The sequence below is a fragment of the Cherax quadricarinatus genome, chromosome 47 (assembly GCF_038502225.1).
Source record: "Cherax quadricarinatus isolate ZL_2023a chromosome 47, ASM3850222v1, whole genome shotgun sequence".
NCBI classification, from domain to species: domain Eukaryota; kingdom Metazoa; phylum Arthropoda; class Malacostraca; order Decapoda; family Parastacidae; genus Cherax; species Cherax quadricarinatus.
The window spans coordinates 24,315,073-24,438,399 of NC_091338.1; the positions used below are offsets into that span (position 1 = coordinate 24,315,073).

Consider the following 123,327-nt stretch of genomic DNA (forward strand, 5'->3'; position numbering starts at 1 on the left):
TTGCATAAAACAGCTCATCATCTCGTGCAAATGGTGACAACTTATGTACAACCAGATAGTAACTATGATGACTGAACACGAACTAGTAGTAAAATACACAAATAACCCGTACATAGGTGGAGCTTACGACGACGTTTCGGTTTGACTTGGACCATTTACAAAGTCACACAAACAGAAAGAGAAGGAGGCAGTATGTGCGGGTTATTTGTGTGTTGTTCCAGTCACGGTATTGTGTCTCTGTTATTTAGAAGCAAAATTAGTAGTAGAGAGAGCCGAGGCATTTTGTCATAAGATTGCCCAGGTCTACACTGATGCCAAGCTAGGATATATTTAAGGAAAATTATTTTAACAGAAAATGAGCAAACTATGATATTGCCTCTTAAGAATTTGCATATTTTTTGGAGCATCATAACATTATCGTAAATGAGAGAGTGGAATAAATATCTATAAATAAGTTAATTTTCCTTAAACAATGCTTCCACCAGCAGCAGTTGCTGACTATATCAGCGCAAGCGAGAATAGTAATGCATATTTTTTATACAAGCCATACGACGGGCGGGGTTCGAACCCGCGATCAGAGAGTCATAAAACTCCAGACCGACGCGTTAGACAGACTGAGAACCCACTATCAAGTTGTACCATATAATACTGCATCAACTGATGTACGAAAGTTTACTGACAGTGTATTTTTTGTGTAAGAAAGAACGAAAAGAAACATTTGGTTGTGATTCATAGTTAAGAGACATCCGAGACTCTGAAGAAAATCTTGAGATCAGTTCTACATTGCCCCAGTAAACATTGCCACGCCACTTCGGGTATATAGCATCTCATGCATAGTTTAGGGTATATATGAGAGACAGGACGTTTATTAAAGAAGAAATAAATTTAAAAAATGCAAAAGAAAATTGCTTTCCTCAAATCTGAGAACTTTTAATTACTTTATCAGCATTATTCGACTCTCCAGAAAATTTCAGTTTGTGAAAGGGACACTGGAGGAATGATCCTGGTGATCAGTTTGTTTTAAAGAAATATATTCCGTCTACAAACTTGCTAGATTCAGGATACAAAAAATAGATATATATTTGAAGACTTGCAACGTGTTTTCACTCTTTAATATATCAGTTCAGTAATGTAAGAACACGTTTCGCTCTTTGTCCAAAAAACTCCTTTCCGCTTAGCACAGTAGCCAGAGCATGATGGACGGATGCAATGGTATTCCACGATAAGTGGCAGCTTATGGGACAGGTTAGTGGTAGACCTCAGCACGTTTCGCTCACTGTTCAAAGGCCACATCTGTTAGGTTAAGAAAGTAGACATAATGGAAAGTACTCTGAGATTATGTAACGGTGAGACGTTCGTTCCCCAGATTACTCTTACTTAGGCAGTGTTAGCTTCACGAGTCTACCCGCATTTTCTCTCACACTTTTTGCTTATAACTATAAGAGTGAACTGCGATATTTACAGAAACTCGGCTATCACTAACATAATCTCAACTAAAGGAACTAGATAAATTATATATATATATATATATATATATATATATATATATATATATATATATATATATATATATATATATATATATATTTATATATATATATATATATATATATATATATATATATATATATATATATATATATATATGTCGTGCCGAATAGGCAGAACTTGCGTTCTTGGCTTAAATAGCAACGCTCATCTTGCCATATAGGACAAGTGAAAATTTGTGTATGCAATAATTTCGCCAAAATCATTCAGAACCTAACGAAAAAAATATATTTCACTGTGTTTGTTTAGTATTAAATTACTGTAAACAAATCTAAAATATATCTAGTTGGGTTAGGGTAAAATAAATTGCGCTTGTTATAATAAGGTTAGGTAAGTTTTCTAAGTTCCTTTTGGTGCAAAATTATAAATTTTTACATCAACATTAATGAAAAAAATATGTCTTTAAACGTATAAGAGAAAATTTTAGAAAGGACTTAATTTTAAATGAGTTCTTGCTAATTGACCAGTTTTACATATTCGGCACGACATATATATATATATATATATATATATATATATATATATATATATATATATATATATATATATATATATATATATATATATATATATATATATTTTTTTTTAACAAGCCGTATTCTAACGAGGCAGGGCGACTCAAAAAAAAAAAAAAAAAAAAGAAACATTTTCATCAACATTCATACAATCACTGTCTTTGCAGAGTCGCTCAGATAAGACAGTTTAGATGTCCCTCCAAACAGCCAATATTCCAAACCCTTCCTTCAAGTGAAGGCATTCTACTTCTCACCTCCAGGACTCAAGTCCTGCTAACCGGTTTCCCTGAATCCCTTCATAAAATATTACTCTGCTCACGCTCCAACAGTTCGTCAGGTCACAAAAACCATTCGTCTCCATTGACTCCTATCTAACACGCTCTCACATGCCTGCTGCATGTCTAAGCCCCTTGCACACAAAAACTCTTTGACCCACCTCACTCTATCCTTTCCTAGGGCGACCCCTACCCCTCCTCCACTCCACTACGGATTTATACACCTCCAAGTCATTCTATTTTTCTCCACCCTTTTTAAATGACCAAACCACCTCAACAACCTCTCATTATCCCTCAAGTACATGAAGAACTGATGTACAAATTTCAAAAAGAGCAGAAAAGTTAAATTTTCAGCACACAGAGGCCAAGTGAAAAGGAAAAGATATTTTAAATCAAGCTAAGTAGTCATTCTTTGGAAACATAAAACAACTAATCTGATTTTTTAACTGGTTGTACCGCTGTACACTGATTGATCCCTTCAAGGCAGGCGAAACTGCTGACCTGGAGAGTGTACAAAGAACTTTTATGGCACACACAAGTACGATAAAGCACCTCAATTACTGGGAACGGTTGAAGGCCCTTGATTTGAATTCCCTGGAACGCAGGCGAGAGAGATACATGATAATATATACTTGGAAAATCCTACAGGGATTAGTACCACACTTGCACACTGCCTATGAAAGCAAAAAACTCGGCAGGAGTTGCAACATTCCCCCAATGCGAAGCAAGGGCGCCACAAGTACATTGAGAGACAACACAATAAGTGTCAGGGGCCCAATACTGTTCAACTGCCTCCCAGCACACATAAGGGGGATTACCAATAAACCCCAGGCTGTCTTGAAGAAGGCACGGGACAGGCACCTATAGTCAGTACTTGAGAAGCGGTGATGTGGTCCGTACGTCAGTTTACGTGCGTGGATCAGACTCTGATCCGTCACGAAACCTAGTCTCAGACCGAGCCGTGGGGGCGTTGACCCCCGAAACCCTCTCCAGGATAAATTTAAAATTTATTTCCTAATTTTATATACTAGGTGTATCGCTTTGTGCATTTAGTGTATATAAACCTAGAATTTTTTATTACTAAGTGAATGTTGACAAAGTTATGACCACTGATCACTTTCAGGAATTATAGACAACTTGAAGTTAGTGAAGTGTTGAAGCAGAACTTTAATGAACCAAGAACACAAGAAAAACCTGCCATCTTCTGAAGAATATACATGTACCTGATACATGTACCTAATACACGGACCTGATACATGTACCTGATACATGTACCTGATACATGTACCTGATACACGGACCTGATATATGTACCTGATACACGGACCTGATAAATGTACCTGATACATGTACCTGATACATGTACCTGATAAATGTACCTGATACATGTACCTGATACACGGACCTGATACACGGACCTGATACACGTGCCTGGCACAGGAACCTGACACACGTGCCTGGCACAGGGACCTGACACACGTGCCTGGCACAGGGACCTGACACACGTGCATGTCATAGAGACCTGACACGTGCCTGGCACAGGGACCTGACACACGTGACTGGCACACGGACCTGACACACGTGACTGGAACACGGACCTGACACGTGCCTGGCACACGGATCTGACACACGTGCCTGGCACACGGACCAGACACACGTACCTGACACGTGCCTGGCACACGGACCTGACACGTGGCTGGCACACGAACCTGACACACGTGCCTGGCACACGAACCTGACACACGTGCCCGGCACACGGACCTGATACACGTGCCTGGCACACGGAGCTGATACACGTGCCTGGCACAGGGACCTGACACACGTGCCTGGCACAGGGACCTGACACACGTGCCTGACACAGGGACCTGACACACGTGACTGGCACACGGACCTGACACACGTGACTGGCACAGGAACCTGACACGTGCCAGGCACACGGACCTGACACACGTACCTGGCACACGGACCTGACACACGTGTCTGGCACACGGACCTGACACACGTGTCTGGCACACGGACCTAACACACGTGCTTGGCACACGGACCTGACACATGTACCTGATACATGGACCTGACACATGGACCTGATACACGGACCTGACACATGGACCTGATACACGGACCTGATACACGTACCTGATACACGGACCTGATACACGGACCTGACATGTTCCTGGCACACGGACCTGACACACGTGCCTGGCACACGGACCTGGCACACGTGCCTGGCACACGGACCTGACACATGTGCCTGGCACACGGACCTGACACATGTGCCTGGCACACGGACCTGACACACGTGCCTGGCACACTGACCTGACACACCTGCCTGGCACACGGACCTGACACGTCCCTGGCACACGGACCTGACACGTGCCTGGCACACGGACCTGACACATGGACCTGACACATGGACCTGATACACGGACCTGACACATGGACCTGATACACGGACCTGATACACGAACCTGATACATGTGCCTGATACACGGACCTGATACAGCGACCTGACATGTTCCTGGCACACGGACCTGACACACGTGCCTGGCACACGGACCTGACACCTGCCTGGCACACGGACCTCACACACCTGCCTGGCACACGGACCTCACACACCTGCCTGGCACACGGACCTCACACACCTGCCTGGCACACGGACCTCACACACCTGCCTGGCACACGGACCTGACTCACCTGCCTGGCACACGGACCTGACACACGTGCCTGGCACACGGACCTGGCACACGTGCCTGGCACACGGACCTGACACACGTGCCTGGCACACGGACCTGACACACGTGCCTGGCACACGGACCTGACAAACCTGCCTGGCACACGGACCTGACACGTGCCTGGCACACGGACCTGACACACGTGCCTGGCACACGGACCTGACACATGGACCTGATACATGGACCTGACACACGGACCTGACACATGGACCTGATACACGGACCTGATACATGTGCCTGATCATGTACCTGGTACATGTACCTGGTACATGTACCTGATACATGTACCTGGTACATGTACCTGATACATGTACCTGGCACATGTATCTGATACATGTATCTGATACATGTACCTGATACATGTACCTGATACATGTACCTGATACATGTATCTGATACATGTACCTGATACATGTACCTGGTACATGTACCTGGCACATGTATCTGATACATGTATCTGATACATGTATCTGATACATGTACCTGGTACATGTACCTGGCACATGTATCTGATACATGTATCTGATACATGTACCTGATACTTTCTGAACATCCTGGCCAGTATTAGAACAGCCTGGCCAGCATCTGAACACCTTGGCCTGTATTTGAATTCCTTGGCCTGTATTTGAATACCTTGGCCTGTACTTGAATACCATGGCCAGCATTTAAACAACCTGGGCAGTACTTGAACACTCTGGCCAGTATTTGAACACCTTGGGCAGGATTTGAACAGCTTGGAAAGCATTTGAACACCTTAGCCAGCATTTGAACTTGGCCAGCATTTGAACACTTTAGCCAGTATCTGAACACCCTGAATAGTATAATAGCATCCTTTCCTATAAGTGAACATCGTACTCAGTATCTGAACACAAGTCAGTATCCGAGCACTCTGCTATGTTGAATACAAAGGTCAATATTCAAACATCAAAGTCAATATCTAAACTTCCTTGCAGGTATCAGAACACCCTGGTAGGTAAATGAACACCCTTACAGATGTCTAAGCTAGGTGAGCACCCTGGTAGGCACTTGATCTCCCCAGCAGCTCTCCGAATACGCATCTTGGCAGGTACTTGAAAGCTGTGGCAGGTGTCTGAACATCCTGGAAGGAATCTAATCACTAACAATATATGAAAACCCTAGTTTCTAAGGTGTTCATTAAGACCTAGCAGGTATCTAAATACCCTAACATGCATCGGAACACTGACAGAAATCTGCACACTGGCATGTGTCTGAAGACCTTGACAGGTAACTGAACACACTGGCAGGTACCCGAGCATTATGATAGGCATGTGAACACCTTGGAAGGAATCTGATGACTGACAATATAGGAATAACCTAGTAGGTATTTGAACACTCGTGCAGGTATCTGAACATCCTGACATATATCTGAATACTCTGTTAGTATCTGAACACACTGGCAGGTATCGGAACACACTGGCAGGTATCGGAACACACTGGCAGGTATCGGAACACACTGGCAGGTATCGGAACACACTGGTAGGTATCGGAACACACTGGCAGGTATCGGAACACACTGGCAGGTATCGGAACAATTTGACAATCTATACACTGCTCCAGAAAATAAAAGCGGTGACAGATACAGTGTAAATCGCATGTTTGCAACTAATTAGTTTGCTAGGTTTAAATTCTATCGACTGCACTTCAGTTATTAAACCCAATGTCCATCAGAACACAAACATCAGTAATAGTGAATTCCCAAAAATGAAGATTAATGAATTTTCTAAGTGTACTCAGTGTTTACTGCAAACCAAATCTTAGGGATCATTGGAACCTTGATGTTGGTGTAGTGGTGAAATGCACCTTTAATAACCTAGAAATAGCCAATAGACTTTATGACTAATAATCTAATCTCAGCAGTTAACACTTACTAGGAAGTGGAAGGCTCAGTGGTGGATGGTGTTGTGGTTGGGTCACTGGAAATTGCTTAGTGTTACCGCTGTGAGGGTCTTGGGTCCATTGATCTAACTTGCCCACCTGCAGTTCCTTTATCATTCACACATACACAAGCAACACACAAGCTTTACCCTCATTGGTCCTCTGTGTAGCCAGAAACGGTGTTTAGTTGGCTGTAAGAGCTACCCTGGTTGGCCGGTTGTCAGAAGTGTCACCTTTGGCTTCAGCCATTGGTTAGTAGCTTTGTTGATGCGCAATCTCAGAACATGTCTTCCCAGCCATGATCATAGGTGCCATGAGAGGATACTGACTTATTTATCTTTCATTATTGTCAGTTGCATACGGTGAGTTCTGCGCGTGTTGACCAGACCTTCGCTGAGCTCAACCTTTATATATGTAATGACAAAAACCACACAGTAGTGAAGGAATATCATATCCGCTGATAGATAGTTGTAATTCATTCATAAACTTGTATATAAAGCATTTAATATCGATATTTAAATAAGAAAATATTTTATAATGCAATAATATAAATATTATTCACTATTTTTCTAAATGTATATTAAATATCAAAACTAATAACTATAATAAAAATAATAATAAGAAAATAATACTTTAATTCGCGCACATTCCTGGTCTCAGTAGATTCCAAGTCACAGCACATTCTGGGTCTCAAAACCGTTGTCACTAAACACCTGGTGTTCCCAAGTATACATGGGGGAGGGAGGTAGTAGGGAGGGGTTAAATATAGCTTGTCTTGGTGTATGTATAGTTACATGAAAAATAAGCCGCTAATCTTTCATGCTTCGTAAACGACACAATGTTAAACAGGTAACTAGTAATTTGAACATTAAAATGGTATAAAATACCGACAGGTTGTTAGGTAAGACACATATGCAACAGTTAGGTATCTTTATTATGAAACGTTTCGCCTACACAGTAGGCTTCTTCAGTCAAGTACAGAAAAGTTGATAGAAGCAGAAGATACTTGAAGACGATGTAATCAGTCCATCACCCTTAAAGTTTTGAGGTGGTCAGTCCCTCAGTCTGACCACCTCAAAACTTTAAGGGTGATGGACTGATTACATCGTCTTCAAGTATCTTATGCATCTATCAACTTTTCTGTACTTGACTGAAGAAGCCTACTGTGTAGGCGAAACGTTTCATAATAAAGATACCTAACTGTTGCATATGTGTCTTACCTAACAACTAGTAATTTGTTGGATTACCAGGAAGGGCAGATACACTCATCTTTATTAAAATAAGCATATATAAAACACTGCAAAAACACTATGCACCAGAAGACTCCCACAAGCTGCCTAAAGTCAAGCCACATCATTATTGTTACCATCAAAACCGAGGGATAAACCCACAAATCATAGCTACGCCACAGGAAGATTTAACATTATTAATAGTGTCTAATGGATCGCCATATATACCTGCCGGCTTTCTGCCTGCTGGTAAAAATGCAAATATTACTGTCCTCTCCACTACTCACGTTAAGCCGACACACACACAAAAAAAAAACACACACCAGGCACCTCCCAGTGCTCTTTTGAACGTAAAACAAACCAAAACACAACTTACAGGCTGAGGATCACAACAAAACACACAGCACACAACATTTCTGCAACCTCCCTCCAGCACACTGCCCAGCGGCTCTGCCCTGAGACGCTACCACAATAATCACACTGCTAAGATAGTCACACTGCTAAGATAGTCACACTGCTACATTAGTTACACTGCTGCAATAGTCACACTGCTACATTAGCTACACTGTTGCAATAGTCACACTGCTACATTAGTTACACTGCTGCAATAGTCACACTGCTACATTAGTTACACTGCTGCAGTAGTCACACTGCTACATTAGCTACACTGCTGGAATAGTCACACTGCTACATTAGTTACACTGCTGCAATAGTCACACTGCTACATTAGTTACACTGCTGCAATAGTCACACTGCTACATTAGTTACACTGCTGCAATAGTCACACTGCTACATTAGTTACACTGCTGCAATAGTCACACTGTGAAAGCGCCCACAAATTGACAACCTTATTTATTTCACAATAAACACCTTATTTAATAAACTTCACATTAATGCAGAAACCTGCATAACACCTGGTCATAAAGTGACGCAACATAATGAGTAACACTACGAAATCAGTCATAATAAACAATGTCACATTACATAAGTCACATTACATAATAAGTCACGCTACATAACACGTTCCACATAATAAGTCACACTACACAATAAGTTACACTATATAAAGAATACTAATACCGATGATAGGTGACTGGTAATTATACCGGTACTGACACTCTGCCAAAATTAAATTGAAGCGATATACTCAGAATTACTGTATTTTTAAGTATGACAAATTAATGATATAATAGATAAAACAAGTATTACATTATTTAAAGCATATAACGTATATTAAATACCATAAAATTTATATATTTACTAACCTGTGTGGGACAGTGCAGTAATAGTTACCATCATTGATTCTAAACACCGTCATGAACGAGCTTGGCATTTTTTGTAGGCCTACTTGTGAGTCATGATAGGCTTTATACACGTAAGCTCTCTTTCCTCATTAATAAACGTAGACCCTGTTTACCTCAGTAATAGGCCCTTGGCTTTCTTAGAAATATAAATAGACCCTACCATCATCTCTACGTTTTATTTTCCTCAGTAATTTACGTGGGTCCTATCTTCCTCAGTAACATATGATGGCTTTATCTTCCCCATAAATATACTGGTACGCCATCACAACTTTACTCAGTAATATACTGGTAAGTAAGCACAACTTTCCTCAGTAATATACTGTACGTTATCACTAGTAATAACTCCTGTGAATTGTTAACCCTTGGTGAAATAATGATTATGATGTTCATTGAGAAGAGAAAAGCCTAGGTTATGTGAGGTATCAGTTGCTTGATCCAAAGGAGGGTAGATCCAGTTTCTTGGATTAAGAGCTCTTCATCAGCTTCAAGGTAAAATCCACTTGAAGGAACCCTAGTTAAGACTTATTTTTGTTCGTTAATTAGATCCTCTTTCCAGGGTGCGACTCACAAGAGCTGAATAACACATGTACCTATTTTCCCGAAAGTAAGCAACAACTGTCGATGTAAGAAAACTTACCCATACGTCTCGAATTGTCCGGGAAAAGAACCAGGTTGCTCTTGGCTGTCAGCCAAACTTTGCACTGTGGGTGCTTCGTAGCGCAGTGACGACGTATGGGAATGTATACTAACGCCTGCTGCCTCTTTTGCCAAGCAGGGAAGAAATGCCTTCTATGGGTATCATCCTGGGGTAGGACCTAAAAATAGTTTAATTTACCTTTCATTGGTGATCCTGGGTTATCTCCCCAAGGTTAGTAGCCGTAAGAAAGTCTTCATCAAATATAAGACGGGTGTTCCAGGGTGACCATGTCATCTGCCTGAGTCACGAGACGTGAGGTGATGGGTTAAGGAAGGAATATTAAGTTGTGTGTGTCATATCCCGGTTATTAGTATTCGCAGAATTATTATTATATTCACATAAATTATTATAAGCACCTGAATCTTGCTTAAGATGTTTATCTTGAACTTTGTATATTGATGTGAATATTCTGGAATAGTGTCATTAAAAATGAACCATAAATGTGTCTTGCGTTTCTCTGAAACATTTTTTACTTAACTGTAACATATTTATATTTCTGTTGCAAAGAGGATCTAATACGTGTTTTTACACGTTACATTATACACTGTTTACAATACTTCCAATTATTTGGCGCATAGAGAAGTGTCACTAATATATAAACCTACATAAAGGAGAGAGCCGATGAAGGGAAGTATTGGGTACGCTTTTATAGAATGTAGTAGCATTTAATATGGATAAAGACTGCAGAAAATACAATGGAAAACAAAGTCTTTAAGGGATGCGACCAATACGGTGACCCAGTTACCTCCGCACCGAGCAATATTGACCCATGGAACCAGGTTGGCCGAAAAAACTTGCCCTCACACTGTCTCGCCTTCACGCTGTAATTGTATAAGATGTAGTCTGGGCTCAGTACTTTTTTTACTAAACCGAGAAGCTGATGAGAATAGCGACGGTTGCAGAGAATAAAAAGTAGCAACGAGAAAAGCAAGTAACTCCTCAATGGTGAAGGATTTAGAGATGAGGGGAGAAATAGCGTTGTTACACGCAAGCTGCGAAGGTGGAACTTCACGGCGCCAAACTTTCCCAAGTGAAGCACTTGTTTTATCATCGTTTTTATATTCTATTTAAAATTTTGTATACATAATACCTTCATAGGTAGGTCAAACATACATAAACATAACAATATTACTGACAGCCAACACTAATACTCTGCGACTTAGCCAAACAAACTATAAACACTTGCCAGTTACTCAACTATACAAAACTTAGCCACGAGAGAGGAACTTGTTTTGATTAGTTTGCACACGGTTTATACGTTAATGTTCATCATTTCATCGAAATATTTCATAATATAAGACATGAAAAGGAGAAAAGGCAAATGTATGACAAGATGTGATCACAGATAGACGATAAAATAATGAAGCCAGAGAAAGTAGACGCTATTTATGGTTTATTATTAATTTATTATATTATTGAGGAAGCGATCATTTTATTGTGTCTTACAACGTCTGAGTAGCAGTAATTAGGCTTGATCTTAGGAAAAAGAGGCCAGCTCTAGTTCATTGGATTAAGAGCATTTCACCGGCATCACACAAAATTATGCTTTCAATGTGATAATATTGTGAAAGCGAAATTAAGCTTGAAGCCACTCAGAAATTTTATTATAGTTATCAGAAAAAAAGAACTGAAGCTATCAGATGAGACACTCAGAAATTATAGCATGAAAAGCAGTATTTAAATTTTTCTAATTTCTTCCAAAAATCATTGCAAACTGTTTTAAGTAAGTACAGTAAGTAAGAAGGTTTTTAGGAAGCATAATATACATAACATATAAATTTTTGAGAATGGTCTTGAGAGCACATAAAAGTACATTATGTTGATTTAACCTACGATAACCAAAGTTAAACACTGACGTAGTATTTCTCATTACAAATAATATTTTTCCATTATTTCACAACCAGTTTTACTAACAATATTTAACTTTATAACTCACACAATTAAGCATCAAGAGATTGCTTACCTTGAGGAAAATATCAGCACTAAAAGTTTGACTCCAATCGGAAGATGCCTTTTCTATCCATTGCACAAAATTCAACAAAATTTGTGCCTACAGAGCCTAAACCCATGAAAAATTTCATCTATATTATTCGATGCAACAGACATTGATGACTGATGACGTTCACAATTATTATGTTAGCCTGAGAAAAGATCTAAAACCGCAGGGGTCATATGGCACCTGTGAAATGAAAGTTAGATTCTATCCAAGCAATTAGAAGATAAGTTCAGATCAAGAACCGCTCACCAACGTAAAGAAAAAATACTGCAAATAATGTGAAACAAAACTATATTATTATTATTATAATCAAAAAGAAGCGCTAAGCCACAAGGGCTATACAGCGCTGCAGGGTAGGGAAGGAAGCGAGGGTATTGGATGGCAGAAGGGAGGAGGGATGATCAGTAGGTTACAGAAAACAGCAGGGCAGGGGATAGTACGGGGGTAGGGGTAGCAAGAGATTGAAGCAGAAAGGGCTGAAGGTATCAGAATTTGTGAAGTAAGGCAGTTGTTGTCAAAAAGTCAATGAGAGAGTCTGGATGAAAGGTGGGTCCATCAGCGAGAAGGGAAGGTAAGGAGAGAGCAGCGGAGCGAAGACGACGACGGAGGTAAATTCTGCGTGCTCGTTGATAAAGTGGGCAGTCCAACAGAATGTGGCTGACTGATAATGGAACTTGGCAATTCTCACAGACAGGAGCAGGGCGCCTCTCCATGAGATATCCATGAGTAAGACGGGTATGTTCAATGCGAAGACGGGAGAGAGTAGTCTCCCAACCTCGACACTGGTGATAAGAAGACGGCCAGTAACCTATACTCGGTTTAATAGATTGAAGTTTGTTGCCAACGTTGTTGCCAACGGGTGTGAAGTTGGGAAGATATTGCAGCAAAATAGTCCTTAAATGGAATACCTCTACATGAAACTGGTAGGTCATGTACTGCTGACCGCGCAGCAGTGTCTGCCTGTTCATTGCTCTGTACATCAACACGACCAGGGACCCAACAAAAAACAATATCTTTATGCTTGGTAAAGATGCGGCGTAGCCAAAGTTGGATACGGAGGACTAAGGGGTGAGGTGTATCAAATTTCTGTATAGCCTGCAAAGCACTAAGGGAGTCTGAGACAACCACAAATGATGACACAGGCATAGATGCAATACGGATAAGTGCTGTAAGGATGGCATACAATTCAGCAGTAAAAATACTAGCCGAAGATAGTAAATGCCCTTGTACGACGCTGTCCGGAAACACTGCTGCGAATCCTACGCCGTCAGAAGACTTAGAGCCATCTGTGTACACAGCAATGGCATGAGAATGAGAGTGAAAGTGGTCAAGAAAAAGAGAGCGGGAAGCGACCGTAGACAGTTGGGCTTTCGAGCAAGGGAGAGAGAAAGAACAGACTCGAACAGCTGGAACTTCCCAGGGGGGTAGGGAAAAGTGAGATGCTACATGTACATAGAAAGGTGGTAATTGAAGAGAAGACAAGAGCGAATGAAGGCAAAGAGAGAAGGGACGGAGTAAACAGGGGCGGCGAACAAATAAAGAATGTCTACTAATATCAGTGACCATTCTATAAATGGAAGGATTGCGGAGATCATGAGAGCGTACATAGTAGCGAAGGCAATGGGCATCACGGCGACCGGATAAGGATGGAACGTTCGCTTCTGCATAGAGGCTCTCGACAGGGGAAGAGCAAAAAGCACCAAGGCATAAACGTAATCCTTGGTGATGAATGGGGTTAAGGCTAGAGAGAGTAGCAGGAGATGCCGCTGAATAGATATGGTCACCATAATCAAGTTTCGATAAGATAAGGGTGGAATGTAGGCGAAGGAGGGTTCGACGATCAGCTCCCTATGAAAGATGAGCAAGGGTTTTAAGAAGGTTCAGCCGGCTATGACAAGTTGCCTTCAGAGAGGTAATGTGAGGTTTCCAGGATAACCTACGGTCAAAGAGGAGGCCTAGAAACCTGACTGTATCACGTTCAGGGATACGGGAGCCTTAGAGGTACAAAGGATGATCGGAAATGACAGAGCGTCTAGTGAAAGTAATTTGGTGGGTTTTAGTGTTGGAAAATTTAAACCCACGTGTGGTGGCCCAATTGGAAACACGGTCGACTGCATGCTGGAGAGAAACTGTAATAAGGTGACAGTCAGCGCCTGCACAGGCAATAGCGAAGTCATCAACATAGAGTGATGACCAAATATTTGATGGAAGACTAGAGGCCAAATCATTAATAGCAAGGAGAAAAAGTGTTGTGCTCAGAACACATCCCTGGGGGACACCTTCAGCTTGGATAAAGTCCGGGGAGAGCACATTATTAACCCGAACACGGAAATGCCTGTCAGTTAGAAAGTTCTTAAGGAAGGATGGTAGATTGCCTCGAAGGCCTAAGGAGTGGGCTTGGGCTAAAATATTATACCTCCAAGTTGTGTCATATGCCTTCTCAAGGTCAAAAAATATGGCAATAACTGAGTGGTTATTCGCAAAGGTCTATGGTAGAACGTCCCTTACGAAAGCCATATTGACGAGTGGAGAGACTGTTGTGTGTCTCTAAATACCACACTAAACGTCTATTTACTAGGCGTTCCATCACTTTGTAAACTGCACTGGTAAGAGCAATGGGACGATAGTGGGAGGTTTCATGTTCCGTAGTGCCTGGTTTGCGGAAAGGGAGAACAATGGTGGATTTCCTCAGCAGTGGAAGAACTCCTTGTGACCAAATAAGATTGTAAAGGCGTAATAGGACTGCAAGGGCTGACTGATGTAAATGTTGTAGCATACGAATATGAATGTCGTTGGGCCCAGCTGCCGATGATCGGCAAGCTGAGAGTGTTGCCTCCAGTTCTTGAAGTGTAAAAGGCACATTATACTGTTCTTCTCTGAGAGAAGAAAAGTCCAAGGGTGCTAACTCTCTGGCAGACTTTGAGGAAAGAAATGAGGGGCATAGATGGAGTCCCTGAGAAATACGGACCAGATGATTGCCAATTTCATTGGCAACATCTAGTGGGTTTGCTATATCAACACCGGCAACCCGCAGAACAGGAGCCGGGTCAGGAGAATATTTACCACTCAGTTTTCGTACTTTTTTCCAGACTGCACTCATAGAGGAAGCAGAGGTGATGGTGGAGACATAATCTCGCCAGCAAGTGCGTTTAGCGTCACGGATGACACGGCGAGCGATCGCACGCTTCTGCTTAAAATCAAGAAGTCTCTCTATGGTTCTATTGTACCGGTACCTGCCCCATGCAGCACGTTTCAAACGTACTGCACGAGCACAAGCAGGAGACCACCAAGGCACGCATTTCTGAGAATGCCTGCCCGAAGTTTGGGGTATAGAATGAGAAGCTGCAGTTAAAACGGAGGACGAGAAAAGGTGTAAAAGCTCATCGATGGAGGACGAAGAAGGAACCTCTCTAAAAACAGTTAGGTGTGAGTAAAGGTTCCAATTTGCCTGATCAAATTGCCAGCATGGGATGCGAAGAGGTGGTGAATATGAAGGGGAAGTAAGAATGATTGGGAAATGATCACTGTCATGTAAGTCTGGAAGAACAGACCAAGTGAAGTCTAATGCGGGGGAGGAAGAGCAGACTGAGAGATCGATGCAAGAGAGAGTGAGAGTCCGAGGATCAAAATGGGTTTGAGTACCTGTATTTAAAACATGGAGGGGGTGGGTGGCAAGAAAAGCCTCTAACTGAATCCCACGGGAATCACAGTGAGACCCCCCCCCCCAGAGGAAATGGTGGGCATTAAAATCACCAAGTAACAGAATCGGTGGTGGTAATGACGAAACAAGAAAGGCAATATCCGGAATAGATAATGCCCGAGAAGGAGAGAGATATAAAGAACAGAGCGTATACCACCTATGCAAGTGGATACGGGCTGCTGTGTAATGCAGCGAAGTACGAACAAATAGCTGATGGTATGGAATATCAGTGCGTAGAAGAAGGGCACTTTCATTAAAGGTCCCATCAGGAAAAGGATCTGAAGAATACAATAAATTATAGCCTGAGATGGGAGAGATAACAGCAGAGTGTAATTTTGGTTCCTGTAAGCAAACACCAACAGGGGAAAACTGGGAGAGTAACATCTGAAGCTCACCCCGATTACCCCTGAGGCCGCGTATATTCCACTGTAAATAGGCCATGATTGGCAATGATAAAGATACCTGAAATCCGCAGGTAAGGGTTCCTACGGACTAGAGGGGTTAGAAAAGTCCACATGCAGAGGCAGTGGAAAACGTTCAAGCAGCGAAGAAACAGTGCGCTGTGAAGAAAGGAGTTGCGCAGATGGAGTAGAGGAGAGAGAAGGAGCGGAGGGTGGATCAGTGTCCATTGATGGTTTGGTCTCTGCAATATATTCAGAGATTGCTTCAAGTGTTTCAGAATTCAGAAACGTCGTATGGGAGACAATACTGGAAATGGTAGGGGGAGGATGAGTAAAGATTGGAACTGTAATGGACTGTACCAAGGTAGGGGGGGGGCGAAAGGGTGGAGGGAACTGGAGAAGCATGGAAGGGGACAGAAGAGGCAGAAACCTGGGAGGTGGCAGAAGAGGAAGAAACTTGGGAGGGAACAGGGGAGGAAGGTACAGTACGAGGAGGAGGGTGAACCTCTACACTTGTAACAGAGCCAGTGAGAGGGGGAGAACCAGGTACAGAGACAGGGAAGGGAAAATGAGGAGGTGGAAGATGGGTAGGAGGTGTTAACGGACCTTTTTTTGACTTTTGAGAAGTAGAGGGACGATTGGGAGGTGTCATACGAGATCTCGTCGCTACTGAGGCTTGTGAGAGAGAACACGAAGAAGCAAGATCAGACTGAGACGTTGAAGTAGGGACGTCTGAGCCGAGGACAGCAAAAGAATTAGCTACAGGAGTGACTATGGGAGAGGTAACCACAGAGGTGGGTGCAGAAGATGGGATACCAGAAGTGGGGGGACGTTTTGAAACACGGGAATAAGAAACACGAGGTAGTCTCCCTTTTAAAAATAAAAAAAAGAATAAAAAAAGGGGGGACCGGGGAGGGATAGTTCCTAGGAGGAATGAAAGGGCCAGAAATCTCCCTCCGCACCCAAGAGGACCTCAGCACCGCAAGTAGCACAGATGCAACATGGAACCCGTGCCATACCCTACCCATCATGCCAGTAAACCGGCAATCCGGGATAGCAACCTCACATCTGCCGAGCTACCTCGGTGGACAAAAGAGAGGGTGGCCGGAAATCCGCCACAAAGCATACCTCCTTCGGCCACCACCCCTGGAATCCGAAAGGTGGCTTCCAGAGATACACCCGTCGCCCGAGAGACACCCAAAGCCACCCTCCGGGATACTGGAGAGGGATCAGGACATCCCCAGGCAATCCAGATTCCACGGCAAACTACGCCACCGCCAAGAACCTCAACGGAATGGGATGGACCCCGGTACCCTTTCCCCTACCTAGGAACTAGCGTGCCTGTGGGAAAAAAAATAAAAATAAAAAAAAAAAAAAGGCCAAAAAGGAAGGGCAAAAGGGAGGGGTGGGGAGGAGGAGGAGGAAAGGAAAAAGGGGAGGATGGGATAGGGAACGGGGGATTGGGGGGTAATTAGGTTCAGTCTGAGGAAGCAGACCGACAGGTCTAATTCCTCAGACCAAGAGCCTCTTCACCACGCCAAGGAGCCCCCCTTGAAGAGGAACAAAACTATAATATTAGTGGATTTAAAGCTTCAATATACCACCTACACATTCAATATAGTAGGATACACCAAAGTTTTGAGGTCAATTAGACGAGTCTCTGCTATCAAACGATGCTTTGTTTAGGAATAACCTGGGCAACATTGTGCACAGTACATCCACACATGCAAATACTCCCATGAATTCTGCCCAAAATTCATAACATCAGCGTTAAAAACCTGAAGCCAATCAGATAAGACGTTCTCGACTAATATTGCTGATGTTCTGAAAATAGTTAAGACTTCACTTAAAAATATCATTAAACTTAAAAATATCATTAAAACAAGAATTTTTTTTTTTTCTAATTTTCTTTTCACATTCAGATTTGATTTTTGTCCCAATTTTATTTTTATATTATAATTTTATTTCAAACTCGCTACATTCCTGTTAAAGACAATATTTGATTTTAATTAAAAAATAAGATTTGTAAAAGATATCTAAATGTTGCACAAGTTTCTTATTTATCAACTTGACGGTTTTCTGAGCCATTTATTCAAAGATTGGTATTGTTAAGAGAGTACTAGGTGCCATTTGTCCACTCGTAATCTCGAGATGGTAAATAATTATTTCTCATTAAATTACTGACGAATGCATCCTCATAATAGGTGCCTTGATACGGGTGAGGGTCTCTTGATTCGAGGAATTAGACTTATGCTCTTTTTCCTTGGATCAAATCTAAATGCTTTCCATTCCCAGTCGCTGTATGATCGCTACAGGTTTAGAGATTCATCCATGGCGTCACTTTTTAATAGTTGATGCATCGTATGAAGCAGAAGAAACAATTTTTGGGTTTAGTCTGTGTTGATGCAGATGTTGTTAGATACTCTGCTTGAACTGGAGAATGAATTTCATGGTCGGCTTCAAACTTTTAGTGTAGATATGTGTTTCCCAATGAAGCTTCCCTTGATTTTATGTAGTATCAATTTTAGCGTGCCTGTTTTAATAAACAAATTATTATTATAATCATAAGTAAGCACTAAACCCACAAGGGTCATACAGCACTGCCTCAATGAAGAAAATTGAGATGTGATCTTTTTATTATAGAAATTGGTTTCAGTGAAATCATTAGAGGATATCTTATCTGATCAGAAATAAGTAACCGTTTCGCTCTTTTGTGTTATCTTAAGTTATCTCTACGTAATAACTTTTATATACATATTGGTTCTGTGGCCATTCATTTTTGCAAACAATGAGTATCTTATATACTCGAAACCTAACTAATACTTAATTAATTTTGAAATGTTGGTCAATTTTTTACTTAGAGAAAAATTGGATGGATTTAGGCACGTGTAGACCCTGATTTGCAGTTTTATTGGTAGAAATTGGGACAATTGAAATATAGCATTTTTTTTTGCGATTATGAAGTCACCATGCAATTAGCTTCAACTCTTCGATGTTAATAACTTAATAATGCAACTTCTGGGTGGTGTTCTTTTAGAACACTGTACTTCCTGAAGTAACGAGAGGATGGCTCTTTAGTCAGGCTTCAAAGTTGGTGTCTCCTACTGGAGGGTTTGGGTAAGGTATAGGTTGTATGTCTTAATTTGGTAGTATACTTTCTAAGTAATATCTTGTGAACGCCTCTTCTGATTAGCTTGTAATCCTGAAGGTGAATACTTATCTGTATTATAAGCCTATGCATTACTCTATTCCTACTGTGTACACTGACATACAGGAGCCCGAGGATGTCCAATATCATTTAGCTGTTTGAGTGAAACTGGTGGTAGATACATTCTTGCGGTGGAAAATGAATGCATGAAGTATTCTACAGTGAATATTGCTTCATTCTTAGGTTACGCAGTTCTGTAATTTTTGGGCTAATTCCTTGACAGGATCATCAGAAAAAACAAACAAATAATTTCTTGCATTTTATTGAGGCAAATGGAAAGAAAGCTACTTGAATAAACATGCTTGAGCTTGACTAAAAATATTAAAGAAAATCATTTAGTGCAAAGAAGAGAAAAATTTGAATGCTCTCCTGTGTTTACAAATACATCCTACCTGAAGAGGAGAGTAAACTTAAGAAAGCACTCAGGCATTCTTGCTATGACATTTTTTCATTGTGTGACATACTTAAAGTTCATAATTTCATGAAGACGAGACGAGGTCTTGCAAGAGTGATGCAGTCGAGCAGTGAACACTTCCAGAAGAAGTACCACAAGGCCCAGCACAAGACCGCCAGCCAGTACAGTAAACATACCCTACAACACAAAAGGTAAATAAGAAGTCATGCATATTTCCTAGGAAATATGATGAGTTGCGCTCTGACTGACCATGAAAATCAGATTAATTTCTAATATTGTCAGATGCTCTTTAATATGTATGCATATTTATATACATACAGAGATAAGAGTAAGGTGATGGGGGTATCAAACGAGTTACGAAAGGAAAAACTGGATATAAGACTGGAGAGAAGGAGTACTGAAGAGGTGAATGTTATCAGATATTTGGAAGTGGATGTGTCGGAGGATGGGCTTAAGTAGGACAAGGTATACCATAAAATTGATGAAGGAAAAAACGGCGGGTAGTGCATACGGCAATCTGTGTGACAAAGAACGTTTCCATGAAGACAAAGAGGGAAATATGTGGGTATATTCCGAGGAGGAGATTGGAAGCAGTAGAGATGCAGTGTCTGAGGGCAGTGAGGGGGGTAAATAATTATGCTGAGAATTCGTTGTTTGGAGATTACGAGGAGGTGCTGGATTACTAACAGTAATATTCACAAAGCTGAGGAGAGGATGGTGAGGTGGTTCTGTTAATTAGAGAGGATGGAACAAAATAGGCTAACTTGGAGGATGCGTAAATCTGTGGTGGAGGGACGGCGGGGTAGAGATCATCCTAAGAAATGATGGAAGGGGGGGGTGTAAAGGAGGTTTTGTGTGCACAGGGCTTGGACATAAAGCAGGCATATGTGAGCGTTTTAGATAGGAGTGAGTGGAAACAAACGATTTTTGGAACTTAAAGGCCTGTTGAAATGTGAGCAGGGTAATATATTTTGAGGGGATTCAAGAAAACCTTTTACATGGATTTCAGTGCTAGAAATGGAAAGTACAATGCCTGCGCTCTAAAGAAGAGTTTTGGGATATCTGATAATTAGAGTGACATCTAAACTGTAGTATCTGAGGATATCTGGGAAGACAGTGATAGTGCGAATGATGATGAAAGTGTTTCTCCTTATTCGGGTTATCCTACCTCGGCCTTCTCCCACCGAAGCAGGGTGAAAAGAAAAAGAAAGATTTTCATCATTTATACTATCACTGTCTTGCCAGATTCGAGCAGATATGACAGTTTAGATGTCATTCTAAAAATCAGATATCCCCATCCCACTTCCTACCTCCAGGACTCAAGTCTAGTTAACCGATTGTCCTGAATTCCTTCAAAAAATATTACCCTGTTCACACTAACTGCTCATCAAATCATAAAGTTCATTTGCCTCCACTTGCTCCTAATACGCACATGCACGCTTGCTGGAAGTCCAAGCCCCATGCTCACAAAACTTCCTTTACCCGCCTCCCTCCAACCTTTCCTAGGGTAACCCCTACCCCTCCTTCCTTAGACCATAGATTTATACGTCCTCCGAGTCTCATTCTAATTTGTTCCTTCCTCTCTAAATGTCCAAACCACCTCAAGAAACTTAATAAATCATCAACAGGAACTTTCATAAACAGGGAAGTAACATCAAAACTAAACATGTTAAAATCATTTCAGTTAAGGAGCTTAATTTATCAACTAAATCTATATTGTTTTTAACATTAAAGTTAGAAATTTTACCAACAATAGGGCTCAAAATGTCAATAAGCCATTTGGATAATTTATATGCGACTGATCCTATGGAGCTAATAATTGGTCTGACTGGATTCCCTGGTTTGTGTGTTTTTATTAGTCCATACATGTAGGGTAAAGATGGATTAGTGGAAGTAAATTGTTTGATTAATTCATCTTTGCCTTTCAGTAAAGTTTTATTATTTTATTGAAATTGCTGATAACGGTTTCTAAGGGATTCTTTCTAAGTATAGAATAGGTTCCAGTATCATCTAAGAGATTATTCATTTTTTCTTGGTAATCATTTTCTTTCATAATTTCTATTGCTTTTATTTTATCTGCTTTAGTAAGGCGCAAATTTTTACTATTATTAAATGTATCATAAGACTTAAAGAATCTCTGAGGGCAATTGGGAATATTTCGTTTTAACATAGCTATATACCATTCCTTTACTAATATTATTCTCATTGGTGGATAAATCAGAAGATTTTTCAAAGTTACAAAAGGCTTTTGCAATTTCAACATTATTAATCACATCACTCCTAAAACATCCTTCCTTATTCATCCTTATAACACCTAGAGATATTTTATCCCGACGACCCATCATGACACTAGGAGCCAGAGTGTAGGTGGTGTTGGAGTGGTGATGGTTACTCTGTGTCCTACGTCGGGGATAAAATATCTCTAGGTGATATACGGATGAATAAGGAAGAATGTTTTAGGGATGATGTGGGTGAGAAATGTGATACGTAACTTAGATGAGAAATGAAAAATGTGGTATGAATATTTAGTTTGAGAAAATGTGTAAATCAGTTTTATGTTTTGGTGATTATAACTTAAATTTGGTGGGTAAGTTGTATTAATATTTTTAGTTGATGTATGATTTAAGTGTTCGTGAACAGATTTACTGTTCATGATGATTAGGTAGTGTTATAGATAATTGGTTATTATGGTATAAATGTGCATGATTTAGTGAACTTGGTGTAATGCTCATGCAATTTATGCAAATTTTGTCCTCATATGCCTTATGTATATGATTTCATATGGTTTTAAGTGATTGTAAGCCAATTTTTTTGTGATCAAGTGATAGTTTTGTGATTTGGGAAAAAAAATTATTGTGTAAAAATTATGGATTCATAAGTGTTTGTCTATTTTTGTATGATATGGTGAATAGTTAGCATGATCTTAGTATAGTGATTGTCATATCCAAGTGATTGTGTTTTAGTTGGAAGAGTGTGTCTTAGTTCTGGTAATGTCTCTTGTCTTAAATTTGTTGTGATTATGTCATGGTAATTTTTTTTGTGCTTATGTCTTATATTTATTGTCATTATGTCAAGTGTAGGTTTTGGTGTATGTCTTAGATTTGGTGTGTACGTCTTAGTTGGAGGTGTATGTCTTAGATTTGGTGTGATTATGTTATGTAAGTTTGATGTGCATGTTACAGTGTTCTTGATATGGTATTTTTGTGCTTATACCTTATTTTGTGTATATGTCTTAGATTTTGGATATGAGTCATCTCTTAGTTGGAGGTGTATGTCTTAGATTCTTTTTGGTGATCGTTATGTTATAGATGGTGGTGGATGTGACATGGTATTTTTGTGCATAAATCTTATTTTGTGTGAATGTTTAAAATGAGTGTTTTCTGCGATCTTAGTGGTGGGGTCGTAGAATCTGGTAATCGTCTTGGTTATAGTGTTCTTAGATATTGTGGGTACAACAGGTTGAAACAAGGTGGGTTGGGTGTGATGTTACTGACCGTCAAGTAAGCACAAGTGGGAGTGTGACGTTACTGGAGGTGCCCCTATCTGTGACCTCGCCGGTATTGTGGGGTGTGACATCATGTGTTGGTGGTAGTGATGTGAGTGCACTTAGATATTGGATATGGAGTTGGTGGTCGTGATTTTTTTGTTTGAATGTTTATAAAAATGAGTGTTTTCTGTGATATTAGTGGTTTTTAGGTAAGTGATCATGAGTGTTTGTTGGCAGTTATGTTATAGAGTTCGTGATTTGACTTATTTTGTGCTCATGTACTAAGTGATTGTGTGTGTTAGGTTTGTGTTCATGTTGATAGTGCTCATGTTATATCTGAATTGGAGGTGAGTATGATCATAGAATTAGTGATCTTGGTTAAAGTGTTTTGAGTGAATGTGTGTGTATAAAATGAGTGTAATAGTGGAGATGAGATGAGCGCTCTTAAATATTGATAAACGTGATATGGATTTGGTGTTCGTGAATGTTTTGTGTGAATGTTTATAAAAAAGTAATGTTTTCTGTGATCTTACTGGATTTGAGATGGATGTGAACATAGAATTTGGTAACCAAATAGTGATTTGAAGGGATGTGTATAAAATGGGTGTTATTGGATATAGTGATTTGAGGGAATGAGAAAAAAAAATTGTGCGTGATCTTAATGTTTTTTTTTTAGATATTGGTAATCGTCTTTTGGAGATTGTGGTGATCGTGAGCTCGTTGTCAAGTCTGGAGAATGAGAAAGTAGTTTGGTGGATGAGTTGTAATTTCAGTTAAATGAAATGTATGCTTGAGAATGTTATTTGGGAGTATTCAAAATGATATTTTGGAAGTGTTCCAATGATGTCTTGGAAAAATATTGTTTGGAAATGTTTCAAGGAGTTTTTGTGAATATTCTAATGATTTATGAGGGTGTTTTGATGGTGTGCAAAGTAATCTGGGGCGTTGGTCTGTAGTGAGATTATAAAGGATGTTCATGAGAGAATATTTCTTAAGAGATATTGAGATAAGGTGGTCTTCAAATGATGATGTATGAGAGTGTTTTCAAGGTGTTCAAAGTAAAGTGTGGTGTCTGTATGTTAGGTGGACAAAGAATTTGGAGAATATCTTGGTCATAGTGATTTTAATGAATTTGAGATGTGTGATGAGATGGATTTGTGGATGTGAAATGTGATTTTTTTGTGTGTTCTGAAGAGGTGTGTTGGGAGATGGGTGAGTGGATGTGAAGAAATGTGGGTGAGATGGAGAGGGGTATGGGGAGGGTTGTATTAGAAATTTAATGAAATATAGGGGATTTTACTGAAAAAGGTAATGTGTGAATCTTTTAAAAGAAATTATAGAAGTGAAAAATTATGATACACTGGAAAGTTTTGGAAGGTGAATCCCCAATACCTGGGACTTGGAGGTTCTAGAAACATGCCGCAGTAGTTGGGTAGTGAGATGATTAGTTGTTGTGAGTATAATATTAATCTATGTGGATACAAGGAGATGGGTATGGAGAGGATTTTATTAAAATTTTTGTGAGTGTAGGGAGGAATGTGCATTACATTAGTAAAAAAAAATAGGGAAAAACATTAAATAAATTTTGAGAAAAATATGTATCAAAAGAGGAAAAATTGTGAATAAAATGGTAAGTGATGAGGGTTGTAGGTATTTTTGTCGAACTAGAGATACCAAAAGAGATGTTATAAGTTTTGGGTTGTTGTTGTGAGTTGTGGGTGATGTCGAACTAGAGATGCCGAAAAAGAGGTGATCCTGTTGTAAGTGTTTGTGTGTTAGGTTTGTGTTCATATTTTTTGCGCTCATGTTATATCTTAGTTGGAGGTGAGTTAATCATAGAAATTGGTAATCATCTTGTTTATAGTGATTTGAAGGGATTTGTGTGAAAATCGGTGTTAGTTGATGATATTGATCTTAGTTTCTGGTGATTTTGGTGGTGTTTTGGTAGTATTCAGTGGTGTATTTGGGAGCATTCAAAGGAGTTTGATGATGTTTTTGAAGGTGTTCAAATGATGTACAAGAGTATTTTTGAAGGTGTTCAGAGGTGTTCTGGGAGCATTTAGTAGTGATTTGATGGTGTTCAAATGATATATGAGAGTGTTTTGGTAGTGTTCAAAGTGTGGTGTTTGTATGCTAGTTTTGGTAATGACTCATGTCATAAGTGTATGAGTTAGTTTTTTTTGTGCTAATGTTGTAAAAATCTGGAGAATGAGGGAGTAGTTTGGGGGATGAGATGTAATTTCAATTAATGAAATATGTAAGTGTGGATGAGTTAGAAATGTCAAATGTTATATGGGATTATTCAAAACGATATTTTGGAAGTGATCCAGCGTTGTTTGGAAGTATTCCATTGTTGTTTGAAAGTGTTCAAACGATGTTCCAGAGTATTCAAATGTTGTATGAGAATGTTATAATGGTGTTCAAAGTAATCTGGGTTGTTCTGTAGTGAATTGTTTCAGGATGTTAGAGAATATTTCTTAACAGTTATTGAGAAAAAAGTATGTGCGTGCGTGTGTGTGTGTGTGTGTGTGTGTGTGTGTGTGTGTGTGTGTGTGTGTATGTGTGTGTGTGTACGTGTGTGTGTGTGTGTGTGTGTGTGTATGTGTGTGTGTGTGTGTGTGTACGTGTGTGTATGTGTGTGTGTGTGTGTATGCGTGTATGTGTGTGTGTGTCTGTGTGTATGTGTGTGTGTGTGTGTGTGTGTGTGTGTTCGTGTGTGTGTGTGTTCGTGTGTGTGTGTTCGTGTGTGTGTGTTCGTGTGTGTGTGTGTATGTGTGTGTGTGTGTGTGTGTGTGTGTGTGTGTGTGTGTGTGTGTGTGTTCCTGTGTGGGTATTAACTTCGTAATATGTAAAAATATTTTTTGGGGCTGTTTGATGAATTAGTAAAAATGGGGGAAAATTCTGGGTAAAAAAAATCGTATCGAAAGAAGAAAAATTGTGAGTGAAATTTGCATCTTTTTGTTGAATTGAGACAGGTGAATTGAGTGTGAATAGTGTGTGTGACCTGAATCTTTTTTCTTGTATTGGTGAAATTTGTGGCAAGAGAATCTTTTGTCGTAATATGTAAAATTGTGACTAGTGAATTTATCGAAAAGTGGTTATAAGATGTAAGTGTTGTGGTGGCTTTTTCTGATGAAATAGTTAAAACGAGAAAAATTGTGGGTTATGAGTGAAAATTGGGCCTTGTTGTAAGATGTTGGGGAAGAGTGAAGTGTTTGGAGATGTTGGGGGAAGAGTGAAGTGTTGGGAGATGTTGGGGGAAGAGTGAGGTGTTGGGAGATGGGTGGATGGGTGTGAAGGTGATGAGAGGTAAGGTTTGGGGGGTGGGGAGAAGGGGTAAGAAGAGGATTGTATTAGAATTTTAATGAAATATGGGGATTTTGCTGAAATTAAAGGTATTATCTGAATATACATTAGCGTCATTTGAGAAAAGTGGTTACAAGTTGTAAGTGTTGTGGTGACTTTTATCTTTTTCTTATACTGGCGAAAAATTGTCAGTATTGTGAGCGACTTTCTGATGAAATAGTTAAAACGGGAAACACTGTGGGTTATGAGTGAAAACTGTGTCTTGTTGGAGATGTTGGTGGCAGAGTGAGGTGTTTGGGAGATGGATGGGTGGGTGTATATGAAGAGGGTGATGAGAGGTAAGGTTTGGGGGGTGGGAAGAAGGGGTAAGAAGAGGATTGTATTAGAATTTTAATGAAATATGAGGATTTTACTGAAATTAAAGGTATTGTGTGAATATATTTTAAAAGAATGGACTGAGTAAGCATATCTAGGCTTAAATTCTCTCTATGGTAGAATTGAGTGGTAGTGTTGAGATAGAGAGAGAGAGAAGGCTAGCCTGACCTGAGTTTTATTATCTGAGGTCAGTCAGATAGGACTCGCTGGGCAGTCCTTGCCAGTCGGCATATTTGTGCAGATGTCTAGACTTTAGGAGAGTGACAAGTGAATCGTTTGTTGTATTATTTAAAAAATTGTGGATTGTTGTGGGTATTAACGACAATGAGGAATTATTTAGGTTATCCTGGGTTAAGAGTGAAAATGTGTATTAGTGTAATTAAACATTTATGAAAAAATTGTAAAAGAAGGGGAGAAATTGGGTGTTGTTGTTGAACTTGAGATGCCGAGAAAGAGGTTATAAGTTGTGGGTTGTTGAGGATGTTATGGTGACAGACCTGATTCGGCCTGTTGGCTTGTGTGTGTGAGGTCATCACGTGACGTCACTGACCGCTGAGTAAACACAGGTGGGGTGACATCATGCATGTGAAGAATTTACTTGTTTAAACCTGCATAGGGAGGACCCAAAAATTTGATCCAAGGAAGTGGAGAGTAGCTCAAATTTTTGTATTATTGATATCGAGAAAAAGTTGATCCGAGGAGGTGGAGGGTAAATCTTGATCCAAGGAGATGGAGGGCAAAGGTCATCAATTTCTTTGTATTATTGAAAAAAATCGAAATTTTGAGGAGAGGTTAAATCTTGATCCGAGGAGGTGGAGAGTAGGTCAAATCTTTGTATTACTGATATCGACAAAAAAGTTGATCCAAGGAGATGGGACAGGAATATTGGGTTTAGAGGGTGATGCTGCGAGGATGATCTTGATCCGAGGAGGTGAAGCAGGGATTTTGGGATGAGGATGGAAGTGGGAGGTGTGGGTGAGAGAGAGGTGTTGATCCGAAGAGGTGGAGACTACAAGAAAATGGAAATTTTTGGGGGGAGATGGAGAGAGTGATCTTGATCCAAGGAGATGGAGCAGGAATAGTTGGACATGAAGGATGATGGTGTGGGGGAGGGTGATCTTAATCCAAGGAGATGGAGAATACAAGAAAATGGAAATTTTGGGGGGAGATGGAGAGGGAGGTCTTGATCCAAAAAAGTGGACAGGGTAGTGACGTCATGGTTGGTTATCACCTGACGTCAGTTACTTGTTTCAACCTGTATCATTTAGAGAAAGTACCATATGGGGGGGAGGTAATAGGGAGGACCTCAAAACTTGATCAAAGCAGTTGGAAACTACAAGAAAATGGAAAAAAAAAAACGAAAATAGGTGAGGGGATGGAGAGGGAGGTCTTGATCCAACTAAGTAGAGCAGGAATATTTGGGCATAGAGGGTATGGGAGATGGAAGTAGGTGGTGGGAGGTGTGGGAAAGGGAGATGGAGGGTAAATCTTGATCCGAGGAGATGGGGAACATAAGAAAATGAAATTAAAAAAAAATCGAAAAAATCGGAAAAAATTCGGGGAGCGGGGGAGATCCGGACGACGCTGCAGAAGGCGCTGCAGGGGCGGCGCGGGTAGGAGCGGGCGTAAGCGCGGGTGGGCATGAGCGCGGGTGGGCGCGTGAGCGGGCGCGCAGCACGGGACCGAAAGGGTCATTATCATTATGCGATTTTTGACACCTAGGTGCGAAAAGGCGGCATCCTTTGATACACTGCAGAGCCGCCTTCTCTACTACTTTATATATACAGGGCGAGTTTAATCCGTTCCATGACCTTGCTCACAACTGGATTTGCTCTGCAGAGTCAATTTTCCTCATTTAAATTAATTGATATGCAATTGATCCATTCCAGTGGAATCCTGTACATAAATCCTGTACATAAGGGCACACGGAATAGGAGGAGAAATTTTTTCTTGGGTAGAGGCATGGCTGACAAATAGACAGCAGAGAGTTTGCATAAATGGGGAGAAATCAGAATGGGGGCACGTCACAAGCGGTGTTCCTCAGAGAGTTTGCATAAATGGGGAGAAATCAGGATGGGGGCACGTCACAAGCGGTGTTCCTCAGGGGTCAGTGTTGGGCCCGTTGTTGTTCACAATTTACATAAACGACATAGATGAGGGAATAAATAGCGACATATGCAAATTTGCTGATGACACCAAAATAGGCCGTCCAATTCATTCTAATGAGGACATTAGAGCACTCCTGGATGATTTGAATAGACTGACGCAATGGTCGGAGAAGTGGCAGATGCAGTTTAATATTGACAAATGCAAAGTTCTAAATGTTGGACAGTTAAATAACCATGCCACATATAAACTAAATAATGTAGAACTTAATACTACCGATTGCGAAAAGGATTTAGGAGTTCTGGTGAGCAGTAACCTAAAACCAAGACAACAGTGCATTAGTGTTCGCAATAAATCTAACAGAATTCTTGGCTTCATATCTAGAAGTATAAATAATAGAAGTCCTCAGGTTGTTCTTCAACTCCATATATCCTTGGTTAGGCATCATTTAGACTATGCTGCTCAGTTCTGGTCACCGTATTACAGAATGGATATAAATGCTCTGGAAAACGTACAAAGAAGGATGACAAAGATGATCCCATGTATCAGAAATCTTCTCTGAGGATAGACTGAGGGCCCTGAATCTGCACTCTCTCGAAAGGCGTAGAATTAGGGGGGGATATGATCGAGGTGTATAAATGGAAAACAGGAATAAAAAAAGGGGATGTAAATAGTGTGCTGAAAATTTCCAGCCAAGAGAGGACTCGCAGCAATGGTTTCAAGTTGGAAAAATTCAGATTCAGGAAGGATATAGGAAAGCACTGGTTTGGTAATAGAGTTGTGGATGAGTGGAACGAACTCCCGAGTACAGTTATTGAGGCTAAAACGTTGTGTAGTTTTAAAAACAGGTTAGATAAATACATGAGTGGGTGTTGGTGGGTGTGAGTTGGACCTGACTAGCTTGTGCTGCAGGGTCTGGTACAGTGCTCCATCCTTGAGTGGAGATGACCAGACTGGGTGGGTCATTGGTCTAATCCGGGGGGGGGACATCGACCTGCTCCGCATGGGTCAGTAGGCCTGTTGCTGTGTTCCTTTTTCTTATGTTCTTATGTTCTTATAAATAATTTCGCTAATATCAACTCTACAGCTTATTTATCTATCTCACTTCATCTAATATGACAATAAACAATATAAATAACATAGAAACCTGATTTTTTATTATTTTATTAACACACTGGCCGATTCCCACCAAGGCAGGGTGGCCCGAAAAAGAAAAACTTTCACCATCATTCACTCCATCACTGTCTTGCCAGAAGGGTGCTTTACACTACAGTTTTTAAACTGCAACATTAACACCCCTCCTTCAGAGTGCAGGCACTGTACTTCCCATCTCCAGGACTCAAGTCCGGCCTGCCGGTTTCCCTGAATCCCTTCATAAATGCTACGTTGCTCACACTCCAACAGCACATCAAGTATTAAAAACCATTTGTCTCCATTCACTCCTATCAAACATGCTCACGCATGCCTGCTGGAAGTCCAAGCCCCTCGCACACAAAACCTCCTTTACCCCCTCCCTCTAACCTTTCCTAGGCCGACCCCTACCTCGCCTTCCTTCCACTACAGACTGATACACTCTTGAAGTCATTCTGTTTCGCTCCATTCTCTCTACATGTCAACAACCCTTCCTCAGCCCTCTGGACAACAGTTTTGGTAATCCTGCACCTCCTCCTAACTTCCAAACAACGAATTCTCTGCATTATATTCACACCACACATTGCCCACAGACATGATATCTCCACTGCCTCCAGCCTTCTCATCGCTGCAACATTCATCACCCATGCTTCACACCCATATAAGAGCGTTGGTAAAATTATACTCTCATACATTCCCCTCTTTGCCTCCAAGGACAAAGTTCTTTGTCTCCACAGACTCCTAAGTGCACTGCTCTCCCTTTTCCCCTCATCAATTCTATGATTTACCTCATCTTTCATAGACCCATCCGCTGACACGTCCATTCCCAAATATCTGAATACATTCACCTCCTCCATACTCTCTCCCTCCAATCTGATATCCAATCTTTCATCACCTAATCTTTTTGTTGTCCTCATAACCTTACTCTTTCCTGTATTCACCTTTAATTTTCTTCTTTTGCATACCCTACCAAATTCATCCACCAACCTCTGCAACTTCTCTTCGGAATCTCCCAAGAGCACAGTGTCATCAGCAAAGAGCAACTGTGACAACTCCCACTTTATGTGTGATTCTTTATCTTTTAACTCCACGCCTCTTGCCAAGACCCTCGTATTTACTTCTCTTACAACCCCATCTATAAATATTTTAAACAACCACGGTGACATCACACATCTTTGTCTAAGGCCTACTTTTACTGGGAAATAATCTCCCTCTCTCCTACATATTCTAACTTGAGCCTCACTCTGCTCGTAAAAACTCTTCACTGCTTTCAGTAACCTACCTCCTACACCATAGGTTACTGAAAGCAGTGATATATATTATAAAATGAATAAAATTTGTCATTCATGTAGTGGTATGGGCAGTGTCAACGGTGGACGAGAGTTTGTATGGAGATCGGGCAAAATACTTCATGAATAATTTCGCTAATATCATCTATACGGCTTATTTATATATCACAGTTCATCTAATATGACATAACAAACAATATTAATAAAATAGAAACATGATATATACTCTAGAATGAATAAAGTATGTCATTATGTAACAGGTGGAGGCGGCCACAACCGCTCCCTCTTTGTTGTAGTAAACACTGCCATCTAGTGACGGCCTTTCGAAGCCGTCTATTATAATTATTATATGTAGTACATTATTATTATATATGTATTATTATTATACATATTACATTATTATTATCATTGTATTATATACTATTATTATACGTTTTATTACTATACATATTATTATTATTTCTTTTCTTTCAACACACCGGCCGTATCCCACCGAGGCGGGGTGGCCCAAAAGGAAAAACGAAAGTTTCTCCTTTTACATTTAGTAATATATACAGGAGAAGGGGTTACTAGCCCCTTGCTCCCGGCATTTTAGTCGCCTCTTACAACACGCATGGCTTACGGAGAAAGAATTCTGTTCCACTTCCCCATGGAGGTAAGAGGAAATAAACAAGAACAAGAACTAGAAAGAAAATAGAAGAAAACTCAAAGGGGTGTGTATATATATGCTTGTACATGTATGTGTAGTGTGACCTAAGTGTAAGTAGAAGTAGCAAGACGTACCTGAAATCTTGTATGTTTATGGGACAGAAAAAAGGACACCAGCAATCCTACCATCATGTAAAACAATTACAGGCTTTCGTTTTACACTCACTTGGCAGGACGGTAGTACCTCCCTGGGCGGTTGCTGTCTACCAACCTACTACCTATATATTATTATTATTATTGTTATATAAATAATTTGTAATTTTTATTCATACAAAAAATATAAGATTTACTGTTATTCCTTATTGCAATAATTGTATAAATAATGTCAAGCCATTCACGACTGCATATTGGAATGGACAGTGACGTCACTTGTTTACTATGAAACAGCCAAGCATTGAACCATTTCTCCTGGGTTGAGCTCAATTTCAAGGCACTTTTCGTCTTGAAAGCAATCAAAAGCATATCTATTTCTGTAATATATCTTCAATTCTATCAAAAGAAACCAAGAAAACGAGAATACAACAATAAAAACCATTCGAAATTACCGCTAAGGGGTGACTAATTGCTAAGAAGTGAACTCCATTATTTGTGTTTAGATTTCTTTCATTTTTGGTGTTCGTTAAGAAGCATCTTTCCATCATACATTGCCCAAGTTTCAATAAGATAGTCCAACAAACAATTCCCAAGATCAAGAGCAAGAGCCCATCACCAGTGTCAAGGAACCTGCCTTGAGGTCTGCTTGCTTGTGGAAATTTTGCTCGCGTATTGAAGCAAAAAATCGACCAATCGACTGGTCGTATTTGGAAAAATTCGCATTCAATGCGAATTCCTTGCATTGTTAAAATCTCTAGTTGGTCGATGCATGCAGGGGATGAGATGAAAAGCTGTAAGCCTTCTCCCTGAAAGCTGGCTGCCTTGGATCAATGTCATTGTGCTAGACGCCAAGGTATTGTCCAGTGTGGTGAGAATGGTATAGCACTGCGTACCTTGTTCCAAGGTTCGTAGGTTCGAGTCTCCTTCAGCCAGAGATCAGTGATATATATATATATATATATATATATATATATATATATATATATATATATATATATATATATATGTCGTGCCAAATAGGTAAAACTGGTCAATTAACAACAACTCTTTAAAATTAAGTCCTTTTTAAAATTTTCTCTTATACGTTTAAAGATACATTTTTTCATAAATGTTTATGAAAAAAATTATAATTTTGCACCAAAAGAAGCTTAGAAAACTTACCTAACCTTATCATAAAAAGCCCAATTTATTTTGGCTTAATCCAGCTAAATATATTTTTGATACGTCTATAATAATTTAATACTAAAAAAACACAATGAAATATATTTTTTTCGTTAGGTTCAGAATTTATTATTATTATTATTATTATTATTATTATTATTATTATTATTATTATTATTATAAAAAAAGAAGTGCTAAACCACAAGGGCTATACAGCACTGCAGGACAGGAATGAAGCAAGAGTATTAGGTGGCAAAAGGGAGATGGATGAGTAATAGGTTATGGAGAACAGCGGGGCAGTGGATGGTGAAAGGGTAGAGGGCAGCAAGAGATTGAGGTACAAAGGGTTGAGGGGAGTGCGAAAGGTATCATAATCAGAGTTTGTGGAGTAAATCAGTCGTTGTCAAGAAGTCAATGAGAGAGTCAGGATTAAAGGAGGGTCCATCAGCAAGAAGGGAAGATAAAGAGAGAGTAGCAGAGCGGAGACGACGTTGGAGTTAAATTCTGCGTGCTCGTTGATAGAGAGGGCAGTCTAACAGAATGTGGCTAATCGATACTGGAACTTGACACTTCTCACAGAAAGGAACATGGTGCCTCTCCATGAAATACCCGTGAGTAAGACGAATGTGGCCAATGTGAAGCCGGGAGAGAGTAGTGTCATAACCTCGGCACTGATGACAAGAAGACGGCCAGTAACCTATGCTCGGTTTAATAGAATGAAGTTTGTTACCGAGAAGAGTTGACCAACGTTGTTGCCAACGGGTGCGAAGGTGGGTAGCTATTGCAGCAAAATAGTCCGAAAATGGAACACCTCTACATGAAATTGGTAGGTCATGTACTGCTGACCGCACAGCAGTGTCTGCCTTTTCATTGCTCTGTACATCAACATGACTCTTTGGAGAGCATGAAATCACATCATCGGAGGGTGTCCAACAAGGAGATCCTCTTGCACCATTTCTCTTCTGTATTGCAGTTAGGGAAATCACAGTCAGACTGACCAGCGAGCTAAACATCTGGTTCCTAGATGATGGCACACTAGCAGGTACAAAGGAGTCCCTCCTACATGACCTTACACAGGTAATGACACGGGGACAGGAAATGGGTCTCATCCTGAATCCATCCAAATGTGAAATCATCTCAGTCAGTCAACAAGTGATAAATGCAGTGAGATCAAAACTACCAGGAGCAGCAGTCATTGCCCCCACAAATAGTGTCTTGCTAGGAGCACCTCTGGGAAGCAATGCCATTGACACAATTCTCAGGAAGAAATTGGAAGAGTTAAGGAGAATGGAACAACGAATAGGCAATCTGGACACCCACGATGCCTTGTACCTTCTCACAAAGTGCTTGAGTCTGCCCAGGTTGACATATTTCCTAAGATGTGCACCTTCATATGATAACCCTATACTGCACGAATATGACAGTATTCTGAGGCAGATTTTTACGAAAGTACTTAACCTTACTCTAGAAGACGGGCAGTGGAACCAAGCTACACTTCCAGTCAGACTAGGAGGCATTGGTGTCCGCAAGTCATCACAGATTGCGTTACCTGCTTTTCTGTCCTCGTGTATTGCATCCAGAGAGCTTGTAGCAGCGATTCTCCCTGAACATCTTAGGGACAAGATTGGAGCCCAGGACCAAAAATTCCTTGACGGAGCAATGATCTGGGATAATCTAACGGGCTCAGAAACCAGACCTGCTCCCCCCAACAACTACAAACAATCGCACTGGGATGGTCCAATAGTGGAAAATATAGCCTCAACGATGCTTCAGAGTGTGTCAGGGAAGGATAGAGCCCGCCTGCTGATCTCTTAAATCTTCTGTGCCATATTATGTAATAAAATATTCCTATTGGTAAAAAAAAAATAGTTTAAAAGATGGGGTGGTAGGGGAAGTGGAATATTCAAATGGCTTCAGGAAGAAATCCAAATATTCTTCCTTGAAGCCTTTTTATCCACTTCTCCGAGGCTATGGGTCCCACAATTTACACCAGAGGTATATATATATGTATATATATATATATATATATATATATATATATATATATATATATATATATATAAAGTAAAATTAGCAAGAACTCATTTAAAATTAAGACCTTTCTAAAATTTTCTCTTGCACGTTTAAATATATTTTTCCATTCATATTAAAGAATTAAATTAATAATTTTGTACTAAAAGAACCATAGAAAACTTACCTAATCTTATTATAACAAGCGCAATATAATTTAGCCTAATCCAACTAAATATAATTTAGATAAGTTTATAATAATTTAATAATTATGTATGTATATATATATATATATATATATATATATATATATATATATATATATATATATATATATATATATATATATATATATATATATATATATATATACACACACATCCAAAACTACCACAGGGGGAGCTGCAATCATCAGGAGCTTGCAATGTTGTAGTAATGAGTAGAAAGTCCAGGTAGGTTCCTTCAAGACAAGCCTATCCAGAATATCGGTAATGGGACCACCCGGGCAGACTAGTGCCAGGTGCCAGAGGATAAAGGCAGTATGTTAAAAACCAGAAGAAACAGACTGTCCCTTCCATAAGCATTGATTATGTAGTAATGACGTCATTACCACGAAAATGTCGTGAGACGTCAATACACTTCATTATAAAAAGAAGCAAATTCTGATTTTGAATGCCAGTTTCAATTGTCTAATAGATTTTAACTCATTATTCGCTTACATCAAGTGTGCTAAACATGGAATTAAAAGTTATTGCTTTCAAGCGAAAATATTTCGTTCTCGTCAACGAGAATGCATATTCTAATTTATTTCGGAATAGTATATTTAATTTTTTCACTTGAGGAAATGGGAGTAAGTTAAAGAAAATGGATCGAGGGCTAACTCGCCTATAAAACAAAGGTGCATCCGATTTTAGGTACCTTGCATCTATAAGCAGATGCTAGTCAAACACAAAGAGAGGGCAGGTATGCAGTCACAAAGTGGACCTCAATTCATCCATGTGATACTACAACATTTAAGATAATCCAGAGCATTCATGTATTTGGCTTAAGGTTTACAATGACTTCAATTAAAAAAGAATCAAGTTTGAACAATCCTAAGCTACTCTTACATAGTGAATTTCTTTTTTTTTTTAGTGTTTTATATTTACCGATTTTTTAATATTTCTTTCCAGCCAAGAGGAACAAGGAACTAGTACCTTGCATTCCGACGATTTTGCAAGGTTATTGCAGGGCTGAGTGTGATTAATATGGTGTTGGATTCCTGTTCTACTCGGATCGAAAATTGGTGTTGATCTAAGGTAATATCTAGAGGTCTGCCGTCTGTCCCACATAAGCCAAGTTGCAGCTGCTATACCCAACCCTGTAAACACCACCCTTACAGTCCTGGGGAAAATTCTTGATCATGCTTTTAACTGTGAATTCTTGAAAAATACTTTGTATATTGAATCTTTCTTAGGTCATTCGGCAGGAGAGAGAAATTCTCCTTGCATGGGAGAATAAGCACATTTTCAGTCTGAGAGTATTATCCTAGGTTATGATCTATGACAAGTTTTCCTAAGTGCCAACAAATCCGTTTCTACAAACTCCATAAGATGTGAAGCATGGGTTGTGAATGTTGCAATGAGGAGGCTGGAGGCAGTGGAGATGAGGTGTCCGAGTGTAGTGTGTGGTGAGACTATTATGGTGAGACTGTTATGAAGTGAATTAGTAGCTTGGAGATTAGGATGTGTAGGATTACTGAAAGTATTATCCAGAGGGCTGAAGAGGTGGTTGTTGAGATTGTTCAGATATTTAGAGAGGATGGAACAAAATAGGATGATTTAGAGGTCTTATAAATTTGTAATGGAGGAAGGCAAGCGTGTTAGATAGGAGTGACCTGACGTGCTGTTGAAATGTGAGCAAGATTACATTTATGAAGCGATGCAGGGAAACCGGATAAATGGACATGAATCCCACCCCGTTTGCTATTTCGAAGGAAAGTATTGGTGCGGCTCTGGCAGGACAGGGATGGAGTGAGTGATGGTAAAAGTGTTTATTTTATTTTTTAAGGGGGTCACCCTCCCTCGGTGGGAGACGGCCACTGTGGTGAATTTTTTTCATATTCACCAAACAAAAACAAAGTAAGTGAAGAACAACATTTAAAATACAGGATCATAACAATCCACAACCACTACACTAATTCGTGATTATGCTAGATAATTCGGTAAGTCGAATATCATTGTAATATCACTACTTAATAATGCTTTAGAAACAGCCTAAAATGTTTGATTTTCATCAACAGCTTGAGTGTTATTTCACAAATGACAAACTTTGGCACTTGTGAAAGAGACCTATAAGACAAAAAAAGAAAAATCTAATATTTATTGAGCTTGCCCAGAGGTTAGCGAAGGAAAGAGTGGTTTTGACAGTGATCCTGGTCGGAGGTCGTTCACATCTGGTAGAATTTATGCTGAGTTGTTTCATCCAGTAGCCATACAGACCCGCTTCTGTCACAAACTTCATCCTGTGACGTAAAATTCAAAGATGTATTCATCTGCTAAAGCTTAACATTACACAAATAACCCGATGATATTTTGGTCAGACTTGAACCATTTACTTAGTCACACTAACACGGAAGAGTGAGGAAGGCAATATATAGACGAAGGAGAGAGGGACAGGATCAGGAGAGGAAGAAAAAGAAGTAGTGGTAGTGGTAAGGCTAGTAGTGGAAGTAGTAGAAGTGGTAGTGGATGCGGAAGGTGGGGAAAATACCACTACTACTTCCACTAGCAACCTTATCACTACCGCTACTTCTTTTTTCTTCCTCTCTTAGTCCCGTCCCTGTCCCACTCGCCTGTCCCACCCGCCTAGTTCCCTCACTCTATCGTGTTAGTGTGACTTTGTAATTGTTCAAAGTCGGACTGAAAAATCGTCTTAAGCTTCTATGTGCGGGTTATTTGTGATCACAGTATTGTACCTGTTTGTCTTTTAAGATTAATATTACTGTCACAGTCATTTAACTTCGCAAATGGATGAAATTAGCTTCAGATAGGTGCCTCTACTTATCTGGGTTCTGCCTGTGTAGATAAAATACTGCTTACATTGATGCAGGTTCAAACTCTGCTGTGGATTAAGATAATGTTTGAATGTATATATATATATATATATATATATATATATATATATATATATATATATATATATATATATATATATATATATATATATATATATATGCAATAAGATCACAGTAAACAGGTGATTTCAGAATATGCAAAACAACCACTCTAAAAGAATAGAGAAATTCCAAGCGCTTTCGTGACTACTCACATTATCAAGGAACTATGTTCCTTGATAATGTGAGTAGTCACGAAAGCGCTTGGAATTTCTCTATTCTTTCAGAGTGGTTGTTTTGCATATATATATATATATATATATATATATATATATATATATATATATATATATATATATATATATGTATGCATATAAATTACTCACGTGTAAAAAGAGTGTCAACAACAATTTGAAAATAACTGCGAAAGCCAAATTCGACCCAAATTTGTTATACAACAGTAAAGGACCAGGTAAACAGGCTGAAAGGGAAGGAGGGGAGCTCACAAGGAGTGACGAAGAAATCTAAAGTGTTCACCAAAAGATTTAGGAAGGTATTCTCAATGGTGACAGGAAGGCTAACAAAATGTACCAGCAAGGGTTGGACACAATACATATAACTGAGGAAGGAGTGAGATACCTCGAAGGCGGTGAACCAATCTCTCTCCGCTGGTCCAGAGAGGGGGAGCAAAGATACTATGTCCCTCTAGCAGCATTCTTCAATTTTATCGACACAGGTGAGCTGCAGGAGAAGTGAAAGATACCAAATGAAGTCCCAGCGTAAAACTACAGGCCAGTGTCACTGACATGCATTGAAAAGTTATGGAGAAGAGTATCAAGAGAAGAATGGTGGAGTAGCTAGAAAGGAGTACGTTCATATATGACAACCAGTACAGCCTTAGAGATGGTAACAGAAGTAAGACAGGAGACAGTGGGATGGGTAAATTGCATCTTCTAGAAATGAAGCAAGTCTTTTGATCCAGTACTGCACAAGAAATTAGTACAAAAGCAAATGGAGCAGGCAGAATTAACAATAAAACACTACAGTGGAACAAGGCATGCTTGATAAATAGCAGACAAGGAGTGTTTATCCGAGAAGTGTCGGAATGGGTGCATGTGACTAGCGAGTTTCCACACAGATCAGAACTAGGGCAACAGTTTTTTGTTTTTGTATACATGAATGACATGATGGAAGGGAAAGTCAGAGGGATCCCTGTTCGCAGATGTGAAACTAATGAGGAGGATACAAGCATCCGTAAACCAAATGAATCTGGACAGGCTACAGGCATGGTCTGACAAGTGGCTACTGGAGTTTAAGAAATTTGTGAAAGGGCAAAGAAGACCGCAAAGGAAGGGTAAGACACATGTGCAACATCTGGGTATCTTTATTATAGACGTTTCGCCATCCAGTGGCTTTATCAATACAAATTCTAGGACATAATCTGAACTATGTACAGGTCCCTCAACCTAGGAGTACAGCACCATAGTCTATGGTCTGCACCTACTCCTAGTGACTGCTACTGTACATAGTTCTAGTCTTTTATGTCCTAGAAATTGATTTGGCGAAACGTGAAAGGTTGCACAACTCTCATCTTGTCGGAAGACCGCAAAGGAAGGGAAAGCTTCGGGGGAAAGGGGTGATGTCAAAGACTGAAAAATTTATTCAAGGTTGAGTATTGTACTGAGCATATCACCATATGCGCACATCAACCAAGAAGCTGCTGTAGCAAACGTGCGTCGGGGAAATCCAAGATTAGACCTCAGACGTAAAAATAAGGAGTCTTTCAAGACACTGTACACCGTGTACGTCGAGCCCTTTTGGAGTATGCAGCACCAGTATGGAACCCACACCTAGTTAAGTTTATCAATAAATTGAAAATGCAGAGGTCTGCAACGAGACGAGTTGCTGAACTAAGGGTTATGCCCAATAAGGAGAGGTTATGGAAACTCAGCCAGTTGACACTAGAGGAAACAAAAACTAGGGAAAATATTATAACAAGGTTCAAAATACTAACAGTAATACATACTCTGATTAGAAACATATTGTTTGAAAGATGAGAAATAGAAAAAAAGAGTACAGATGAAAGTTGACTCTGATGAGTCACAGGAAGGTTAGGAAGCATTTCTTCAGTCTTAGAGAATTCACATAGTGGAATGACCTAGAGAGTGAAGTGGTAGAGACAGGATGTATAAACAGCTTTAGGAAGACATACGATACAGCTCTAGAAGCCACGAGAGTGGACCTAGAGGTGACCAGGGAAAAGCCGGGGGCCAACTATGACTTGATTCCTGCAACCTCTAATATGAGTACACACTCACAGACTCACGCGTACAGACACACTCGGGGCCAGGAGCTGCGAATCGACTTCTGCAACAAAAATATAGGTGAATGCACACACACACACTGTTGTGACCCCTGAATGGGTCACAATGTATATAATGTATATTACCTTTTCATATAATTTTATATTGCTTATATTTGCGATAATAGCTAAATCGTAAATATATTGCTTTGTATTATTATTTGACTTAGTTACTTTTGTTAGGTAGGATGTAACATTTATATATATTATTTAGTGCTCATAGTTCAAGTCTTGATTGTCTAACTACTGTAATTATCGCTCGTGGCTCGTTACTCTGCCGGCTTTTGTGTTGCTGGGCAGCAGCTGTCCACGGAGCAATCACGTGATTGAGGGGGGGGTGTTCACACCTCGCCTGGAGTAGTCAGTCTGGGCTACTCTCTTGTCGGTTGGACGTTCTCCTGGCAAGACGCCCCACACTCCTCTCCCTTGCTGGCCCTTGTTGGAAGATCGTCTCTGTCGTTTTCTTGTTGTTGGTTCTGTGGAACTTTGTTCACAGAACATTGTCTAGACTTAGTGATTTTCGACGTTGTACTGAGGTTGTGTGTCGCATAGACACTCTGAGAAACTCAGGTCCTGAGCTGTAGCTTCTGACCTAACTTGTACTGGTATCTGTGTACTGTCACAGTCGGGGATTTTCTTATGCTGAACTTAGATTCAGTAGTATGGGAGTTTTGCGACTTTTGTGGAGGATCTGTAGATGGTCTCTACTTAGTGTCGTTATATTATCTCCTTGTTCCTGATTCTGTGTCACTTTTGCTTGTTATATTGCTGCTCGGCTTAACAGTCATTTATTGTTCAAGCAAGCTGTTCTGATTGCCAGGTTGGTCAAGAAGTTAGTTAATGTGAGGACTTTGTCAGTCACTGGTTTAAGTCTAGTCGAGTCTTGAGACATAGCGAACTACTTAGAGCACTTACACACATACACACAAACTTATTTGTATATATATGTATTATTAAATGTTAATGTACCAGGCAGTACTTAAAAGACATATAGATGTGATATGTGTCTACACAATACTACTGTACACGACAGAAGTGATCATTTTGATTATGTTCATTACATTAATTTAATTTGATAATATATGCCTAGACAATTTTATTATTAATAAACTTATTAAATTTTAATTTCTTTAGTTAGTAGCCTACCAGTTGTAATCCTGAAGCACTACTGATTCTTAATGAATTCTAATGGATAATTGGACCAGGATACTGACTACTTGTTACAAAAACCCAGTAACAGGCTGGATGCTAGAAGGGCAGTCTTTTTTAGTATTCACTGGAGATCTCTATGCTTATTAGAAATCGCGTTTTTTGTAACACACACACACACTAATGCTCAAAATTCAGGTGGACGAGGATCAGGTAGGACTACAAAGGGACCCGGATAGGCTGCAAGCCTGGTAGAACAACTGGTTCCTGGAGTTGAACCCCACCAAGTGGAAAGTCATGAAGATTTCATAGAAGATCACAGACGGGGTACAGGTTAGGGAGCCAAACGCAGCAGATCTAACACAAGGAAAACGATGTTGGGGTATCATACCGTGTATACCTCCTGAGGCGCCCTTCAGCCAAATAATTGCCGAGGCATATGAACGCCTGGCAAACCTAAGAATAGCATTCCAACACCTGAGTAAGAAATCAATCAAGACACTACACCGTGTACGTCAGGCTCATGCTTGAGTATGCAGCGCCATTATGGAACCCACACCTGGTCAAGCACGTTAAGAAATTACATAAAGAGCAAAGGTTTGCAACAAGACTAGTCCCTACGAGGCGAGGTTAAGGGGAATCAACTTGACAACACTGGAGGATACGAGGGGGACATAACACATAAAACACTGAGTATCTACTCATGCTTGAGTATGCAGCACCAGTATGGAACCCTCACCTGGTCAAGCACGTTAAGAAATTAGATAAAGAGCAAAGGTTTGCAACAAGACTAGTCCCTACGAGGCGAGGTTAAGGGGAATCAACTTGACAACACTGGAGGACACGAGGGGGACATAACACATAAAACACTGAGCAACTAACAAGGTGAATAGGAATATAATGTTTCAAAGATAGGACACGGCAACAAGCGGTCACAACTGGAAGTTGAAAACTAAGATAAGTCACAGGGATGTTAAGAAGTATTTCTTCAGTCATAGAGTTGTCAGCAAGTAGAACAACCCGGAGAGTTATGTAATGGAGGCAGGATCCATACAAATGTTAAAGAAGAGGTACGATAAAGCTCTTGGAGAAGAGAGTGGGTCTAGTAGCGATCAGAGAAGAGGCGGGTCAAGAGCTGTGAATAGACCCCTGCACCCACCACCTGGACAGGTTGGACACCTGGTCCAGCAACTGGCTTCTCGAATTTAACCCCGCCAAATGCAAAGTCATGAAGATCGGTTAAGGGCAAAGAAGACCGCAGAGTATAGGTTAGCTGGTCAAAGACTGCAAACCCTCACTCAAGGAGAAAGATCTTGAGGCGAGTGTAACACCGAGCACGTCTCTGGAAGCACACATCAACCAGATAACTGCTGCAGCATATAGGCACCTGGCAAACCTGAGAATAGCATTCCAATACCTTAGTAAGAAATCTTTCAAGATACTGTACACTGTGTATGTGAGGGAAAAGTTCAGCAGATAGGAGTAGCGAGCGAGTATATGATAACGATAGTTTCAATGCCAGCTGCTTGTTAAGGTAGTGTCAGTCTAGCTCCCGCTATCCCCTCTCCCCCCCTTTCTTCTCACCCCGAAAGGTGACGTGTGGGGCTCCGGCCAAACAGCAATCACTAGATTCACATTTCCCAGCACAACTGAAAGTAAAAGCCTCTGCTCCTATTCTAGTGGATATTGGTTGAAAGCTTCACTTTTGACCAATAATAAACTTAGTCCTTTCAGGTTTAGTCTCCACATGAGACTTTTAGATAATCACCACCTATTTTAAGTATCTTACATTTATCATGGAGAGTGATTTCTTAAGCAGTGGGTATCCTGTCTCTCCAGCTTAGAATGTCAGCTTGTGTCACCTGCCAACCAACGAGAAGTGTTGAAGGAGATGGGCTGAAACCGGTCTTGAGACGTCACTTTATCATCTACCTATCTGATTAATTGTAGGCCACCGCAGGCAAATACCCCTCATCTTTGCAGTGGTAAAGAACCTGCGTTCCTGTCATCTGGACTGACTATTCAAGGCTATAGACTCTGTGAAGAACTAGTCGTTGGGTTGTCACTCAACATCTGTGACCCCCCCCCCCCACATCATCAGCAACGGCTACAATTTCTACAAGACGGTGTCAACCTGAACCAGACACCCCAGTATAAGTGTACACATTAGCGATGAATTCAACTGTCATTTTTCCATTTCATTTTTCTTTCAAGTAGGATACACATTCATGTTTCAATGTTTTATGTTTGCATTACTAAATAATAAAGTGTTTATCTTTGTGAATTATTTCTTTTTCTATTCATTAATTTTCCTGAGGAGGAGCCAGCCTTGGTAATACTGTCTGAAGTTGTTACAGGGTTGAGTAAGCCTTCACAAGTGGCGACCTTGCCAGGATCAACTCTACTGAATCAAGATTCAACTCCATCTCGAATCTATCATTGAAACTTCAACGCCGCATACCACAGGCGGTTACCACCAGCCATGATTATTATTATTAAAGATTAGCCGGTATTCTCCCGGCCCGGGCCTTTTCCAAGTGGTGGCCCGGCCTTGGCTCCCTCTTTAGGGACTGTCTGAGACCTAAGTCTCCCATGGGAGGAGGCACAAGTACCTCCTCATCTTTAGGACCAACTGTCCCCAGGCCTAGCCACAAGCTAGGCCTCTCTGGTCTGTCATCCCCGCCCCAAGGAGGCTAATGGGAATGACAGTCTTGTGAGCTGTAAGCTCGGGCTCAGGCACCTACCCTACCCTAGAAGGGTTAGGCATGGTGTCGATCACCCAGCCATGAGTAATCATGTTCTATGGTAGGACTACAGTACAGGTATTTAAAAGATTTGGCGATTGTTATAGTCTCAATTTATTGTAAGTCAAGTCAGGCAGGATATACTAGTTAATTCTGTCACCTTTATTTTTGAGCTTGAAACGATTTGGAGGAATAGACTCTGGGGACCCGAGATTTTCCAGTGACAAGTTATTTCACTGAGCTCTATTTATTATATCAAGGGAACTGTTGCAGGACACTCTTGATTTGTTGGTGAGAAGATTGGATGGTCAAGAGACCCCCATTCTACCTACTCTTTGCTCGGAGCCGGCATAGAACCCTCCGTTTTCATTCACACATGCTGTTTAATCGAAGAAGGGATCGATCCCTCCGATTTTTTTACAGTTTGAGCGGAGCAGGAATTGAACCCTCAGTTTTCTTTGATATATCCGTTTCATTTTCCCCTAGTAGTTTAAGTTATTCTTGCAAGTATGGAGGAATACCAGTTTTGGACGAACACTGGAAGTAAGTTAGGAGTAACGTGGAAGAATTTAGAAGCTTTCTTTAGCGCTAAGATCCAGGAAAGAGAAAGAAAGGAGAGAGAGAATCTTGAGAAAGAGGAAAAAAAAAAGCTAGAGAACGTGAGGAAAAAGCTAGAGAGAATGAACTGCGAGAGAGACAAGAAGATCGCGAGCTCGAAAAATCTCGCCTTGAATTAGAGAATAAAAAGTTAACTTTTACACAACAATTAGAGGAAGGAGTAATTGAACATCATGCAGCTAGTGCCCATATTCCAACACCTAATTTACCTCCCTTCACAGAGGGTGAAGACGTTACTTCATACATTATCAGGTTTGAAAATACCGCCATCCTCTGTGAATGGCCTGTTGACACCTGGGCTACCAGGTTAGGAATGTTATTTTCTGGTACAGCTTTGAATATCTGTGCAACTTTGTCGCAGAATATCATATGTAATTATAACCTACTGAAGAAGGCAATCCTTACAGCATATCAAAAAACCACAAATTCTTATAGGAAAGATTTCAGGTATGCCACCTTACAGCCTGGCCAAAACTTTCAGCAGTTACAGGTAACACTCGTTTGTTCGACTTTTGGATAGAGTGTTCAGGAATTGATCACAGTTATGAATCTCTTAGAGACTTCATGGTTGCTGACCAGTTCCTGACAGCTCTTCCTCACCAAATACGAACATTCATTAGAGAACGTAACCTGATTAAAGCTGAGGAAGTTGCTGAGACCGCTGACTTGTATGCTGAGGCTCACAATTCCTATAAAGACCAAAAGGGATCGAACCCTAAGGGCAAGGGTTCACCAGATCAAAAGATAACAAAGCCTCTTTATGTGGTGTTAAGGGACATGAACGTCCCGATTGTCCTTCTAAGAAAGTCCAAAAAGTTAGAATATGTTTTAAAGACTGTAATGACCAAGCACCCTTCTGTTCAGGAACAGTTAACGGACTTAATGTATCTACCATTTTGCGAGATACTAGATGCACATGTATAGTCATTTCTGATAAGCTGTTCTCTAACCTTAAATAAACTCATTCCTCTGCTATACTTTCAGACTACTTGGGCCGTACAGACACTTTACCTACCATCCGTTGTTACATTAGGTCTAAATGGTTCACAGGTTGGTCTGAAGCCGTACTAGCTCCCATCACTTCTTGCTCCGTACAAATAGGTAATGTAAAAGGTGCCATTCTTCCTTCTGAGGTTGACCTTTCATCACCAAAGATGGACATCAGTTTTTCAGTTCCTCTTCCTGTTGAGTTAGAGAAGCCCCTCGAAAGTTTAGATGAGGCAATGTCTCGGGATATTCATGTGGGGTTAGAAACCAGTGATACTACTCTCGAAAGCGAGATAGTAGAATCACCGGTTCACTCGTTAGATAAAATTGAGGATATCACCTCCGATACTATATATGTCTTGACTAGGGCTCAGACCAAAGCCCAGGCTTCTCCTACTGTCCATCCTTTGATTTTCCCTGACTTTAAGCCTTTAGACATATCGAAGGACTCCTTTGTCAATTTACAACGTAATTGCCCTTCTCTTCAGAATTGCCATAATGCCGCTAAACAAAATCAAGTTATCCAAAGGAAAAACTTTTCATATAAATTTGAATATATAAAAGGTATCGTGTACAAGTCAGTATTCAAATTAAATTCAGATGAGATAGACTATTCTATCTTAGTTGTTCCAAGTCAATGCAGAGAGACTGTTCTTAAAATGGCTCATGACCTGCCAGGGGCCGGACATTTCTCGCATCGTAAAACCTTAAATAAAATTAGGGAAACCTATTTTTGGCCCAAAATATCCTCAGATATCACTACTTACTGTAGATCGTGTAAAGTATGCCAACTGTCATCCTCCCAAGGTACCCGGTGAGTACCTATGGTCAAAATGACAATCTTTACAGTACCATTTGAAAGAGTAGCTATTGACATCGTTGGTCCTTTATCACCACTTTCATCTGGGGGACAGATATATTTTAACATTAGTTGATTATGCTTCAAGTTTCCCTGAAGTCGTACCTTTAAAGACCATAACTACTACAGAGGTGGCTGAAGCCCTTTTGTCTGACCGTGGGACACAATTCACATCTGACTTAATGCAATATCTCTACCAACTTCTGGGAGTGAAGCCTCTCTTCATAACACCCTATCATCCCAGCTGTAATGGGAGGATTGAACGCCAGCATTCGGTTCTCAAGTCCATTTTACGGAAACTTTGCTCCCTTAAACCTAAGGAGAGGCATCGTTACCTACCCTGTGCTTTGTTTGCCATGAGGAAAGTTCCTAGTGACTCTTTGGGGTTTTCACCTTTTGAACTTCTCTATGGTAGACAGGCCAGAGGTCCATTGCTCATCCTTCATGACTTATGGACTAATGAGGACGTGATTGCTGAGGTTCAGTCTTATTAGTTTCTCCTTGACCTTAGATCCAAACTTGAGGAGACCTTTGGCATAGTTTCGAAAAACTTAAGCTTGTCAATGGACCAGTACAAAACCTATTTTGATTCCAAAAGTCAGAGGAGAAGTTTTAAAGTAGGGGATGAAGTTCTGGTACTTTTGCCTATCAAGTCAAATAAATTATTAGTAGCATGGAAAGGTCCATATAAGGTATTAAAAATTTGTGGGAAGGTTGATTACCTCATAGAAGTCAAGGGGAAACCTAAGCTTTATCATATCAACATTCTTAAGAAATATTACTGAAGAAATTCGGTTAACTGTTTGAATGACCTTGATTTAGTTTTCCACACAAACTTGATAAGACAACTAAGGAGAGTAAGGTGTGCGTAATTGACATCTCTAACGTAGACTATGACAGAGAACTACATGACTTGGTGACTCTTGACCACTCGGGTGCAACAAACATTAATATTAATGAGTCTTTGGATGACCATAAGAAACATGAATTACTTCAATGTGTGAGTAACTTCTCAGACGTTCTAACTGATATTCCAGGTGTCACCTCCACGGTAGTCCATAAGATTGACTTAGTCACTGACAATCCTATCAAACGGAAATTATACCCAGTTCCAGTTCACCTTAGGGATGCATTTGACCGAGAGGTAGACAAATTATTAAAACTAAAGATCATTGAACCTTCAGTATCTGCATATTGCTCACCAGTAGTCATGATTAAGAAGGAGGATAATTCATATAGACTTGCTATTGACTTCAGAGGACTTAATGCTATAACTCGGTGGGATGCTGAGCCTATGCCCTTAATAGCTAGCGATCTACACAAATTTTATGGCTCTTCCTTCTTTTCAGAGATTGATATTGCGCAGGCATATCATCAAGTAATGTTAGATTCTTCTTCTAAGCAGTACACCGCTTTTCCTACCCACCAAGAACTGATGCAGTATAGAACTATGCCCTTCGGTTTGGTAACTGCCTGTGCTACCTACGTGAGACTGATGAGAAAGGTCTTGGGTAATATGCCAAATGTTTCAGTTTATTTTGATAACATTCACATGACATCTACGTGGGGCGAGCATATCCAAACATAAACATTAGTTTTACGTAGGTTACTCTCACATGGCCTCACTGCCAAGCCAAAGAAATGCTTCCTTGGGTATAACAAGATTAGATATCTTTTACTAATCCTTTCTAATAATTCTTTGCAGCCTCTCCCCAGTAAGATCGAAGCTTTATTAGAGTTTAAATTCCCCAAAACCAAGAAACTCATGCGTAGCTTTCTTGGTTCTGTAATTTTTTATGCACGGATTATCCCGAACCTCACTGATCTTACAGGCATCTTATCTGACTACCTTAAAAAGTCTGTGAAGGAACCTCTTGAACTTTCCGACATAGCTCTGGAAAAGTTTAATGAGATGAAGGACATCTCTAAAGACCCTATACTCAAAATTCCAGATATTAATAAGCCGTTTTGTTTAAGGACTGATGCCTCCAATACCGGCTTAGGTGCGGTGTTACTACATTATCATGATGATACTCCCTTCCCTGTATGCTTCCTAAGCCGGAAACTTCTTCCTGCAGAAACGAGATACTCCACCATAGAAAAGGAATGTTTGGCCTTTGTGTGGGGTATCTACAAACTTAAATTTTATTTACTAGGAAAAGAATTTATTTTAGAGATGGATCACAAACTTTCGATATACCTAGAAACTTTTAAGAGAACCAACAGTCGCCTCTTGAGGTGGACATTGGCACTCAAAGCTTTTAAGTTTCATATTGTATATATCAATGGTTCATCCAATTATTTCTCTGACTGGTTAAGTTGTGACAGTCAGTAGATTTGTTGCCTTACGCGACTTCATATTAGAATTTTTTCCTCGCCTATTCTTCTTATACTCCTTGACTGTAAGTCTTGGTATGGGGGAGTGTGAGGGAAAAGGTCAACAGATAGGAGTAGCGAGCAAGTATATGGTAACGATAGTTTGATTGCCGGCTGCTTGTTAAGGTAGGGTCAGTCTAGCTCCCGCTATCCCCTTCCCCTCCTTTCTCCCCACCCCGAAAGGTGACGTGTGGGGCTCTGGCTAAACAGTAATCACTCGACTCACAGCTCCCAGCACAACTGTAAGTAAAAGCCTCTGCTCCTATTCTAGTGGATATTGGTTGAAAGCTTCACTTTTGACCAATAATAAACTTAGTCCTTTCAGTTTTAGTCTCCACATGAGACTTTTAGATAATCACCACCTTTTTTAAGTATCTTACACTTATCATGGAGAGCGATTTCTTAAGCAGTGGGTAACCTGTCTCTCCAGCTTGGAATGACAGCTCAGGTCACCTGCCAACCAACGAGAAGTGTTGAAGAAGACGAACTGACACCGGTCTTGAGACGTCACTTCATGATCTACCTACCTGATTAATTGTAGGCCACCGCAGGCAAATACCCCTCATCTTTGCAGGGGTGAAGAACCTGCGTTCCTGTCATCTGGACTGACTATTCAAGGCTGTAGAATCTGTGAAGAACTAGTCGTTGGGATGTCACTCAACACCTGTGAACCCCCCACCCCTCAAGGAAGGTTCCTTGATGTTGGTGAGGGGCTCTTGATTTAGGGAATTGGATCTGTGCTCCAGTTCCCTGAATTAAGCCTGAATGCCTTCCACACCCCCCCCAGGCGCTGTATAATCCTCCGGGTTTAGCGCTTCCCCCTTGATTATAATAATAATAATAATGTGAACCCCCCATCATCAGCAATGGCTACAATTTCTACAAGACGGTGTCAACCTGAACCAGACACCCCAGTATAACTGTACATATTAGCGTTGAATTCAAATGTAATTTTTCCATTTAATTTTTCATTTTTCTTTAAAGTAGGATACACATTCATGTTTCAATGTTTTATCTTTGCATTGCTAAATAATAAAGTGTTTATCTTTGTGAATTATTTCTTTTTCTATTCATTAATTTTCCAGAGGAGGAGCCAGCCTTGGTAATACTGTCTGAAGTTGTTACAAGGCTGAATAAACCTTCACAGTGTACGTCAGGCCCATACTGGAGTATGCAGCACCAGTTTGGAACCCACACCAGGTTAAGCAAGTCAAGAAATTAGAGAAAGTGCAAAGGTTTGCGACAAGGTTAGTTCCAGAGCTAAGGGGAATGCCCTATGAAGAAAGGTTTAGGGAAATAGGCCTGACGACACTGGAGGACAGAAGGGTTAGGGGAGACAGGATAACGACATACAAAATACTGTGTGAAATAGACAAGGTGGACAGAGACAGGATGTTCCAGAAAGGGGACACAGAAACAAGGGGTCAAAGGGATGTTAGGAAGCATTTCTTCAGTCATAGAGTAGTCAAGAAGTGGAATAGTCTAGCAAGTGATGTAGTGGAGGGAGAAACCATGCATAGCTTTAATAGGGGGTATGATAAAGTTCATGGAGCAGGGAGAGAGGACCTAGTAGCGGTCACTGAAGAGGCGGGACCAGGAGCTGAGTCTCGACCCCTGCAACCACAATGAGGTAGTATAATTAGGTGATTACACTTGAATGAGATGACGGAAAGGATAGATAGTGACGTCCCTCTTCGCAGATAATGTGAAAGTAAAAAGAAAATAATCAGACGTGACCCAGGAAATGCTACAAATATATCTGCACATACTACAGGTCTGGTCAGATAATTATCAGACCAGACCACTTATAAGTGGCTAATGGAGTTTAACTCCAGAAAATGCAAAGTTATCCCGCAGACGAATTACAAGCTTGTGGGACAAAGGCTGCTAACCTCACTCAAGGAGAAGGACCTTAGGGTGGGTATTATATCGAGCATATCACATAAGCAATAAACTCTTCTCAGTTCTAGAAGAATCCACATGTCTTCTTACTATGTAGATAAAGAAGTGTGTAAATACACCAAGTGTAAGTAAAGCTAACTCCCACATTCAATCAAAGTCCAAGACAGTGTACTCAACATCAACACCAGACTGTTCATAGATAACAACAGAGATGAAATTGTAGCCCTGATCCACAATAATTATGTGCAGACCCAGAAAACAATAAATTCACACATGACCTGGTTCTAACACTTAGCTCACAATGGTGAAGTTCCTGAGAATATGGTAGTGTTTTTTTGGGTACTATGCATGAAATAAGAATGACAATCAGTCAAGCTGTCGCAATGTCCACAATGTAAATAAAACTATAGACACAATATAGTGAACAAAGTCGATTCTGTGAAAAAATTCTGTTTGTGAGGTAGGATTAATGGAGATAAAACACCTTATTAATCTCTATCAGAGCAAATGAGAAGGCTGAGTGGGTGGACAGCACAGTTGGAAGTTACAGTCGCTCCCACTGCTAGTTATGTGGTAGTTAATGCACCAGGTAACAAACAACGCCTCCACCACTCCCATAGTGTCACAAATAATATAAACACATTACGTTTAAATGTAAATATGTAAGAGAAAAATAATGTTATTGAAACAAAGAGTTATGCACGGTCTCATGTATCAGCCAATGAAAATAATTCCTCTCATTTCATAACAATTCTAGACTTAACATTAATAATTATATGCTATATAATGCATTACAACCAAACACATTACTTATATATTTTACAAAATTCGAGTGGAAATCAGGAAGTACCTTTAATAATTTAACCACAAATTAGTATTTATTAAGGTGATTAGACACACGTTGCATTCCTTGTCTTACCTGTTACTCATTGCGGGAACAAGGGGACTGTCCTTTTGACCGATCATGCAGAGGAATGCTGGTAGAAACACTTCCCTCGACTGATAAAAGTCACACCGACCTGTCAAGAACAGTTTTACTTGGCTGAGCCATGACAGTGTTAAATATTTAAAACTGGATGTTAGTATACTAGGACGAATAAGAACTGAATTTCCATCGCAATAACTTATTTAGCTGTCGTTGTATACCCTCTCAAAGCCCTTCGTCGATTTACTACCACTAGAGGGTTACTCTGTTAAGGTTAATGCCTATCATTATCATCATACTGATTAAACTCAAGTGTATTTATAGTGAGAGATATACACATTTCGGTGTATATATTCTGCCTTTATGTTGTTGTTATAGTACATTCCCTAAATCATCACATCTGTACATTAGTCAGCCTTTCTTGGGTATGTCTTTGGCATGCTGCAGAAGGGCCACACCTATCGCCATAGCTTTTAGATCTCCACCTTGTAGACTTTCTTCTGTCGAAAGGAGACTAACGATGAAGGAAGGGGTTTCTTTTGACAATCGTGAGCAAACATGTCAGTGGGAGTTGGAGGTCGAGCGTGAAGTTGGAGATCGTGTAAAATCACGGACTGGGGTTGTAAAAGAACTTACCATTATCAACCTTCCATCTACTTGCCTCACCCCTCTACCCTCACCACATAACACCGTCTACCCACGACCTTTCTCCTTCAGATCTCCTGAGTTGCCAGGTGTTCATTTATTGGATAGCGGAAGTTAGATTAAAACTGTTTTGTTTTCAGTAAGCCATCTGCTACAAGGTACCAGGAAAATGCCTATAATTTTCCCACGCCTGTGATGCGACGATTGTGGTGGATGGCACAAAACACACACACACACATACACACACACACACATACACACACACACACACACACACACACACACACACACACACACACACACACACACACAATGATGGAAATTCAGAGTCAGGCGCAGACAAGGGGATGGTAAGCAACAACGGAGACATGCCGTACACGAAGGACCTATCAGACCCACGTGGGGCCAGGGAAAAGACGATGAGCACACTAAGATCAAGCGACAGGTCCGAAGAAAATGAAGGTTTGTTATATGCAGAGGTTCTAACAGCCAACTGCAGTAGCAAGGGACAGCTGGCCAGGAAAGACAGTCCACTAAGAATAGATGTTTCAGATATGACAGGGACTGAAGGCAAGAACATGTCAATGGAAGGAAACAAAATGCCTCAGAGGAAGCAGATGGAGACTCAGTGGGAGGAGGAAAGGGCGAGGTCAGTTTTTGTGTACGGGCTCCAAGAAGCCAAGGGGGCCAACTTTGAAGAAATAAAACAGGAGGAGAAAAAAATGATTGAAGGCATCATGAAAACAATAGGGGAGGGCAATATGACCCAGGTGACAAATTTTCAGAGAATTGGGTGGTTTGCGAGTGGAAGGATACGGCCTGTCAGAGTAACTTTCAAGGAAGAATCAGTTCGAATCAGGATTCTGCAAGAGAAAGCAAGACTGAGAGACAAAGAGGGGTACCAGAGAGTATACCTCGACCGCGACAGAACACAAGAAGAAAGGACTACACTGAAAGAGAGGGTACAGAGACGCAAGGAGGAACGAGAAGCAATGAAAATGAGCAGGACCCAGACACAGGAGGAAGGGCAAACACACCCCACAGAATCTCCCACCAAAAGACCCCACCCGCGACATTCCCAACGCAACTGAGCAACCTATACTCCAACCCACTCACTGTTCCCTCTGCCACCAACCCCCATATCACAAACCTCACCCCAACAGCTGTCCCTTATGGGCATTCTGACCCCACCCCCATCAACACATACCCCACCTACACCACAGCCCCATATAGGCCCCCACCAAGGCTCTCCCTCCCCCAACCCCAATATACTTGCATGACCACAATGATAGAAAAGAAACTAAAGGTTTGGTACACAAATGCGGATGGAATAATGAATAAACATGAGGAGTGGAATGAAAGAATCAGTGAAAAATCCCCAGACATCATAGCAGTCACAGAAACAAAACTCGCTGAGATAATAACAGACACAATCTTCCCAACAGGATATCAGATCCTGAGGAAAGATAGAAGGAGTAGAGGGGGAGGAGGGGTTGCACTGCTCATAAAACACCAATGGGGATTTGAGGAAATGGAAGGCATGGACATGATTGGAGAAAGAGACTACATTGTAGGTACAATTCAGTCCGGAGAACATAAAGTAGTCATTGGAGTGATGTATAACCCACCACAGAACTGCAGGAGGCCAAGAGAGGAGTACGAAGAAAACAACAGGGTGATGGTGGACACACTGGCTGAGGTGGCAAGAAGAGCTCACTCGAGCAGAGCAAAGTTACTGGTAATGGGCGATTTCAACCACAGGGAGATCGACTGGGAAAACCTGGAGCCACATGGGGGTCCCGAAACATGGAGAGCAAAGATGATGGATGTGGTACTTGAAAACCTCATGCATCAACATGTCAGGGACACAACCAGAGAGAGAGGGGAGGATGAGCCAGCAAGACTGGATCTTGTGTTCACCCTGAGCAGTTCAGACATCGAGGACATCACTTACGAGAGGCCCCTTGGAGCTAGCGATCATGTGGTTCTGAGTTTTGACTATATAGTAGAGTTACAAGTGGAGAAGGTAACAGGAACTGAAGGGGACAGGCCAAACTATAAAAGGGGGGACTACACAGGTATGAGAAACTTCCTGCAGGAGGTTCAGTGGGACAGAGAAATGGTAGGAAAATCAGTAAACGAGATGATGGAATATGTGGCAACAAAGTGCAAGGAGGCAGAGGAAAGTTTTGTTCCCAAGGGAAACAGAAATAATAGGAAGACCAAGACGAGTCCTTGGTTTACCCGAAGGTGTAGGGAGGCAAAAGCTAAGTGCAACAGAGAATGGAAAAGGTACAGGAGGCATAGGACCCAGGAAAACAAGGAGATTAGTAGAAGAGCCAGAAACGAGTATGCGCAGATAAGGAGGGAGGCCCAGAGACAGTATGAAAACGACATAGCATCGAAAGTCAAATCTGACCCGAAACTGCTGTATAGCCACATTAGGAAGAAGACAACAGTCAAGGACCAGGTGATAAGGCTGAGGAAAGAAGGTGGGGAACTCACAAGAAACGATCAAGAGGTATGTGAGGAGCTCAACACGAGATTTAAGGAAGTATTTACAGTAGAGACAGGAAGGACTCTGGGGGGACAGACCAGATGGGGACACCAACAAGGAATACACCAACAAGTGTTGGACGACATACATACAGATGAGGAGGAGGTGAAGAAACTGCTAAGGGACATCGATACCTCAAAGGCAATGGGACCGGACAACATCTCTCCATGGGTCCTTAGAGAGGGAGCAGATATGTTGTGCGTACCACTTACCACAATCTTCAACACATCCCTGGAAACTGGGCAACTACCTGAGGTATGGAAGACAGCAAATGTAGTTCCCATTTTCAAAAAAGGAGACAGAAAAGAGGCACTAAACTATAGACCTGTGTCATTGACGTGTATAGTATGCAAAATTATGGAGAAGATTATCAGGAGGAGAGTGGTGGAGCACCTGGAACGGAACAGGAGTATAAATGCCAACCAGCACGGATTCACGGAAGGCAAATCCTGTGTCACAAACCTTCTGGAGTTTTATGATAAAATAACAGAAGTAAGACAAGAGAGAGAGGGGTGGGTTGATTGCATCTTCTTGGACTGCAAGAAGGCCTTTGACACAGTTCCTCACAAGAGATTAGTGCAGAAGCTAGAGCATCAGGCGCATATAACAGGAAGGGCACTGCAATGGATCAGAGAATACCTGACAGGGAGGCAACAACGAGTCATGGTACGTAATGATGTATCACAGTGGGCACCTGTGACGAGCGGGGTCCCACAGGGGTCGGTCCTAGGACCAGTGCTATTTTTGGTATATGTGAACGACATGACGGAAGGGTTAGACTCAGAAGTGTCCCTGTTTGCAGATGATGTGAAGTTAATGAGGAGAATTAAATCTGATGAGGACCAGGCAGGACTTCAAAGAGACCTGGACAGACTGGACACCTGGTCCAGCAAATGGCTTCTCGAATTTAATCCTGCCAAATGCAAAGTCATGAAGATAGGGGAAGGACACAGAAGACCACAGACAGAGTATAGGCTAGGTGGCCAAAGACTGCAAACCTCACTCAAGGAGAAAGATCTTGGGGTGAGTATAACACCGAGCATGTCTCCGGAAGCACACATCAATCAGATAACTGCTGCAGCATATGGGCGCCTGGCAAACCTGAGAACAGCATTCCGACACCTTAGTAAGGAATCATTCAAGACACTGTACACCGTGTATGTCAGGCCCATACTGGAGTATGCAGCACCTGTTTGGAACCCGCACTTGATAAAGCACGTCAAGAAACTAGAGAAAGTACAAAGGTTTGCAACAAGGTTAGTTCCAGAGCTAAGGGGAATGTCCTATGAAGAAAGATTAAGGGAAATCGGCCTGACGACACTGGAGGACAGGAGGGTCAGGGGAGACATGATAACGACATATAAAATACTGCGTGGAATAGACAAGGTGGACAAGGACAGGATGTTCCAGGGAGGGGACACAGAAACAAGAGGCCACAATTGGAAGTTGAAGACACAAATGAGTCAGAGAGATAGTAGGAAGTATTTCTTCAGTCATAGAGTTGTAAGGCAGTGGAATAGCCTAGAAAATGACGTAGTGGAGGCAGGAACCATACACAGTTTTAAGACGAGGTTTGATAAAGCTCATGGAGCGGGGAGAGAGAGGGTCTAGTAGCAACCGGTGAAGAGGCGGGGCCAGGAGCTAGGACTCGACCCCTGCAACCACAAATAGGTGAGTACAAATAGGTGAGTACACACACACACGCTTGCATCAACATGTTAGGGACACCAGCAGAGAGAGGAGAGGATGAACCACCAAGACTGGACCTCGTATTCACCTTGAGTAGTTCAGACATCGAGGGCATCACACACGAAAGGCTTCTCGGAGCAAGTGATCACGTGGTTCTGAGCTTCAAATACAGAGTAGAATTACAATTGGAGAGGGAAGTATGAGCAGGATAGAAGCCAAATTACAAAAGGAAGGAGGGGGGGAATGATTACACAGGCATGAGGAATTTCCTGCAAGAGGTTCAAGTGGGAGAGAGAATTGGTGGGAAAAATCAGTAAACGAAATGATGGACTACGAGACAATGAAATGAAAGGAGGCAGAGAGGTTTGTTCCCAAGGGCAACAGAAATAATGGGAAGACCAAAACGAGCCCATTGGTACACCTAAAGGTGTAGAGAGACAAAAACTAAGTGCGCTAGAGAAAGGAAAAAGTACAGAAAGAGGACCCAGCAAAATAGAGATTAGTCGAAAAGCCAGAAACGAATATGCAGAGATAAGAATGGAGGCTCAGCGGCTAAACAAATACGACATACCATCGAAAGCCAAGTCTGACCCGAAGCTGTTATATAACCACATCAGGAGGAAAAAAACAGTCAAGGACCAGGTGATCAGGCTAAGGTGGGGAGTTCAAAAAAAAAAAAAAAAACGAACGAGAAGTATTTGAGGAGCTTAACTTGAGATTTAAAGAAGCATTTACAATGGAGACAGGAAGGACTCCGGAAAGCCAGAAAAGTGTGGTACACCAACAAGGGGTACACCAAGAAGTGCTGGACGAAATACAATCGACCGACGAGGAGGTGAAGACGCTGCTAAGTGAGCTAGATACCTCAAAGGCGGTGGGACCGGATATCTCTCTCCTTAATTAGAGAGGGAGCAGAGATGCTGTGTGTGCCACTAACCAAAATCTTCAACACATCCATTGAACCTGGGCAACTACCTGAGGTGTGGAAGATGGCAAATGTAGTCCCAAGTTTTTAGAAAGGTGATAGACATGAGGCATTAAACTTCAGACCAGTGTTATTAATATGTATAGTATGCAAATCCATGGAGAAGATTATCAGGAGAGTCGTGGAGAAGAAATCCCCAGTTTTAAAGAAGGGTATCTCTCAGCCCCCCCCCCACCCATCAGCCCTCTGAGGGATTTAGCCCTCTCGGAAGGGGCTAAGTGAACTCTACCCCTTCCTTGTTCCCACATAGCTTTATTAAAGCCAAATGAGTACAATGCATCACCAGGCATGCCTCTCTCCTTGATAGACTTTTTAAGCAAATGCACAACGTAATTAAACCAAGAGTAATTGCTCTTTCCTCATAGCAGAAAGAATACCTGGAAACCTGCGCTCTACTTGATTTACAAGTCAGGGGTATGTAACTTCTAGCTCACAGCTTGGCAACAAGAAAACAGTCCTCTTGTGTTAAACTCTGTTGCAATGTCTAACAGGAATGTCTATAAAGCTGAAGTCAGGGATTTCTTTATGGGTATGAGGACTGAGGGCGCTACGCAGAGTGGTAAGCTAGACTTCAGGAATCAGAGTGAATGCGTCACGAAATCTCCCGCTGAAAACAAAGACAACAATGAATCTGTGCGGTAGACTCTGAAGTACTATCAATCTCCACTAGGAAATTTAACAAGTGAAAACAGTACATACACGAGTTTAGTGATCCGCCGTATAAATCACGATGATGTGTGTTTTAATGTGTTTTCACGGTGTGCACTCAGGCGTAAGCGAACAGTAGGAGAAAATCTCTCCCTACAGTGAATAACGAATGGTGTTATAAAGTGACTGTGATGCGTTACGAGTGATAGGAGATTACGGCGAAGTATGGATTAGCAGCACTCAAGACGTCATTCTCGGGATCATTAAAACCTTCCTTACAACTAGCTAGGGAAATCTGGGTCAGGTACAATTCCCAGGTAAGTTCTGTCAGACTTGTGTCGGCTTAAGTTAACTGCAGCTAATAGGTAGATATGGGATTTGATTGGGGTTACTAATAGACCTCGTGACACACGGGCGTTACACCCAACAACAGTGATTATTCATCTCATTTTTCGTCAAATGTGGGGATATTAACTCATTCGAAGGAGACTCCTTGAACCGCAGCTGCAAGAAACCTGAGTCGTCAACAGAAGCTAAGTATATTTCTGTTTCATTTTTATTATGTCAGAAAGTGAACTTCGCTCTTAAGTTTCCCCCACAAGAGTGGTGGAGCACCTAGAAAGGAAAGCACTTATACACGACAACCAGCACGGTTTCAGAGCAGGGAAATCCTGTGTCACAAACTTACTGGAGTTTTATGACAGGGTAACAGAAGTAAGACAAGAGAGAGAAGGGTGGGTAGATTGCAATTTCTTGGACTGTAAGAAAGCTTTCGACACAGATGCACACAAGAGCCTAATGCAAAAGCTAGAGAATCAGGCACGCCTAACAGGAAACGCACTGCAGTAGATCGGAAAATACCTGACAGGGAGGCAACAACGAGTCATGGTACTGACGAGGTGTCAGAGTGGGCGCCTGTGACGAGCGGGGATCCACAGGGGTCAGTCCTAGGACCAGTGCTGTTTTTGGTATATGTGAATGACACGCCGGAAGGGATAGACTCAGAAGTTTCCCTGTTTGCAGATGATGTGAAGCTAATGAGAATTAAATAGGATGAGGATCAGACAGGACTACAGGCTACAAGCCTGGTCAAGCAAGTGACTCCTGGAATTTAACCCCACCAAATGCTAAGTCATGAAGACCAGGGAAGGGCAAAGAAGACTACACACAGAGTACAGGCTAGGGGGGCCAAAAACTGCAAACCTCACTCAAGGAAAAGGATCTTGGGGTGAGTATAATACCGAACATATCTCCTGAGGCGCACATCAACCAGATATCTGCTGCAGCATATAGGCGGCTGGCAAACCTAAGAATAGCATTCCGACACCTCAGTAAGAAATCGTTCAAGACACTGTACACTGTGTACGTCAGGCCCATATTGGAGTATGCAGCACCAGTTTGGAACCCACACCTGGTCAAGCACGTCAAGAAATTACATAAAGCACACAGGTTTGCAACAAGATTAGTCCTGGAGCTAAGGGAAATGTCCTACGAAGAAAGGTTAAGGGAAATCGACCTGACGACACTAGAGGACAGGAGAGATAGTTAGGACACGATGACGACACAAAATCCTGAGAGGAATTGAAAAGGTGGACAGAGACAGGATGATCCAGAGATGAAACACAGCACCAAGGGGTCACACCTGTAGGACTCAGATGAGTCAGAGGATGTTAGGAATATCTTCAGCCATAGAGTTGTCAGAAAGTGGAATAATCTGAAAAGTGATGTAATGGAGGCAGGATCCATAAATAGCTTTAAGAAGAGGTATGATAACACTCATGAAGCAGAAAGAGAGAGGACCTAGTAACAACCAGTGAAGAGACGGGGCTAGGAGCTATGAATTGACCCCTGTAACCACAATTAGGTGATTACACACACACACACACACACACACACACACACACACACACACACACACACACACACACACACACACACACACTCAAAGACAAAGACAGGATGTTCCAGAGACTGGACACAGTAACAAGGGGACACAGTTGGAAGTTGAAGACACAGATGAATCAAAGGGATGTTAGGAAGTATTTCTTCAGCCACAGAGTAGTCAGGAAGTGGAATAGTTTGGGAAGCGATGTAGTGGAGTCAGGATCCATACATAGCTTTAAGCAGAGGTATGATAAAGCTCATGGTTCAGGGAGAGTGACCTAGTAGCGACCAGTGAAGAGGCGGGGCCAGGAGCTTGGACTCGACCCCTGCAACCTCAACTAGGTGAGTACACACACACACACAGGTATCTCTAAACTACAGACCAATATCACTGGTATGCACAGTATGTCAGCTTATGGAGATTTTCAGGAGTGGTGGAACACCTCGAAAGGCATAGGATCATACATGTACACTGGATCAAGGCATACCTAACAGGAACCGAGAAGAGGTGTGGGAAGAGGTGTAGGAACAGGTGTATGCGACGTGTGGTGTTCCTCAGAGATCAGAGCCAAGTGTCAGGGGAACGCCTTCCTCCTGATCAGACATATGGAAAAGGAAATAATAAATAAATGAGGAAAAGTAAAAAAATAAAAAGTATCTAATTAAATATCATAAAAAAGGCCGCCTTCACTTCAAGTGAGATCTTGATACAGGAGACTCCTTAATCCTGGATGTCTTCTTAATCCTGGACATCATCCTAGGATGTAATAAAGATATGATGTTGTTTATTCTGGGAAGACGGTGGTAGTCTGATGGTATATAGATGGAGAAGTTCCTGTTATTTCTGTTAAGCAGTATCTCACTTCAGATAGCAAGGAAGAGATGAGCTAGATCCCGTCGCCTGGGAACTAGCTCCCCAAAAAATCAAGCGTCAGCTCCGGATGACCACGGCAGCAGCAGAGCTGATCAGGAGAAGAGTGGAGATGAAGTGATTACCCAAACTCCCACCCAAACCAGGTAAGGTTAATGTAGCTACCAGGAGTAGAAACTAAAAATAAAAAAAAATCAGATTTGACGAAATCTGTAGTATTACAGCAGCCCGCTAGATGGCAGTGCGAGTGGCGACACTCTGTAACAGTCTCTCGGAGTCTTAAATACCATAAGCCTAATTTACCGACATGAATGACACGCGGAATGCCTCTGACTGTCTAATGGGGAGAATACAAGCTAACATGGAGCAAGAAATGCTACAAATGGATTTGGGAAGGTTGAAAGCCTCGTTTAACCCCACCAAGTGCAAAGTTAAGTAGATTTTGTGAACTTCAAAGAGGAGTGCAGACGGGGTACAGGCTCGAGGGAGCAACGCCTGCAAAAATTCACTCATGGAAAAGTAACTTGGGGCTAATATCGTACAAGCATACTGCCTAAGACGCATATCAATCAAACGTCTGCTGCAGCAAATACGTGTCTGGCAAATCTAAGACTAACTTTTAGACATGTAGGTAAGGAGTCATTCAAGGCACTGCATGCTGTGTAGTTCCGGTCCATATAGGGTATGCAGCACCAATATGGAGCCCACCTGGTCAAGCATGTCAAAAAATAGGAGAAAGTGCACAAGTCTGCAACGAGCCTAGTCCAGGAGCTAAGGTAAAAGTCCTATGAGGAGCGGTTAGGGAAGTTCAGTCTGATGACATTGGAGAACAGAAGGACTAGGGGTGATATTATAAATACGTACAAAATGCTGAGAGGAATTGATAGTGAAAATAGAGAAAATGTTTAAGAGATGGAGAAACAACAACACACGGGCACAACTGCAAGTAAAAACTAATTTTTCACCTCCTATGAGAGCACGTCATATGTCGCCTTCATAGAGGCTAGAATCCTCCGGCAAGGCTAAAGTTAGGAGATTACCAACCACCAACACTTTCATCTCAAACAGAAAGATCTGAGACACTGACAGGTATTTTTCCTAGGGGTTACAAAGGCCTCCACAACACTGCCCACATCGGCTATGTCACCTCCCGCAGGACTTCATAACCTTACATGATGACCCACTGTGTGGTAGATTAGCACTTACTGTCAACAGAAGATCCAGAACACCTGGTATCACCTCATATTGGTGATACTGGAGCCTCCGTTCCACCTTTCTGTTTATTCACTGACAGTCGTTCATTACGTCTTAAACTGAAATTTATTTCTGATTCGGAACAGACCAGGGTCAATATGCTATATTTCCTATGAGTAAACTTTCCTCTTAATCCATCTGTTGCTGCTCTTGTAGCATTGCATAGCTCCTGATGATGCTCAGAGACGTGTGAAAGTACTTGAGCCGAAAATTACCATCCCCCATAGCTTGTTTTGCATGCTTATATATGTCGTGCCGTATAGGTAAAACTTGCGATATTGGCTTAAATAGCAATGTTCTTCTTGCCGTATAAGGCCAGCGAGAATTTGTGTATGCAATAATTTCGCAAAAATCATTCTGAACCAAACAAAAAAAATATATATTTCTTTGTGCTTGTTTATTATTAATGTAAACTTATCTAAAATGCATTTAGTTAAATTAGGCTAAATTAAATTGCGCTTGTTATAATAAGGCTAAGTAAGTTTTCTACGGTTCCTTTGGTACAAAATTATTAATACTTACATTAACATAAATGAGAAAAATAGGTCTTTAATTACCAAAATTACCTATTTGGCACAACATATATATATATGCTAAGTCGTAAATATGCATATGCATATAAATGCACATACATATACACACTCACACATCAAAAAATACACACATAAATGCACACAAACACAAGCGCACGATACGGAAATATGAGATCCCATTCTTGAGTTGCACTGTGTCCTTAAAAGCATCGAAATTTATCAGTAATTTCCATCATCCCGCTACGCGGTAAGAACATTTTTCTAAAATTTACAACTCTCTTTTACAATGCTATGTTATTTTTTTATATCCCTTGCCATAGTAGATCCGTCTATTTATTGATTTCTGTGATATTACAAGGTGACTAATTTTCCGTAATATCTAGTCGCTATGGTTCTCATGTTACCCGAGTGTGAAACTCTACAGACTTCAAATGGCAAATTACATTTACATCGTTTCTAATGCCGATGATAGAGTGAGGTTTTTTGCTGCCCAGGTGTAATATAGGTGACTGGCGTTTTTTCAAGGTGATTACCTTTCTGTACAATTACTTTACAAAACATCTGATTGGCTTCAAATTTTCAGAATTTGTATATCATCTTAAAGAGGAAAGTTTGGATTACTGTTGGGTTGCGTAGGTACCAATCTTTCAATATTATACATATAACTGAACAGTGATTTCCCTTTGATGAATTGAGAATATCTCTTCTGATCTTTAAACTTCTACGTAGGTTCAGAGAATTTGGAAGAATATTTGCTTTGTTGGCGGTGTGAGTAGATTGTAAGAAGCTATTTAAAAAAATGTAGGGTATTTTTTTCGGTGCTATAACGTGAGAATGTCTCTTATGAGCAGTGTCAAATGTAATGAGCTGCTGTATCTTATTATATGGAAGGGTTGAGGGAATTTCCGATAATTTAACATTCTATTAAATAAATTGGCATATTGGATGTCATGTGTTAACTCGTGAATTACTTTATTTCCTGCATCTCTTCACAGCTGTTGTTTAGCTGGTATGAGATTGTGAAATACAAGGGATATCTTTCTCGCATCGCAAAAATAAATGAATTACATGTATTGTGTGTCGACGTTGTCTGGTAAACCAATGTTAAGCCTCAATCAAATGACAAAAAACTTCTCTGAGTAAGCCATCAAATAGATTATGAAGACACCAGAAGATATTTTCCCAGGACAAAAATTAAACTGAAACGGAGAGTTAGTTGGATGACCTGTGAGAGAGAAGTATTCAGTCATGACGACCTTGCTGGTGAGGTCCTCGACAACCAGGGCTTGACCTCCCTTCTTCGCTATAGTGTCCGCCACCTGCAGATACTCAGTCGTCATCACTGAGATCAGCCGACCACTTTTCTGAGAGTCGGAAACTTCACGAAATATTCCAGACTGCACAGACTGCAAGAAAATCATACAATTGATTTCTTTATACATGGTGCAAAATTATTAAATAAATTGGTTATATGTATAAATTAGTGACGTGCCATAGTAGCGGTATCAGTATCGACGGGTAACCGTTGATACTAATACCGCTACTGGTATCGGTATCGGTGAATAATGCCGATACAATGTGACACTTTTAGATTATTAATTTTACATGCGTGCTTAATAGTAATAAAATCAACACTACCTCACTATTTGTCAATGGTCCAAGTCGGACCGAAACGTCGTCGTAAGCTTCTCTCTTTTATGTGCGGGTTATTTGTGTATCGTTCCAGTCACGGTATTGTGCCTTTTTGTTATTTATCTACCTCACTATTGTGAGGGTTGCACACACACACACACACACACACACACACACACACACACACACACACACACACACACACACACACACACACGCACACACACACACACAAATACACACACACACATTATGGCAGTTGTTCCATCTTGTGTAAACCTCGCCAGAAAATATCTGAAATGACCTTCCACGTCAAGAGAAAGTAAAAAAAAAATGATCATCACTGGAGGAACATGTACTCACTGATACGAACAGAACAACTTCCGAGAATGAGTAATGTTGATAATCCTTAACTTCAGCGAGAGTTTTTAGGTGTCACAGAAGGGGAACTTTTAAGAGAATTCCTGAATGTTTTTTATTATTTTTTCCTACTACTTTTGATTTTATTTTGTGCATAACTCCAGAACGCCACATCCGATTACTTTCAGATTGTTAACACTTGTATACGGTAGCGAGGATCAAATTCTAAGAGCAATTAGTGTGTTCATTTGTCTAATAACAAGTTATTGAACACATTTCCAGCCGCCTGGAATGGCACTGATATCTTCCAGGATCCTCAGTGGCGGAACTTCGAACGTTCACAGAATATTAAAAAAAAATAAAATGACGGCAGAGAGTGAAATTAAAATGTGTATATGAAGACTTGACGATTTCATGTTTAAAATAATGGGAAATTTTTATTTCCGTTAAATGACAATATATAAATTTCAGTTTACCTCTTCTGAAAGGCTTCAATGTTATTGCCTGATGCGTCTTAAGCCTAAGATAATACCTGCTATGTTTCGTTTGCGTGCAAGATTTTTTTTGTAGTAGTAATATAGTAAATAATAAAACTTTGAATAGTTGGAACCCATGACGTAACTGTAGAATGTGTCATCTGATCGGCTTCACATTTTCACCAGTGTTGTGGCTTCCTGAACACAAGACTCACTCTGTATTGGACGGCATTGAGTCCCAGTTTGCCAATTTTATTAAGTAAATAGTTCTGACTTCAAAACAGTACTGACGATGAATTCTAACAAAAAGGATGGTAACTCATAAGTTTGTTCTAATAGCGGAAAATTAATAATTTTAATAAAATTAAGAAACTTGAAATCACTGGAATCACATCAATTACTCGAGAATGCTTCTTCTGAATGGTTTTAATTAAACTTTTATCACTGAGGGGAATTTTTATAAAACAGTTTGTCATTCATATTAAGCTGTGTCAATCTCAATTTGCCAGTTTTATTAAACAAATTGTTTCCCAGGTAATAACAAGTGAATGTCTCGTCTGGTCACCTTTAAATCCAAAATGTTGTTGTATCTTAAGATGTATTTTTGTGTTAATTTATGCATTGACAGCTTGTCCTTTTTGGCAGTTTTATTAATTTAAGTTAAAAAAAAATCAAAATCACGACCTTACACGATTTTTGAGAATTTTATGTAGAATGAAAATGTAAACAGATTTTCAGCAGCATTTTTATTCGCTTTATCACGAATTTTTATTTATTGCTCTAGAACATCTTATTCAATCGGCTTCAAAATTTCAACGCAAGATTCATGGAACTATTTGCATAAAAAACCATACCACAAGCGGGGTTAGAACCCGCGACCAGAGAGTCTCAAAACTCCAGACCGTCGCGTTAGCCACTGGGCCAGCTAGCCACAATAAGATTCATCCAACCCCGCCAGTGGTATAGTTTGTTTGTAGTCGTGTCATTAAGATTTCACGAGACAAGTAAACTATTTGCATGCGTGGGAGACCTTTGCGCAGTGATACACAGGCCATTCCACTTTTTGTTTTCCTGTGATAACTAGAAAAACGCTCCTCTAGTCTGCCATCTTGCCACTTTTAACTTCGAAATATAAGGGTTGGTGAGCTTCAGCTCCAGTGTCTCGTGGGGTAGAGGAGCTTCAACTCCAGTGTCTCTTGGGGTAGACGAGCTTCAACTCCAGTGTCTCGTTGGGGTCAGAGGCAAGTGAGCTTCAGCTATGTGTCTCATGGGGCAGGTGAGTGTCTCATCAGGTGAGGGGACTCATGGGGCAGCAGAGCTTCAGAGCTTCAGGTGAGCTCCAGTGTCTCGAGTGTCTCATGGGGCAGGTGGGTAGTCTCACAGGTAAGCTTCAGCTCCAGTGTCTCCAGTGTCTCCAGTGTCTCATGGGGCTCAAGTGTCATGGGGGAGGTGAGCTTCAGCTCCACTCCAGTGTCTCAGTGTCTCATGGGGCAGGTGGGCTAGTGACAGGTGAGCTTCAGCTCCAGTGTCTCGTGGGGTAGACGAGCTTCAACTCCAGTGTCTCGTGGGGTAGACGAGCTTCAACTCCAGTGTCTCGTGGGGTAGACGAGCTTCAACTCCAGTGTCTCGTGGGGTAGACGAGCTTCAGCTCCAGTGTCTCGTGGGGTAGACGAGCTTCAGCTAGTGTCTCATGGGGCAGGTGAGCTTCAGCTAGTGTCTCATGGGGCAGGTGAGCTTCAGCTAGTGTCTCATGGGGCAGGTGAGCTTCAGCTAGTGTCTCATGGGGCAGGTGAGCTTCAGCGAGTGTCTCATGGGGCAGGTGAGCTTCAGTTCCAGTGACTCATGGGGCAGGTAAGCTTCAGCTCCAGTGTCTCATGGGGCACGCGAGCTTCAGTTCCAGTGTCTCTTGGGGAAGGTAAGCTTCAGCTCCAGTTTCTTATGGGGCAGGTGAGCTTCAGCTCCAGTTTCTAATGGGGCAGGTGAGCTTCAGCTCTAGTGTCTCTTGGGGAAGGTAAGCTTCAGCTTCAGTGTCTCATGGGGCAGGTGAGCTTCAGCTAGTGTCTCATATGGCAGGTGAGCTTCAGCTAGTGTCATGGGGCAGGTGAGCTTCAGCTAGTGTCTCATGGGGAAGGTGAGCTCAGGTCAGTCTCATGGGGCAGGTGAGCTTCAGCTCATCACGGGGCAGATGAGCTTCAGCTCCAGTGTCTCATGGGGAAGATAAGCTTCAGCTCCAGTGTCTCATGGGGCAGGTGAGCTTCAGCTCTAGTGTCTCATGGAGCAGGTGAGCTTCAGCTCCAGTGTCTCATGGGGAAGGTGAGCTTCAGCTACAGTGTCTCATGGTGAAGGTGAGCTTCAGCTTCAGTGTCTCATGGGTCAGGTGAGCTTCAGCTCCAGTGTCTCATGGGGCAGGTGAGCTTCAGCTCCAGTGTCTCATGGGGCAGGTGAGCTTCAGCTCCAGTGTCTCATGGGGCAGGTGAGCTTCAGCTTCTGTGTTTCATGGGGCAGGTGAGCTTCAGCTCCAATGTCTCATGGGGCAGGTGAGCTTCAGCTCCAGTGTCTCATGGGGCAGGTGAGCTTCAGCTCCAGTGTCTCATGGGGCACGTGAGCTTCAGCTCCAGCGTCTCATGGGGCACGTGAGCTCCAGCTCCAGTGTCTCATGGGACACGTGAGCTTCAGCTCCAGTGTCTCATGGGGCAGGTAAGCTTCAGCTCTAGTGTCTCATGAGCCAGGTGAGCTTCAGCTCCAGTCTCTCATGGTGCAGGTGAGCTTCAGCTCCTGTGTCTTATGGGGCAGGTGAGTTTCAGCTCAAGTGTCTCATGGGGCACGTGAGCTTCAGCTCCAGTGTCTCATGGGGCATGTGAACTTCAGCTCCAGTGTCTCATGGGGCACGTAAGCTTCAGGTCCAGTGTCTCATGAGGAAGGTGAGCTTCAGCTTCAGTGTCTCATGGGGCTCGTGAGCTTCAGCTCCAGTCTCTCATGGGGCACGTGAACTTCAGCTCCAGTGTCTCATGGGGCACGTGAGTTTCAGCTCCACTGTCTCATGGGGCATGTGAACTTTAGCTCCAGTGTCTCATAGGGCACGTGAACTTCAGCTCCAGTGTCTCATGGGGCAGGTGAGCTTCAGCTCCTGTGTTTCATGGGGCAGGTGAGCTTCAGCTCCAGTGTCTCATGGGGCAGGTGAGCTTCAGCTCCAGTGTCTCGTGGGGTAGACGAGCTTCAGCTCCAGTGTCTCGTGGGTAGACGAGCTTCAGCTCCAGTGTCTCGTGGGTAGACAAGCTTCAGCTCCAGTGTCTCGTGGGTAGACGAGCTTCAGCTAGTGTCTCATGGGGCAGGTGAGCTTCAGCTAGTGTCTCATGGGGCAGGTGAGCTTCAGCTAGTGTCTCATGGGGCAGGTGAGCTTCAACTAGTGTCTCATGGGGCAGGTGAGCTTCAGCGAGTGTCTCATGGGGCAGGTAAGCTTCAGATCCAGTGACTCGTGGGGCAGGTAAGCTCCAGTGTCTCATTGGGCAGGTGAGCTTCAGCTCCAGTGTCTCATGGGGCAGGTGAGCTTCAGCTCTAGTGTCTCATGGAGCAGGTGAGCTTCAGCTCCAATGTCCCAGGGGGCAGGTGAGCTTCAGCTCCAGTGTCTCATGGGGCAGGTGAGCTTCAGCTCCAGTGTCTTATGGGGCAGGTGAGTTTCAGCTCAAGTGTCTCATGGGGCACGTGAGCTTCAGCTCCAGTGTCTCATGGGGCATGTGAACTTCAGCTCCAGTGTCTCATGGGGCACGTGAGCTTCAGCTCCAGTCTCTCATGGGGCACGTGAACTTCAGCTCCAGTGTCTCATGGGGCACGTGAGCTTCAGCTCCACTGTCTCATGGGGCATGTGAACTTTAGCTCCAGTGTCTCATGGGGCACGTGAACTTCAGCTCCAGTGTCTCATGGGGCAGGTGAGCTTCAGCTCCTGTGTTTCATGAGGCAGGTGAGCTTCAGCTCCAGTGTCTCATGGGGCACGTGAGCTTCAGCTCCAGTGTCTCGTGGGGTAGACGAGCTTCAGCTCCAGTGTCTCGTTGGGTAATCGAGCTTCAGCTCCAGTGTCTCGTGGGTACACAAGCTTCAGCTCCAGTGTCTCGTGGGAAGACGAGCTTCAGCTAGTGTCTCATGGGCAGGTGAGCTTCAGCTAGTGTCTCATGGGGCAGGTGAGCTTCAGCTAGTGTCTCATGGGGCAGGTGAGCTTCAGCTAGTGTCTCATGGGGCAGGTGAGCTTCAGCAAGTGTCTCATGGGGCAGGTAAGCTTCAGATCCAGTGACTCGTGGGGCAGGTAAGCTTCAGTGTCTCATGGGGCACGCGAGCTTCAGTTCCAGTGTCTCATGGTTAAGGTAAGCTTCAGTTCCAGTGTCTCATGGGGCAGATGAGCTTCAGCTCCAGTGTCTCATGGGGAAGGTGAGCTTCAGCTCCAGTGTCTCATGCGACACGTGAGCTTCAGCTTCTGTGTCTCATGGGGCAGGTGAGCTTCAGCTCTAGTGTCTAATGGAGCAGGTGAGCTTCAGCTCCAGTGTCTCATGGGGAAGGTAAGCTTCAGTTCCAGTGTCTCATGGGGCAGGTGAGCTTCAGGTCCAGTGTCTCATGGGGCAGATGAGCTTCAGCTCTAGTGTCTCATGGAGCAGGTGAGCTTCAGCTCCAATGTCCCAGGGGGCAGGTGAGCTTCAGCTCCAGTGTCTCATGGGGCAGGTGAGCTTCAGCTCTAGTGTGTCATGGAGTAGGTGAACTTCAGCTCCAGTGTTTCATGGGGAAGGTAAGCTTCAGCTCAAGTGTCTCATGGGGCAGGTGAGCTTCAGCTCCAGTGTCTCATGGGGCAGGTGAGCTTCAGCTCCAGTGTCTCATGGGGAAGGTAAGCTTCAGCTCCAGTGTCTCATGGGGCAGGTGAGCTTCAGCTCCAGTGTCTCATGGGGCAGGTGAACTTCAGCTCCAGTGTCTCATGGGACAGGTGAGCTTCAGCTTCAGTGTCTCATGGGGCAGGTGAGCTTAAGCTCTAGTGTCTCATGGAGCAGGTGAGCTTCAGCTCCAGTGTCTGATGGAGAAGGTAAGCTTCAGCTCCAGTGTCTCATGGAGCAGGTGAGCTTCAGCTTCAGTGTCTCATGGGGCAGGTGAGCTTCAGCTCCAGTGTCTCATGGGACAGGTGAGCTTCAGCTCCAGTGTCTCATGGGGCAGGTGAGCTTCAGCTCCAGTGTCTCATGGGGAACGTGAGCTTCAGCTTCTGTGTCTCATGGGGCAGGTGAGCTTCAGCTCTAGTGTCTCATGGAGCAGGTGAGCTTCAGCTCCAGTGTCTCATGGGGAAGGTAAGCTTCAGCTCCAGTGTCTCATGGGGCAGGTGAGCTTCAGCTTCAGTGTCTCATGGGGCAGGTGAGCTTCAGCTCCAGTGTCTCATGGGACAGGTGAGCTTCAGCTCCAGTGTCTCATGGTGCCGGTGAGCTTCAGCTTCTGTGTTTCATGGGGCAAGTGAGCTCCAGCTCCAATGTCTCATGGGGCAGGTGAGCTTCAGCTCCAGTGTCTCATGGGGCAGGTGAGCTTCAGCTCCAGTGTCTCATGGGGCAGGTGAGCTTCAGCTCCAGTGTCTCATGGGGCACGTGAGCTTCAGCTCCAGTGTCTCATGGGGCAGGTGAGCTTCAGCTCCAGTGTCTCATGGGGCAGGTGAGCTTCAGCTCCAGTGTCTCATGGGACACGTAAGCTTCAGCTCCAGTGTCTCATGGGGCAGATAAGCTTCAGTTCCAGTGCCTCATGAGCCAGGTGAGCTTCAGCTCCAGTCTCTCATGGTGCAGGTGAGCTTCAGCTCCTGTGTCTCATGGGGCAGGTGAGTTTCAGCTCAAGTGTCTCATGGGGCACGTGAGCTTCAGCTCCAGTGTCTCATGTGGCACGTGAACTTCAGCTCCAGTGTGTCATGGGGCAGGTGAGCTTCAGCTCCAGTGTCTCATGGGGCAGGTGAGCTTCAGTTCTAGTGTCTCATGGAGCAGGTGAGCTTCAGCTCCAGTGTCTCATGGAGCAGGTGAGCTTCAGGTCCAGTGTCTCATGGGGCAGGTGAGCTTCAGCTCTAGTGTCTCACGGGGCAGGTGAGCTTCAGCTCCAGTGTCTCATGGGGAAGGTAAGCTTCAGCTCCAGTGTCTCATGGGGCAGGTGAGCTTCAGCTCTAGTGTCTCATGGAGCAGGTTAGCTTCAGCACCAGTGTCTCATGGGGCAGGTGAGCTTCAGCTCCAGTGTCTCATGGGGCAGGTGAGCTTCAGATTCAGTGTCTCATGGGGCAGGTGACCTTCAGCTCCAGTGTCTCATGGGGCAGGTGAGCTTCAGCTCCAGTGTCTCATGGGGCAGGTGAGCTTCAGCTCCAGTGTCTCATGGGGCACGTGAGCTTCAGCTTCTGTGTTTCATGGGGCAGGTGAGCTTCAACTCCAATGTCTCATGGGACAGGTGAGCTTCAGCTCCAGTGTCTCATGGGACAGGTGAGCTTCAGCTCCAATGTCTCATGGGGCACATGAGCTCCAGCTCCAGTGTCTCATGGGACACGTGAGCTTCAGCTCCAGCGTCTCATGGGGCAGGTAAGCTTCAGTTCCAGTGTCTCATGAGCCAGGTGAGCTTCAGCTCCTGTGTCTCATGGTGCAGGTGAGCTTCAGCTCCTGTGTCTCCTGGGGCAGGTGAGTTTCAGCTCAAGTGTCTCATGGGGCACGTGAGCTTCAGCTCCAGTGTCTCATGGGGCACGTGAACTTCAGCTCCAGTGTCTCATGGGGCACGTGAGCTTCAGCTCCAGTGTCTCATGGGCATGTGAACTTCGGCTCCAGTGTCTCATTAGGCACGTGAGCTTCAGCTCCAGTGTCTCATAGGGCAGGTGAGCTTCAGCTTCAGTGTCTCATGGGGCACGTGAGCTTCAGCTCCAGTGTCTCATGGGGCACGTGACCTTCAGCTCCAGTGTCTCATGGGGCACGTGAGCTTCAGCTCCAGTGTCTCATGGGGCATGTGAACTTTAGCTCCAGTGTCTCATGGGGCACGTGAACTTCAGCTCCCGTGTCTCATAGGGCACGTGAGCTTCAGCAAGTGTCTCATGGGGCAGGTAAGCTTCAGCTCCAGTGTCTCATTGGGCAGGTGAGCTTCAGCTCTAGTGTCTCGTGGAGCAGGTGAGCTTCAGCTCCAGTGTCTCATGGGGCAGGTGAGCTTCAGCTCCAGTGTCTCATGGGGCAGGTGAGCTTCAGCTCTAGTGTCTCATGGAGCAGGTGAGCTTCAGCTCCAGTGTCTCATGGGGAAGGTAAGCTTCAGCTCCAGTGTCTCATGGGGCAGGTGAGCTTCAGCTCCAGTGTCTCATGGGGCAGGTGAGCTTCAGCTCTAGTGTCTCATGGAGCAGGTGAGCTTCAGCTCCAGTGTCTCATGGGGCAGGTGAGCTTCAGCTCCAGTGTCTCATGGGGCAGGTGAGCTTCAGCTCTAGTGTCTCATGGAGCAGGTGAGCTTCAGCTCCAGTGTCTCATGGGGCAGGTGAGCTTCAGCTCCAGTGTCTCATGGAGCAGGTGAGCTTCAGCTCCAGTGTCTCATGGAGCAGGTGAGCTTCAGCTCCAGTGTCTCATGGGGCACGTGAGCTTCAGCTTCTGTGTCTCATGGGGCAGGTGAGCTTCAGCTCCAGTGTCTCATGGGGCAGGTGAGCTTCAGCTCCAGTGTCTCATGGGGCAGGTGAGCTTCAGCTCCAGTGTCTCATGGGGCAGGTGAGCTTCAGCTCCAGTGTCTCATGGGGCTAGTGTCTCATGGAGCAGGTGAGCTTCAGCTCCAGTGTCTCATGGGGCAGGTGAGCTTCAGCTCCAGTGTCTCATGGAGCAGGTGAGCTTCAGCTCCAGTGTCTCATGGGGCAGGTGAGCTTCAGCTCCAGTGTCTCATGGGGCAGGTGAGCTTCAGCTCCAGTGTCTCATGGGGCAGGTGAGCTTCAGCTCCAGTGTCTAATGGTGCAGGTGAGCTTCAGCTTCTGTGTTTCATGGGGCAGGTGAGCTTCAGCTCCAATGTCTCATGGGGCAGGTGAGCTTCAGCTCCAGTGTCTCATGGGGCACGTGGGCTCCAGCTCCAGTGTCTCATGGGACACGTGAGCTTCAGCTCCAGTGTCTCATGGGACACGTGAGCTCCAGCTCCAGTGTCTCATGGGACACGTGAGCTCGAGCTCCAGTGTCTCATGGGACACGTGAGCTTCAGCTCCAGTGTCTCATGGGACACGTGAGCTCCAGCTCCAGTGTCTCATGGGACATGTGAGCTTCAGCTCCAGTGTCTCATGGGGCAGGTAAGCTTCAGTTCCAGTGTCTCATGAGCCAGGTGAGCTTCAGCTCCAGTCTCTCATGGTGCAGGTGAGCTTCAGCTCCTGTGTCTCATGTTGCAGGTGAGTTTCAGCTCAATTGTCTCATGGGGCACGTGAACTTCAGCTCCAGTGTCTCATGGGGCACGTGAGCTTCAGCTCCAGTGTCTCATGGGGCATGTGAACTTCAGCTCCAGTGTTTCATGGGGCACGTGAGCTTCAGCTCCAGTGTCTCATGAGGCAGGTGAGCTTCAGCTTCAGTGTCTCATGAGGCACGTGAGCTTCAGCTTCAGTATCTCATGAGGCACGTGAGCTTCAGCTCCAGTGTCTCATGGGGCACGTGAGCTTTAGCTCCAGTGTCTCATGGGGTAGGTGAGCTACAGCTCCAGTGTCTCATGAGGCATTTGAGCTTCAGCTCCAGTGTCTTATGGGGGCAGGTGAGCTTCAGCTCTAGTGTCTCATGGGGCACGTGAGCTTCAACTCCTGTGACTCATGGGGTAGGTGAGCTTGAGCTCCAGTCTCTCACTGGGCAGGTGAGCTTCAGCTCCTGTGTCTCATTGGGCAGGTGAGCTTCAGCTCCAGTTTCTCATGGGGTACGTGAGCTTCAGCTCCAGCGTCTCATGGGGCAGGTGAACTTCAGCTCCAGTGTCTCATGGGGCACGTGAGCTTCAACTCCTGTGTCTCATGGGGTAGGTGAGCTTCAGCTCCAGTCTCTCACTGGGCAGGTGAGCTTCAGCTCCTGTGTCTCATTGGGCAGGTGAGCTTCAGCTTCAGTGTCTCATGGGGTACGTGAGCTTCAGCTCCAGTGTCTCATGGGGCAGGTGAACTTCAGCTCCAGTGTCTCATGGGGCACGTGAGCTTTAGCTCCAGTGCCTCATGGGGTAGGTGAGCATCAGCTCCAGTGTCTCATGGGGCAGGTGAGCTTCAGCTCCAGTCATACCTGCCTAAGCCCTTGGGAGTTAGCGTGAGCTGTTACCAAGCACCATGGCTTGTTGTAGTGTTTTAGAATCTCAGGTTCAAGTGTTGAAGAATGAAATTCTACTACTTCAGGAGGAAAATAAAAGGCTGAAGTTTCATATAGATGAGTTTGTGAGCGAGTGTGAAAAGGATTTCGCTGGTAAGGAGGAAATGGTCACGAGCAGTGATAGTGGCAGCCGCTTTAAGTGGCAAGTGGTTCACAGTTCAGGAAGAATGAAGATGTGGAAAGTTAATAGAGAAGATGTGAAGATAGGAAATCGATTCTCTGTTCTCCAAGACGATTGTACTTCAGTGGTTAATGAGGTTGAAGGTACCACTGATTCCCCTGCTAATTAAGGTAAGAATATTTTAGTAATAGGCGATTCTCAGGTTAGATATATGGACCGTGCATTTTGTAACAGAGACAGAAAGGTCAGACAGTGAGTGAGTCTTCCTGGAGCAGGTGTTGGTGACATAGCAGGCTGGATAATATTATGGCAGGTAATGGGAACAAGCCCATTGTCTGTCTTCGTGCTGGGGATAATGACATTGGGAAGGGCAGGAGAGAGGAGCTGCTGGATAAGTACAGGTCAGCCATGTTAGTAGTTAGGTCTAAGGGAGGGATCCCAGTCATATGTAACATCTTGCCTAGAAAGGGAGTGGGCAATGAAAGGATGTCTAGGACAAATGGTATAAATTGCTGGCTTGACAGGTACTGCAGGGAATTTGCAATCCCATTCATTGATAACTGGGACCTTTTCTTTGGCAAACGTGATATGTATGCAAGGGATGGGATTCATCACTCTGGGGATGGAGTGGTTGCATTAGCCAATTCATTTGAGAGGGTAATTAATGACTTGTCTAGGAATTTAAACTGATAGATTATATAGGTATGGGTGTTTGTGGGAAACAATCAGGCTGCAGCATTAGGGTTAAAAACAGCAGTTACTACAGGGATACCTCAGGGATATGTTTAAAAGACAATATTCAAAATAAAGTTGCTAGTAATGGCAAATCAACTGATCAACTAACAAAAAGAAATAGTAGACGGCAACGAGTGACTAGCTCCTTTAAGGTTTACTATACAAATAGTAGGAGTCTAAGAAGTAAGATTGATGAGCTAAGATTACTTGCAAGTGTAGGTAATATAGATATTTTTGGTATAACAGAGACCTGGTTCAACCTGAAAGATAGAGAAATGCCTTCTGAATGCAACATACAGCGTCATAAACTATTCCACACTGATAGGGTCAACAGGAAGGGTGGTGGAGTGGCGATGTAAGTCAGAGAAAATTTAAATTGTTGTTTTAGACATGATATAATATTAGAAACATCGAACACAGAATCTGTTTGGCTACAGTTTCTCGAGGGACGTGACAAATTAATTTTGGGTGTGATTTATAGGCCCCCAAACCTTGATAGGGAGTGCAGTAAGCTGTTATGGGAAGAAATTCAAAAGGCATCTAGATATGAAAATGTTGTGATAATGGGAGATTTTAACTTTAGACAAATTGATTGGAAGAATATGACAGGAAATCTTGAGTCTAGTGACTTTCTTGATACGGGTCAGGATTGCCTTTTAGAACAGGCTGCGACAGAACCAAGTAGAGGAAACAATCTGCTTGACTTGATTCGTGCCAACAAAGATTTACTAATTAATAATCTTGAGGTTAATGATGAGCTTGGGGAAAGTGATAACAAATCACTTAGTTTCAATATATCATGGAATTACCCAGATAACTGCAATCAAATCTCTGTCCCAGATTTTCGCTTGGCCGACTTTATGGGACTGAAAAATTACCTGGGTGGGCTAAATTGGGATGTCCTAACTATGGGTCAGGTAGGTGATCTTGGTTGCCAACATGACGTTTTTCAGAGCATAGTTCAAGCTGCCCAGACAACTTTTGTTACGAGAAGGGAAATTACAACTAACAAAAATGATCCCAAATGGATGAACAATAGATTAAAACATCTCATTGGTCAAAAGAAAGGCATATATAGGCGTATCAAAAGAGGGGATAGGCAGTTAAAAAATCAATATTTTCAATTGAAGAGAGAAATAAAGAAGTGAATAAGAAAAGCAAAAAGGGATTATGAGGCTAAGGTCGAAAGAGATTAAAAGACTAACCCAAAAGGGTTCTTTCAGGTATACAGAAGTAAGATTTGGGACAATATTGGCCCTCTTAAGAGTAACTCTGGTCAGATCACTGACAGTGATAAGGATATGTGTGAAATTCTCAATACCTTCTTCCTCTCACTTTTCACCCAGGAAAATACTAGCGATATTCCTGAAACAATAGATTATGTGAAACAGGATAATAAACTATGTACGATTGCGGTAACTTCTGACATGGTCCTCAGACAAATAGAGAAACTAAACCATACCCCCGGCCGGGATTGAACCCGCGGTCATAGAGTCTCAAAACTCCAGCGACGGGCTGGAGTTTTGAGACTCTATGACCACGGGTTCAATCCCGGCCGGAGGTATGGTTTGTTTGCAATCGTGTCATTACGATTTCTTGAGTCAGAGAAACTAAAACGTAACAAATCCCCAGGCCCTGATGAGCTGTTTGCAAGGATGTTAGAGGAATGTAAAGAGGAACTTAGCATACCTTTGGCTAATCTTTTTAACATATCACTACAAACTGGCATAGTGCATGATAAGTGGAAAATGGCAAATGTAATACCTATTTACAAGGCAGGTGACAGGTCCTTGGTTTCGAACTATAGACCAATAAGCCTTACCTCCATAGTGGGAAAATTTATGAAATCAATAATTGCCGAAGCAATTCGTAGCCATCTTGACAGGCACAGATTGATTAATGAATCTCAACACGGTTTTACAAAGGGGCGTTCCTATCTAACGAATTTACTAACTTTTTTCACTAAGGTGTTTGAGGAGGTAGATCATGGTAATGAATATGATATTGTGTATATGGACTTCAGTAAGGCTTTTGATAGAGTTCCACACAAGAGGCTATTGAGGAAACTTAGGGCACACGGAATAGGAGGAGAATTTTTTTCCTGGGTAGAGGCGTGACTGACAAATAGGCAGCACAGAGTTTGCATAAATGGGGAGAAATCAGAATGGGGGCACGTCACAAGCGGTGATCCTCAGGGGTCAGTGTTGGGCCCGTTGTTGTTCACAATTTATATAAACGACATAGATGAGGGAATAAATAGCGACATAAGCAAATTTGCTGATGACACCAAAATAGGCCATCCAATTCATTCTAATGAGGACACTATGGCACTCCAGGATGATTTGAACAGACTGATGCAATGGTCGGAGAAGTGGCAGATGCAGTTTAATATTGACAAATGCAAAGTTCTAAATGTTGGACAGTTAAATAACCATGCCACATTTAAACTAAATAATGTAGATCTTAATACTACTGATTGCGAAAAGGATTTAGGAGTTCTGGTTAGCAGTAATCTAAAACCAAGACAACAGTGTATTAGTGTTCGCAATAAAGCTAACAGAATTCTTGGCTTCATATCTAGAAGTATGAATAATAGAAGTCCTTAGGTTGTTCTTCAACTCTATATATCCTGGGTTAGGCCTCATTTAGATTATGCTGCTCAGTTCTGGTCACCGTATTACAGAATGGATATAAATGCTTTGGAAAACGTACAGAGGTGGATGACAAAGATGATCCCATCTATCAAAAATCTTCCCTATGGGGACAGACTGAGGGCCCTGAATTTGCTCTCTCTCGAAAGGCGTAGAATTAGGGGGATCGATGTGTATAAGTGGAAAATGGGAATAAATAAAGGGGATGTAAATAGCATGCTGAAAATTTCCAGCCAAGACAGGACTCGCAGCAATGGTTTCAAGTTGGAAAAATTCAGATTCAGGAAGGATATAGAAAAACACTGGTTTGCTAATAGAGTTGTGGATGAGTGGAACAAACTCCCGAGTACAGTTATTCAGGCTAAAATGTTGTGTAGCTTTAAAAATAGGTTAGATAAATACATGAGTGGGTGAGGGTGGGTGTGAGTTGGACCTGATTAGCTTGTGCTGCTGGGTCTGGTGCCGTGCTCCATCCTTGAGTGGAGGTAACCAGACTGGGTGGGTCATTGGGCTAATCCGGGAGGTGGGTCATTGGGCTTATCCGGGGGGGGGGGACATGGACCTGCTCCGCATGGGTCAGTAGGCCTGTTGCAGTGTTCTTTCTTATGTTATGTTTCTCATGGGACACCCGAGCTCCAGCGTCTCATGGTGCACGCGAGCTCCAGCGTCTCATGGGGCACGCGAGCTCTAGCGTCTCATGGGGCACGCGAGCTCCAGCTCCAGTGTCTCATGGGTCACGTGAGCTCCAGCTCATGTATCCCATGTGGTAATTGAGCTTCAGCGCCAGTGTCCCATGGGGCAGGTGAGCTTCAGCTCCAGTATCTCATGGGGCAAGTGGGCTTGAACTCGTGTCTCATGGGGCAGGTGAGCTCCAGCTCCAGTGTTTCATGGGGCACGTGAGCTTCAGCTCCAGTGACTCATGGGGCAGGTGAGCTTCAGCTCCAGTGTCTCATGGGGCAGGTGAGCTTCAACGCCAGTGTTTCACGAGACAGACGAGTTTCAGCTCCAGTATCTTTGGTGGTGGAAATAAATGGTATAAAATACCGACACAATGGAAATATAAACACAAATGCAGTATAATGTGATCCTTTATTGACTACGTTTCGCCCACACAGTGGGCTTTTTCAAGTCACAAACAGAACTACCTGGGGTGGAAGGAACGCGAGTATTTATAGTCCGGTTCAGAATGCTGAGGTCAGGTGAAGAATGTTGCATCTGATGATGTACCGAGTGGGGTTATAGAGTCTAAAAACTTGGGTAGCTTGGAAAGGAGATTGGACAAGTTTGTGAAGGTCTGCTCACAAACTTGTCCAATCTCCTTTCCAAGCAACCCAAGTTTTTAGACTCTATAACCCCACTCGGTACATCATCAGATGCAACATTCTTCACCTGACCTCAGCATTCTGAACCGGACTATAAATACTCGCGTTCCTTCCACCCCAGGTAGTTCTGTTTGTGACTTGAAAAAGCCCACTGTGTGGGCGAAACGTAGTCAATAAAGGATCACATTATACTGCATTTGTGTTTATATTTCCATCTTTGGTGGTAGGTAAGCGTTAGCTCGTGTCTCTTATGGTGAGCTTCAGCTCCAGTGTTCTATGTGGCAGGTGAACTTCAGCTCCAGTGTCTCATGTGGCAGGTGAGTTTCATCGCCAGTGTCTCATGGGGAAGATGAGGATCAGATCCAATGTCTCATGGGGCAGGTGAGCTTCAACTTGTGTTTAATGGGGGAGGTGAGCTTCATCTCCAGTGTCTCATGGGGCAGGTGAGCGTCAGCTCCAGTATTTCATGGGGCAGGTGAGCTTCAGCTCCAGTTTATCATGGGGTAAGTGAACCTCAACTTCTTTTTCCACCCTTGGGTTCTGAGCTGCACGTTGCCAGGGTTATGGGTTAATTAGATAACTGTCTTGGTTGAGTGGTGACCTGTACTTTGAGTGCTGACCTGTACTTAACTCTGTGAAGAAGTGTCTTGTTTGCTCCCGTGGACTGAACCAAGATGCCCTCCATCGAGCAACTTTACCAGCAACTTAAGGAAGAACTGAGGGCAGCGAAGATGGAGATACGGCGACTGACCGAGGAAAACAAGAGGATTCGTAGTAGTCCTCCTGTTTCGAGTCCTCAGGTCAAGAAGGGATCGTGGTCAGTGGTTGGACAGCAGGGGACGACGAAGTTGACGATCAAGAAGACGAATGGAAAGCCAGAAACGATGAAGAAGAAAGAGACTGCTGTGGAAACTCCCGTGGAAACCTCCAACGCATTCTCGGTGCTACCCGACGAATGTGAGTCTACTACTGGGATCATTACGACGAACGACAACAAGGAAGGTAAGAATATTGTTGTTGTTGGGGATAGCCAGGTTAGATACATGGATAGGGCATTCTGCTTGAAGGACAGGAGTAGGAGACAAAGGGTATGCTTTCCTGGGGCTGGGATGGAGGACATTGTTAGCCGGCTTGACAACATCATGAACGGTAATGGGATCAATCCTATTATTTGCCTCAGTGCTGGAGGCAATGATGTAGGCAAGCGTAGAAGTGAGGATTTAGTTAGAAAGTTCAGGACAGCTATAGACATGATTAGGAAGAAGGGGGGGCGCCCTGTTATATGTGGCATTTTGCCAAGAAGAGGTGTTGGTAATGAATGGTTGTCCAGAGCAATTGGTATTAATTGTTGGCTGGATAAACACTGTAAGGATAATGCAGTACCATTCATTGACAACTGGGACAACTTCTATGGCCGAAATGACATGTATGCCAGGGATGGGGTTCACTTATCCAGGGCAGGTGTGGGTTTTCTTGCTAACTCAGTTGAGGGGGTTGTTAGGACTTTAAACTAGGATTAGTTAGAGGTATGGGTTTAGAAATGATTAATAATGAGTATGGATATATTGACTTATGCTCTGATATTAAGAATCTTAATAGTAACTGTCATGTAGTAACTCTGGGTAATGATAATTTCAGAAATTGTGTAAAAACAAAGATGAATAGGAAAAATGTGCAGAAGAAAAAACATATGATGGTATTTTATGCTAACAGTCGAAGTGCAAGAAATAAAATTAATGAACTACGTTTGGTAGCATGTGCTGGGAACTTTGATATCATTGCATTAACTGAAACGTGGTATGATTTAAAGAGTCGGGATATGACTGCTGAGTGTAATATTCAGGGATTTAAGTTATTCAATGTGGATAGATGTAATGGGAAGGGGGGAGGAGTTGCATTGTATGTTCGAGAAAATATTAATTGTTGCATAAAAACAGGTATAAAAATAGATGGAGCAGTAACAGAGTCTGTTTGGGTAGAGTTCGTGGAGGGTCAAGAAAAACTAATTCTAGGTGTAATATACCGACCTCCAGGTTTGGATCACGATAGAGGGAGACTTCTTTGGGACGAAATTGTTAGGGCTTCTGGACACAGTAACGTAGTCATAGTAGGGGACTTTAACTTTAGCCAAATTGACTGGAATTCTTTGACAGGTAATCTAGAGTCCAGTGACTTCATGGAAACAGTTCAGGACTGTTTTCTGAAACAGAGTGTAACTGAACCTACCAGGGGTAATAATTTGCTAGACCTAGTCTTGTCAAATAAGGAAACACTCGTGAATAATCTGGAGATCACTGAAGAGCTTGGCGCAAGTGATCACAAATCCATCACCTTTAGCATTAATTGGGAATGCAAGAATAATGATAATACAGTAAAAATCCCCGATTTTCGTTCTGCCGATTATAATGGACTTAGGGAACATCTGTCTAATCTTGATTGGGGTTATCTAGCTAATGATTTTATTGACGATAATCATACTTATGAATATGAAGGGATCTGCTTTTATGATTGTTTTCTTAATAATGTACACAGTGCCCAGAGTATATACATTCCCCAGAGAGAAATTAGGTCTAATAATAACGATCCCAAATGGGTTAACAGGAGGCTAAAGCATCTATTAGGGGAGAAAAGGGAATTTATAGGCGCATCAGAAGAGGAGAGGTTAACCTTACTGACCAATATGTTCAGCTTAAAAGAGAAGTAAAAAAGGCGATTAGAAAGGCTAAACGTGACTATGAAATTAGAGTCGCTAATGAATCAAAGACTAATCCAAAGGGGTTCTTTCAAGTGTATAGGACGAAGGTGAAGGAAAAAGTAGGACCTCTGAAATCTGGGAATGGACAGCTGACGGATAATGAACTGGAAATGTGTTCCTTATTTAATGACTATTTTTTGTCAGTTTTTACACAGGAAGATGTAAATGAGATTCCAGTAATTAACAATTATTTAGTTCCTGATGAATTTAAGTTAACTAATATTACTGTCACGAGGGACATGGTTATTAAACAGATAGACAAACTGAAACAAAATAAGTCCCCGGGACCCGATGAGTTGTTTTCAAGGGTACTTAAGGAATGCAAGATGGAGCTTAGTCAGCCATTAACGAGTGTATTCAATGCGTCCATCCTTACCAGTGTTGTGCCAGAGATGTGGAAGATGGCTAATGTGGTTCCTATATTCAAATCAGGGGATAAGTCCACTCCTTCAAATTACCGTCCAATAAGCCTGACATCTATAGTGGGCAAGTTATTAGAATCAATTATAGCTGACATTATCAGAAGTCACCTTGAAGAGCATAACTTGATAAATGAATCTCAGCATGGATTCACGAGAGGTCGTTCCTGCCTGACAAACTTACTGACGTTCTTCAATAGAACATTTGAGGCAGTTGACAGTGATAAGGAATATGATATTGTTTATTTGGATTTTAGTAAAGCCTTCGACAGAGTACCTCACAAGAGACTCTTAAGAAAAGTGGCAGCTCATGGTATAGGAGGTAAAGTTCTAGCATGGATTGAGGCATGGCTTACCAATAGAAAGCAGAGAGTTACCATTAATGGAGTGAAATCTGAATGGGGATTAGTCACTAGTGGCGTTCCACAAGGATCAGTTTTAGGCCCTCTCTTGTTCATAATTTACATTAATGACCTTGATGAAGGGATTACTAGTGACATGAGTAAGTTTGCTGATGATACAAAGATAGGCCGTATAATTCACTCTGAGGAGGATATTAATGAACGATTTGAACAAATTAATGTCTTGGTCTGAGAAATGGCAGATGAAGTTTAATGTGGATAAGTGTAAGGTACTTGCCCTTGGTAATGAAAATAACCCTCGAAGCTATAATCTAGGTGAAGTAGAGCTTGGTCATACAGAATGTGAAAAAGACTTGGGAGTCATGGTAAGCAGAAATCTAAAGCCAAGACAGCAGTGCCTCAGTGTGCGCAACAAGGCCAACAGATTACTTGGATTTATCTCAAGAAGTATAAGTAACAGAAGTCCAAAAGTTATTTTACAGCTCTATACATCACTAGTGAGGCCTCATTTAGATTATGCTGCTCAGTTTTGGTCCCCTTACTACAGGATGGACATAGACTCATTAGAGAACATACAGAGAAGAATGACTAAAATGATTTACTGTGTAAGGAACCTCCCGTATGAAGATAGACTTAAAGCCTTAAATCTCCACTCTCTGGAGAGGCGTAGAATGAGGGGAGATATCATTGAAGTGTATAAGTGGATGACGGGCATAAACAAGGGAGACATTAATAAAGTACTGAGGGTGTCGAACCAGGTAAGAACCAGGAATAATGGATTTAAGTTGGATAAATTTAGATTTAGAAAGGACATAGGTAAGTACTGGTTTTCTAACAGAGTTGTAGATGCGTGGAACAGTCTTCCCAGTGGGGTGATAGAGGTTAGGACCTTGGGTAGCTTTAAGAAGAGACTGGACAAATATATGAGTGGGAGGGGCTGGGTTTGATTGGTGTCAAGGGGTACGGGAGTTATTTCTTGAGTAGCTTTAGGTAGATGTCGTTTTGATAAGGACCTGCCTCGTATGGGCCAGTAGGCCTTCTGCAGTGTTCCTACATTCTTATGTTCTTATGTTCTTATGTTCTTTCACGTTTCCCTTTCTTGTTTTCTTCTTTTGAATTAGACAAAAGTACTTCTGAATTTTTATTTACTTTTCAGAGATATATCTTCAGGAATTATTTATGAAACTGTTAATTATAAGGCATGAATTGTACCTTATTATTTGCTTGGAGATTAATAAATTATATTTTGTAGTGTCTTAGTGTACATAACATACAAATGTTTGAAAATAGTTATTAGGAGACAGGTGTTGCAAACATAACAGGGCATTAAACTGACTTAACCTATGATAACCAAATAGTCCAACACTGAATTATTACTGATCAGAAGAGAGAGTCTCAAATCAATTCACAAAAAAATACCCAGTTTGATTACTACAGATGTTATCCATTTAAAAAATTGTATCCAGTTCTTTTCTATTTATATATTTGTACCCCTAAAAAATACTTTAAAATGTTGTAAAACTAACATTTCAATACCCCACGTAACTCACCTGAATATACTGCATATAAACTGTGCCGACCTCAAAGGCCATAGCTGTGTGAGAGTCGTCAAGCAAGTCTCTCAGGGTCTGGAAGGGTTGTGGTATGTATCTCACTGCTAGGATGGAGGTGAGCATCCCTGAGTAACTGCGTGATAATACTAGCACCATCACCAACCATCCTCCCAGCACCAGACGCTCCCACCACTGCTCACTACCACCTCTTGTATCTGTGGAAGCGGGTCATTTGTGTAGTCAGGTTAATGTTCTTCTCTCTTTATAGTTTCTATAATTACTACTTAATTCATCACAAGAGTGATGAATTGAAAAACAGATATGAGAGGCCACTCCAAACATGAAAGCTATCACAGAGACCAATGTAAATGAATAATAAGAGATGCCATATTTCCAACAGGATATCAAATGCTGAGGAAATCAAGAAGAAACAGAGCACGTTGAGGAGCTGCACGTCTAATCAGTAACCAGTGAACTTTTGTAGATATGAAAGGGAAAAAGCAGAAATGAATCAGGTGACGATCAGATAATGCATTCTCCATATACTGGAGAGAATACAACAGATATCGTACTTAGTCTAAACAAAAAAAAAAATAAAATAAAAATAAAAAAAATATTCATCCATTTCATAAGATGTATCAAATATTTAGCCTGTTAAGAATATTTTATTTTAATCAGGGAGAGAGCTCAACCTGGAGGAGCCATGTAGCGCCTAGGGAATCTGAGGCATTCAGATTCGATCCAAGGAAAGGGTTAACTCCAAGTGTTTGGATAGAGAGGCAAACTTTAGTCAATAAATGCATAAAAACGAAATACTATACTATTTGGTATTAAACAATGGCCCTTACACACTCCACTAACAATATCAATATTTTTTCTAAGTAGAATACACGAGTATTGAGATTTTGAGGCTGATCATAAAAAACTTTGGAAATATATTACATGCTAATCAAAATTGGGCATAGTTTGCATAAAACTAAACATTGGTCACCTGCTCTTGGCAATTGTTCCACTAACCTTCTCTTAGTAAAAGTTCACAAGGGATGAACATTCGAAGCCTATTGAATAAGATCTAAATCAATAAATGAATATCGTGAAGGAAGTATGTGGAAAACACCAATATACTAGTACCAGTGATTGATTTTCATTTATTATAACAGGTAAACCTTTCCTAATTTATAATAGCACATTTTAGTTTTGCATGAAAATTCAAATGAGGGTAGCAGATCTTTTTCGTGGGATAATTTATCAGAGTGGATATGTCGTTAGGAAAGTCGTTAGGATGTCCTCGTTATGTACCTCTGGTAATACAAAAGAATCGGCAAGCTTAAGACCTTAAAATTCATTTCTATCATATTGTTCCATCAACATTCGCCAACTCTGGTACAAGTCTTATATGGATCCATAAACCCGGAGAACAAAATTATTACAACGGCAAATATAAGATTTTCTTCAAGAAACCGTTTAGGAATTATTAATCTTACAAAAATGTATAGTAATATAACTTAACTTGTTGTAACAGGTTACGCGCACATAACTAGCTTAGTAGGATAAACATACGTTTATATCATTTACCTTGTTATTAAATCACGCGAATATATATAATTTCCTGATTCTTCGTTCGCAAAACACGCGCAAATAAAACTTACTTTGTTGGACACGTGAATATATAACTTAGCTTGTTGAAATAACACAAGTACATATACCTGAACTGGTTGGAAGAACATACGTCCATATAACTTACCTTGTTGCAATAAGACGCGTACATATAAGCCAAAGTTGGTAGTGACCTGGCTAGCAAGACCGGTATTCTGACGCGGGAAGTACAATGACAGAATTAACGAGGTTCCCAGCAACATTAGTAAGGTTACCAGGAGGAACGTCCATACTAGTGGCTCCAGAGGCAGGAGGAAGCCCCAGGGATCTATCTCAGATCGTCCTCGACCTCCCATGATTCGTAAATAGTCGATTAAAAATAACCTCGTGAAATCGACCATCTCGGCACGAACGGCGCTCACACCGAAGGGGCCAAGGCCAAGATCCGCCTCCTGTATGGCCGTACACACGAACAATAAAAGCAGTCAGAGTTTATAATAAAGAAGCATATTGCAAGGAATTTTTTACTATTAAAGATAAACATACATTCATATTCTTAATTAACAGTATCTCAAATAACAAGAAAGATTAAAAATAGTGACACAACACAAGTGCTTCAAAAAAAGTAATCAACACTGAAATCTCCCCAATCAAAAGTTTAGTTACTGAAGTCAAAAAGGAATATAAGTATATAAGGAGGAAAATAATTAGATAATTAACAACAAGAGGAAGCCAAAATAGAACATACTGTTCGACTTAAATATGACTGACAAAATACAAAGAATAGAAGGTTCCTACAAGATTGACGAAACAGAAGAGAACATATGTAACATACAAAATGTGAAACTCCAAACTGTAATTGAAAAAAAGAAATCCTAATTAAAGTAGTAATGAATTCACAATATCCTAATGAAATGGAACTTTTAAAACATCTAAAGCTAAGGTAGATTAAACTAATATTGGAAAGTGACAAGAAAGGTAATAGACCTTTGAAGGAGGGAAAAGTAAATGCCTTGATGGTGAAAAACGCCTTATACAAAGAATTAAAGCTGCTCTCCCATTTCTCTGAACATGACTACATCATATTCCAAGTGGTGTAAAAGCAAAAAGAAAAGTCAAGGTATTACCCAAAGCTTTGAAGGTATAAGCAGAAGACCAAAGCAATCTGACCAAGACATTTTATGAGTCTTCACTGAAAGAACGTAGAATGAAACTGGCATGAAATTACCCAGTGTCGTTACACTATGATAAGGAAACTCTCCAAGCTACAGACCTATCTCACTAACAAATAGTTGTTGCAAGGGAAGCTGCGAAAACGAAAATAGAAAAGTGGGAGAAACACTTGTTTCTCTACCATGATGATCATAAAGACATAAGAACGTAAGAAAGAAGGAACACTGCAACAGGCTTACTGACCCATGCGGAGCGGTTCCATGTGTCCCCCCCCAAGATTAGCCCAATGACCCACCCAGTCTGGTCACCTCCAGTCACGGAAGTAGCACGGCACCAGACCCAGCAGCACAAGCTAGTCCGGTCCAACTCACACCCACCCACACCCACTCATGTATTTATCTAACCTATTTTTAAAACTACACAACATTTTAGCCTCGGGGGTTTCTTCCACTCATCCACAATTCTATTACCAAACCAGTGCTTTCCTATATATATTGCTGAGAGTCCAGTCTTGCCTGGAAATTTTCAGCAGGCTATTTACATCCCCTTTATTTATTCCTGTTTTCCATTTATACACCTCGATCATATCACCCTAATTCTACGTCTTTCGAGAGAGTGCAGATTCAGGGCCCTCAGTCTATCCTCAGGGAAGATTTCTGATACATGGGATAATCTTTGTCATCCTCCTCTGTACGTTTTCCAGAGCATTTATATCCATTCTGTAATACGGTGACCAGAACTGAGCAGCATAGTCTAAATGAGGCCTAACCAAGGATATATAGAGTTGAAGAACAACTTGAGGACTTCTATTATTTATACTTCTGGATTTAAAGCCAAGAATTCTGTTAGCTTTATTGCGAACATTAATGCACTGTTGTCTTGATTTTAGATTATTGCTAACCAGAACTCCTAAATCCTTTTCGCAATCAGTAGTATTAAGATCTACATTATTTAGTTTATATGTCGCATGGTTATTTTCCTGTCCAATATTTAGAATTTTGCATTTGTCTATATTGAACTGCATCTGCCACTTCTCCGACCATTGCATCAGTCTATTCAAATCATTCTGGAGTGCTCTAGTATCCTCATTAGAATGAACTGGACGGCCTATTTCGGTGTCATCAGCAAATTTGCTTATGTCGCTATTTATTCCCTCATCTATGTCGTTTATGTAAATTGTGAACAACAACGGGCCCAGCACTGACCCCTGACGAACACCTCTTGTGACGTGCCCCCATTCTGATTTTTCCCCATTTATGCAAACTCCCTGGTGCCTATTTGTCAGCCATGCCTTTACCCAGGAAAAAATTTCTCCTCCTATTCCGTGTGCCTTAAGTTTCCTCAATAGTCTGATGTGGAACTCTATCGAAAGCCTTACTGAAGTCCATATACACAATATCATATTCATTACCATGATCTACCTCCTCAAACACCTTAGTAAAAAATGTTAGTAAATTCGTAAGACAGGAACGCCCCTTTGTAAAACCGTGTTGAGATTCATTAATCAATTTATGCCGACCAAGATGGCTACGAATTGCTTCGGCAATTATTGATTCCATAAATTTTCCCAATATTGAGGTAAGGTATATTGGTCTATAGTTCGAAGGTAAGGACCTGTCACCTGCCTTGCAAATAGGTATTACAATTGCCATTTTCCACTTATCAGGCACTATGCCAGTTTGTAGTGATATGTTAAAAAGATTAGCCAACGGTATGCTAAGTTCCTCTTTACATTCCTTTAACACCCTTGCAAACAGCTCATCAGGGCCTGGGGATTTGTTAGGTTTTAGTTTCTCTATTTGTCTGATGACCATGTCACTAGTTACCACAATCGTGAATAGTTTATTATCGTCCTGTTCTACATAATCTATTATTTCAGGAATATCACTAGTAGTTTCCTGGGTGAAAACTGAGAGGAAGTAGGTATTGAGAATTTCACACATATCCTTATCACTGTCAGTGATCTGACCGGAGTTACTCTTAAGTTAGCCAATCTTGTCTCTAATCTTACTTCTGTATACCTGAAAGAACCCTTTTGGGTTAGTCCTTGAATCCCTTGCGACCATAGCCTCTCAATCCCTTTTTTATTTTTTTATTCCTTTCTTTATTTTTCTCTTTAATTAAATATATTGATTTCTTAGCTGCCCATCCCCTCTTTTGATACGCCTATATATGCCTCTGTTTTAACCAATGAGATGTTTAAATCTATTGTTTATCCATTTGGGATAATTTTTGTTAGATCTAATTTCCCTACTCGGAACAAAAGTTGTCTGGGCAGCTAGAACTATGCTCTGAAAAACGTCATATTGTCAACCAAGATCACCTACCTGACCCATAGTCAGGACATCCAAATTTAGCCCACCCAGGTAATTTTTCAGTCCCATGAAGTCGTCCAAGCGAAATTCTGGGACAGAGATTTGATTGCAGTTATCTGGGTAATTCCATGATATATTGAAACTAAGTGATTTGTGATCACTTTCCCCAAGCTCATCATTAACCTGAAGATTATTAATTAGTGACTCTTTGTTGGCAAGAACCAAGTCAAGCAGATTGTTTCCTCTAGTTGGCTCTGTCACAACCAGTTCTAAAAAGCAATCCTGAACCGTATCAAGAAAGTCACTAGAGTCAAGATTTCCTGTCACATTGTTCCAATCAATTTGTCTAAAGTTAAAATCTCCCATTATCACAACATTTTCATGTTTAGATGCCTTGTGAATTTCGTCCCATAACAGCTTACTGCACTCCCTATCAAGGTTTGGGGACCTATAAATCTCACGCAAAATTAATTTTTTACGACCCTCGAGAAACTGTAGCCAAACAGATTCTGTGTTCAATGTTTCTGATCTTATTTCATGTCTAAGACAACAACTTAAATTTTCTCTGACTTACATCGCCACTCCACCGCCCTTCTTGTTGACCCTATCAGTGTGGAATAGTTTATAACCCTGTATGTTGCATTCAGGTTGAACCAGGTCTCTGTTATACCAATAATATCTATATTTCCTACACTTGCAAGTAATCTTAGCTCATCTATCTTATTTTTTAGACTCATACTATTTGTATAGTAAACCTTAAGGGAGCTAGTCACTCGTTGCCCTCTACTATCTCTGTTGGTCAGTTGATTTGCCATTACTAGCAACTTTATTTTGAATACTGTCTTTTAAACATATCCCTGAGGTATCCTGGTAATAACTGCTGTTTTTAACCCTAATACTGCAGCTTGATTGTTTCCCACAAACACCCATACCTCTATAATCTATCACACTCGCTTATTTATATTCCATGTTGACTACCTCACTCACTTTTCATTTATGATAGACACAGTCTTGTTTCCTTGTCTATGTACAATATCTCATTCTCTGTGATTCACCTGCCTTTGTAGCATGATGGGCTCAGCAACACTCACCTGTCTGTTTACTATTTGAGACTCTTCCTCAATCACCTAGATGTCTGCCATGTAGGACATAATCGCGTTCAATTACTGTCTACCACGGTGGACTCTATCACAAATGATTCAACCAAGCTCACCTTCCTATCTGTTATTACAGACAACTTGTTTCTGGACGTTAATGAACCTAGAACACAGAATGAATGAACATGGCAGCAGGCTTATTGTTCCATGCTAGGCAGGTCTTACCCACCCCAACCACACCTACTCATACCAGTTCCACCTGTGTATAAAGCTACCCCTGCAATCATCAAGGCACAAGCTATCCACAACAAACCGCCCATGGAACAGCCATCTAAGCAGTTCATAATACTCCCACGTGGTGACGTTGCCACGAATACTCTCCGGGCACTAAGAGTAACATCAACGTTTCCACCATAAACACATCACCTATCAAAGACCTCACTACGAAACGCAGCCCCACACCTCTAACTTCCACAGCAGGCGCCTACACCATCCCCTGTGGAGTCTGCCCCAAGAAATATGTAGGTGAAACAGGCAGAGATCTTGGGGTCCGCCTGAACGAGCATCGAAATGCTAATAGCAGAAACTACTTGAGGTACGCCTGTGTCCTCCACAGGCGTACCTCAAGTAGTCTCTGTTACCTCCATGAGGCACAACTCGTTCTCACCGAACAAGACCTTAGACGCCGACGGTGTCTAGAAGCCTCGCTAATCGCCGTCACCGACACAATAGAACTTAACACTAGAAACCACGAAATTTCTAAAACATTAGCATACATGATACTCAACCAGGCAAAGCAGCACCTGCCCACCAACACAGGAGTCACATGATCTTATCGTCTACCCGTCCTCATCCTAAAACGTTGTGTACTTTTAAAAATAGGTTAGATAAATACATGAGTGGGTGTGGGTGGGTGTGAGTTGGACCTGACTAGCTTGTGCTGCTGGGTCTGGTGCAGTGCTCCATCCTTGAGTGGAGATGATCAGACTGGATGGGTCATTGGGCTAATCCGGGGGGAGGTGTCATTGGTCTAATCCGTGGGGAGGGACTGGACCTGCTCCGCATGGGTCAGTAGGCCTGTTGCAGTGTTCCTTCTTTCTTATGTTCTTAATACCTCATTCTTCAGGTCACAATGCATTACTCACACCTCACTCTCCGCCTATATATACTGTCTTAACCTCTGTATATTAGAAGTGATGAAGGCCTCAGGACCGAAACGTTTTCTAATAGATATGTCCTAGTGTTTGCTTACGTGTTTTTCTAAACCAACTTGTCGGTATTTATTACAAAGGTTTATACCATCTGTTGTCTACTTCACTTATGTATCTCTAATTATACGACTTTTCTAAGAGTGCAAATTCAGTCTATCTTTGTAGGAAAGGCTTCTGATACATATGATTAACATTGTCATCTTTCTTCGTATATTTTCCAGCGAATTTATGTCCATTCTATAATATGGTAACCAGCGCTGCATACTGTGAATGAAGCCATACGAAAGATATATTAAATATGGCCTTATATTATTCATGTTTCTTGATATGAAGCTAAGATTTCTAATAGCATTATTGCAGACACTAATGTAGTTCTGCCTTGACTTTAAGCTGACCAGAATTCCTAGACATTTCTCTAATTCAGTCTGACTATATCCTACATTATTTAGTACATTAAATTGTGTACATTATATTGCACATGACACTTCTCCGAAAACATCAATCTATCCATGATATCTTGTAGCTTTTAATGGTAAAAATTTTCTGACTGCCTCTTTTAGTATAATCGGCAAACTTACTCATGTCGCTATTTATTCCCTCATTTGTGGCTTTTATGCAGAGTATGAAGATATAAACACAAATGCAGTATAATGTGATCCTTTATTGACAACGTTTCACCCACACAGTGGGCTTTTTCAAGTCACACACGGATCTACCTGGGGTTGGAAGGTACGGGAGTATTTATAGGCATGTTCAGAATGTTGAGGTCAGGTGGAGAATGCTGCATCTGATGATCTACCGGGTGGGGTTATAGAGTCTTGGGTAGCTTGGCAGGGGTATTGGACAAGTTGTGAGCAGACCTTCTGCAGTGTTCTATGTTCTTATGTGGGATAGCGATGAAGAAGTTTCTTGGCGAGTGGTTCAGCTATGTTATAGAAGCCACTGTTCTGGTTGAAATTGTTGGTTGTAGAGATGAGCGATGACTCCAGGATTCTTCTGTATTGGGTGTTGTCCTCTGTGGCTACAAGTCTTGAGTTTCTGTAGTTAATCAAATGGTTGTGTGAATTGCGATGTTGTACACAGGCATTCCTTGTATCGTCAGTCCTGCTTGCATACTGGTGTTCTGAAATACGTGTTTGGAGGTCTCTCGATGTTTCGCCCACATATAATTTGTTGCAGTCATTACAAGGGATTATGTATACCCCTGCAGAGGATGGAGGCTTGTCCTGTCTACTACTGGTGATGTCCTTGATGGTCGTGGTTGTGGAGGTAGATACTTGGAATGATGTTTTCGCAAAGATGTTGGAAACATGTTTGGCAATGGAGTTGGTTGGGAGGACTATGTATCTCTTCTCGGCAGTGTCTTCTCTGGGTGTGTTGAAGATGTTTAATGCCCGCCGTCTGCAGTCTCTGATGAAGTGACGAGGATAGTGGAGTTTAGAAAATACTTGTTCAATTATAGTGCATTCTTCCTCAAGGAACTCATTGCTGCAGATTCTGAGTGCACGTAGGAAGAAGCCTATAATTACACCACATTTAGTTTTGGTGTCGTGGTGAGAGTAGATCCGTGTGTGACTTGAAAAAGCCCACTGTGTGGGTGAAACGTTGTCAATAAAGGATCACATTATACTGCATTTGTGTTTATATTTCCATTGTGTCGGTATTTTATACCATTTATTTCCAGAGTATGAAGAACAAGGATCCCAACACTGACTGTTGCGACACATCAGTTTCAACGGGTCTATATTCTGATATTTACCTACCTAGTCACGCACACTGTCGCTTATCTGTCAGAAATGCCTCGACCCAGGATATAATGTCTTCAGTTCCCCATGCTGCTAATTTCTTCATCAACCATCTTTGTGGAACTGAAATCTAAGTGCACACTATGGTAGTCTCCATCCTGGTCTACTGTCTCGAGCACCTTAGAGAAAAACGGTAGGAAAATTCATCAAGTCACTTGCCATGGGCTCGATCCCCACCAGTTCTGTGATTTATCTGCAGTCATGTTATTACGATTTCGTGAGTGAGAAAACTTGTATTGAAATTCACTGTATTAAATTAAATATTTTTAGGTAGCTTCGAACTGCATCCGCATTTTTTTAATCAACATTACCATTACCCCAGGTCCTGATGAACTGTTTGCAAGGGTGTTAAAGGAATGTAAAGAAGAACTTAGCAAACCTTTAGCTAATCTTTTCAACATATCACTACAAACTGGCATAGTGCATGATAAGGAGGAAAATGGCAAATATAATACCTATTTACAAGGCAGGTGACAGGTCTTTAGCTTCGAACTATAGACCAATAAGCCTTACCTCCATATCGGGAAAATTTATGGAATCAATAATTCCCGAAGCAGTTCGTACCCATCTTGATAGGCACAGATTGATTAATGAATGTCAATACAGTTTTACAGAGGGGCGTTCCTGTCTTAAGAATTTACTAACATTTTTCACTAAGGTGTTTGAGGAGGTAGATCATGGTAATGAATATGATACTGTGTATATGGACTTCAGTAAGGCTTTCTATAGAGTTCCACATCAGAAGCTATTGAGGAAACTTAAGGCACACGGAATAGGAGGAGAAATTGTTTCCTGGGTAGAGGTATGGCTGACAAATAGGCAGCAGAGAGTTTGCATAAATGGGGAAAAATCAGAATGGGGGCACGTCACAAGGTGTTCTGCAGGGGTCAGTGCTGGGCCCTTTGTTGTTCACAATTTACATAAATGACATAGATGAGGGAATAAATAGCGACATAAGCAAATTTGCTGATGACACCAAAATAGGCCGTCCAATTCACTCTAATGAGGACCATAGATCACTTCAGGATGATTTGAATAGACTGATGCAATGGTCGGAGAAATGGCAGATGCAGTTTAATATAGACAAATGCAAAGTTCTAAATGTTGAACAGGAAAATAACCATGCTACACATAAACAAAATAATGTAGATCTTAAAACTACTGATTGCGAAAAGGATTTAGGAGTTCTGGTTAGCAGTAATCTGAAACCAAGGCAGCCGTGCATTAGTCTACGCAATAAAGCTAACAAAATTCTTTTCTTCATATCTAGAAGTATAAATAATAGAAGTCCTCAGGTTGTTCTTCAACTCTATATATCTTTGGTTAGGCCTCATTTGGATTATGCTGCGCAGTTCTGGCCACCGTTTTACAGAATGGATATAAATGCGCTGGAAAACGTACAAAGGAGGATGACAAAGATGATCCCATATATCAAAGATCTTCCTTATGAGGATAGACTGAAGACCCTGAATCTGCTCTCTCTCGAAAGGCGTAGAATTAAGTGGGATATGATCGAGGTGTATAAATGGAAAACAGGAATAAATAAAGGGGATTTAAATACCGTGCTGAAAATTTCCAGCCAAGACAGGACTCGCAGCAATGGTTTCAGGTTGGAAAAATTCAGATTCAGGAAGGATATAGGAAAGCTATGGTTTGGTAATAGAGTTGTGGATGAGTGGAACAAACTCCCAAGTACAGTTATTGAGGCTAAAACGTTGTGTAGCTTTAAAAATAGGTTAGATGAATACATGAGTGGGTTTGGGTGGGTGTGAGTTGGTCCTGACTAGCTTTTGCTACTAGGTCTGATGCGGTGTTTCTTCCTTAAGTGGAAGTGATCTGATTAAGTGGGTCATTGGGCTAATCCGAGGGGGACATGGACCTGCTTTGCATGGGTCAGTAGGCCTGTTGCAGTGTTCCTTCTTTTTATGTTCTTATGTTCTTAAATCTAATTCAAGCTTTCTAGAGAGACCAAAGTTATCAGCATTTTAACACGCAAATTCATTTAGACTGAAGTCATTCAGATGTGCTATCATTTAATCAGCAGGAAAGGGATGAAGCTAAACAGACAATAGTAAATTACTGTATGAAAAGCATCATTTTATCTTGTTCAATTCATCCCCAAAATTAAAACCTACTTAGCCAAAAATCAATTGGAACACCTGTCTAAGTATAACTGACCAGTTTTTATAGGAAGTAAATCTTACGTAATCTTACTGTACATAACATACAAATATTTATCAATGGTCTTATGGACACACACATGTAATATACACAAAAATGATCGTTAAGCTAATTTACCCCAGGATGGCCAAATAATGTCAAACACCGACTTATTTCTGACCAGAAGAGAATTTCTCCAAATATTTCACAGAAACCAGTTTGGTTAATAAAATTGGCACATGACAATTTACTCAAGAATCAAAGAAAATTTGTGCTTACACAAATTTGTGCTTACATGATAGGATGGATAACGAGAACCTTCAAAACTAGGGATGCCAAGCCCATGATGACACTCTTCAAATCACTTGTGCTCTCTAGGTTGGAATACTGCTGTACACTAACTGCCCCCTTCAAGGCTGGAATACTGCTGTACACTAACTGCCCCCTTCAAGGCTGGAATACTGATGCACACTAACTGCCCCCTTCAAGGCTGGAATACTAATGTACACTAACTGCCCCCTTCAAGGCTGGAATACTGATGCACACTAACTGCCCCCTTCAAGGCTGGAATACTACTGCACACTAACTGCCACCTTCAAGGCTGGAATACTGCTGTACATTAACTGCCACCTTCAAGGCTGAAATACTACTGAATACTGATGAATACTAATGTACACTAACTACCCCCTTCAAGGCTGGAATACTGATGTACACTAACTGCCCCCTTCAAGGCTGGAATACTACTGTACACTAACTGCCCCCTTCAAGGCTGGAATACTAATGTACACTAACTGCCCCCTTCAAGGCTGGAATACTACTGTACACTAACTGCCCCCTTCAAGGCTGGAATACTACTGTACACTAACTGCCCCCTTCAAGGCTGGAATACTACTGTACACTAACTGCCACCTTCAAGGCTGGAATACTGCTGTACACTAACTGCCCCCTTCAAGGCTGGAATACTGCTGTACATTAACTGCCCCCTTCAAGGCTGGAATACTGCTGTACATTAAGGCTGGCGATAAATTGAAATTTACACAACCCATAATAAAAAGTTGAAGCCGATGAGAAAACGCTTCTTCTCTAAATAATCTGATTCCAATTATATTCATACTAAATTTATGATTATTCCTGTATTATTCTTGTATTTATGAAAGCAACCATTTTGGTTGGTCTTAAAGTTCCTCACAATCTTTATTTCATATTCCATATTTTCCATTGGCTTTTATTTCTCTCTCATTCTTTGGCTCTACTTATTCCTGTCTTATTCTTTGGCTCTACTTATTCCTGTCTTAACTTCTCTCTATAATTGAATTTATTGGTTACTAAAGCGATCATTTCCTCTTCTGATTAGAATACAAATGCTTCTCCTAAGTCTTCATTAACACTTACTTTATTTCAGATACTTTGTTACCAGAAGAAAGTAAAGGAAGATATTTCCTCTCGTTTGTACTGGCACAAACTGTTTTAATTAAAAAACAGTCCTGATTTATTTGTAAAAGGTTCTGAACTCTAAATTTCCCGTCAATTTGCAGCTATAAATTTTCCTAAAGGTAAAATTTCCCATGAAAACTGCATTTCGTGTAGAGATGTTTTATGATTTCGTTCCCTATGTACAAACCTTCTTGTCTACGTTGTTAGAATGAAGCATTACTCACCTGCCTGCCCACCATGCCAATCATGCCGGTCCAGGAGCCATCAGGCCGCTTGACGCCCCAGGCACCGTCCGGCGGCCGCGAAAATAAGTACCTGTCTAGGAAGACATTTATTACTACACACAGGACGCGTGCACCAAGATTTGTGTATTTCTGTATTTAGAAAGTTATATCTAAATTATAATTTGGGTACTAACTGCAGCTTGAATCACCCACGTACAGTCATTTAGGTTAATAGCCAAATAAACGAGAGAAAATAGCGAGGGCTGCCATTCACTTACGTAAAATTGATGTAGTGAGCTAGCAGGTTCAGGAAGTTTACCAGTGGTCCACTGAATACGTTGATCTTGTCCTTTATAACGTGAGGTGGGAACTCCTCTGCTGCCACCACTAACTGAGGACCATACTCCAGCCTGATCATGGTATTGACAACAGTATTATAGTAGATGATGATGATGATGATGATGACTACATTTTAAGTACATTAGTATAGGAATTTTTATTATACAATTACCATAGATTTTGTTGCCATGTTAACATGATTTATTTTTACATTTATTAATGCCTTAACTTATATCTGATTACTTATTACCTCAACAGATTTAGCACTTCCTCAGGTTTATATATTAATCTATAATAATATTGTATGGTTATAATAATAATAATAATAATAATAATAATAATAATAATAATAATAATAATAATAATAATAATAATAATAATAAATAATAATTATGGATATATCCGTTAAGAAGGAAAGTGGGGAAATGCTAGAGTTGCGGTGGATGCACTAGAATGGAGAACATATATTCATAGCTCACAAATGATGATGTAAAGGAGTCAGTGATTTCTTGCACTGGGAAGTGAGGAATAACATTTGGTAGAGGTCAGCTTATGCACCAGAGAACCTTGTCATCATATCCCATTGAAACTACGGTACCTCAGGCCAGCACCTATTTTTAATATTTCAGTTTATGTTAATTCGGTCCCTGTGGCTAGCTTTTTAGATTGTGAGATGATGTTGGCTGTTACATTTAAATTTATGGATAGTCTTCATATTTGCCATATCCAATATTTTTATTTTAGTTTCCTTTTAAATTCTAAGACCGTTATTGATTTCAAATATCGTTAAAGTAAATCTAGTTGTCTCTTCGTAACATTTGATGGGATTTTTAACCCAGAGGGTTAGCCATCCCGGATAACCCCATAAAGTCAGTACGTCATCGAAGACTGTCATATTCCCACTGGTGTCCTTCAATCTCGTCCACCCAGGATGCGACCCAAACCAGTCGATTAACACCAGGGTACCTACGTACTGATAGGTTTATACCATGTTCAATACTATATTCAACATATGACAATTGTCTGGTAACCCAAAATTACCAAAGGATTTCCTCAGCAATTCAGCAGTTACTGTGGATATCATGGAACTAGACACATGAACATTTAAGAATTTTGAAAACTAATCCACAGTTACTAAAAATGATTTGCCCTCTACTTTACCTGCACAGTCTGCATGCAGACTATGCAGAAAAGTCCCATGTTGTCTGAGCAAAGGCCCGGTACTAGATGTGGTATTTGCCTTGTTTTTGGCATATGATAAGAAATATTTCGATTTTTTTCTCAGTTTCACTAATTCCTTTTAGCTCCTCCTGTCTCTCCTGGGTCATGTTATCCGGCTCCATCACCTTTGAGGTATCTAGCTCGCTTAGCAGGTTCTTCACTTCTTCCTCGATTGTATGCATTGTGCCCAACCCTTGGTGTACCCAGCCTCTCCGTCTTTCTGGAGGCTCTTCTGTCTCCTCTGTGAACACTTCTTTGAATCTCATGTTGAGCTCATACTTCGCGGTCGTTTCTTGTGACCTCCCCTCCTTCCTCAGCCTGATTACCTGGTCCTTGACTGATGTTTTCCTCCTGATGTGGCTGTATAACAGCTTCTGGTCAGATTTGACTATCGCTGCTATGTCATTCTTGTATTGTCGCTGGGCCTCCCTTCTTACCTGTGCATATTCATTTCTGCCTCCACGACTGCTCTCCTTATTCTCCTGGGTCCTTTGACTTCTATACTTCTTCCATTCACTAGCACACATGGTTTTGGCCTCTCTACACCTTTGAGTTAACCAAGGGCCCATCCTGGCTTTCTCGTTATTTCTGTTACTCTTGGGTGCAAATTTCTTCTCAGTCTCCTTGCATATTGTTGTCACATATTCCATCATCTCGTTTACTGACTTCCCTGCCAGTTCTCTATCCCACTGAACCCCGTGTAGGAAATTCATGCTTATGTAGTCCCCTCTCTTGTAGTTTTGCTTCATTCGTCCTGCCCTTCCTGCTTCCCTCTTCACTTGTAACTATGTATTCGATGCTCAGAATCACGTGATCAATGGCCTGGAGTTTTTCATATAATGATGTCCTCAATATCTGCACAACTCAAGGTAAATACTAGGTCCAGTCTTGCTGGTTCAACTTCTCCTCTCCTCTCTTTGGTAGTGTCCCTTACATGTTAGTACATGAGGTATTCCAGTACAACCTCCATCATCTTAGCCCTCCACGTTTCTGAGCCTCCACGTGGCTCCAGGTTTTCCCAGTCGATTTCCTTGTGATTGAAGTCACCCATAATCAGCAGCTTTGCTGTGCTCACATAAGCCCTTCTGGCCACTTCAACCAGTGTGTCAACCATCGCTCTATTACTCTCATCATACTCTTGCCTTGGCCTCCTGCTGTTCGGTGGTGGGTTATACATCACTGCAGTTTCCACCTTGGGACCTCCAGACTGAAGTGTTCTTATTATGTAGTCTCTTGTTTCTTCTCTATCTCCTCTTCTATCGGTTTTTGGTTAGCAGCGCCACTCCTCCACCCCCTCTGTTCCTTCTGGCTTTCCTCAAGATTTGATATCCCGTTGGAGATGTGTGTGTGTGTGTGTGTGTGTGTGTGTGTGTGTGTGTGTGTGTGTGTGTGTGTGTGTGTGTGTGTGTACTCGCCTAGTTGTGGTTGCAGGGGTCGATTCACAGCTCCTGGCCCCGCCTCTTCACAGGTCGCTACTGGGTCACTCTTCCTGCTCCATGAACTTCATTATACATCTTCTTGAAGCTATGTATGGATCCTGCCTCCACTACATCACTTCCCAGACTATTCCACTTCCTGAAAACTCTGTGACTGAAGAAATACTTCCTAACATCCCTGGGATTCGTTTGAGTCTTCAACTTCCAACTGGGACCCCTTGTTGCTGTGTCCCGTCTCTGGAACATCCCGTCTCTGTCCACCTTGTCGATTCCTCTCAGTACTTTATATATCGTTATCATATCCCCCCTATCTCTCCTGTCCTTCAGTGTCGTCAGGTCGACTTCCCTTAACCATTCCTCGTAAGACATGCCCCTTTGATCCTGGACTAGTCTTGTTGCAAACCTTTGCACTTTCTCAAATTTCCGTACGTGCTTGGCTAGGTGTGGGTTCCAAACTGGTGCTGCATACTCTAATATAGGCCTAACGTACACAGTGTACAAGGTCTTGAACGATTCCTCATTAAAATGTCGGAATGCTGTTCTTAGGTTTGCTAGGCACCAGTATGCTGCAGCAGTTATTTGGTTGACTTGCGCCTCAGGAGATGTGCCCGGTGTTATGCACACACCCAGATCCTTTTCCTTTGGTGAGGTTTGTAGTCTCTGCCCCCTAGTCTGTACTCCGTCTGCGGTCTTCTTTGCCCTTCCCCAATCTTCATGTCTTTACACTTGGTGGGGTTGAACTCCAGAAGGCAGTTGCTGGACCAGGCCTGCAGCCTGTCCAGATCACTTTGTAGTTCTGCTTGGTCCTCGTGTGTGTGTGTGCGCGCGCTTGTGTGTGTGTACTCACCTGGTTGAGGTTGCAGGGGTAGAGTCCTAGCTCCTGGCCCCGCCTCTTCACTGGTCGCTACTAGATCACTCTCCTTGAACCGTGAGCTTTATCATACCTCTGCTTAAAGCTATATATGGATCCTGCCTCCACTACATCGCTTCCCAAACTATTCCACTTCCTGACTACTCTGTGGCTGAAGAAATACTTCCTAACATCCCTGTGATTCATCTGTGTCTTCAACTTCCAACTGTGTCCCCTTGTTGTTGTGTCCCATCTCTGGAACATCCTGTCTTTGTCCACTTTGTTAATTCCTCTCAGTATTTTGTATGTCGTTATCATGTGTGTGTGTGTGCGCACACACACACACATGACTTGTGCACGGGAGACTGGTGCACGGGAGACTGGTGCACAAGAGACTGGTGCACAAGAGACTGGTGCACGGGAGACTGGTGCACGGGAGACTGGTGCACGGGAGACTGGTGCACGGGAGACTGGTGCACGGGAGACTGGTGCACGGGAGACTGGTGCACGGGAGACTGGTGCACGGGAGACTGGTGCACGGGAGACTGGTGCACGGGAGACTGGTGCACGGGAGACTGGTGCACGGGAGACTGGTGCACGGGAGACTGGTGTACGGGAGACTGGTGTACGGGAGACTGGTGCACGGGAGACTGGTGCACGGGAGACTGGTGCACGGGAGACTGGTGCACGGGAGACTGGTGCACGGGAGACTGGTGCACGGGAGACTGGTGCACGGGAGACTGGTGCACGGGAGACTGGTGCACGGGAGACTGGTGCACGGGAGACTGGTGCACGGGAGACTGGTGCACAGGAGACTGGTGCACAGGAGACTGGTGCACAGGAGACTGGTGCACAGGAGACTGGTGTTAAGCAAAACGTTGATTCCTTCATGGGACTGACCAGCAACTGACGTCTAGGTGGCTCTTGTGTCACTACCATTTGAACAATGTATCAGTCCAGGATTCTTAGAAATAGCAGATAGGTATATACAACGAGTTGTGCATCTATCAGTGTATATACACCCAGAATTGTCTAAGTTTATATACATAAATTTGCATCAGTGTATATACAACGAGAATTTTATAACTTTCAATATAAAACGAGAATTTTGTATCTTTAAATATAGGCTGCGAGTTGTTTATCTGTGTATATACACCGAGTTGTGTATTTTTTCACTGTATTTACAGTATACTGAAAGTTATATCTCTCCTAGTATATATAACCTTTAGAGTTTAATCGAAACATTAATATTCCACGTGCAGATGTTAGGCTTTAACCTAAGAAAGAAAAGTTTAGAGTTACCTGGAGAACTTCTCAGGGTAGAGTTGGAGATGAGTGTGGAGGATGAGGCTGTGATGGGGCGACCAGCTGGCTACTTGCACCACCTGTTTCTCCCAGGGGCTGAAGGGCAGGTGTACGTACACACTACACCTGCAATCATTCATTACTAGGGAGTGAGGAAATTATTTCAACCACAGAATTGTGACTTCGGAGAAACATTGTCCTTCTCCGTAGTTTATTCACTAGAAAAATGTGTTGGTATTAGTCAGCTACCCAAGTTCACTGACATCAGTATATGTAATATCATGAGAAATTCAGAGAAAATTCAAATGGCGTGGGATTCTGTTATATACATGACCGTTCAGTGACGCTGTTGACTCTGTGACGGTGGCACATCACGAACAGTTAACGTGTGCTGCAATGACGGTGCCTACGAACACATATGCCCTTGTGGTAGCCACTGGCTCACAACCGGGCCATGTAAGTGACCACTAGCTTACCGGTTAACTCAACTCAGTGATCAGTATCTTCGTGAGCTACACTGAAAGCCTGGATACAAGCCAGGTGTATGTAAGTGTGACCGCCGATATACATTCCAAACATTACAATCAGGCTGCCAACTTTTCTTCCAGATGTCAAACAAAGAAAACATCACAATAGACATAACAATTAATGTAATATTAACCGTTTTCTTATTCAATTCATGGGGAGCCGCTAACCCGTGAGAGTCATGCAGATCCTGCAACATGGGAGGGATGAGGATGTGATGAAATCAGGCTTGATTCATGGACGGGTGGGAATCTCTAATTCCTTGGATCAAGAGTCGTTCACCAGCATAAAGCCACCATCCCCTTGAAGGGTTAAATAACCATACAGAGACAAGTGAGGCAAAGCAAACTAGTGCTAAACAAAAACAATTACAGTGAGGAACTTCCTCTCAGCAACTGTCTTTGTTACCTTCGAAGAAACCATATAGAATAGCAACTTACATTAAGGTTAGACAAAAGGACACAGGTTCTTTTACCTAACCTTTTACCTAACATTTTATTGTGGCAACGTTTCGCTCCCCAGGAGTTTTGTCATCAATACATTAAGGTTGTTATAATTGTCCTGACGACTTTTCAGGGATTGCCAGTGTTACTGAGACCATACTGTTTCTACGTATTGCTACGTATTGCTACGTAGTGCTATGTACTTTTGAGTACAATATATGAGGAAACAGATCTAAGTAGCAAGATATTACTGCCAGTTAATATTAGAGTAACACTTAAACTCGCACTGTTACTGTATCAAGATACAAATTTACACATATAAATTTATCCTTATCGTTACATGTCTGCATATTTCCAGGACTTAACAAGAGAACGCTGATTACAACTTGGAATTTCTAAAATGAGACAACGGGAAAGTCTAAGATGATTAATACCTGGAGGAGGCATCCAGAATGAGCAACATGGCGTTCATCATGGAGAAAGAGGTATAGAGGTGACAGGGGTCTGAGAGAGGTCGGCGAGTGATGGCCAGGAACCGAGTGGACCACAACAGAAGGCGGCCCTTGAGAGCCCACTTGGCAGAAGCTGCCAGGAAGGTGGAGTCATCGCTCACCACCATGATCGTCACACACCACGACATCAGCCGCACCTGCTGACACGACAAGTAACGTAGATCGTCTTACTTTGTTACGGTATGCTCCAATGTAAATGACTTAAATATTAATAAAAGTAACCCACCTGTCGAGACTGGGCAACCGCTCGGGACAACTGCACCTCTGTCAGATTGGGGCTGTTACTTCCAGCTGCCACCTCAAACACAGTCAGCCCCCAGGATGCTCCTAGCCCTTCCAGTTCCTGCAGTAGTGAAACAGCAGTTGAAAAAATAGCAATACCATCAGTAAACTACTGATGTTATTGGGAATTTTCAAAGTTCTTCGATAGGCTCAATATCTGCATTAAAAATTACCAAATCCAGAAGGCAACTTCTCTGTTAAGACAAATAGTCCAAAGGCCTCAGTTGACAAAATGATGATTAATTCTGGAATTTAGAAATGATATATGATGCAGAAGAGAGGGAAGCAGTGTTCTCGATCCATGGAGCTGGACCTGTCCTCCCTTTCCCTGGAGTGAATCTGACTGCCTTCCTTGGCGCTGCATATCCCCTATTGGTTTAGCACATCCCACTGATAAAAAATAAATGTGACTGATGTTTCAAAAGCAGCAAAGGGTTTTTCCGTGGAGAATGAGGGTGAGGTTAGGATATATAAAAGAGAGAGGACTATTTTAGAGTAAAGGTTTAAGACAGGGGTGTGTGATGTTACTACTAGGCTGGTCACAAACCGGGCCGCGGGGGATAACCCCCGAAACCTTCTCCAGGTATACTCCAGGTATGATTTTTAAACACGTTGTAGATGAGGTTGTAATGGAAGTAAATGCTAGGGTGTTGAAGAGAGGCATGGTATTTAAACATAATTAATCTGATACAATATAGGGCTTGTTATCATTGCTTTTTACCGGTGACACTTCGTTTGGGAGATTCTAAAGAGAAGTTGCAAATATACGAATTGACTTTGGTATGTAAATGAAATAAATTAAAAGTGAAAATATAAATGAAAAAAGCGATGAAAGTAACAAAAATAATCAAGAGAATGATAGATTGGCTGCCGTACTAGAAGAAGCGATAATACAAGAAGTGAATGTATTTTGATATTTGGGAGTGAAAGAGGCGAGCCTTCGAATAGCCAAGTGAAAAAAATGGTAGCCGGTATAATGAAGGTACATGCGGGAAAAAAGAAGTTTATTTATGAAGGCAAAAAAGGGAATATAACAGGGTATAGTGGCATCTACACTTTTGTATGGAGTGCATCGAGGAGCCTAGACGCACTGAACACGTCATGTTTTTTTAGCAATATATGTTGAGAATATTATATAGTGAATTCCAAACGTAAAAACTAGATTACTGTGTGAGGTTCCCAAGATACTGGTCAAAGGGCTGAGGAGAAACTGCAGAGGTAGTGTGGGTAGTCAGAGTGTACTGAGCAGAGCATGATGACCAAGAGGGTGTATTAATCTCGGGTGGAAGGAGGGTTAAAGGTCGTCCTAAGAAGAAAGTTGAGACTGCTAGAGACATTGTCATCCAGTAGACTTGTGTGAGCTTGTTAGACTCAGGAGAGAGGAAACAAGTGTTTTCATGGTATGTGTGTTGACTACGAACACGGTAACATTTCAGAAGGGACTCGAGCAAACCGCTTAGCTGGATCAGAGTCCTGGAGGAGGAAAGTACTCTACGCTCACTCTTAGGGAAGGGAAAGTACTCTACCCTCACTCTTAGGGAAGGGAAAGTACTCTACGCTCACTCTTAGGGAAGGGAAAGTACTCTACCCTCACTCTTAGAGAAGGGAAAGTACCCTCACTCTTAGGGAAGGGAAAGTACTCTACGCTCACTCTTAAGGAAGGGAAAGTACTCTACCCTCACTCTTAGGGAAGAAAAAGTACTCTACCCTCACTCTTAGGGAAGGGAAAGTACTCTACCCTCACTCTTAGAGAAGGGAAAGTACTCTACCCTCACTCTTAGGGAAGGGAAAGTACTCTACCCTCACTCTTAGAGAAGGGAAAGTACTCTACTCTCACTCTTAGGGAAGGGAAAGTACTCTACTCTCACTCTTAGAGAAGGGAAAGTACTCTACCCTCACTCTTAGGGAAGGGAAAGTACTCTACCCTCACTCTTAGGGAAGGGAAAGTACTCTACTCTCACTCTTAGGGAAGGGAAAGTACTCTACTCTCACTCTTAGGGAAGGGAAAGTACTCTACCCTCACTCTTAGGGAAGGGAAAGTACTCTACCCTCCCTCTTAGGGAAGGGAAAGTACTCTACCCTCACTCTTTGGGAAGGGAAAGTACTCTACCCTCACTCTTAGAGAAGGGAAAGTACTCTACCCTCCCTCTTAGGGAAGGGAAAGTACTCTACCCTCACTCTTTGGGAAGGGAAAGTACTCTACCCTCACTCTTCGGGAAAGGAGGACATGCTGCAGTTCGAAAGTATATAAATATGCACAGTATATGCAACATATCAGAAACATATTCAGGCTTTTTCTAGAGGAAACTAGACAAGTTTCTGTGGCAGCTAAGTTAAAGATTGCCAATACTTGTCGGGCTGATCAGAGAAACCTGACCGCTGACCAGACAGTGGGAGTAAAGAAAAATCGAAACAAGTCAGTTATTGAAGTAGATGGAGCTCTTTGTGTGTGAAGAAATGTAGGAAACTGGAGGTGGTGAAGGAAATGCTATACATAACCCGAGACAGGACATTGGTTCTTGTAAATTTTTATGCGAGATGACACCATCCACGAAGAGGTGTTGGACAACGCAGGTAGTGGTACCGTAAAGTACCGTGTACCTTATAAAGACCGTGGTTGCTATAAGAGAAGTGTATTTTGACACTCGTTGGTAATACATTATTGATTAACCATGAACACTGAAAATGTAGTTGGTACTGACATTGCTTGAAAACAATGGTGAGGAGGTAATGTTATCTATGAGGAGTCGCAAGACAAAGGCGGTGGTAAAATAGTGTTAACACAGCGTGAAGACAGTAGTGCTGTCTATGAGGTATCTCAGGACACAGGTAGTGGTAAAGTACTGTTAACACACCGTGAAGACAGTGGTGGGGGAAGTGTTGCCATCTATGAGGAGGATGAGGGAGCAGCCAGGCCGCCATGTTCTGGCTGTTACTGCCGCTACACTCGCCCCAGCCACCCTCAGCGTCTCCTCCAGACCTGATAATAAAATTAACCTGAAAGTTTCGTGAGGAAAATGTTACTGACCTCTTTCTCACTTGTACATTATATTATGAAAAAGTCTGTATCATAAAAAAATCTTACTACACGAGACACTGGTGTCCTGTAGTTTTGAGCGGCAGGATTAGCGTAATGTTACTTATTTGGCTTATTGAGCTAATTAGACTTTCCAGTTCGCTGCCAGTCCAGAGAAAACAATATCCTATTACACTAGCTCATTATGCCTAAATGAATTCAAAAGGCTTAATAATTGTATCTCAAAAATTTCAAAAGACAGAGAAGGTAAAAGATATGGAGATCAACACTTTGGTAAGGCGTAGGAATTTTAACACTAAAGATTAAAGAAGTCTAGTCTCTGTAGATTAACATCCTCGAAAGACCCAGTAGCTGTAGATCAATAAAGCCAGAAGCTGTAACATTCCTAGCCTTCCTCTTACCTATGTAATAGTATGAAATTCGATATTACAACACACAACCTACCCTCTACATCTTAGTAGTGTTAGTTTCAAACATATATAAACATCGGGGCTCTATGACACTTTCCCTTCTGCCGGCCTCTTAGCCTGCTGGTAAAAATGCCGCAACTATACTCTATAAAACAGACCTTTCACATACAGGAAAAATCGCGAGAGCACAAAAACAATAAAATAACCGATGGCCTAAACGTACCCGAAATACCACTCCCTACTCACACAAACTCGAAACCATAAGGTCTTGCTCCAGGAACCTTTCTTCCCGTACTGCTGTATACACTCCTGTCCTGTCCTGTCCTGTCCTGTCTTGTCTTGTCTTGTCTTGTCTTGTCTTGTCTCGTCTCGTCTTGTCCTGTCTTGTCCTGTCTTGTCCTGTCTTGTCCTGTCTTGTCCTGTCTTGTCCTGTCTTGTCCTGTCTTGTCCTGTCCTATCCAATCTTCAGAACTAATACACGTCCGTTTTCATAACAAATCTCGTCAACCGGCGGGTTTTGTTAATGTAGTGTTTTTTATACATATTTTTCTACAATGTCCTGCATAATACTGGATAAATAAAATTTACTTATTAAAAAAATTCTCTGTAATAACACTAGAATTCCACTTTTAATCGGATGATGAATTTTATTAAAATAATTTTTGGGATTTAATCTTAAAAAGTTTAGGTACGTATCTACGAAAATTATTTAGACAAAGTGTTCGGCACTTTTTTCCGAGTAATAACTTGAAAATGTAACTTCTGAACAACTTTAAAACTTTAAGAGCTATTGTAGTTTGCTCAGAGGAAAGCACTTGCTGTTTAAGGGGCTTTTGACTACTAATTTCAGTACTTTATTTAATGAATATGGATATTTATTTTAATATAATAAAAACATAAGAACATAAGAAAGAAGGAACACTGCAACAGGCCTACTGACCCATGCGGAGAAGGTCCATGTACCCCCCCCCGAGTAGCCCAATAACCCACCCAGTCTGGTCACCCCCACTCAAGGAAGGAGCACGGCACCAGACCCAGCGGCACAAGCTAGTCAGGTCCATCTCACACCCACCCACACCCACTCATGTATTTATCTAACCTATTTTTAAAACTACACAACGTTTTAGCCTGAATAACTGCTCTCGGGAGTTCCACTCATCCACAACTCTATTACCAAACCAGTGCTTTCCTATGTCCTTCCAGAATCTGAATTTTTCCAACTTCAAACCATTGCTGCGAGTCCTGTCTTGGCTGGAAATTTTCAGCACGCTATTTACATCCCCTTTATTTATTCCTGTTTTCCATTTATACACCTCGATCATATCCCCTCTAATTCTACGCCTTTCTAGAGAGTGCAGATTCAGGGCCCTCAGTCTATCCTCATAGGGAAGATTTCTGATACATGGGATCAACTTTGTCATCCTCCTTTGTACGTTTTCCAGAGCATTTATATCTATTATGTAATACGGTGACCAGAACTGAGCAGCATAGTCTAAATGAGGCCTAACCAAGGATATATAGAGTTGAAGAACAACCTGAGGACTTCAATTATTTATACTTCTAGATATGAAGCCAATAATACTGTTAGCTTTATTGCGAACACTAATGCACTGTTGTCTTGGTTTTAAATTACTGCTAACCAGAACTCCTAAATCCTTTTCGCAATCAGTAGTATTAGATCTACATTATTTAGTTTATATGTGGCATGGCTATTTACCTGTCCAACATTTAGAACTTTGCATTTGTCAATATTAAACTGCATCTGGCAGTTCTCCGACCATTGCATCAGCCTATTCAAATCATCCTGGAGTGCTCTAGTGTCCTCATTAGAATGAACTGAACGGCCTATTTTTTTTTTATTATTATCACACTGGCCGATTCCCACCAAGGCAGGGTGGCCCGAAAAAGAAAAACTTTCACCATCATTCACTCCATCACTGTCTTGCCAGAAGGGTGCTTTACACTACAGTTTTTAAACTGCAACATTAACACCCCTCCTTCAGAGTGCAGGCACTGTACTTCCCATCTCCAGGACTCAAGTCCGGCCTGCCGGTTTCCCTGAATCCCTTCATAAATGTTACTTTGCTCACACTCCAACAGCACGTCAAGTATTAAAAACCATTTGTCTCCATTCACTCCTATCAAACACGCTCACGCATGCCTGCTGGAAGTCCAAGCCCCTCGCACACAAAACCTCCTTTACCCCCTCCCTCCAACCTTTCCTAGGCCGACCCCTACCCCGCCTTCCTTCCACTACAGACTGATACACTCTTGAAGTCATTCTGTTTCGCTCCATTCTCTCTACATGTCCGAACCACCTCAACAACCCTTCCTCAGCCCTCTGGACAACAGTTTTGGTAATCCCGCACCTCCTCCTAACTTCCAAACTACGAATTCTCTGCATTATATTCACACCACACATTGCCCTCAGACATGACATCTCCACTGCCTCCAGCCTTCTCCTCGCTGCAACATTCATCACCCACGCTTCACACCCATATAAGAGCGTTGGTAAAACTATACTCTCATACATTCCCCTCTTTGCCGCCAAGGACAAAGTTCTTTGTCTCCACAGACTCCTAAGTGCACCACTCACTCTTTTTCCCTCATCAATTCTATGATTCACCTCATCTTTCATAGACCCTTCCGCTGACACGTCCACTCCCAAATATCTGAATACGTTCACCTCCTCCATACTCTCTCCCTCCAATCTGATATTCAATCATTCATCACCTAATCTTTTTGTTATCCTCATAACCTTACTCTTTCCTGTATTCACCTTTAATTTTCTTCTTTTGCACACCCTACCAAATTCATCCACCAATCTCTGCAACTTCTCTTCAGAATCTCCCAAGAGCACAGTGTCATCAGCAAAGAGCAGCTGTGACAACTCCCACTCTGTGTGTGATTCTTTATCTTTTAACTCCACGCCTCTTGCCAAGACCCTCGCATTTACTTCTCTTACAACTCCATCTATAAATATATTAAACAACCACGGTGACATCACACATCCTTGTCTAAGGCCTACTTTTACTGGGAAAAAATTTCCCTCTTTCCTACATACTCTAACTTGAGCCTCACTATCCTCGTAAAAACTCTTCACTGCTTTCAGTAACCTACCTCCTACACCATACACTTGCAACATCTGCCACATTGCCCCCCTATCCACCCTGTCATACGCCTTTTCCAAATCCATAAATGCCACAAAGACCTCTTTAGCCTTATCTAAATACTGTTCACTTATATGTTTCACTGTAAACACCTGGTCCACACACCCCCTACCTTTCCTAAAGCCTCCTTGTTCATCTGGTATCCTATTCTCCGTCTTACTCTTAATTCTTTCAATTATAACTCTACCATACACTTTACCAGGTATACTCAACAGACTTATCCCCCTATAATTTTTGCACTCTCTTTTATCCCCTTTGCCTTTATACAAAGGAACTATGCATGCTCTCTGCCAATCCCTAGGTACCTTACCCTCTTCCATACATTTATTAAATAATTGCACCAACCACTCCAAAACTATATCCTCACCTGCTTTTAACATTTCTATCTTTATCCCATCAATCCCGGCTGCCTTACCCCCTTTCATTTTACCTACTGCCTCACGAACTTCCCCCACACTCACAACTGGCTCTTCCTCACTCCTACAAGATGTTATTCCTCCTTGCCCTATACACGAAATCACAGCTTCCCTATCTTCATCAACATTTAACAATTCCTCAAAATATTCCCTCCATCTTCCCAATACCTCTAACTCTCTATTTAATAACTCTCCTCTCCTATTTTTAACTGGCAAATCCATTTGTTCTCAAGGCTTTCTTAACTTGTTAATCTCACTACAAAACTTTTGGTGTCATCAGCAAATTTGCTTATGTCGCTATTTATTCCCTCATCTATGTCATTTATATAAATTGTGAACAACAACGGGTCCAACGCTGACCCCTGAGGAACACCGCTTGTGACGTGCCCCCATTCTGATTTCTCCCCATTTATGCAAACTCTCTGCTGTCTATTTGTCAGCCATGCCTCTACCCAGGAAAAAAATTCTCCTCCTATTCCGTGTGCCTTAAGTTTCCTCAATAGCCTCTGGTGTGGAACTCTATCGAAAGCCTTACTGAAGTCCATATACACAATATCATATTCATTACCATGATCTACCTCCTCAAACACCTTAGTGAAAAAAATTACTAAATTCGTAAGACAGGAATGCCCCTTTGTAAAACCGTGTTGAGATTCATTAATCAAACTGTGCCTGTCAAGATGGCTACGAATTTCTTCGGCAATTATTGATTCCATAAATTTTCCCACTATGGAGGTAAGGCTTATTGCTCTGTAGTTCGAAGCCAAGGTAAATAGGTATTACATTTGCCATGTTCCACTTCTCAGGCGCTTTGCCAGTTTGTAGTTATATGTTAAAATGATTAGCCAAAGGTATGCTAAGTTCCTCTTTACATTCCTTTAACACCCTTTCAAACAGTTCATCAGGGCCTGGGGATTTGTTAGGTTTTAGTTTCTCTATTTGTCTGATGACCATGTCACTAATTACCGCAATCGTACATAGTTTATTATGCTGTTCTACATAATCTATTATTTCAGGAATATCGCTAGTATTTTCCTGGGTGAAAACTGAGAGGAAGTAGGAATTGAGAATTTCACATATATCCTTATCACTGTCAGTGATCTGACCAGAGTTACTCCTAAGTGGGCCAATCTTGTCCCTAATCTTGCTTCTGTATACCTGAAAGAACCCTTTTGGGTTAGTCTTTGAATCCCTTGCGACCTTAGGTTCATAATCCCTTTTTGATTTTCTTATTCCTTTCATTATTTCTCTCTTTAATTAAATATATTGATTTTTTAACTGCCCATCCCCTCTTTTGATAAGCCTATATATGCCTCTCTTTTGACCAATGAGATGTTTTAATCTATTGTTCATCCATTTGGGACCATTTTTGTTAGATCTAATTTCCCTACTCGGAACAAAAGTTGTCTGGGCAGCTAGAACTATGCTCTGAAAAGCTTCATATTGGCAACCAAGATCACCTACCTGACCCATAGTCAGTACATCCCAATTTAGCCCACCCAGGTAATTTTTCAGTCCCATGAAGTCGGCCAAGCGAAAATCTGGGACAGATTTGATTGCAGTTATCTGGGTAATTCCATGATATATTGAAACTAAGTGATTTGTGATCACTTTCCTCAAGCTCCTCATTAACCTCAAGATTATTAATTAGTGACTCTTTGTTGGCAAGAACCAAATCAAGCAGATTGTTTCCTCTAGTTGGTTCTGTCACAACCTGTTCTAAAAAGCATTCCTGAACCGTTTCAAGAAAGTCACTAGACTCAAGATTTCCTGTCATATTGTTCCAATCAATTTGTCTAAAGTTAAAATCTCCCATTATCACAACATTTTCATATCTAGATGTTTTATGAATTTCGTCCCATAACAGCTTACTGCACTCCCTATCAAGGTTTGGGGGCCTATAAATCACCCAAAATTAATTTGTCACGACCCTCGAGAAACTGTAGCACATCAGATTCTGTGTTCGATGTTTCTAATCTTATATCATGTCTAAGACAACAATTTAAATTTTCTCTGACTTACATCGCCACTCCACCACCCTTCCTGTTGACCTTATCAGTGTGGAATAGTTTATAACCCTGTATGTTGCATTCAAAAGGCATTTCTCTATCTTTCATGTTGAACCAGGTCTCTGTTATACCAATAATATCTATATTACCTACACATGCAAGTAATCTTAGCTCATCTATCTTATTTCTTAGACTCTTACTATTTGTATAGTAAACCTTAAGGGAGCTAGTCACTCGTTGCCCTCTACTATCTCTCTTTGTTTGTTGATCAATTGATTTGCCATTACTAGCAACTTTATTTTTAATATTGTCTTTTAAACATATCACTGAGGTATCCCGGTAATAACTGCTGTTTTTAACCCTAATGTTGCAGCCTGATTGTTTCCCACAAACACCCATACCTCTACTACAGAGCGCCTCATTTAATTAGCTTTAAATTTGTAAATCTTACATATCTTACTTATTGGAAAGATAACATTGTCTTTGGGTAGTTAAGGCGGAAATTTATTTATTACTGATAAAATCTGGATTTCTTTTCCATATGATAATTTTCAAACGTCTGTTGAGTTCTATGTCTTCAAAGCTGATATTTAGCTGGAGGAGTAACCTATACCGCACTCTGTACTGTTTCTTTTACGTGCACTTAGGCAGAGGGAATTCTGGTTTTTGAATACATGGTATACCTTTCCTAGTGTAGCAATAATAATAACTTACCGTAAATGCGAAGCAGGTCGGAGACAGTCACAATGTTACGGTCAGTCCTGAAAACATAACTGTTCTTCTCGGAACACGTTACAGCACAAAGACGATCAAGCGACGCCAGGTGGGGAAGCTATCACCAGGTACACTGGTGCTAAACGTTGTCTGGGCAAGATGGCTCCCAGTGTTAACCTGATCGTGAGTTTGAATGTATGGGTCCCAGCAGGTTCGACCCTTCTCAGCCACCGACTAGGCAACAATAGTTAACCTTGTCCTCTGATGTTTGACTAAGTGTTAAACTTGTCGCAAACTCCATAGTATATTGGTGCATATATACCTAGACTGATCGAAGACATTACATACTTGTACTGAGAGCAATCTCGGAGTTAATTTCAACTTACAGTGTTTTGCAACATTAGATAATTTGATAATTTGCAAAGCTAAGTACAAGAGACCAGTTAAGCATTTTCATGAGGTCGAGGCCTCTGGGCAACAATAACAAGAAGTTATCTATCTGCGTATTTAGTAATCTGATGAGAAAATAATAAATCATTTACGAAAATAAAAATCTGAATAATTTCCAGTTATATTAAAGAAGACACTAATTTATCCAGCACACACAACATAGTCAATTTAAAGCTTTAAAAAGATTTTCTAAAATAATAGTTCAGAACTTGAGCAACCCCTCTCCATCTTTAAATTTACCGTGAGGACGAGGCAGCTGGGCCACTGTCACAACTTACCGTGAGGACGAGGCAGCTGGGCCACTGTCACAACTTACCATGAGGACGAGGCAGCTGGGCCACTGTCACAACTTACCATGAGGACGAGGCAGCTGGGCCACTGTCACAACTTACTGTCACAACTTACCATGAGGACGAGGCAGCTGGGCCACTGTCACAACTTACCATGAGGACGAGGCAGCTGGGCCACTGTCACAACTTACCATGAGGACGAGGCAGCTGGGCCACTGTCACAACTTACCATGAGGACGAGGCAGCTGGGCCACTCTCATAACCAGTGGCGCTGCTAGGATTGGTGTCACCCGGGGCGCCATCTTTGTTGTCACCCCCATGAAATCCAAGGGCGGGGGGATGGGGGAGTAAACTCCAGTTACGTCTCTACTGCATGACCAGTGACTAATGTTTAGCAATGAGAACGTTTAACCCTTAAACTGTCCAAGCAGATTAATGTTCACATGTGTAGTGCTCCAAAAGTAGATCTACGTTTTTTTTTACATATTTTCAAATATAATAAAAAAAAGTAGAACAAAGTTTTTGACACGTTTTCAAATGTAAAAAAAGAAAATAAGATCTACTTTTTTTACATACTTTCAAATGTTGAAAAAACGTAGATCTACGTTTGGACAGTTTAAGGGTTAAGAGTCATAATTCGAACAGGAGAATACTTCAACTTTATTAATGATAAAATAAATAATCGTAGTAATATTGAGGAAACTCAAATACCACTTTGAGTACAGTCAACAGATCCTACATTTATTCATCTTCAACAATGCAAAAAAAAAAAAAAAAAATGAAAAATAAAGGAAAAATTGCAATATCAGAGAAAAACTAGTTCAGATTTGACCTTGAGTACACCTAACATCTCGGCGAATCTGATCTTACATTTCCTTGTCTTCATTCCTGCAAAATCATCTATCACATCATCAAAATCAACGATTTTCCCTATATAGGTTTATTTGTACACCGTATTCATATAAGAGGCTATATAGAAACAAAGAATTCTTCTCTTTTGTTGCTGCAGCTCTGGTTTGGGCATTAGTGTCACCTTCTTATTAGAGGATCGATGGTGTCACTCGGGGAGGCCCCCGCCCCCCCTTTACAATGCCACTGGTCATAATTTACCATGTGGGCGAGGCAGCTATGCCACTGTTACAACTTACTATGAAAGCGAGGCAGCTGGGCCTCTGTCATAACTTACCATGATGGCGAGGCAGCTGGGTCACTGTCATAACTTACTATGAAAGCGAGGCAACTTCGCCACTGTCACAACTTACCATGAGAGCGAGGCAGCTGGGCCACTGTCACAACTTACCATCAGAGTGAGGCAGCTGGGCCACTGTCACAACTTACCATGAGGGCGAGGCAGCTGGGCCACTGTCAACTTACCATGAGGGCCAGGCAGCTGGGCCACTGTCATAACTTACTATGAAAGCGAGGCAACTTCGCCACTGTCACAACTTACCATGAGAGCGAGGCAGCTGGGCCACTGTCACAACTTACCATGATGGCGAGGCAGCTGGGGCACTGTCACAACTTACCATGAGGGCGGGGCAGCTGGGCCACTGTCACAGTGAGAATCAGTAACACCAGGAGTGACCCTATACATGTCATCGTCATCGTGGGTGACTACAGCGCCGTGTCTGTTGTGGATAACAAGCTTCGCTAAGGTTCCATTTTTCTTATATTCTTCCCAGGTTATTCAGTTATCCTATTAAATGTTTAGGATTTTCATTAATTACATTTTTCTCTGGCTATAGTAACTAATTGTCTTAACAATGCGTTTTCGTAATTTAATTAACCCCAAAGACATTAGGTGACATAAGATTGTTTTTCCCTCAAAGTAGTGTTGCGATTCTTACCAAAGATTTTTCATCCAATGAAGAATCAGTAAGTGTTATTCACTGTGTTCAATTATCTTTTCATTTGATTGTAAATTCAGATTCTTGCAAATTTTTTTCATAAGTAATATCTATCCCCTGTTATTATTTCAGATAATATTGAATCCATCCTTAGAAAATAAGGTTACTAACATATCTTGAATTACGTTTTCTAATGTTTTAAACATTAAACTTCTAATCTGTGGACATTAAAAATATTAGGAATAAATGTTCAAAATTATTCTAAGCAGGATACCCCAAATTTTAATTTAAATTTACTGTTGTAAACCCATTCATTGTTGGAAAGCAGTTTCGGGTTTTATCATTGCATTACTGAGCTATGTGCTGAGATGTAGTTTCAGTTCGCTTGTTCTTCTTGTAATATTAGATGAGCAGGACGTTTCTGAAATTTTAAGACTTGAGTTAGTGAACACAGTGGATCAACATATAGGAACCTAATTTATTTTCCACATCTCTTTACTCAGTTATCAGAATTTATTCTGAATCTTATAATCATGCACTGATTTAAGATGACTTTAATATATATAAACTTGATAATACTTTAGACTTAAGAATATCTGAGAGCTTACATATTAAACAACATAAATCTGGACTAAATGACTTTGATTCTGCGAGTAAATTATATACTCTGAGATAAATGTATTTTACCTTCTGTTGGTTAGTATAGTTTTCTGTTAATATTCCGTTTTGCTTAAGCTTCGAGATTTACTGCCTGATTCATGCACGATATATAATATCATCTTACTGGTTTGTTTACCTAATTTTAAATTTTTTTCTCATGTTATTCTGTGTCACTGCATTGTCTATTATGTAATAATATCTGGAGTATACCTGAAGAGGGTTTCGGGGTCAACGTCGCCACAGCTTGCTCTGTGACCAGGCTGTTACTGCTGGTCGCACAGAAACTGACGTACGAACCACAGCACGGCTGGTCAGGTACTGACTTTAGGTGCCTGTCCAGCGCCTTTCTGAAGACAGCCAGGTCAGCGATGTATAGCCCTTGTGGCTTTGCCCTTCTTTTTGATTATAATAATAATGAAGACAGCCAGGGGTCTATTGGTAATCCTCCTTGTGTATGCTGGGAGGCAGTTGAACAGTCTTGGGCCCCTGACACTCATTGTGTTGTCTCTTAGCGTAATCATGGCGCCCCTGCTTTTCACTGGTGGGACGTTGCATCTCCAGCCCAGGCTTTTGTTTTCGTAGGGAGTGATTTTCGTGTGCAAATTTAGGACTAATCCCTCTAGAATTTTCCAAGTGTATGTTATTGTATTTCATTCTCACCTGCGTATCAGGGAATACAAATCAAGGTCAGTAATTTAGGTATTTATCGTACTTATGTGTACAGTGAAAATTCTCTGTACATTCTCCAGGTCTTCGATTTCACTTGCCTTAAAAGAGGCCATGTGTACAGCAGTACTCCAGCCTAGAGAGAACAAACGATTTGAAGAGAATCACCATGGACTTGGCGTCCCTGTTTTGAAGGTTCTCATTATCCATCGTATCATCTTCCTAGTAGATATGCTAAATATTCATATTCCAGAATAAGATTTCTGAAGATGGATTTATCACAGAAACATCGAATTATCCATAAATAAATATTCTATGAAAATCTCAGTCTTTCCCACCTGGCAAAATTGTTATAGGGTCATTTTCACAGTTGTATCTATTATGTTGGATATATACTTAATACTGCTCATTTTATCACGTACTGCTGATTTTGTTATTAGATTATATTGTGACATAATGATACTGTGTCCTGGCACTACCCTCGTTTATACATGTCAACCCTTTTATACGATGGCCTTTTAATATTATTAAGAGTATAATTTCTATGTCATCAAAGTTAAAGGAGTGAGCTTAAGGACTTTATCTCGAATGGCCACATGTAAAGGTAATTCACTGGTAACCTACTGGATCCTTGGCAAATTGCAAGAACCTTTTCATAATCCTTTTAACTACTAACTCTGTTTCAAATAGTGACAGGCCATCCATCATAATTATGTTCATTACATTAACAAATATCGCCTTTCAACATTTATATTACATTCTCATACATTCAACCAGACCAGATTCAGAATTTATTTTGATATTGTTTACAAGCTGGAAATAAGATAGGCAGATCCTTGCTTCAAGGAATTTTAGTCAGCTACTGCGATATACAGTATTAATAAATATGTTGTTCGTCTTTTTCCAAAAGAAATATATAATAGTTAATGAAAACATATAGGATTTAATAATATTTGCCTGAAATAGATATTCAGGAGGCAGAAAAAGCTATTAATTAAATGGCTTCTGATTTGTTGTAATTATTATTATTATTATTATTATTATTATTATTATTATTATTGTTGTTAGTAGTAGTTTTAGTAGTATAATTACTTTTGCATTCCCGGCGGAGCGCTAAACCCGCAGGAGTCATTCAGTAGCAGTCAGCTTCAATCTGGGCAAGGATTCCTTGTCCAATTTCTTGAGAAGAACCCTTCACTAACACCAAAGTACGTTACCAGATGGACCATAAGACGGTAACACCTCCCTGGATGGCTGACATCAACCTACTTAGATACAGAGTGGTGGAAGAAAACTCACGTTACAACTTTGTATTTTTTATTAATATAATCAATTCCAATCAAGTGTGGAAATGTCATTATTATTACTCACGAAGTCACAACAACACGATTGCAAACAAGACTAGTGGCCAGTGCGTAAGCTTGGCCACTAGGCTTACGCACTGGCCTGGAATTTTACGACTTGCCATGAGTTCTAACCCCACCCGTAGCGTGGTTTATTATTATTTTTACTTAAAAACTTGCCCGTCCTTTATGAGTCATACAATATATAGCAAAAGTAATTTCCAAAAAGATGCATTTGTTGTACACCTGGGCGGCTACGACTGGAAAACATTCCCAACCAATACTAACGTCAGAATTATCTTATCAGTGATCCAGTGATTGTTCTTTGTGTATGTTTTCATGCAGTGTTGTTTTGTTCATGTTATGACTGTGTTGAGTTGCTACTGTTGGTCTCATTGCAATTACCAATATTCTTTTGTGTTATGAAGTCATGCCAAGACAGTGGTGGAAAATGAGACGTCAGCAAACACTGGGATAAATTTATCGGAAAACGTTTCGATCCTGAGACCTTGATCATAAGCCTCTTTAAACCACTTGCCGGTATCCATTTTCAAGGTTTATTCCAAATTATCCAAAAGCATTTAACATTATTATTGTAATTATTTTCATTGTAAATATTATTGCAATTATTATTATTATTATTATTATTATTATTATTATTATTATTATTATTATTATTAGTAGTAGTAGTAGTAGTAGTAGTAGTAGTAGTAGTATTAGTAGTAGTAGTAGTAGTAGAAGAAGTAGTAGTAGTAGCAGTAGTAGTAATAGTAGTAGTCGTCGTCGTAGTAGTAGTAGTAGTAGTAATAATAGTAGCAATAGTAATAGTAGTAGTTGTAGCATTACAATCACGAAAATCGTTCAAACCAAATAGTCAAAATATTCTCAAAAATCGAAGGATAGATGTTGTTCCACTTAAGTGGCGTATCAAAGTCACGTGACATTGCACTCGTCAGCTATACTAGACGAGCGAACTCCTCCTAATAAGCTGAAGTGATGAACTCCTACAACCTGAAGCTTACAAATACCCTTGAGGCTCCTTGCACTCACATGAGGCGGGTCTTCTTCAGTGTACATCCAGCGCTCATGTGGAGTCCTAGTACAGTCTTTATCTTCCTACTGAGCTTCGTAATAATTCTGGGAGAAATACCGACGATATGATAGGTAAAAAGACACATGAGCAACTGATACGACATTTTATTGTGGCAACGTTTGGCTCTCCAGGAACTTTGTCAAGCACGTGTGTTATTTTACTATTCTTTACTGTGACAAATACACTGGGAAAAGGTAAGTCTAGATTAGCAGCATGTTTAACTTGGTTACAAATAGTGATTAACACCAACAAAAATAGGAGACATAGTAACTATAACGTTTATTAAGGAGACGTTTCGCTCGCCTAGACTTTATTAATTCAATGTGTTTCTGAATAAAGTTTAATTAAGCTCAATGTCTATAGGTATAATTTGGTCTTGTAGTGCACCGTCACCTTAGTAAGGTCTAAAGATTTCCAGATTATCACTTTTGGATTGAACAGTAAATAAAAAAAACACAACTAGTTTTGCTTCATACAGATGAGAACAAATACAAGGAGCATCAGTTTCGAGCTCAGTGGACGGAGGATCAAGCCTCCACCGCGTCTTGCGCTGAATGACCCACATAAGCTTAGCGTTTAACAAGAATTGTTACTGAGTTTTAAAAATTGATGAGAATTACTTTAGGGGCTGTAAAGAGTATAACTTGGCATAACTTTTGGCTAACATGTGATTTCCTGTGTGATTCTTGCATGCAGCTTAATAGTTTTGATTATGTAGTATCTGAGGAGCCGTGATAAAACTCTGTGTCCTTAACGACGATTAATTATAGAGTAACATTAAGCTTTGCAATGATACCCATCAGCTTTTTCATGAGGATAGAGCTACTAACATATTCAGGTGGTGCGGAAACACTAATAAAATGATATCCTACATAAGCGGTTACGGGACACCTAAGTGAAACTAGAAGCAATGCAAAGTCACATCTGGTTTGTAATGATGTAGATTTCCATAAGTTGAAGGAGTACATAGACCTCTGACAAAATACGATGAACAGTGTGTAGATTTCAACGCACATATACTGAGAGTGTACTTTTCTGTCTATCTTATGGGTTAAAATATTCTATCTCCTGGTAATATAAAACCATTAATAACTAGTCGACAGATTAAACCCGGCAAATAAGTCATTAACCTTCGCAGCAGAACCATACTTTTCTCGATTTCAAAACCCTTAGGGAACCTATAGAATTCTTGTTCTGGCTTATTATTTCCAACTGCGCAGGAAGAAACAACCATCGTATGGGCCAGTAGGCCTTCTGCAGTGTTCCTACATTCTTATGTTCTTATGTTCTTATGTATGAGATGAATCGTATATGTGCGTAGATGTGTGTATATTTGTTAATGAGGCTTGACGTCCAGTATGACATATACGATAAGGACCAATAACCCGTAAGGTCACATGCAAAACCAAAATTCCTAGACTGAGTCCCAGGATTATTATTCCATTCATGGGGCAGTGCTAAACCATTAGGGATCCCACAGCACATGGGGAATGGGAGGCATTCAGGTTCTGTCCAATGAAGGGAAGAAATGTTCAGTTTCTTGGAATAAGAGACCCTCGCTGGCATGGCCACCCACCTATTAGACGAAGTCATGGAGGGCGATTCAAGAAGCTTCAGTGATGGGAAAGAGGCGTGTAGGAACCTCCGCTTCCCGAACGCAAACAAGAATTAGCTTCTTATATAATCTAAAGAAATGTGTCGTAATAAATTTGAAGGGGCATCCGTATATCCCATGCAAAGATCCCATTTGAACTTTGGCTGGACTAGGTTGTGTGTGAAGGAAGGCGACCAGTATTTATTTCTAATATGTAATTCATGTGGAAGCTTATTTGATGAAGAATAAACCTCAGATGCATGAATGGGATCCGACACGATGTTTGGCAGAGAAGATAAGTTAGCAACACTCAGGGATATACGACCAAGACGTCCTGAACCA

At 41.7% G+C, this 123,327-nt stretch overlaps 1 protein-coding gene and 1 long non-coding RNA gene across 2 annotated transcripts in view; both read right to left on the minus strand.

Moving 5' to 3' along the window:
* The window catches only part of LOC128696456 (uncharacterized), a 10,661-nt gene extending 1,814 nt beyond the window's left edge, over nucleotides 1-8,847 (minus strand). The window contains exons 1-2 of the long non-coding RNA XR_011393219.1: nucleotides 8,572-8,847; nucleotides 6,960-7,370 (exon numbers count right to left, since the gene is read on the minus strand). This is a non-coding gene — a long non-coding RNA (uncharacterized lncRNA). The remainder of the gene's footprint in view (nucleotides 1-6,959; nucleotides 7,371-8,571) is intronic.
* Nucleotides 8,848-19,949: 11,102 nt separating this feature from the next.
* Nucleotides 19,950-117,474, minus strand: LOC128696575 (probable glutamate receptor). Its single transcript, XM_070094642.1, is given in 14 exon segments — nucleotides 19,950-20,093; nucleotides 37,956-38,085; nucleotides 52,593-52,692; nucleotides 64,890-65,070; nucleotides 85,356-85,573; nucleotides 87,103-87,406; nucleotides 98,374-98,464; nucleotides 98,652-98,783; nucleotides 103,522-103,650; nucleotides 104,900-105,141; nucleotides 105,231-105,347; nucleotides 108,142-108,266; nucleotides 117,121-117,151; nucleotides 117,334-117,474. Coding segments are annotated over 14 exon segments (1,998 nt in total). The 5' UTR covers nucleotides 117,388-117,474.
* Nucleotides 117,475-123,327: the final 5,853 nt, after the last annotated feature.